The sequence below is a fragment of the Leptonotus elevatus genome, chromosome 9 (assembly GCF_054856555.1).
Source record: "Leptonotus elevatus isolate MCC_2025b chromosome 9, RoL_Lele_1.0, whole genome shotgun sequence".
In the NCBI taxonomy this organism is placed as follows: domain Eukaryota; kingdom Metazoa; phylum Chordata; class Actinopteri; order Syngnathiformes; family Syngnathidae; genus Leptonotus; species Leptonotus elevatus.
In genome coordinates this window covers 5033032-5157114 of record NC_141247.1, presented here as the reverse complement: position 1 = coordinate 5157114, position 124083 = coordinate 5033032, and the positions used below count along the sequence as shown (strand labels likewise).

Genomic DNA, 124083 nt, shown 5'->3' with positions numbered 1-124083 from the left:
TCAAATTTGTTATTTTAGAAGTGCGTGTCAAACTGTGAGACTTCTGCAGTATTCATTCATTAGAAGTAGTTGGAGTACTTTCAAAAAGGTTTAGCCTACCCCTCAACCAGACTTTTGCTCCATTCCTCCCTAATATTTGAAAATGGAGCTTAAAGGGGGCTTTGCCTGGATGACCGATGGGCTTGCGAGGGCGGAGAGGGTTGGGCGTGGCCTAGCTGTGATTGACAGCACCAGTGAAAATTACAATCTAAATAATTTATATACTATGACGAGCTATGCTAAATAAACTAATCAATTGCTATGCTTATAAGTCACCAACCTGAAAACTGTTTGCAAATTCCAACTCCAACTCGCTGAGGAGGCGTGTGCAGTACGAGACTGAGTCGGTGGGTGGCAGAGCGACCATATCAACCTCACGGAAGTGACGTCGGTAGTCCGTACTCGTCCAATGAGTGGACAAAAGCCATTTTGTGTTCATCCCAGTCTTTTAATTAACACTAAGGAACTTTCAGTTTACTTTGATTATGGCGTCACCATATGGACAAAGTCGGTAATGTTATGCCAGAGGGAAGACTACGTTTATCATGAGGACAAGCGCATTACGTCATTTTTGGGCTCATGACATTTAAATTGACTTCCGTCCTTGTAACGAATGGCTAAAGGGGGAAGTGACATATGCCATAAAGCAGTAATTAGTAGTTTTTTGTGTGGCAGTGTTCCTACCACCCTACTCAAAGTTGCTTAGTGCCAGTAAAAATGATACAGACCACCTCGGGCCATTGCAAAGGTACCATTCAACTAGTTATAAGTCGATGTTTCATCAGAAGAGTTATGAAAATATTTGATTAAGGTTGAAAAGTTTCTTAGTGCTACTTTAAATCCTGAAGATGGTGCAACACAGACGGTTTTTGCCCCAAATTCAAGCTTTCAATAAACATGCACTAGAATGTCAAAATAAAGACATAGTAGACATCTTACTATGTTTATAGCATTTTTGCTAATTTTCCTTATTATATTTTTTAAATGCTTGTTTTAGTTTAGTTTTTATTAGTTTACTTTTTTTTTTTTTTAAGATATGGAGTATTAGTCGAGTACAAGATACAAAAAAGTGGGTAAGTATTGCCCAATAAATTTAACAATTATTATAGTTAGTTTTTATAAACAAGAGATGTAGTTCCAGTTTTCAAACCCCCCCCCCCCCCCTTTTCATTAACTCTAATAACGTTGCTGACAACCAGTCACGGGGGTACCACACCTGTCACCCAAAGTCAGTTGTGATTGGCCCCAGCTCACGTGTGAACCACATGATGAAAAGCACATTTGAAAAGAGATTGATGGTTTGAAATGAATATAAGTATTGGAGCACTGGAGAACTGTTAAACTGCTTCATTAGAATTCAACTTGATGATGGTCATTCGCCACAAACGCACTAAAGTTGATTTCCTGTTATTGCTTCAAAGGCCTGTAAGGAATCTTTGTAACATCTTCTGAGCCAACTTCCTGTTAATATTCTTTTTTGCTTTATACGAGAGCCTTTTCAGCTGGATTCTCTATTAAAGAGCCAAACAGTATCTTCACACTTTGTAACACTTCCGAGTCAGATTGATGGCGACGTCTGCGCAGCTCCATCCTTTCACTTCACCCCAATTGCTTTCAGATGAATATGCGCTATCAAGGCCTGAATGGAACTTGTTTTCCCCTTCAGGTTCTGCGCACAGACGAATCCCAGGTGATGAATAATACAGCTTCTTAATTCTGAGGGATGCATTAGCAGAATTTGTATTAATAGGTTTGTGTTCAGAAAAGAGCTGACATAATTGTGGAATTGGATTTCTTTCCATCGCCACCATCATCTCTGACGTGTTGTTTACGAAAGATGAATGAAAAACTTAATTGACCGGCATCCACCCGCTCAGTCACCTGCATGTGAATTAAAATGAAGGAATATTTAGTGAAGATATGGAGAGACAGCCAAGAGGTAGATTATTCCATTTTCTTACTTAGACCACTGCAATAAAGTTTGCAGTAAAAGATGTCAAGTTAAAGCTAATAGTTGTTTCCAGGCTTGTGCATAGTGCATCAACGCAACACTTGAGTGAAATTAAAGCACGTTAACAGAAAATAACTAATAAAAGTCATAGTGTACAATAGGGCTTGGTATCGATTCTAATTCCATTCACAAGAGTTCAGTTCGATTCTATTTTCATTTTTTCCCGATTCGATTCACCTCACTTCTATCTGATATTGATGAATTATGGAACATCAATTCTTCTTAAATATCCAGGACATGGTTAAAAACTCCACAGACATTACATTTCAAATAAAATTCTGCGTAGGCAGTAACTGTTTAAATGATTTAGTTTATTACTGAAAGTAATATGTATTATCACTTAAGTGTTAACCAAACGTTGACATCAGCAAGGATGAGATGGATTTTTTTTCAATAATTGTAAATATAAATAACAATTATTCTGAATTGTCTTAAAGTGCAATAAGTCAGGTCTTTCATAAATGTAAGGAAATACTTTGAAATTCATGTGAACAGTAAATTTCAAGAAAATAGTAAGATACAAAAAATGGTCTTTAAAATTCTATTTTCTTATGAATTTATGAGAAAAGGAGATTCATGGTTTTATGAATCGTTATCAGGCTTGAAAAGGAAAATCGATTCATTATCGATTATAAAAAATTTTTTAAACCCAGCCCTAGTGTCTTAAGTCGTAAATTAGCTGACATTTGCTGTGCATTAGGAACAAAAGTACTTTTCTGATATTCAGTATACTTAAGTACTGGAAGTAAAATATAATTTTTGATTTTTTTTTTTTAATTATCATTATTATTTTTTACATTGTATTATTTATTTACTTTGTCTAATAAAGTACAAGTACATGAAAAATAGACTCAAGTACAGTATCAAAACATTTGAACTCTGTCACATTACAAAACTGCTAGTTGTGTGCGTGTGTGTGAGATTACAAAGAGACAACAAAAAAATGTGTTGGCTGGGGAACTGCTGCACATAGCAACAAATTGTGACTTCCTTTCTTTTTTTCTTTTTTTTTGCAACACAAATGACCCAAGATGCAACCTCTTTGTGACAGGGGTTGTTGCTATGCCAATAAGAACAATATACAGAATAGGGTAGTTGTATAACCTAAAGCAATTAGATAACGTCTAAGATATATAAGATAAGGAAATCGGTAACAAAACGTTTCCAAGGCAACAATGGCAACAAACCACTGCAAAATTGTGTGGTCCCTAATGTCATTTTTGTCATATTAGCTCAAGTTTAATAATAATAAAATAATAATAATAATATTTTTTTCATTAAGTGCTTATTATTATAAGTGTTTGTGTCTTGATTTTCCTCACTAATAAAGGGAAGAATATGAGCGTACAAAACAGGAAAACAAGTGATGCCATTAGAGTGGCTTCTTGGCTGTTTAGCAACACTGAACATCCGTTTCTCATATAGAATAATGACATGCCTTTAAAGTGGCTGCCTCTTTGCATATTTGGCATTCTGCTGGCACAGCTTCACAGCATTGGTTCGCATGATATCAGCAAGTGCAGTTCAGATAATACAAAGTGACTGGACCAAAATAGTCATTAGCACTGACTGTCTGCAGTACACAAACTACATACTGTATGTCACTGTTTGATCCAAAATTACTTCAGCATAGTGGAGACATATGGAGCATGACATTCATTTGAAGTTTGACAGAGTTAAAACAAAGTCAACAGTTGAATAAAAAAAAAAAGTTCTATCAAATATATTCACATATAACCAAGCTGTTCAGCATCACACACCATTTCTGCCTGATACGGCAGCACTTTGGTTTACCCTCCAGTCTGATTTGGATTTGTATGCTAAGCGTCTAAAGATGGCTCCACTTGCCAGCGGAGAGGAAACAGCTGACGCCTCAGTACAGGGAGGCCGGTGTTTAAACCAGGAAAACGAGGGTCATGGTGTTCCACTGTTCTTGTTAATGATTTGCGTTGACAAAGGTTAAGCTAAAATCATCCCCGAGTTTATTTACAAAGTGAGTTAACCAGGGACTTGAAAGCCAACAGTCATAAACCGCAATCAAAGTAATAAATACTAAGGCTGGGTTTAAAAAATCGAATAATCGTTATCAAATCAATTTTCATTTTCGAGCGTTAGATCGATTCATACAACCATGAATCGATTATTTTCATACATCTTTTTCCCATAAATTCATAAGAAAATATATATATATTTTTTTTTTGCATTTTACTGTTTTCTTGAAATGTATTGTATTGTATTTTCTTACATTTATGACGGACCTGACTTATTGCAAATTAAGACAGTTCAGAATCTTTTTAATTTATATTTACATTTATTGAATTAGAATTATGAAACATTTTCATCCCATCCTTGTTTTTGTAGGGAGGTATTATAACTTGTGTTACTTTCATTAATAAAGTAAATCATTTAACCAGTCACTGCCTTTGCTAAATTTAATTTGGAATTTAATGTTTAGCGAATTTTTGAGGACAACCGGTTAAGAAAATGGATGGATGGTTGGAATTTTATTATGTCTTCGATATTTAAGAAGGAATGATATTCCATAATTAATCAATGTCGGATTGAATTTAAGTGATTTTAATCGAATCAGGAAAAATCGAAAATAGAATCAAACTGAATTATTGTGAATTAAAATTAAAAATAAATAAATGACTAAATAAATAAATAGATAAATGAATAGAAGTGAAAATAAAAACAGATATAAAACATATAATAAAAAAAAATATATATATATATATATATATATATATATATATATATATATATATATATAATAACTAACTAACTATATAAAAATAAAAAAAACGCTCTGCTCTCACATTTATTTATTTCGTGCTGTAGATGGACAAAATGTTATTCAAATGAGGGGGCAGTCCTAAGCGTGTCTTGGGTTGTTGTTGACTTGTTGTCGGGCAACTCAATTTGCAAGTTGTGATGACAGGAGACAAGATAGTCGTTCATTGCTGGAGCTCTCCATGCAAGCCGGCGGGTCTTCCTTGTTCGCCCACCCGCTCACTCGACCATTGAAAGGCAGTTTGCAACGGCGGAGTCTAACCCAAGACACGCTTAGGACCGCCCCCTTATTTGAATAACATTTCTTCCTGACAGAGCATCTGCAGTATCAAATAAATAAATGTAAGAGCAGAGCGTTTTTTTAATTATTGATTAATATTTAATTATATTTATATATGTATTTATTTATTCATCTTGTGTTATATTTATAATATATATTATATAGTTGTTTTTATTTCCATTTCCTTTTTTTTTTGTATTTAATTTTTTTAATTATATTTTTTTCTATCCGTTTTTATTTTCACTTTTATTTGTTTATTTACTCATTTATGTTTTTGTTTTTTTTGTGGCAGTTATGGTCCTCCATACTGCTCAGGTTGTTGACGATGGTTTCACCCTTGCTTGTTCTGAGGCAAAAGTTCAGGGCTGGATTGAGAACAGGTCACATGTCTCTCGGTCTCCACTCTAGCATTATGCGACCCCCCACCAGTGGCTACTGAGGCGAGTAAAGGAGCCAAAACTGGAGGTGGAGCAAGGGAAGCAGGAGGTTGCAGCAGGCTGGACCACCAAAGATTGCCAGCTTGTTGGCTAAAGATGTGAGTGCAAGTTTTTAGCTGCTTGCCAGACGTGCAAAGCTGCGGACATCACATGCTCATGCTGCTCCAGGACACCTTCAGTCCTCTCCAGGCAGTTCAGGGGAGGGCAATTGTGTGCTGGCCAGATCACACTGTAACGGATAGTGGCAGACCCAGTATCACACAACACACAGCTCTTGGCACCAGTTGAGATTTATTTCTACACATGGCATACTTGCACAACAGGAAACAGGCTTTACTTGATTTGGAGTAACTTGAACAAGCTGCTCATGAAACGGGATTTCCCAGGTAGGAGAGTTTCCTCTCAGCCAAGCGGGAGAGCAGAGCAGGCAAGAAACATTGTGACATACAGTATATATGTTCATTACTGTTTTAAGTCAATCAGAATACGTTTCAAACAAAAACAACTTATTTTAATTCAAAGCTAGTTTGACATACAACATAACAATACAACATTCAGTTTTAATATGAACAGTGCTAAATGACAATCTACCTATCAGTAAACATTGACTCGTATAGCAGTTAAGCATGTTAAAATATGTAAAATGTATAAATAAATATAAGAAAAGGTAAAGACTCAGTAATACAGATGAAGCCGTCTTTGGTTGAGTATGTTCTTTTTCTTTTTTTGCATGATTCATTTGTTGTTTTGGCATCCTCTCACATGCACTGCGTTGCATGCAAAAGGGATTAGCGTAACCATGGTAAGATACACTCAATTACACATACCAGGATGGATTAGCCTATTTTGTTTGAAATGGTGACCTACCAATAAAAACATATTCATTTGTGCTGTGTGACAATAAAGTCACCACGAGATCAGGAAGACTCAAAATATTGCAGCGGTGTTGTTTTTGTACAGGTACAGATTAAACCACTGAAATGCAGTTGGCACCGAACAAGAAGCATACATGTGGCAATACGTACAGGTCTAACCACAGGGGTTAGGTATCGATGGGGCGATTGGATATAGGCTACCTACATTTAACAGGTGATAAAGTATCATTATTAGTAATATGTGCAGTTGGTTATACACGTCTAGCAGGTAGCCCTCCTGTTGTGTTTGTTTCCTAACAATGTTCATGGGCCAGTGTGACCCGTTCTAATATTTAAAGTGGAAGTCAACCTTAAACATTTCTCGACAATAATGTTATATGCATGACATGACATTCTGATTCATATTAAATTTTGGGGAATATGAGTTATGAAGCAAAATCCAGCCATTTTTATCCATCTCAGGGGGCGGCCACAATGAAAAAAAGAGCAATTTTAGTGGACGAAATTGACAAGTTTAGTCAATCTTCAGCATACATTTAAATTTTTATACTGAAAATTATAACACAAATATTTGTAACTGTAGTTTAACACACAAGACACATTTAATACAACGGTGTCTTTATTACTTGTTTCAATGAAAATGTTGAACTAACAATAATATAACTAAGTTTTCACCTAAATTTAAAAAAAGGGCATAATTGTTTGAGATTAATCTCAAAGCTGCACAATGAATTTAAACTTGTTTGAACATTAAATAAAGTGCAGTGAATACTGAACAGTTTCTGAGTGGTTCTTTTCTCCCACCCGCGTTTCATTCCTTCTGATTGGATTGTGTGAATTTTCATCACTGTGTTATTTTCATTTTCGTATTAGTCATTGACGAAATTGTCAATCAATTTTAGTTATCGTTATCGTCTCAATGAATGACTTCTATTTTAGTTTTTGTTTAATTTTTGTCTGAATTTTTTTTTTTTGACAAAAATTATGATGAAAATTATCACTGCTCAGCAACTGTGATGTCATCTTCAGTCGACATCAAGTGGCAAAATGGCCGCACCCTGAGATGGATAAAAATGACTAGATTTTGCTGCTTAATTTATATTCCACTAACGCAATATTAACCAGATTTCCATATTTAGACTAGTGGGGCTGCATAGCACATATTGTCAAAAAAAATGGGGTTGACTTCCCCTTTAATCATCAAAAAATATCACCTAATGCGATGAAATGACAAAGTTGAACCTTTTCCCCCCCCTCTAGATTTAAACGGGTCAATTTGAGCCGCAACATAAAGAGTACATAGAGTACTAACTGTGACTATAGACTGGAGTGCAATATGTCACTGCGTGTACTGTATTGCTTGGCATTGTGCCTAACACAGCCCAGTTGGACTTGTTTGATGACTTATTCAACAAGTCAGTCTGAACATCCACAAGTTAGGAATGGCTCGGGTTCATTTAACCTTTCTCTCTCACACGCACAAATGTATGTATGCACACATTGACTTCATAAGTCTTTATTTAAGTTTGTAAGGCGGAACAAAGTTCTGTTCTTCAGCAAACTTCTCTTTAAATACCACAGAACCGCTTAAAAATAATTTGAAGAAAAGACATTGTAAGAAAGGAAATAAGATCCTTCTTTGGAATTAGGAACAGCATTTCAAGTTTTAATAAAGTGGACCAGTGTAGTCCACTGAATATAATTCATGGCTTGGCTTTAAAAAAAAAGAAGAAGAAAAAAGTTTTGAAGTAGCTAAGTGCTAGATAACCATCATTTTCTACTTCTTATTGTGTTTCAGTCTGTTCACTTATCAATTTGTTCAGACTTACAAAGCATTGTAAAGAAAAGGAAAATGACAAACCTCATGAAGCACGTCTCAAGTGTCTGAGATCTTGTCATAATGTCAAAATCCATGGCTTTATTATCTGTTGTGTTTTCTATTGATTGAAACCATCCTTCTGTCTGGGGAGAAAATCATTGGTTTGTCTTATCCTCAAGTCACTCATTGTTATGCAGCGCGTTTGTGAAACTATTACCCCCTCCCCAACTTCATTCATCCCTAAAATGTTGCTAAAGTTTAAAACAGCATCTATCTATCAGTAGAAGAGAAACTTTTAGTTGGGAACCTGCTCAAAGTGATATAACTTTGAAGAAAGTCTCTCAGGCTAGCTTGGTTTCCCTTCAGTGACCATGTTTTTTTGTTTGTTTTTCTGAGAGACAATGATAAACGCTTTGCCACCAGCCAGAGTTTTCCTGAGAGAAAACGATAAAGAATGTTTTCAACTGACATGCGTTCATTAATGACTTAATCTGCATTCGCACTTGCTAAACTAAATTAATCCACTTAGAAGCTACAATCAGTCAACTCCGTTCTCTCAAGTGTTGGCATGACTTTGGAAGACACAGAATGATCAAAAAATTATTATTCAGCACTTTTAGAACAAAGTGTACTGTTTGCCTTATATTGGTGTAATTAGTGTGACATAAGCTGCAACTCACAGTCATGCTATCAATTCAGTATCAACTAGTTGCATTATATCTACAGTATGGTCTAAAGAACATTATCTCAGGGCCTGCATCCGCACAGACCTCTGCAATGGCACACGCATCCTGGAAAGCATTTGTCTGCTCAATAAGACAAATAGGCACACATGGAAACTGGAGTCATTCCCCCATCATTCCATTGCAACCCTGAAGCCTGATGGAAAGTGATTAGAGTGGGTGGTTAGTCGAGTTGGTGTGTCAGAATATTTGCATGACTTCACCTGTGTTTATATTTCCTTCAGGCCTGTCTCAAGACTGTATTCATGTTCATGTAAGTGCTTTATTTTGTCTTATGTGACCTGTACATTTCATGTGAAGAGGTTTATCGGGCCTCTGGCCTGACTGCATTTAATATTCTAGTGTTATTTAAATGTAGGCTTTTTTGAAGTAAAGATATTTGGAAAAATGCACATCCCCATGTATTTTACTGTCATTTATAGTTCATATATACTGTATTTATGTACCGTATTTTCCGGTCTATCAGTCACTTTTTTTTTCATAGGTTGGCTGATCCTGCGACTTATACTCCGCAGCGATTTATACATGAAAAAAAATTATAAAAAATTTAATTTAGTAATGGATATAATTTCACAGACAGCCACTAGAAAACACTCTAGACTTATACTATAATATACTACAGAATATATACTCCAGTGCGACTTATGTATGGGTTTTTTTACACACACAAAAATATCACATTAATCATGTATTAATGCAGATTAATCACACTATTAATTTTGACCGCAGATGATCCTTTAGCGTGACAGCGGATGGTTACGTTAAAGGTAGCACAGGTTGTGTTTGAGTAAGACATATAACTACATACATACAAGTAAAGCATTTAGTAAACATTTGTGTATGACTAATATTAGAATATTTGTTCATGTCAAACTTTTGGCGTCATTTTTTTTTCAATTTTAAATTATACAAGTAAATAATCAATTAGAAAAAGAGGAAGATGAGCGTGTGCAGTGGATCAAAATTTTTGAAGACGTCCTCATAACATTAAATGTTGACAAAATTAACACATAGCAGGTGCTCTTTAAATTTGGCGGGCAATAATGTTGATTAGGAAAGCCTTTTTAATTAAGCGAGTAATCGTATTAATCAAAATTCTAAGATGTGATTAATCTGATTAAAACATTTAATCATTTGACAGCTCTAGTTTTTTTCTACCTAATTATGCATTTTTGGCCTAGTGCGACTACTCCGGAGCGACTTATTGTCTGGAAAATACGGTATATAGGGTGGCACAGTGAACGACTGGTGAACAAATTTGCCTCTCATTGCAGAGGTTGTAGGTTTGAATCTGGGCTTCGGTGGAGTTTGCATGTTCTCCCAGTGCCTGCGTGGGTTTTTTCCAGGTACTCTGGTTTCCTCCCACATTCCAAAAACATGCATGGCAGATTAATTGAAGACAGTATAGTCCATAGTTGTAAACGCGTTCGTCTATGTGGGTCGGCCAGTATCCTTGGCTGGCAACCAGTTCAGAGTGTACCCCGCCTGGGTGAAGTTCTGCCGGTGGTGGGAGTTGAAGCACCTTCTTACAGGGGACTCTGCCAGATGTTCTCAGCAGAACCTCACAACATGCTTGGGTCTGCCAGGTCGGACCGGCATCTTCCCCCACCATCGGAGCCAACACATCGGTTGACAGCTCTGCCCCTCTCTTCCACCGAGTGTCCAAGACATGTGGCCGCATGACACGACCACGTCGATCATTGCTTGCTTATTTATTTTTTTAATTGTATTTTTATTTTTTATTTTTTATTTTTTTAAGAGCTCAGTATTGTTCATTCGGTAATGTTATCATCATTGCTCTTCTTTTTTTTTGTATGTGGGTGTGTATGTGTACGTGCGTGTGTGCGTGCGAGTGTGTGTGTATTCGTTAGTTCACCAAAAACCTATTAAAAAAAATCCCATACCGTTCATCTAAACCGAACACCGCCGTCAGGAGACCCGAGGAAGGACCAAAGAAAAGAAAGGAAAGTGAAATCCAGCACCGACCAGACACCACCCACCGGGCCACCAACCAGAGTTCTTCACCAACCCCAGAAACATCTAAATTCCAACAAATCACGTAGATCATTGTAATGCGGCCAAGGGTGACCTGGTACCAAGGCCACATGTGGGCACCCTTATGTTGGAAAACATGGTGTTTGTTTTGGACAATCCATGACAAGCACATAAGTCCAGTGACACAACACCACTCGGGTTCTGATTGGGGGTACCATTCCGCCCAACCATGCCTTCCTGGTCTCTCTGCCCCCGTGAGCATTGAAGTCCCCAACAGAACGAGGGAGTCTTTAGACGAAGTGATCTCCAGTAAACCCTCCAAGGACTCCGGGAAGGGTGGGTACCATGAACTGCTGTAACCAACAATTCAACTCCAATCTCGTCACATTGATTGGAGTCTTGTTTGACTAAATCCTGAAACCGGATCGCTCTTGGAGAAGGGGTTCACATACTTTTTTCCACCCTGCACTTTGAATGTTGAAGTAGTTCTGGTTATGTATGAATGCGGTGTCCAACGAAAACATAAAAACATACCATTGTTTGGGTGGTTTTACGGCAGATTCACCAAAACAATTGTTGTCAGTTGTTGAAGGCTAGATTAAAAATTGATCATATGTTATCACCTATTTATGCATATGCTAGCAGTGTAAATACATAAAAAAAATATACATAAAGTGTAACCTTAATATAAAGGGCAAAATAAGGGCAAGCGTTGGTCCCTTATAACCGATTGTCCGTTACATCAATATGCTTTCTTTGGGGGCCTGCCAATACAGTACAAAACTAGGCTCTGCGCTTTTTTTCGCAGCTTAAAAGTGCTCAATGGTGCTACATGAAATAGATACCTATAAACACTAAGGCAAACAAACGTAAGGTGCCCAGGTCCAAAATTGTAGACCATTAGATTAGCTTGATTTTATTTTATTTATTTAAAAAATATATATATTTATATATTTTTTGACAAAGCTCAGTATTGTTCATTTTGTAATCTTACCGATTCAACATGTCATCATCATTGCTCTCTCTTTTTTTTCTTCTCTTTTTCTTTTTTTTTGAATGTGCGTTACCATGTGCATGTGCGGGTGTGTGTGTGCATATGTGTGTGAGCGTGTGCTCATTAATTCACCTAAAACCTATTAAAAATCCCACACCGTTCACCTAAACCGAATAGTTCAGAATCCCGCTAGAGTCGTGAAGTTGTCAGGAGACCCGAGGAAGGATCAAAGAAAAGAAAGAAAAGTGAAATCCAGCACCGACCAGACATCACCTACTACCCACCGGGTTACCAACCAGAATCTTTCACCAACCCCAGAATTATTAGATAAGCTTTTCTCTTTCTTTCTTTTTTACTCTTATTGTTTGTATTTGTCATAACATGATGTTTTAATGAATAGGCCAATTTGATTTCCTTGCCCTTTGAGTACCTCCACAATCTTGTTTTTCTTTTTTTATTGATACAGCTAAAAATCCATTGAAGTGCATAAATAATTTCAAACTGTTCAAATGTCACATTTGGTTAAATAAGAGTAATTAAAATTTGATTATAATGTCATGGAAATGTTTATATTAAGGCTCTTTTTCTTTGTTGGTCTCAGCAAGTTCTTCGGTTAGGCGGATGGCGGACGAGGCACCGTAACGGGGAACCAGAATTTTAAAATGTGAAAGTCCCATTTCCAATTGATTCTCGATACCCAACTGTGACCTCCGGTGGTCTTATTGGGAAACAATGTTTTGAGGTGCCACATGTACTGTACTGTAATTTATGTTATGCTATTATTTTTTATTGAGCCACAAACAGCATGAGATGATGGTCAATCAAGAAGCGGATTGCCTGTCTAGAAGTAAAAGGTGAGAATGTGAATATTTCAGATGCTTTGTTCCATTCATTTAAATTCTGTGTAAGAGACTCCCCATGCTTCGCTTTTTCATCCACGGGTACATAGAAGATTATGATAAATGATATTTTAAATTTGAGTTTTTGTTAAACACATGTATTATGTATACTGTACTGTATTGTTATGGCTTCACTGTCAATATATACAGTATATGCTGTACTTAGGAATCAGTATGTTTCCAAGGCATGATTTAAAACATGAGAATTTGTAACTTTGTGGTGATTGTGCTTTTTTCTTTTCTTTTATTGGTTGTATTCCTATTGGTCTCGTTTGAGGTGAAGATGTGAAAAGGAGTTTGTGAGTATACCCACACCCGAGATACAAGATGGTGAGCCAGACTGATAACTTTGTTCGTTAAGACAACATTTGATCTTTATCATGATAGTGATTTTTAATATCATAATTGTCATTGTTGTGTTGTGATTAAGGTAATCTTCATTTTGGCCTTTGACAAAGGGAATTATTCTAATTTCACTTATGAGAGATATGCATAAATATTATTTCATAATTTATCTAATCTAAATAAACCATCTCTCTCTCTCTCTCTCTCTCTCTCTCTCTCTCTCTCTCTCTCTCTCTCTCCGTTTCCTTTGCAAACAAAACAAAAATTCCTTTTCCCCTTTTGTTTCCGCCAGTTTTGTTTTTTTTAAGCCATCCGACGTATGAGATCAGTGCACTTGATTTCACCCCAACTGCTGGTTTGGAGCATCTGAAGACTGCCCAGTGAAATGATAGACTGTTTCTGCAGCTTTGCAGCTGTGCATTCCTTAACAACTGTAAGACACAGATAAAGACAGCTGCTTGGCACACCAAAAACAGTTTCTGTAACAGGAAGCTGTTATCTGAAATGTGTAACGGGTCGTTTTTGCAGGACAATTTACTTAACTAAACCCTGCAATGCTTTCCTTTCTGTGAAACGTGTGTGGCGTTTTCACTTCACATCTTGTCCTCTGGGGGCATCTAGTGGTTAGAATGGCAAGTACATGAAGCACATGGATGACAAATGTTTTTTTTTTAATAGAACTTTATTTTCAAAACATTCATTTTCTCAAAACCTTAAACACAAATCCAGAAAGTCACAAAAGCCCAACCTTTCTAACTCAATCAAACCATCACATTACAACCGGATATCTTGTGCTCCAAACCTATAATGTGTTCAGATCTTACACACATTAAGTACAAATATATATACCATGAGCATTCATTAGACACTTCATAAAATAATGTTGCATGCAACACAGCATGCCAGGCATGTACTTACAGTTTTTCTTTGTAGGGGTGGTTTTTTTTGTTTGTTTTTTCTGGGGGGTTTTCTGTTTTTTTGTTTGTTTGTTTTTTCAAATCCTAACACACTAAAATTGCACAATTATTTAAACTGACACACAGAGAGCAAAATCTTCTCAAGTCTCCAAAACTTTTTACTCTCACTTTCTGCTTTACACACATTTTGCAATTCAAAATGTCACTTTTTATACATTGTTCTCTTCATAAGGTCACGTCTTTGCCATTTCAAAACACTGCCATCCTAAATGACAGCACATGAGCTCACCGTCTAATTATTACCATATCAATCAGGAAGTAAGCACTATAAATAGACCGCAGGTGAGCACCTTTGTGTGGCAGAGAGAGGAAGCGTGAGTGTGAGAATGAAATGGGGGAGGAAGAGTGACGGCTAGTGGTAGAGCTCCACTAGCAGTTTTTTTACGATTGCTTAAGCACGAAATCCAAAACAGGGCTCAGATTTTCAAAACACTACACACAATTATCGCAACCATGCACACGAGATACAGTACATCTCAGATCCTGTGCAAAAGGAATTACTCTTGTCAAAACTCTAAACACATGTATAAAAACCATCTTATGTTACCATATGACATACAGACGTGTCATAAGGATTAACTCTGTTTGAACCAGTTACACACTGCTATGTTTAACTTAATAAATTTTTAGCGAAGTACACAAAGAAAGTACAAATACACAATATAGTAAATTAGTCAAACACAAGATCAATGCTACACACTATTGAAAATATAATTAATTTGCCTTCATATAACCAAAAACAGCCAAGATAGAAAATCACAACAAAATGTGTCCCAACACTATAAGCCCAAACAATAGACAAATACAAATATTGTACTCCTAAAAAAAACTAATAAAACTAAATTAAATAAATCGCTGAGTTCAGGGGCAAGCAACTCTGGTCCCAGAGAGCCGCAGTCCTTTGTCTTTTACATGTCTCCCTCCTCCAACATAGGTGAGGATCCTTATCACGCTTCTCCAGAGCTTGCTGATGAGTTGATCATTTAAATCACCTATGTTGGAGGAGGGAGACATCTAAAACACTCAAGACTGCGGCTCTCAAGGACCGGGGTTGCCCTAACCCTGGCCTAGTTAGATCTGACCATCAAATTTCATCAACATCGCGGGCAATATCCTCGTTGTTGTTGTTGTTTTAACCCATTGTCTTGTTGGAAGGCCTCCCTTAGAATCAATGCATGGATGATGACATTATCAAATAGTTTTGGACGACAAAGTTGCATTTGACAAATTTGGTCTTCTTCTTTGAAGATGTTCTCCTTTTTCAGTTCTTACGCTACCTCCTGCCCGTCCTCCATAGATTCCCCCTCTCACCCTCACTTTTCTTCCTCTGACTTCTGGTGAACTTACCTGCTGCATTTTTGTGTTCAATTTTGATCGGTTTGTCTACAATAAAGCAATCATGTGTTGAAACAGCTAGTGTTGTACATGTGTTTAATCAACTGGCTCATGTGTGTGGTGATTTTTTAGTCAGTGCTTGCCCGGAAGTGACATTATGACATACCTCTGTGTCTAATGTATAAATGTGTATTCAGTCTTTCGCAAATCATTGTGTGTTGTTCTGAAAAAAGCGTGAGGCTGACTTTGTGCTTATAGTGGTGAAAATCTGGTCCAATGTTACTCTCTTTCGCTCTTTCAGTGTAAGTGTTGATAATTATGGAATTATTTTGTTTTCAGTATTTATTCAATCGTAAGAAACTGTAACATTACTGTGCCTCATGGTCTTCAATAATAAATCGGTGCATGATTTGGTGTGGCAAATCCAGCCACCTTCTTGTAGAGGTTGTTATCTCAAAACATACTTATCACCATCAATACAAGATAATATTGTAGTCAGGTTACTCCTCGCTCCAAACGTTTTGCCATGTTTGTTTACCTCTGCTCGTGTTATTTTGGTGTGTTGCAATGACAGGTCAAAGCTGCCTATCGGTTTGTGCGGTGGTGAGACGAGTGGGCCCGTATTTGGGCAAGGAGGCCACTCATGGGCTTATTTTTCGGACTGGTCACTGACCTTAGGGTGCCAACTGTCGGAAGTGGAGTCAATGCCGCATTTGTGGGTAATGCGGATATAACTTTCGAGACCGACGTGCGGGGGTGGATGGGGGGCAGGGGGTCGTGGGGGGAGTGGGGGCTGTGGGCCGGTGGGGTGCCTGGTAGGCCTGCCGTGCCCCGTCCTGCTGCGTTGGGTTGGGGGCACGGGCCGTGTTGGGGTGAGGGGCGCTCCTGGCTCCTGGGTTTGCTCTCCGGCCGGTGGCCCCGGCGGGGCCCGGGGGTTGTCCCTTGGTGCTGCCGTGGCCTGGGGGGCCCTGAGGTGTTGTGCTTTCTCTGTCCTGGCCGGAGTCGACGGGTCCCCTCTTTGGTGGCGGTTTTCATGCATGCCAGATCCACCACACCAGCATCTATCGAAATTCAAACACTATCTGCTTCTTCCTCTGGTCGTTGAATCGGTGAAGCTGATCTTACTCTGCTTCATCTATCCTTCCTTCCTTTCCTCAGTCTCTCCTTTGGTCTCTTGAAGTCTCCCTAATTTGTTGGAATTGAGATGTTTCTGGCGTTGGTGAAAGACTCTGGTTGGTAACCCGGTGAGTAGTAGGTAATGTCTGGTCGGTGCTGGATTTCACTTTCCTTTCTTTTCCAACTCTAGCTGGATTCTGAAGTATTCGGTTTAGGTGAACGGTATGGGATTTTTTATTGGTTTTAGGTGAACTAATGACTACACACTCACTCGCACGCACACACGCACACGCACACGCACATGCACATACAAAATAAAAAAATAAAAAAGACCGAGGTGCGTGTGTGTGCATATAGGCGTTCACTGTTTCCCGCTCCATGATTACTGCACAGGTGTGCCTTATACTGCAGTTTTGGTTCAGGTGCAGTTTTGTTTTATTGGTGGGGGGTTCTGGGGACTGGAAATTTTGTCAGTACTAAGACCACCCCAATAAAGCAAAACTGCACCTTGCGGAGTTACCTTTTATTGTGGACAGTCAAAGGCACACCTGTGCACTAATCATGTCAAATCAGCATCTTGATATGGCACACCTGTGAGGCGGAATGGATTATCTCGACAAAGGAGAAGTGCTCACTATCACAGATTTAGACTGGTTTGTGAATAATATTTGAGAGAAATGGTGATATTGTGAATGTGGACAAAGTTTTAGATCTTTGAGTTTATCTCATAATAAATGGGAGCAAAAACAAAAGTTTTGCGTTTATATTTTTGTTGAGTGTATATACAATTGAATACAGTGAAACAAAGACATATTATTTAACATTCAAAATGATGAACGTTATTCTTTTTTTTTGGGGGGGGGGGGGTATTCTCTCATTTTGAATTTGATGCCTGCAACATGTTCAGAACAAGCTGGGAATGGGTCAACAAAAACACTGTGAAAGTTGATGAATGCTATTTAAAAAAAACAAAAAAAAACATGTTTCGAACACTTCACAGGTGAGTGTCATGAATGTGTCTAACAGGGGCATCATCAAAAGGCTTTCAACGTACAATGACAAAGAATTTAGGGATGTTCTCCTCTGTGGTCCATAATATCCTCCAGTGGGTGACACTATCAGAAAAAACAGGATACTTCTTTATCTATTCTTCCTCTTCTTTTTTGCACTCACTCACTCACTCACTCACTCACTCACTCACTCACACAAACATGGTCTCCCAGGTGGGGAAGTGAACCCACGCCAACCTGCGTCATAGGCAAGTGACGGTACTACTCCGCCTCCTGGAGGCCCTATTCTTCCGCTTCTTATAGTACTATTGGGGAAAATGAAAATGAAAAGGCATTACTGGTTTGCTTCTTTGAGCTGGTGAGGAATGGACTTGGCACAGTGAAGGTTACCTTGTCGTCTTACACAGAAATCCATCTTGAAGTAATCTGGACTCTAATCTTGCCCATCATTGGTGTCTGTTATGTATATGTATAAAATTCTTACATAAATGTGTCCATCCAATCTTACAAATCACTCCCAACTACATCCTAAGACCGTTGCTGCTGACTGGATTGTTTGACTTGTACGTGTGTGTGGGTGCATGTGCTTGTGCACGTGACTATGTTTGTGTGTACATGCGTGTGTGAAAAAAGTTGAGTTTTATTCAACGACCTATGACTAATCACTCTGACTCAGTCCAAATCATCGCAACATGGCATTTCAATTCTCGGCCTCAGAGCAGATCCAAACTAAAAGAACAATAGGTATGAATAACTGTTACTCACCACCATAGAAAATGAAAATTTTGCAATATGAAGACTAAAAAAAGTGAATGGAAACCAAAGCAGTCATTTTGAAAAAGGATTAACTCTGTGTATGTCTAAAATGTCAGTTACTTCAAGGTATCTGTACTCGCGACGGTGGACGATATCAGTATCGGCTGCCCTCTTGTGGCCATTTTATGATGAGGAACTACAAATTTGAAGAATAGAAAATTGCCATTCATTTCATATGATTTTTAAGGAAAAATGTTATGTTGGGGACTATATATAGGTTTTTCTTTAAAATTATCTATCTTTTTTTTTTTATATATTATGTATCAAAATGACCCTCTGTGCTTGGTATCAGTATGGCTGTTGACTCAAAAGTTGTATCATTGTGAAAACATATGGTATTGAACTCCCTAGTTATATTAAGCTACATAACTCATGGCTCACCTTAGGGATGGATACAGTCAAATGGTTGTGTAATTTAAGTCAATTTAGTAAGGTTGAGTTATTAGCATCATCTTAAACCGTACACAGCTTGGAATTTGTCAAATTAACAAATGCCTTATTAATGTTACAGGTTCCATTGTACTTAAAAAATTTTTTTAAAAAGCCCTTTCAGTGAGTGTGGTGCTGAGGCATTACTCCAGGCTTGAAATATTCTTGCTTATGAATGAAATCATTAAAGGTAGCAAGAAAGGAGAACAATTTTTCAGTGTGAAAGTTAACGTGACTGCAATCCGCACAAGAGTGTTAATGCTGTGGTGGAAGTGACAAAAGGTGGTTAAAATGAATAGTACGCTTGACAACTGCAGTTCCTCGGGAGTTTTCTGGGGAAATTTGTATACGAAAGGTCACTCTCCTGTATAAAAGTGAGTGGACAATTGCTGTGATTGCCAATGCATCGACATCAACATCAAAGACGAGGTAAGATGCCACTCGTGACAACTTTCCATAAATGCAGGATGTAACTGTTTATGTTTATCTCAACAATGAATGTGTTTTACTATTAGATTTATCAGCTCTGGTGCTAACATTTGTATTCATAATGTCAACACAGTGGAAGTTGAAAGGACTCCCACAGAGTCCATTTCAATACATTTTCCTGGTTTGGAGTGGAATTAACACTTTTTAAATAGTTAACCAGTTTACACTGTGGCAGAGTTTTTTAACTTAGTTACTTAGCTTACTTTGGGTAACTACGCAGAGTTGGTTTAACACTAAATAAATTATCTCTGTCAAATAACTCCAACACTGACCTCCATTTAAATCAGACAGTGTTAAAAATACACCCTAGGGGGTTGAAAAATCAACAAAATGTTAACGCTCCAATTTTTGCTGTAAAGTGATTGCTTTGGATTGGAGTTATTTATTCCTAGAAGCAATGATATTTAGCACATTAGAAGAAGAAAAAACAGGCCAGCAGGTCAGGAGGATATCTTTGTGCATAAATAATATCACCTTTCCATACAGATGAATCTAATTGACTTCAGCCTTATGTGTGCATTTCTGCACGTGGGTTATCAAACCCCACTGAACTCATGGACACTCCAACCGAACGGTAGGTTTGATCATCGTGAAAGCACTTCTGGTGAAAGTTCAAGTGATTCCCCTCTTAATATTTTTGCTGTGTGTGTTTTTTTTTTAGTTTTGGTTTTGGAAGTAAGTGGTCTGCGGGTTCAACAAGCCCTCAAGTGCTTGCACTCAGCAGAGGGATTAATGAATGGCGATGACAAGGATATAGTGTGGAAGAAGAACGGTAAAGAAGAGCCACAGAGGGGTAATTCATACCTGGTGCAGCTAGAGGAGAGTTTAGGAGGAGGCAGGTACAGCTGCTATGGCAAAAACGGATCTCGTCTCAATCACACGCTCGTCCTGATTCAAGAGGACAGCACCAAGAAAAGGAAGATTCTGATGAAAACGGATATGGGTAAGTCCCTTTGTAATCACCAAAAACAGTATTTCAACTCTCATGAAATGTTTGTGTTGATATGTCTCCGCATGTGTAGAGGATTATTTAAAGTGCTCAGCTCGGAATTTCGAGGGAGCATTCCATTGCTCTTGGACCTGGGACAAGACTCGTGTTGGAAAAGTGGCACTTATCAGAGCTGGACGGTAAACTCACACACTGAAGCCATGTTTCCTGTGGCAACGTCCAATAATAACACACTGCTCAGACTCACGGCAGCGCTGAGAGGAACAGACAAAAATATTTACTTTACGAAGCTGAAAATCATTTCAGGGTGAAGGTGCATCTTTGGATTCAGTTCCACATTAAAATAGTCATAAATGATGATGAATGAGTTAGTGATAAACCAATATGGTTTTTCCAGGGCCGATACAGATTATTTGTGGTCTAGGAGGCTGATAACTGATATTTCAAGCCGATATTCATTTGCAGTAAAAGAGAAAATATTAGCGTAAAAAACAAACAAAATAACAGTTTTTGTTTTAATTTTTAACATAAAGAATAGACAGCTTTGTTTAAAAGTTATTACAAAACTTGAAGGGAGCTTCCAGGGCCAACAGCATGTGTTAAAAACTAAACAAGTAAACAGTTCTCTAAAGTTTTTTTTAACTGAAGTTTTCCAAAATTTCAGCATAATTTCTTAGTTGTATTTATTTATTTTTTAATATTTACAAATAAAAAGCTTGGGGAGTTCCCAGTGTCAGCATCATCTTTTATTAAGTGGAAATTTAAATAAATCCATAAATGAAAAGTTCCCTGTATTTCAATGAGCGACAAATGCATGCGAAATTGCGAATGTACCGGTAGCTAATTCGTGGTTTTCGTCAGGGTTCGTAAAAGGTTTCAAAAGAACTTTGCAGACAGTGAAAAATTGTCTGAATATGTTCGAAATGTCTTTCCGACAAGTAAAAACTGTCTGTGAACATTTTACAAATCCTGATGAAAACCCTACATTTGCTACGTTCGCAAGCATTCACCGCTCAGTGAGATGCCAGCTTTATCAGCCTACAGATTTGTAAAAAGGCCGATGCCAATGTTTGTCAAAATGCCAGATATCGTCACCAATAATCGGGCTGGCCGATAATCGGTCTATTCCTAGAATGAATGATACCAAATGCTCCTGGCAAAATTTTGGAAGCAAAGATTCTGAATCTACTTTTGTTCTGCTTATTCAGAGGCTCAGGCGTTGCATGTTCTCTGGACGCCAGTGGTCAGGATTGGACGTGCTCCTCTGATCAGAGTCATGTCAGCTGCTCAGTGGATGCCACCGGGGACGGGATCTCCTGTGTGGACATGCGTCACTGCGCATTTGCGGAGGAGAAACAGCAGATCTTCCTCACAATCTATGTTAAGACTGAAGAGTTCCTGGTGGAGAACTACTCCAAACACTTCTATTTGTCTGAAATTGGTAATTTTCTCTATCTTTTCCCCAAGACCTCCTGCCCTAAATGGAGTCTCACTCGTCCTTTTTTCCCTTCCTGTGCTTTCCTTTAACAGTGAAACCTGACAAAGTGAAAATCAAGAAAGTCAACAGCTCGATGATAGAATTGGCTTACCCGAGCTCCTGGAGCAGTCCCTACTCTTATTTCCCCCTCACCCTCCAGGTTTCACAGAGCACACATGGGTGTAAAAACTGTGACAATCCCTGTGATAATTTAGCTAATGAAGAGGTAAGGATCACATAGTGGGCAAAATGACTACAGCTGTAAAGAATGGTGTGTAACTGTTTTAGATACCACACAAGTTAGGGTTAGGTTTAGGGTTAGGGCTGGTGTTAGGTTGAGATAATAAAAAAAAGTGCTTTATCTCTTTATCAGATCGTGATGGTGAACTCCTCAAGCACTTGCCTGTTTGAGGTCAAGAGCAAATCTAAGACCGTTTGTGCTCGAGCCAAGGACGCTCTCTGCAACTCGCAATGGAGCGAATGGAGCCACCTCAGGTCAGTATCTTGGCAGGGATTGTGGCCATTTTACCGAGCTTTTGAATGTCCCACTGGTTTTTGGTTTATAAACCCTGCTATGTAGCACTTTTTTCCCTCTGAATAATAAAGATAAAATACTAATTTGTTGACTATTTCTACTTTAGTACAGATTGAGGAAGAAGCGAAAAAGCAAGATGATGAAACATGCCAGAGGAGAATGATGTCATAAATTAAAAGGAACACCTGAACATCTGTAGAAACAATATTTATTACTGTATATTATTTATTACTGTTCATGTTTGTTTTTGGAATAAAATGCTGTTTGCTTATGTAATTGAAAATTGTCTGCCTAATTCATACACAAGTAACTCTGCACCACAATGACAAAATACATTGGCTCCATTTTGTAATGAGTGAGTGAGTGAGTGAGTGAATGAATGAATGAACGAATGAATGAATTGTTTCGGTTCCATACATAACACAGAAAACACAAAAATCATTCCAAACAAATCAATTAATAACCAAAAAAGAAATAGACTGAAGCACCAGGTTTATTGTTGCCCATCCAATCCTGTCCAATGAATCATTGAGAATCACAACAGAGCAAATAAATACTACACTTATATTACAATTTCTAAATGTTTTGTATTATATTAAGGGCACTGTAAGCATGAATAAATTCACATTTGACATTTTTCTGAAACCCTAACTGAGAAGTACACAGCTTCAACACATCATCAAGTGCATTCCACAAATGTACACCCAAAACTGAAACACATCTGCATTTTATGTTGGTCCCCACTTTACATGTTTCTACAACAACAACAAAAGGCATTTCAAGTGTTTTCAAATACACAATATCCATACATTTTAAATTACCAGACCCTTTAAAGAATTGACTAGTTGACTCTCTGTCGCCAACCTTATTTATTATTCTAATTGCTTTTTCCCATAATTTAATAATTAAATTCATTCTATGTTTGTTTTATATGTATTTGCCAAACTTCAGCGCAATATGAGATATGACGCAACACAAGAATATACTTTCTTATTTATGAAATCCTTTTTACTTTATAAAGAATAGCCACTGATTTAGGTAATTTCCGTCCGGTGTATCCTGTATCTGTGGCTTCCAACACATTTTATGATCAATAATCACACCCAAAAACTTTGTTTCAGTAACTTGTTCAATCTCAATACCATTTAAATTAAAATGTATATAACAGTTGATCTGTGTACTACCAAACACCATAGATTTAGGACTTATTTTTCACTTAATGCTTATTACTGAACTTATTTCAAGCAAACCATTTTTAACACGATCAATCCCGTTCTACAGATTTTATCTGACCAACATATATTTGTATCATCAGGGAACGTTACAAATTTTAAGATATTCGAACCAGTGCAATTATCATTTAAATAAATTATGAATAACTTAGGTCCCAATACTGAAACATGTGGAATACCACAGATTACTCTTCTCAGGTGTGATTCAGCATGATTTATTCTTACACATTAAAACCATCGCAAGCTTCAGTATTGTATTGAGTTTGCTAATCAGGAGGTTACCTCGATCACGTGCACGGTATGGACCAATGTTCCCTCTAAACTGCGCGCGTGCGCAATCGCGCAATGCCCGCACATTCTCAGCGCACAAGAAAATCTATCCAGCGCATAAACAACATCAACATAACGTATTAATTAATATCTAATATTAGACTTAATCTAATCTAATTAATTCGCCCAATAATATTGTTTTTTTGTTTCTCACTCAGTGAGTGACATGTGTCCAGCCAATGATACGATACGGTTCACTTACGGTACGAAGCCAATCATGGCATTGACGGTGCTTGCGTCTGGGCCCTGCCTATATGCGCCGTGCAGGTTAGCTAGCAGGTTAATAGATGCTAATACAAACCCCGCATCATGGCGAAACGAACAGGCAGCGACACATCCACTCACCAAGCCACAGTAAAAAAGAAATGCAGTTCTTTTAAGATGGAATGGTTGTCGGAGTATGTGCAAATTGAAGAAAAAGAGGTGAAATTGGGTGAGATTTTTTATTTTTCAAGTGAGAAAGGTCTACTCTGCAAAACATGCAGCGATGCCAAAGTAGCAAGTGAGTTTTCAGAGGGAAAAATGTGGATTGAATGGAAGCTGGACTTGTCTTGAAGTGACACATTTGGACCAGCTGATGCGCATAAAGTCAAAGCAAGAAGCAGACGAAGCCATCAACCTGGACAAAGTGTACAACCATTGGAGAAGTGAGAAGGACAGACGTGAAAAATAAGGTAAAATTTAAGTCAGATTTGTGCATATTCTAGTGACGGTTATTAAGATTTTGTCTTTATGGATATTAATCATTAAATGTTGTTACTATTAGATCATTTATGGGTAGTAGAAATGCCAAGAACAACTGTGTAATTAGATATTTTACAGACAAAGTGTTACAGGAATTTGCACTGCATCACAAGCTACAGCACAAGTCATTGTGCAAAATGTGAATGTTTTAATGTGAGCAAAATGTTATGTCTGAAAGGTGTATATGTCTCTTCCAGAACAGGACCCTCAGCCAGGCCAAAGCAGGACTCTTCCCATGGCCAAAGCAGGACTCTCACATATTGTATAACATTTACACATCCCATTTTTCTGATTTTTGTCTTTTTTTTAAGTGGACCAAATTACTTATTTAAAAATAAAGCGTGCATATCTGATGTTGCTCACAGTAGTCCTCAGTTTGCTCAGGGAGCTTGTGTGTATGCCCAGATACATGAAAAAGGGAACATTGGTATGGACATCATGCAGTTTATTTTTCTGTTCCTCATTTTCAAACCAGATTGACTAGTATGTGGCAGTTTGATGAAAATTCCTCTTACAGCTCTGTGTTCTTTGGAAGGGGATGTGACCTGTGTGGTGTTTTAGCCACTAAGTGTCAAAATAAATACATACAGTAGTACAGCCTTCCTTAAATGATAGACACCTCGGGCCATATCAGTTCAATAAAAGTATCTATCTATCTATCTATCTATCTATCTATCTATCTATCTCTGTAGCTAGCAAGTCAGCTTTTCAACATTTCTCCAAGTAGGGTTGCAAACGCTCATCACTGGGGTGTTACCCTCAAAGATACTGTTTTTTTAACCTTGACTCTTGGATTAACTAACCTGGGATCATATCCATTCCATGTCTTTTTGCCACCAAGGGAAAAAAAGTGCACACAGTTAGACTAAAATAAGCCAGATAAATAAGCCTTACACTTTGGTGGGCAGAAGCAGCTTACTACTAAGATACAACAGCTAGTAGAAGTATACAGAATCAATGATTGCAAGAAAGGGGACATTATAGTCAGCAGACCTTTATTTAGACATAACGCATTGAACAATGTTAGCTTCAAGATAAAGTACAAGTGATATTTATTGTACTTCCAAAACTAGTTTATTCAATAAGGGAAAAGCCCAAATGAAGTGCAGCATACCCACGAAACAGAATGACACAATAGAATGGTCAGTAAGGAGGAAGCAGGGAACTCTTCCCACTACCTGGAAAAGCAGAAGAAGTGAAGCAATAGTGATTTGATATATCTCAGATGTCTAAGCGAAAAGCAAAAGCAACAATATAATTTTTTTATGCATGCCCAGTTTTTACACAATGGCAGTTTTCTGAATAGCACAAAATTCTTGTAATTTTGTCCCAAATCAGGATTTTCCTTTGAAGTGTGATAACTTAGTCATTTATGAATATTTTTTTCACTTTCTAACCTATCTATACAAATATAGTTTTTATTTTTATTTTTATTTTTATTTTGTAATGCCCCCTATGGACAATAATAGCAGTGTTATGCTAATAGCAAGACTAACTATGCTGTATATATATATAAAATAAAAGACTAATTTGAATATTTCACATGACATAGTTAGAGGCTCAAACAAGTCCATAAGTAATAACAATATAATTTTGTTTATGCATGCCCAGTTTTTACACAATGGCATTTTTCTGAATAGCACAAAGTTCTTGTAATTGTGTCCCAAATCAGGCTTTTCCTTTGAAGTGTGATAACTTAGTAATTTATGAATATTTTTTTCACTTTCAACCGCTCAAAATGTTCAGTGGCATCAGACCTATCTATACATATATAGTTGGGTTTTTTTTTATGCCCCAATGGACAATAATAGCAGTATTATGCTAACAGCAAAACTAACTATGCTGTATATATATATATATATATATTATGGATAGATATAAATCAAAGTAAAATATTTCATGACATAATTAGATCCTTGAATAAGTCAATAAGTCGTAACAAGATATTTTTTTCTTTAGAATAAGAAGGTCAAAGTCACAATAACTGATTTTGATGACCGAATTTATGAGTAACACTTTAAAAAAAAATGCACAATTCTAACTACTTTTTTTTCCCATTTAACATTTCATGCAATTGGTCTTGATGTGTTTTTTGCAAATGTAAGTTCCACATTTTGCGCAAAACGTTTGAAGCCCGAAGTGGCTTTGTGCAAAGGCCACATTGTTTGCGCTTAGACGGGGGTCCAGCACGCTGCTCTGCATGCTCTGCATGCTCCACCTGCTCCACCTGCTCCACCAAGCCTTCGGCAGAAAGCTTTGCTTCCTGTTTCAAAATTTCAGGCCAAATTAGAGCCTTGCCTAGTTCCTCAAGCCGCTTGAAGATTTTCTTATGGTTCGCTGTATGATGCCCTAGTTGGAAAACAAATCTAACGCAGTTTCAGGGCTGCTGATTCTGGCTACTGCGTAGAGGGTTGCCCCGTGGTTAGGAATGGGATGGGGGAAATAATGTGTGGCCACTTCGTGAGTAGGAGACCATAATAGTTTTTTATTTTTTGAGAGACATTCACTAATTTCTTTGCCCTGATCGGCCGTCATTTTCATCATCCTCTGCCTCCCAGTCGTGTTCATCTTCGCCCCCCACCCCTCCCCCCTCGCTCTCACCTCCGCGATCATCCCCCACCTCGTCATGCTCATCTCCGTATTCATCGTCATCATCCTCTTCCTCTAGCGTCCGAATAAAATTCTTCTTCGGAATTAGTACTTTCTAAAACGAGCCGAATCGCGCCCTCCAATACCATCTTTATAGCCATTGCTACCAGTTGTGGTGAAAGAAATGCAAAGTAGTGATCATCGCGAGAACAACGACCTCAAAAATGCCCAGAACCAATAAGAGTAAAGAAATTCCAACACCCAACCAGTAAGAGTTCAAATTCAAACAATAACAATAAACAAGTGCATTTTTTTTTTAATTTGTGGGCAGTACCTTTGTATTTTCTTGTGCACACCTGCAAATATGCATGCCCAAATAGACTGAAAGTGAGCTCAGACACATCAACACCAAACTTTTTTGTAATGCCAACCGTTTTTATCACATTCATTTTGAACAATCTGCATAAAAAAGCCAGAAAATGGACAAATAACACCGACGGGTGGGGCATTTCTCACCTGTCCTTCTTCTTCTCCACAGTCAAATTGATGCTGGTCTTTACATGCTAAGGCTGGCAAAAAGGTCCATGTATACTTCAGCCCTTTTATCCATATTGCACCACTGTACACCAATGGGCGGATTTCATTACTGGTTCTTAAAAAAGGGCGCATAAGCAGTACCTATGATTCTATATTCTAACACCATGCATTTCATTAGGCGTTATAGTTGATTCTATTATCCAAAAAACATTTAGTTCTCATTTGGCGCTACTGTACACAGAACCATTTGATAATTGATGGTTCCATAGAACCTCTAAGATTTAATATTATTGGTGTATGCTGTACTTTCAATCTTTGCATGCAACCTTAATTTTTCTGAAAATGTAACAATTGAATGAATCTATTTCAGTTCCAGTGAATGCATGTGAGAACATTAAAATGTGCTGTATTAAAGGGTACTAAATTGTGGATTTTTTAACCCATTTGATGGTTTATTAGAGAGACAATTTGGTAGATGGAAATCAATAATTGGCAGCTTAATCATTACCATATGAAATCATTTCCATAGGAGGCATGTTTGTATTTTGTGGACGCTGCTGTATTCCTTGCAGTATGCCCTGATCATTAGACGTATTGACCGTGCGATTGGGAACTTGAAGAAGCCACCCTCTTATCTGGATACAACCAGTGGAATCCGGTTACTGGGAGTCGCACATTAACACATGGGCTAGGCAAAGCTGCCCTCCTGTGTGGGGGCGGGCCAAGAGACTATAAGAGTAGGAACTATTTTGGACACATTAGACCCTCTTCCGCATGTGGCAGAAAAGGGTCCACTGCCTCGTCTCAATCTTTCTGTTATCCATTCAATAGCTCAACTGAGGTTTATACCATTTTCAAGCTTATTGTGAGCATTAAAAATAAAGGGACCAGTAGGTGTTCCCCAGAATGTTTCAATAGTTAATATTAATAATATATAATCAACTGGTCACTCTGGTTTATATATGCAAGGTATAACTTTTTGATACATAGTACACTCACTGGAAACTTTTGTACGTGCAAATTCACAGTGTAAACAGGCTGAATAACTACATCTTTGTAGAATTTTTTTTTTTAAATGGTTATAAAATAGTGTTTTGCTTACCTGCTATATCATTACCTTAATAATATAATATACAGGACATGTTTTTCAGTTAATGAGCATGGGATCTTGGAGGTTTTCCACCCTGGAGAATGACAAGGGCAATTATGTCACACTTGTTCTCCTGGACCTTACAGCAGCTTTTGATATGTTGGATCATAATATTCTAATTTCAAGATTACAGCACGTTGTAGGTATCTATGGTTGTGCGCTAGAGTGGTTCAGGTTGTACCTTGCTGACAGAACAATGTGTGTACGTCTTGGTAGCTCAGAGTCCTGTCTTGCTCCCCTTGTGTATGGTGTGCCTCAAGGTTCAATTCTAGGGCATCTTCTTTTTTTATTATATTTACTGCCTCTGGGATCCATCCTTAGAAATCATGACATTTATTTTCACTGCTATGCTATGTCCCTTTAAAAAAGAATGATGGTGACTCCCTAAAAGTCTTCTTGCTTGTGTTAAAGACATCCAAATTTGGTTGGCGTTACATTTTTTAAACTTTAACAAAGACAAAACAGAAGTAATAATATTTGGCCCAAGTGCCTCTTGTGAGTCTATGGAGCCACAACACTGGCAATAAGATTTGGTATTAGGAAGAAGAAAAAAATCATTGTAGAAAAAGCTGCAATGACATTGAAGCAAGTATTGGCATTGTAAAAGGTTGTATTGAAAAATAAAATACAGACATAAAAAAACAGTATTTTCTTTAAGCATATTTTTTTGTATTATAATGTATTTTTCAATGTCAATTTGCAGATATTTTTTTTACACTCTCGTTTTTTCGAGTGTCACAGGTTTTCAGTTTCAACTCTGGTTTTTATGAGTTCCTGGTGAACTTGTATCCATGAGTATTGCCTTTAGCCAACAGAGGGCGCGCTCTCCTCTCTCCTCTCCTGAAAAGCTGGAAGGCGTTCTCACGCTCAAAGCCCCGCCCCTAATCCCAACCCCGCCCCCCATGTTAAAACACTGCCAATAAATTGAAACTGAAAAAACAAGAGAAGTGAAACTGAAAACCAGAGAATTGAAACTGAAAACATGTGACACTTGAGAGAAAAAAGAGAGTGTAAAAAAATCTGCAGATTGGCATTGAAAAATACATCATAATACAAAAAAAATATGCTTAAAGAAAATAGTGTTTTTTTTATGTCTGTATTTTATTTTTCAATACAGCCTTTTACAATGCCAATACTTGTTTCAATGCCAATGCAGCTTTTTCCACAATAAACCATACAGAATCGAATTGTCAGTGTTGTGGCTCCATATGAGTCCCCTTCAGTAGACTTAGGCACACTAGCACCTTATACAAAGTAATTTGTTTCTAAATTGGGTTTTAAGATGAACAGTGGTTTTATGTTTGACCAACAAATTGGTGCCGTACTAAAATCAAGCGTTTTATCACTTAGGCAACTTGTTAAAGTTAAGCCTTTTCTTTTAAATGAACACCTTCAAATTTTGATCCATGCTTTCCACGCCTGGATTATTGTAATGCACTGTATTTTGGAGTTAGCCAGTCTTCTATGGCACGTCTTCAGCTGGTTCAAAATGCAGCTGCTCGCCTTTAAACTGATGCAGAAAGAGGGACCACATTACCCCGATTTTAGCCTCCCTCCACTGGCTGTGTGTGCATTTTAGAGTCCATTTTAAGATTTTTCTATCAGTCTGCGGCCCAAAACTAGAGATTAGTCTGCCTTTTAGAATTAGACAAGCCCCCTCACTGTCCACTTTTAAAACTTGTCTTAAAACCAATTTGTATTCTATGGCCTGTAACACGGCATGAGACTCAGCTCTTTTAGTGCTTATTCATTTGTTTTACTCTGGTATGTTTTATGTTTTTATTTCAACTGTCAATCTATTATGTTTTTATGTCCACTGTACAGCACTTTGTATTCAGCTGCTGTTGTTTTTAAAGTGTTTTATATATAAAGTTGAGTCGAGTTGAGTTAAAAACAAACAAAAAAAACCATGAATGTAATAATACTTTTGGTACAGGGATAGAATTAAATGATTTGTTTACTATAGTCAGTTTTAGCAGATTTGGCCGACATCCCGATTCTTGAGCAAATGTTTAAGGCATTTTTTAGAGGTCAAATTGTGATATTATTTGAAGAGGATGATGATGTGCATGATTAGAAAGACCTCACCAGCACCATTGACTAGTAACTAACTATTAACTTGGTGATTTAGCGTAAAAATTAATGCCATCTTTATGTCCACCAGGTTCCCCGTTTGATGTCTCCAAACGGGATCAATTATATGCACAGGTTGTTCCCTCAAATTCACAAATCATATTGACCTTGGCCACATTGGTTCACCCTGTTCATTAGGTTGACGAGCATATAGGAAACTACAATTGACATGCATGACTTTTATTTATTTATTTGTTTGTTTATATATATATTTTATTGTTATTCTTTTTCAACCAGTTCAGGATGTACCCCACTTACTGCCCAAAGCCAGCTGGGATAGGCTGCAGCGCCCCCCGCGACCCTTGTGAGGACAAGCAGTTAAGAAAATGGATGGATGGATGTTATTATTTTTTTGCAGGCTGCTTCAATGCGCCAGTCACATGACATTTGAGATAATCTGATGCTGACAAGAGGCAAATTATGATTGCCTTGCAATGTCCCGTTTGCGCCACTAGATGGAAACGTTGCTCCAAATACCCTTGATGGAGTTTTTGTGTTGCACTTTCAAACGCTAGTAAATACGTTTGTTTTTTTATTACAGTATGCTTAAATAAACTCTATATTTTCAATGACTTGCAAAATACACCAACTGACTGTATTATAACTCTACATATTAAATAAATTAGAGCCTGCACTAATCTGCATATTAAAAGCGCTTACACGCACGCTGCATATTTGTCTCATTTTATGGCGACTAGAGAGCATATTGTTCGACGCGAGAGGCACTCTCATAAACATATGTCTGAGTTTTACAACGGGTCATTTTATGAGTCTCCAATCCAATCAGGCCATTATTATCATCTGCCCAACCTTTTTGATATACGACAACATCTGGCGGTGCATGCGGCCGTTCGCTCTAACAACTCCTTTCTGATCACTTAGCTCCTTCGAGATGAGTTTTAACGCAGATGTTTTGATGGCCCTTCCCATATGCGCTCACACACACACACACACACACACACACACACGCACACTGTTTGACACATGCTTTGTTCCACAGCCAGAGATAGAGTGTGTTGCCAACCTTATGTCTGCGTGGGTGCCACGGAGTTAGAAGATCACAGTGTTGGGGATCATCAGGGCCCAAGTGACATCTCTGTTTATGGAGGGCGATACAGTGATATTTGGGCTAAGTGTGTGTGCGCTACACGGATATAAATATAGGCACCCATGGGGCCTTCGCTGACCCGCATGCCGACCGAGGCAGGCGGATCTGGAGAGCCACAATCAAACAAATGTGCTGAAGGATAACTCCGACCGTGTGCGTGTTTGTGAGAGTGTGTGTGTGTGTGTTGCTGTTATTCATCAGCATTGAGAATATTGTGTACTCACGTGGGGAGGCGCTCCCATTTCTCCTTCCACAGCAGGAGACATAAACAGATAAAAGAAGACATGATTGCTGCTTGTTTAGACTTTAAACTGGAACATATTACGAAATTTTGCCATATGTGCATGTTGCAACTAAACTCATCATTTAGAGGGCTGCCATTCTGCTTATCATTTTTCACTCCACTCATTAAGGAAGATCAAATCATTATTCATTCTTAGTTAAGTAATGTATATATATATATATATATATATGTGTGTGTGTGTGTGTGTGTGTGTGTGTGAAATTTTGTATTTACGAAATATACGCTCAATATAGAGCAAGACATTAAAGACCTCTCACAGTACGATTTACACCTAAGAAGCATGTTGTTTAAAAAATAAAAAATACAATAAAAAAGCAAGAGAGGCATATTGTTTAAAAAAAATCTGACAGTGTCAAACCTGGGTATATCATTTTTTTATAAATGCAAAAATGTTTGCTCCAGGGATCTCATTCAGGCGTGTGTGTGTGTATGCATGGCCAGAGTAAAATCCTTCTTCAGGAAATCATTTTTGAGTGTTGTGCACATGAAGTGTGATGCATTTCTTTCTTGTTATTCCGTGTCTGCACTTATTTCTTGGCTTGCGGCGATGCTGTGGGACAACTATAAGACGCAGCACAGATGAGCTGTAATCCTCACATTCATGTTGCATTCACCACTTGGTCCCAAATGATTTATGTCGCGCATCAAATCGAAGCTCTCTGTTCTCTCACTGTCGGATTGAAACAAAAAAAAATGTGCACAACGGCTTTGTTTCCTTTTGTTTCTTAATGAATGCAAGTTTTTTGGAGGGTATATGCAATTTTTAATGCGGTTCGTGTCCTTTCTAATGAAGAGTACATTTGTGTATAAAAAATAAATAAAGCACATTAAATCAAAATAAAGTATAAATCACGTAGCCTAATTTTCTGAAATTGCAACCTATATTATTCAATTGATAATTTGTCTAATCTAACTGATGGACATGCATGTTTTTTTTTTGTTTTTTTTTGACATTATAGCCTACTGTCGTGCACAGATTCCAAGACTGGAGCGTGTATCATACACCCAGCATAGGCGCACAGTGGGCGCGTACGCTCACGCCGTGCACAGCTTCTGACTAAGTGGCAGGGGCGGGACATTGCAAGTGGTGGAAATCGGCAAGGGGGAAGTTTGAGGGCGGGAGGGGGGCTCCAAGCAGCACGCTGGTCTCGTTGCTGGACAGCTGATTGTCCGTCTTATTAACCGTGTTGGGGGGGGCGTTGCTGTTCTCCTCGTAGGCCACGCCCCCTCGCCCACTCCTCTTCGGCGTGCCACGGAAGGTCTAAAGTGATTCCTCTGGGAAGAAAAGAGCGCAAACCGCGCGAGCTGGAGCTGCCGAGGAGCCGCAGTCGCCGTAGCCGAGGACTGCCTCCTCATTTGCGCCGGGGAAGACTCAGTGAATAAAGGAACAGAGGGAAGGAGTGATGTCACCTGGGTGTTTCTTCCTCGCGTGGACTGTTTGTTGCCAAAACTGACATTTTGCATTTGTTTTTTGTCAGCTTGCACCTTGATCCGCGGGAGTGTCGCAGCCTTGTGTTCTCTCTCTTTCACTGACACGAGCTGAACGCTGACAGCCTCTCGCCGCTTCCACATGTCGCATCTTTTGTTGACTTTGAGAAGCGCTAAAGTGAAATAGAGCGCGCGACACTTCGCTCCGGTGACAGCGCCTTCAAACGGAGGAGGGGAGAGAGTCATAGGCAGACAGTGGAGAGGAAGAGAGAGAGAGTGAGGTAGAAAGAGAGAGAGCGAGACGGCGTGAAGGTGCGTTTTCATGTTCGGCATCCACGAGAGCATCCACAGGAGTGGGAGTAGTATGAAAGAAGAGCCCATGGTGGCCGGCATGAACGCGGTTCGGACATGGATGCAAGGTGCCGGAGTGCTGGACGCCAACACAGCCGCCCAGAGGTGAGCCCGAGGCGGCCTCGTGCGGCGGGCAGGGGCGGGTGGGAGGGGAGCGCATCTACGGCGTTTAGAGCCCCGCGAGCCGGTACCACTTGAGGCAGGCAGCACGCGGTCCCAGAGGACACAGTTGTTGGATAACCAGAACCACCGCTGGCTGGCTTTAGGACTTTCTCAGTTGATCCGCTTTACGCCCATCAGGACTTACGCGCGGCGTGGCATTTCGGCATGAAAATGCAGCTCACGCCAAGTAACTTTAGGCGTGAACGCTTCAAATGTCAACTTTTGCTTTGGAATTTGGTGATAAAGTGTTGCTTTTTTTTCCTTCAACGCGCATGGAATTTATAGAGCTGAGTTATTTGGGATTTGTTGTCACGGACCAAAAGTTAAAATTCATTATTTTTATTGACTGCAGGCCTTCATGAAATCAGCGTTTTTAATTGACCATAATTGTCTTTTATCCTTATAGTTGATAACTTAATAGTTTAAATATTGCTTCAACGTTATTTAATTTAATTACAAATTTAGCTTATTTAAAAAAATGAGAATGTCCATGGGATTTAAATCCTGAATTGATTTGAATTGAACTAAATTATAACGGGGGCTCCCGGCGCTGATGCTGTGCCTGTCGTGTCCGCAGCGGAGTGGGTCTGGCCCGGGCACACTTCGAGAAGCAACCTCCTTCCAACCTGCGCAAATCCAACTTCTTCCACTTTGTGCTGGCTCTGTACGACCGGCAGGGTCAGCCCGTGGAGATTGAGAGAACCACCTTTATTGATTTCGTGGAGAAAGACAAGGTGAGTGCAAACATTTTGTGAGTTTACATATAAAAAAAATTAATAGATAAAGAAAAACTAAAGGTTGTGGCGCTTTAGATTTCACCGAGGCGGGGATGCCTGAGTGTAGCTTAACCGGCCTGTTCAATCAAAGTAATGTATTAGCGAAAATAAAGTGCAGACTGTCACAGCAGGCATCGTTACAACTCAATGCTCATGTGAGTTTTAACACTATAGCTCGCAAAGTTGGTGCATAAAAACCCGAGTGGTCACACGTTCACATTAATTAGGCTATATGGAAACATTTTACTGCACTTTTTGGTGCTGCCAAAAAACACATTTAATTAAGTAAAAACGAAACGAACGTCGTTTTTATTGAATGTAAATTTTATTATTATCTTCTTAGCTCGGATGAAATTAAAGATTTAAAGTGATTTTTTTGCTGGTTCAAATATGATACATGCTTGTATTTTTTATTTATTTATCCTAATGTTATTTTATACTGGTCAGCATTTTCGGTGTGCCATGTTAATATTTTAAATCATGTTATATTTAATCATAATAATAAAATAAACACCTACAAAATGGAAAATAAAACGACTTTGTGAGAGAGGGATGTGACGTAATTTATAGTCTTAAAAAAAATTAATAACGTTAAATGAAACATGTTGCCCTTCGTGTCACTCCAAGCTGTTAATTTTACATTTTTATTTGTAGGAAACGACAGGAGAAAAGACCAACAATGGGATACATTATAGGCTTCAACTCCTCTACAGTAACGGTGAGTTTCCTTTCCGGGATTTTGATGCAACAGACAGCGACTGAGTGAGACATTTTGTATCTATACTTTAAACACTTAAAACCGAGCACAAAAGACGTCCAATATTTTGTGTAGTCGGATTTTTTCTTTTTCTTTTTCTTACATGTTTATTTTGAAAAGTGACAAGAAGGAAATTGATTTAAAAAAATAATTTAAAAAGCTTAACAATTACTCCTTAATTACTGTTATTAATAGAAGTGCTTTAATAAAGCCTACAAATTTCAATATCTTCCAGCAGGTTTCCCAATAATTTGAAAGCTTTAATTGTATTACAATTTGGAAATGTGTATTTTTTTCTATTAAAATGTGGATGTATAAAATTCCTATATCAGGATCTTTTACCCACTTTTCAAACAAAGTTAATATATGTGTATATATATATATATATATATATATATATATATATATATATATATATATATATATATATATGCGTAACATTTAAACACATTCAGCTTTTCTAAAGTGCTGAAAATTTTTAACAAATGCATTGTTACTTCTCTTGGGATGTTAAATCCTAAATAAGAACTTCCTGTCTGTTTCACAGGGATCAGGACAGAACAGGACTTATATGTGCGACTAATTGACTCCATGACCAAGCAGGTGAGATTTTCCATTTGACTATACTGTAAATTTCAACTTTGCAGCAGTTGCACACTTGTACTGGTCTTAATTCTGGAACCCCCACCCCCCAACTACCCCTACACCCCCTCACCCTGTGTCTGAGACCCTCAACTTCAGCACTGCACAGCCAGTGTGATAAACGACCTGTCTTACCTGTGGAATACATTTACGAAGGCCCGAGAACGTAGAGGACATGTGTCCTCCTATACTCCACCGCTGCTTATAGCAGCCAGTAACTGGAATGTGGGATTTTATAAGCATCATGTGTGTACATGTGAGACGTTTATGTGAGTGTGTACAAGAAGTGCAGGAGTGTGTTAGTGTTGGGGAGAGACAGTGATGCATGCCAGCTCACTCTTTGAGGACCTTGACCCTCATTTCCTCAATGTGAAACAGAATAAACTCTATCCCAGAGTGTGTTTTGGCCAATCACATAAAAAAAATACACATATAGGCACAAAAAAGTGTGGACATTTGTTGTTAACATGAACTAACAAAACTTGCAAAACTAACATCTTTAAAGGTCATTTGCTATCAGGTGACATTGGGCTTTACACTAAAGAAAAGGGATTGGAGTTTATTTTGACCTGATGCTAGTGTGTGTTTGTTTACTATGTGTGCGTGTGCGTGCACGCGCATGTTGATCGTGGCCCCGGAGAGCATGTTGAATGGGGTTGCAGGGGAAACCAGACTACAATTTTGGACGCTGTGCTATATGGAGCAGATGGTGCACTATACTCCAGTCTGGCAGCCCAACTGCTCACTGTACACCACACGTAAACATAAACATACGTGCACACACCGACACACATGCGCACACAGGACAATGCGACATACACACAAATGCTTTATTCCTTGTTAGAACAGAGTGTTCAAGAGGAAACGCTTCCCATGTTACATACATTTAAATGCACACTTATGTTTTTATCTTGATCCCGCTAATGAAAGAACAAGCAATAAAGATAACTAGGGATAAGCGAGTGCTAATATCAAGTATTGGTTATTTCAAGGTATCAGTTCTCTCGACAATGACCGATTGTGGCCCTCGTGTGGCCCTTTTATAATCAGGAGCTAAAAAACCCCCACGTCTGTCAGATGCCCATTAAGATGTACAAGCATATCTTAGAATTGGGACCTTTTCTGGCCACTTCATTACTTGATTTATTTTTATGTACAGTATTTACTTATTAAAATACATTTTGGTGTGTGTGCTATAAAAAACATGCACTTTATGAAAAAAAAAATGAAAATCTAATAGAAAAGTGACAGTAATTTCATGCAATTTTAGTAAAAATGCTATATTTGGATATGTATTTATTTATTTATTTTATATATAAAAAAAATCGTATTTTTTCACTAATGTTAAAAAAAAAAGAAGTTTTTCCTTGCCCTCTTGTGGTTCAATCAGTGGATATCGTTAATATATGTCAACTGTGGGCATGTGAAGCCCTTTGAGACTCTTTTGTGATAAATAAACTTGACTTGACTTGTCTCGACTTGACTTGAATCAAGGTACTTGATATCAGTATCAATGAGGGGGGGGGGGGGGGGCGTTATAGAACATCCCTGAAAATAACTGTTTTTGTTTTGCTGCAGGCGATTATTTATGAAGGCCAGGATAAAAATCCAGAGATGTGCCGGGTTCTGCTGACCCATGAGATCATGTGCAGGTAAGAGGAAGATTATTTAATAAGCATTTTAGTCTAGATTGGGCCTTTTTTTTTTCATTGAAGGTGTCTCTGATGGAGTAAGGAGACGGCAAATATATAACGAGCAGTGCCAAATTACTATAGAAATCTTATCATTTTCTTCAAAGTGGGTTGGGAAGATTGGCCCTGGCCTATTTCTGTTGGTAGGGGTGTGAGAATGCAAGTGTGTGTGCATATCCTTCTCATGTTCAGCTAATTAGGACAAGGAAAAGCTCATTACTCAAACCCATCCTCCTTAGTGCGCGTAAGACACGCAGTTTGCATGGTCCTGACAGTGAGCTATGTGCCGAGCAGGACACACGTAAACGCATTCACACACTCAAACGCACTCAGTGTATCAATAAAGGTATCACACGGCCGATGACCATCTAAAAATACATGTGGGCTTACAAGTTGAAATAAATGGCCTGTGGCACTTCCTGGTTATCACACAAGGCAATTTGGACCACTTGTTTTCATATGCTGCAGGAAACGGCCTGAGATCAGAAATCTGATCTGGCTCTGCGAGCCTCCTGTCCTGGGGGACGCAAGAAAGTAGGGGGAGGGTCACTCCCCTCCCTGCTCTCTTTTGTGTGTTTCTCCACCTCCCGTCATACACCACTAAAGCAGATGCTCACATGCAGACAGATACAGGTACACGCTTGTACCGGTACTGCATGCCGGCGCAGGGAAGAAAAAGTGTATTTTTGAAGGTGGAAAGAGATGGGCGGGATGACAACACACCGTTACATTGTGCTGCAGTCAAGTCACTGGAAAAAGGACTCGTCACATCAGTATGCAACCCCCTTTTACCCAGCATGCACTACTCCCCAGGTCCGGTGGGACCACTCTGTGACCCACTTCTGAGGCAGAGAAAGGAGCGAGGCGGGATAGAGGGAGGGGATGAGCTCTGAGGAGGAAAACTAGAGAACACAAGATGTCTGCTTGTGTGATGTCTGACAGAAATGGAGCTAACCTGAGTCCTCGATTGTGATTCGAGTTGCTCTCGTAATCCAGTTCACCACTTTCGCTCAGCTCCCAGTCCACCCTGTTGATCCCGCCAATACAATAGCGGCATGAGCCTGGTCTTACCTAAACAAGCTCAGGGAAAGCCTGATACAAAAAGTCTCACACCAAAGTCTCATCCCTGCTGCACGTTCTTCACATTTGACTGGCTAACTCCTCTCTTGTCACCCCACAGTCGATGCTGCGATAAGAAGAGTTGCGGAAACAGGAACGAGACCCCATCAGATCCGGTCATCATCGACAGGTAGGCAAAAACTGACCTGTCGACTTGTCAGACATGTCGCGAGTTGACATTTCATAAATCCTCAAATCTGGAGAAATTGTCACACGGCGCAGACGTGTGATTGGTCAGAGAGAAGCAGTTGTTTACATTTCAGCAGCCATAATCGTCTCTGTGAGCAAAATGTGTGAAGCAGTAGTAAATACCATGCAGCGGTATGCGTGTGTTTGTGTGGTCACACACAATGTTTGAGTGGTTTGCTTGATGACTTAGCTGATGAGCAGTTATAGAGTTACAACTCAAGTCGGATGTGTGTGTATTGCCGGTTGTTTTTAGTACACACTCCTTGCACTTTTTTTTTCTTCGAGTGTGCGCCGATCCTTCTGTCATCGTAAACTACAGATGACTAATGCAGCAGCTTGCCTGATTTACACTTAGTAAAGGAGGAAACCCAAAAAAAAAAGGAAAAGCCGTGCTTGTAGATTTACAGTCTGGCCTCTGTTGTGTGGCATTCTTGATCATGATGATTATTCCTGTATACTTTTTTATCTTGGCATTGAATAATTTTTACTAAGGGGAAGTCAACCCCCAAATTTTAAAGTCATAATTCTCACTTTAAAGTCAGAATTCTGAGATTAATAAAGTCGAAATTCTGAGATTGAAGTGTTAAAGTGAGAATTTGAGAATGTGTCTATTTGGTCCCACTCTAAATAGAGTAAACTTACTGTGTATTTATTATTGTGTTTATAGAATATGAATTAAGCATTTCAGGGGTCGGCCATTTTGCCACGTGCCGTTGACTGAAAATGACATCATCGTTGCTCAGGGCTCAGGTAACAAACAATCACGTTTTCTGAGCTTGGTCATGTGACATTCGCAAGCTAAACCGTGATTGGTTGCTACCTGAGCCCTGAGGAACTGTGATGTAATTTTCAGTCGACAAGTGGCAAAATGGCCGGCCCCTTAGATGGATAAAAATGGCTGGATTTTAATTCATTACTCTTATTCCACAAATGTAACATTAATCAGAGTTTCATGTTTAGACTAGTGAGGTTACATATAACATATTATTGTCTAGAAATGTTTAAGGTTGACTTCCACATTAATTCATATTCCACAAACACAGTATTAATCAGAATGCTGTAAATTAGTTTGGCGTTGACTTCCCCAAAATTTTCAAGCACTGTGTTTTCTGATCTGCATTCTAGCCAGGTTAAAAAAATACATATTTGCTACTTGAGTTTTTATGTTGAGTTGACATGTACAAGAGTATGTGCGTGTGTTAATGAGGCAGTGACCTGTGCTATCTGATGAACACAGCTGTCCTGTTCTCACTGCTGCTCCGTCAAAAGCTACTCTTTTACCTGTGTATGTGTGCGTGTGTGTGTGTTTGTGTGCGAGCGCCACCCTTGTTCCGCTCCAGTGAAGCGGAAGGCCTCACCTCAGTGCTCCCTGAGACAGCTGCACCCCAACCACATGGCTTTAGACTTCTCGCCTGCCCGCCACTCTTTGGACCAACTATTTTTGTTAGCGTGCGTGCGTACTTGTTGAATTTCTCATCAGCGTAGCCATTAATCCTCAACTTGGTCTGCAAGTTTGGGGCGCACAACCAGCAAAAGAAGCCGTGGCGCCGCCTTCCCCGAACCGAGCGTGCCGCGGTTGCTCCGTGGCGTTACTCCCCTGACGCTTAACGGCTCAGGTGTGCAAGGCCACATTAAGCATCAACAAATTAGCGCAGGCGGAGGGAAAACAACGGACATATCTCCGCTTTCCTCTTCGTGGACAGGAAATTAGGTCAGGTGTGAGGAGTGTGATTTGGGGGGTGGGGATGGTCGCTCAAACTGAAGACTGAAGGGGAATAAGAGGAGGTTTATGGGTTTACTCATTTAGCATCTATATACTCTTGGCAGTTGTAATAATCAGGGATTCATAAACAAACAAACAACTGTGATGCCAAAGCTGACTCAATTAACTTGAGCCCCCCTCCTTCAAATGTATAAAGAAAAAGCATCAGCAGCCCCTCTCCAGCCTTGAAGTTATTTAGTTCGTTAAATAAGGGCTCGTTAGCCCGCTGCTGTTTCGCAGAGATGATTAGATTTTACAGCCCTAATTAGCTCGGCTAGCTCAAACTCTTCTGGAAGAGTAATGGGTCTTATTGCCTAATTAGCTCTCTCTCGTTAAGATTGGAGAAACAGGCCACGGCAGCAAAACCGCAGGAATGGGGAAAAATAAAGGCAGCTAATGAGAAACTTATTTGATTGTTAGCAGAACAAATCAGTACAGTGTGCATCTCACAGCGCTCTGGGTACTGCGTTTTCACGAGGAGACACCCTGCAAGAGAATGTGTTTGGACATTTAAGCATCTACAGGCAGTTACATGACTGATTTGTAGGGGCTGGACTCCTGATTCGTTTCGACGTCAGCAAACAAATTCCAGTTGGACTTGTAACTTAATATGACGTCTTTCCGGGGAGAAGACATATTTCAACGAAAATAAACTAAATTTACCAAGAAAACAAATAAAACAAAACATTAACACTGTAAGTAGTAAATGGAGAATATTTATATTGCCCTTTATCTACATCATACGTTTTCCAACTCAACATTCAGCATTGCTAGCAGATTGTTCTAACTTTGTAATTTTAAGTTCAATTGGCTTACCTTTAGGAGAATCTCACATTGCTTTGCATGCTACTTGGTGTACTTGCTAGCTGCGGAGACAACAGATATATGAGGTATAGAGGAAGCCGTGTGTTTGGCTCCAACAAGTTCAGTATAACTCATTGAATTCTTTAGCGATTTTGATGCGGATTGGTTTGTTGTCATTTGTGTCAGATATGTCATTTTATAATCGGGACTTCCTGTTCAACAGATACCAATGTCTATGCCGATGGCCACTTGACTGACATGTCATGTTTTGCTAGCTTTTTTCTAAATGATTGTGTAGCATTTCAAAATGTTTGAACTAACAACCGGGAAGAAAAAAGCCCCAGGATCAATATACGCATTTGTGCTTTACATCAAATCGCCAGAGAAAAGATTCAGAGCGTTGTCAAATAGATTGTGTATGGACTCCATACACATTCTATATTAAGATGCGTCACCTGGTGTTCGTTCCCACGTGGTTTCAGTCTGTAACTGTCATAGAAAGTGAACTTGCGCCTAAAGTTACCACGTAAACACAACGCTGAGTACGGAAATTATGATTAGATTTTTTAAATTTGCCTTGCCTGCCCGAACGTATGTCCAAATCACAACCCATTCATAATGGTTTTAAAGATTATGTGTTGAGAAGTTGGAGATGTCCACAATCCACTCTGGTGTTACTTTGGATTAGTTGAATTATCTTGTTTGTTTTAGCCTGAAGGGGGCTTTCATATTTTGGTGAATTCAATGGTTTACCTTGGCAAATGTGAGTCAGGGGAAGGTGAGACGCTCCTGTGCACCTCTCTATGTCTTCCCCAGGGAAACATGTGGTCCACTTTAGCCTCTTACAGAAACAGGATAATATGAGGGGGAGCCCTTAACCCCTTCACCTCCACTTTCAGCTCTCCTCATCACTCCTGCTTAGCACGGGGTTAATCGTATGCAGACACTGCCAGTCAATCCGTGCTTTGCCTGGATGGGCCTCACATCATCAACACATCTCACCCGTGGAAACCTTTGCTATCTCTTTGCATATCTCCCGTCCATCCATTTCCTGCTCTTTCTCAGTAACTTTGATTGCAGACCAATCTGTCAGCCCCGCAGGTCCATGTGTCTCCTCTTGCCACATACCACCTGTGTTCCGTGGCCCTTTCTTGCCTGTCCAGCTCCCGGGTTGCTTTCCGCAGGGAGTCCCCCAGGCAGGCTTCCCCTGTGTGGCCAGAGATAAAGATCCATAGGACACCCATCTTTCCAGTGGCTGTGTTTTGGAGTGTGTGTTATGAGGTTGCCATGTTTACACGCCCAGGCGATGTTATTTCAGGTTAATTGCTGTTTTCAAGTGTGTGCTCATGGCTGTTTGTGTTTGCGCACACTCCCGCGGCCCGCTGTTGATGTGGTCCATTTCCTCACATGCGCGTCTGTGCTTGTGTATCGGCGTCGATGTTGCTTGTTTCCCTGGGAGTGTGTGCGGTGATAGAGGCCATTTCCTGGCGAGTGTGTGTGTGTCTTGAGTGAAGAATGTCGGGCAGGAAGTGCTCCTCCCGGGGAGGATGATGTCATGGCGGTTTCCTGTTCTGCCATTGGAGTCGCACCAGATTTTTGATCACCTCCTTTGCTGCTTCAGGACTAGAACTCTCTTGGCGACATATGCGCGAGGAGCAAATCCTCTTGGGAGTCAGCCATGTTTTGAAAATGTTATTTTGCACGCGTGTGCATTCTGCCGCTTGTTTGTCACTCTCCTGCTAATTGTCTCTCTTTAGTGGGGAAGCCCCTCATTGTTTTGGTTGTTGTGTTTGGATGCACTTCCTGAGGTGAGAGTTCATGTGTTGCCTTGGCTGAGCTAACGTGCGCTTGTGAATAATGTATTTCATTGACTTTATGTCAGCTCTGCCAGCCCCCCAAGCCGAGCCCACCCATGTTTAATTCATCCGTCTCATTTGTGTGTCCGCGTATGCATGTTTGTGAGCGCACACGCTTGCGAATTGGTGTCATTTAGAGGCCCAGTCTGCACCTGTCCAGCCATTAGCCCACTCCTAATTTGCATTTGATGCTAATGTGGTTTACTGGCAGCGCCTTCCGTTGCTGTAGCTTAGTTTCACTTTCATATCCATAACTGTGTCAACGAGAAGGTGTAAACATACTTATTGTACATACGGCTGTCATACCCTCTGCATCCCACCTCAATGACGACAGCAACATAATTTCCTTATTTCATATTTGTGCTATTTTTGGTCACTTCAAGGGGACGTCAACCACAACATTTACAATAATATGTTTATGCACCCCCACAAGTCTAAACCACGGTCATTATAGTTTTGGAATTTTCATTTTAGTTCGAGTTTTTATTATTAATAGTTTTATTATTTAGTTAAACTTAATTAGTTTTCAGGGTGGTTGTGTTAGTTTTTATTAGTTTTAGTTATTTAATGCATAGTTTTAGTTTAGTTTTAGTTAGTTTAAGTATTCATTTATTTTTATTTTTTTATAATGTGTATTACTTGTGTGCAATATTTAATAAACACCATGGTAAAATAAAAATAAAAACATTTTGTACCTAGCGTTGCACTTCAACTGAGTGAAATGAAAAAGCAGGCAAATTTGTCGCCAAGGAGCGACGTCATCTGAAGGTGCTTTTCTATTGGCTACTGCTAATGACAATGACAATACTTCTGTCTGACACACTTTCAAACATTTCCAAAGGCTCATCTATTAAATTAATTACCAAAGACTAAAAAACATTTTTTTTCGCTATAATTGTAGTTAGTTTTAGTTAGTTTTGTAAACATAAAATTAAGTTTCAGTTAGTTTTTGTGTTTTTAAAAGCGTTCTCGTTTTTATTTTATTTTGTTATTAAAGTTTAGTTTTTTTTGTCAGTTTTTGTTAACTAAAATAATCTTGGTCTAAACACAGCATTCTGATTAATATTGTGTTTGTGTAACATAAACTAAGAATCAAAAGCCACCTGTTGTTTATACCATCTCAGTGGGCAGCCATTTTTACATTTTGCCGTCACCTGAAAATTACATCACAGTTGCTCAGTCCTCAGTTAATGACCAATCACGGCTCACCTGTTTTCTGAGTTTGTTCATGTGACGTACGCAAGCTGAGCCATGATTGGTCCTAAGAGTGATGTCATTTTCAGTTGAAACAAGTGAGAAAATGGCCACCCGCTGAGATGGATAAAAACGGATGGATTTTGGACATCAGAATACCATGTTTAGACTAGTGGGGCTACATAGAACATTGAAAAAAAAAGGGGTTGACTTCCCCTTAACAAAATGCCACAAAAGCAGTTTATAGCGAAACAGAGTCACGTGACCTAGCTTTGTTGCACTTTTGGAGAAGTCAGTTCAAATTGCGCTGCTATTTTTGTACTTGACTTTGGCTGGCAGAAGGGGTTCCATTGTACTTTTTGCAGGTTCGGGGTCAGCTGCAACACACATTTTGGTGGGTTGACTTCAAGCTACTTGAAGTTGTAAAGGGCAGAGGGCCAAAGAGGCTGACTGACTGCCTCATCGATATGCGCAAGTCCCCTCCCTCAGGTGCTGGCTGCTCTTATAAGAACACAAATATATACACAGAGCTCTCACTCTCAGATAAACTCATTCCCAAATATGTATGGAGACAAGAATCCACTGCCATGACTATAAACACACACACACAGACACAAATACGTTTTGACCCGCAGTTGCCTGCATCTGTTTGGCTGTGTTCTTTCTTCCCTGCAGTGGTTTCCCCCCTCAGGGTTGGTAGAAAGCGCGGCCCCAGGGGACGGACGGCTGGGATGATTGACAGCAGAGAGTTTGGAGGTCGAGGAGCCTCTAAAACAGGGCTGCCTCTTTTTTCTCTTACTGCAGCACTGTAACCCCCAACAACTGCTGCGCTTTCACTTGCAGGGGGGGGGCACAGCATTCATGTGTTGGTTTAGTCTTTCCAAATATGAAACGTCAATTTCAAGAGCTGCTTTGGGGCAAGGAAATAATAGGAGGGGGCTTACTTTAAATTCTTAAGTGTACGCTAGACATAAGAACATGCTCGTATTTCCTTGTTGTGTTTTAATTCTCCCCCCAATAACTGAGATGCTATCACACTTTGTAGATCGTAAAACTAATGCCCTCCAGCTGAATGTAGGTAACAAACACTTTATTAGTCCTCATAAAAGGCAATTCACAAATGTCATAACACCCAAACTGGCTAGTAAGTAGTTGACTTTGCTGCATGCCCAAACTGCTTTGTCATTATTGTTTACTTTCCCTCCTTGACCTGGCCCTCTCCTTGGTCTTCCCCTCCGCCTTGGTGCGAGTGTTTGTTCTGTCCCAGAATGATGACAGGGTTTGGCCGGCCAGAGTTGCTCCAAATAAGTAGCGTCCTACTTCTCTGAAAGACATTTTTGGTGCTGAAATTGCAGGCCGGGGAGATAGAGATAGAAGGGAGGTCAATAGAATAAAGATATATTTACGGTACAAAAGGCCTTGTGTGTGCGTGTGTGTATTTGAGTGTGTGCTGCTGCAAGTGATGAAAGAGTAACATTTTCCAGGACTTAGTCCATGCCCTAGAAGATGCGCTCAATTTGCTTTTCAAATGAGGCGTGAAGAGCACAAGCGTGCGCCTCACTGTGTGATGGTATATTTGCCCGTGTGTGCGTATGTGTGCGTATGTGTGTGTGTGGCAGGAGCAAAGCTTTGTTTTCTCACTGCTGATGCCTGTGGACAGTCAGAGCGCAGCTTAAGTGTGCTCTCATGGCCCAATGTGTTACACGGCTGTCTGTTTGTGCCTGTAATAGAAAAGACTCAGCAGCAGTGTGTCATTGAGCTGCGTGCGCTCCCTGATCCCAGCCTTCTGTTTCACACACACATGCACACACACGTACACCCTGATCTCAGGCCCAACGATGCATTGTTTACTCCCGCTAAGTGAGAACACAGACAGTACGCCTCATGCCAGCTCGATACCCCCCAAGTTGGCGTCTCACTTCCTCCTAGCCCGTCTCCATCGCGGCCCCTCTTCTAGGGAGGGTTACCTCAGCGTCGTAGCCCAGGATGTAAGTCCAGGTGTCCCGGATGAGCGCTGTGTTGACCCGCTGCGTCCCAACGCAATGTATAGTCTGTTGATTGTTTTTCATCAATCTGTTCAGGAAGAATGGATCACTGGCCAGGCCATGTAAGCGGCGCTCTCAGTTTCACACGCCACAATGGAAGGAAGACCTGCACGGCATGAGGTGGGGGGGGGGGGGGGGGATGTGGGGGAAGGAGGTATACAGTTCCGTGAAGAGGTATTTGCCCTCTTCTCAAATAATTTATTTTTTGTGTAGGTTCGTTCGACGAGTAAACATAAAAATCTGTTTTTAAATATGAATGTGATTTAATTAAGGTAAAAATATATATATTCAAAGCAAACTGTATGAAAAAGTACTTACACCTTAACTCTCATAACTGCTTGGACCAGTCTTAGTGAAAAGAAGCATTTTATTTAACTGGCAACGAGTCTTACACATCTTTTTGACAATATATATATATATATATATATATATATATATATATATATATATATATATATATATATATATATATATATATATATATATATATATATAATTTACCAACTCTTCCTTGCAGAATTGCTTTAATTCAGCAACACGGGAGTATTTTCGAGCATGAACGATAAAGTTCGGAATCACCCTCTAAATCATAGGTGTCAAACTCCGGTCCTGGAGGGTCGAAGTCCTGCAGGTTTTGGAGGTTTCCCTCTTTCAACACAAACTGATTCCAATCAACAGGATCGTTATCAGGCTTATGCAGAGATTGCTGATGAGCTGATCATATATCAGCTGTGTTGGAGAACGGAAACATCCAAAACCTGCAGGACTGCGGCCCTCCAGGACCGGAGTTTGACACCTATGCCCTAAATCTCGATTCAGCATTCGTGTTGACAGTAACGAACGACTTCAGAGTGGAATCGAATGGTTACTCCAATTTTACTTTTCAGAAATAAACATCATAACTACGGAAGAGGATTAGTGCCAGTGAATAGAAAAAAAAGGCTGGCAGGATTCTGACTTTATTCAGAGCATTCAAAGTTCTGACTTTAAATTGAGAATTTTCACTTTATTCTTATTTTGAGAATAAAGTGAGAATCTTCTTCCATACATAACAAATGTAAAATCCAATTGGATTAAAATGGTAAACCATCTGGTGCCCAATGTGTTTTACAAAGCCTCACACTCACTTATTGAAAACTTACTTATTGAAGCAGAAAGTATGCTGGCACATTCTACCTGCCGCTCAAAACTACAGAAAAGTTGTATTTTTAGTTTAAAATGGCTTACTTTAACCAGGATCCTTCACCGTACCATGGCCAACCAAAGGTTGAACAATGACTTTGTTTACAATATTCGTGTTATGGTCAGAATTCGGGTTTCTGGAACAATCGGAATAACACGTTTACATGTGCAAGTTGACATGTTACCCCCGTATACATGCCGTTTGGAATAACCCGATGTAAGGGGGTGAAGGACGGACACCATCATGGCAGAAATAGTTGTCATTTCCGCTTCTAACTTTAAACGGTCAATAAAATACATTATATTCATGTCACTCACCACGCTGGATAAAGCGGAACTATGTGTGTGTCATCTAATGTTCTTAAGCGGACGTGTATTGTTGAACACTGCAAGCTGGAGATAAACATTGTTTAAGCATTACAAGTGATGTCGCGTCTGTCTCACATGAATAGTTAACGTGTCACAAACTGTGGCATTTTCGCCATAGAGGCACAATATAACGTGAAAACGCAGCGGAGAAATCAATGTATTTAAGCGAGGCCCGTGTAGGACGGCGCTACGTTTACAAGTCTTTACTACAAAGACCAAGATTCCTTGCGAGTGCAAATAAGCGAAGAAGAGGAAAAGGAGACGAAGAAGAGGTTGTGAGCATGCACACAACGAAAAGCGATGCCCCGGTGATTCGAGGTATTCCGATTGCGTTTATCTGAACCAGTATTCCGGTTGTGAAAGGGGTAACCCGAATTAAAGCATTTTCGGGTTATTGCGCGTGTTTACATGGCCTTTCAAAACCCGAATATTTCCAATATTCAGGTTTTAAAAGGGTTATTGCCTGTATGTAAACGTAGCCTATGTTGATGTCGTTGCCCATTGGTGCTGTAACTACTACTACGTCTTTGTTGATTGGGACCAGCTGTATCATTTCTAGCCAGCTCCCTTGATAGAGTGACAGATCTCTGGGGATAACGCCTTTCATTTGTTGCTGTGACTGAGTGAGAAGCAAAGTAAAGATAAGATGAGCTTCATTGACTGTCCTGCAGTCAGGACAGTCTCATTGAATGTTTGTTAGCTAGCAAGCTAGCTATTCCAGATCCACTCAAATTTGAGTCACCACCGATTCATGCACCGCTCGAATGAACTTTTTAAGATCATGCCACAGCATTTCATTCCGATTCAAGTCCGGAACTTTGCTAGGCCACTCCAAAACCCTTTTTCTTCTTCTTTTAAACCATTCAGGCATTTGACTTAATACTTTAGTAACTGCTAGAACATGAAGTCTGATTTATTTTTAAAAACGTCATCAGACAGACAAAAACATAAAATTATGTGCAAATGCTGGTATCTTCAAATCATAAAAAAAATAATGGTTTTAATAACTTTTTGAGCTCGAACAACAGTGCAAGCAGACATGTTAGCCCAAGCATGCACAATCCATTCACAAATTGTGGTGTAACTCGCTTGGTGCTGCCTCGCAGTTTACGTTATCTTTCAGTTGACTCTTTAAGGCTCTCATCATGCCTGCCAGTCTTCAACCAGGACCGCATTTCCTATATATAAGCAATGTGTCCACGAAAATGCTCCCACACAGTCAGCCAAGTGGAGCGCTTACGTGAAAATACGGTAAATCTAATGTAAGAATGGGGCGGCGGGTAACGACTCTAGTGTAGCCCAATATAGCAGAGTAAGAATAGCGTTTCTTCTTCATACATCTACTCAAGTAAAAGTAAAAAGCCCCCACCATGTTTGAATTTTCTGAAATGCCGTGTCACACACACTGTTTCGTCAGACTGTAGACTATTCCCCCAAAACTCTTGGGAGTCATTCAGATGTTTTGTTTGTTTGTCTGTTTTTGCAAAAGTATGGAACGCTGCCATGGATGCCTTTTTTTTTGTTTTTGTTTAGATTCTTCCTTATTTTCGAATCATGAACACTGACCTTAACTGAGGAAAGTGAGGTTTGCAGTTCTTTATATCATGTCCTGGGTTCCTTTGGGACCTCCTGGATGAGTCAATGGTCTTGCTTTTGGGGTAATTTTTGTCAGCTGGCCAGTCCTGGGAATGTTCACCACTGTTCCATGTTTTCTCCATTTTTGGCATAGCATTAGGCTTTGTAACCATTTCCAACTAGTGGTGTTCTGATACTGTTTTTTGGCCCCTGATACCGATTCAGACACCCAGCTTTGCAGTATTGGCTGATGCCGATACCTAAGCTTTTTTTCTTAACATGAAAAAGCTGGCCTGACATTTGTTCAGAGCATTCAAGGGCCAATAGGATATCTTAGCTCGGCATGCAGTGAACATGTCACACATCAGTGAATGTCGTGCATGAGCAAGACACAAGATGCTAGATCCAAAGTCTTATATTAGTGTCAGAATTAATGGTATTGACATGCTACTTGTTAGTACTCGATACCGATACCACTGTTTTAATGCAGTATCGGGCCTCTGTCGATACCAGTATCGGTATCGGAACAACACTATTTCCAACAATAGATGCCAGTTACTTGATTTCTCATCTGTTCTTGAATTTCTGTATATTGAATGATTGATTGATTGATTGATTGAGAGATATTTTGGCCAACTTAATTTTGTCATACAGATTCTATTTAAGTGATTTTTTTGATTGAACAAATCTGGAGGTATTCAGGCTTGTGTGTGGTCAGTGAAAATGAACTCAGCTTCCTAAAAACTGTAATGTAGTTTACGCCGGGTCAGGTAGATTTGCATAGTTTTTCCCCCTTAATAAATAAAACCACCAAATAAAAACTGCATTTCATATTTACTTGGGTTATCTTTTTTCTGATATTTACATTCGTTTGATGATCTTAAACATCAAAGTGGGGAAACTATGTTTAAAAAAAATAAAAAGAATGTAAGAAAAGGGTGACTACTTTTCCTTGGCACTGTATACGAAGAGCGATGGCAGCATTGGGGCGGTGCAATTAAAGAATACTGAACAGATCTTTTTTAAGATATGAGATTTGTCATGTCTATTCTCCTTAAGAAAACATCAGTATCTCCAACCTTGTTTGAGTTTTAAGACATTGAGCCTGACTAATTTAAGCTGCAATGTTAAGGTACAAAACAATTCTTCAAGCAACATAATTAAAACCTAAAACAGGCCCGTCAGCAAGCAGACAATTATGGTCAACTGCAGCATTCATCAAAGGAATGTATATATTCCTACTCTCTTCATATATTCCATTTTGCATTAATCATCGACAAATGAGACCTAGCTCATGTCACTGTTTGACTTCAAAAAGCCGAGCTTGAATTTAAAGGCCTTTGTTTGTGTTTATGTAACTGAAGGGGGAGACAAAGTAAGGCGTAGGCAATCGACAGACACTTTGTTGTTTTACACCGCCTCGGCCCTTTAGCGTCTGCGCTTGTTTGTTTGTTGGCTGAGTGGCTTGACCTCGCTGAGAGGAGTGTTCGCTCCTCCTTGCGTTCGTTTGCCTTGCTGACTGCCACCCGTGCGTCTCTCCTCTGCTCTCCTTCGCTGCCTGCCCCTGTGTTTTTCTTTGGTCCTCCCACTCATAACTCCTGTTTTTTTGTGTGTGGTTAATCACACATGGAGTCTTCCCGCTTTTGAACACCCTTAGTCGCGTCTTCGTCGATTCTTGCGTGTGACGCGGGGGTGAGTCACGCTAATTATCCCAGTTATTGGCTTCTCCTGCATCGGGGGCCTTGATTTACATGAGGTGACATTCAGTTCAAACACAGAGACCTTGGCAGCCTTTTTTTGGAAAACAATTAACAGTGCAGCGTTCTCCTGTATCCTCTTTTGCTCCTGATGCACCACTCCCTCGCTCTCTTCCTCTGGCTATTGTCTTCGCTAATACAGAAGACTCGCAGGCAAAGAAGTGAGCGTGTTTGCAAGCAGGCACATTTACAAAGAATTATGGGCCTTGTAAAAATACACAAAGTAGGGCCCTATTATTCTGTCAATGCTGAGAGAGAAACAGCACACCATGCAACACACTCTGCTGTCCAATGAAAAACACGTATATCCAAATCTTTGTTTTTTTTTAATGATTATTTTAACTAGTATTTTTAGACAAACAAACTTCTGCGCTTTCCAACAATTTGACGATATCAGGATGTACCTGAAACCAAGGGATGCCAGGAAAAATTTCAAAACTATATATTTTTTTTAAATGACAAAATAATCTGAAAATATGCAAATCCATGATTGTTTATCTGTGAATATGTAGGGATTGACTATAGTTTTAAATTGTAATATCACCAATTGCCACTAGATGGCAGAACACTTGATCGTATACTACCCAATACCAATTATTTTTTTTTATAATATGCAGGACAAACACGGTAACGCAATAATATTATATTATAACATTTTGAGTGAGTTGATTTTTGTGAAAAATTAGTTATTTCCCTTTATGTTAGTTTCTTTAGTTAGTTAGTTTTTTTTAGGAGGGCTCTTTACACTGGGGGGGGGGGGGTGGATCACAGTATGTGGTTATTTTATTGTTTGCTTCAAACCCTTTATTAGGTTATGATAGAGGATATTTTATCCATGCATTTAAATGTTTACTGTCAAATGTTGAGGCCATGGCTCAGGGTTTAAAGACAGTCGTTCAGCAACCAGAAGGTTGGCTGTTCGATTCCCGCTCTTCCCAAGTCATGTATCGTTGTGCCCTTGGTCAAAGCACTTCACATTGCCTCCAGTGCTAATCACATTTGTGTATGGAAGGTGCGAATGTTTGGTGGTGGTCGTAGGGGCCGTAGGTGCACACTGGAAGCCACACTTCCGTCAGCCTGCCCCAGGGCAGCTCACCACAGTGTGAATGTGGGAGAGCATGAATAATGTATCCATTCCATTGTTAAGCATCTTTGAGTGTCTAGAGAAGCGCTATATAAATCAGATGCATTGTTATTATAAAATGAAACAGAGCACGTATTTTGAATGTATGCATTTTTTGGGACAATTTTCCATATTGTTTATATTTATATGTTATATTATATTATTTGTTATATATTAATTTATAAATGAATAATAATAAATTCAATAAACAAATAAAATTTATATATATGTATATATATATATATATATATATATGTATATATATATATATATATATAAGTGTGTGGTACTTTGTGGCTCCCTAGTTGTACTGAAAAAAATGTGCCCCCCTTCCAGCATTCAGTAGTATAACAAAAATAAATGAATAAAAGGCTTGTTTACTTCTTTTTTTTTTATATTGGAATTTTTGGGGGGAAAATAGTGTAAAAGGTTGTGATGTCATGGCATTGCCAGAAGTTACTTACTTGAATTTGCACTGATGCCATCCTTGATCCATTTGATATGTTTGAAGTGGAATATTGAATAACATCTGGGAGTTGCAGTGATACGGATGTGGTATTCATCAGCTTTTGCTTTTTTAATTTACTATCAAGTTGGAAAAAGTTTTGAGGCACTTTCTTATGCAGCCTCCCCTTCCTATTAGTGAAATTCCTTACTTCATACAGCATGCTCTCCTGCAAGTGATTACTCACTCCTTAATTGGCAGTTATTCAGGGGTGAATGTAAAGAGGGGTTCATGGGAATCCTTAACTTGTACAATAAAAGCCCGTGCACTCTGTTCCCGCTTCTGACCCCGGATAATCCGCGGCTCGCATGCGCCTCCCTTGTAAGGCGCTGTGTAGCTGGCGCATTCAAACACAGAGACAAACTTGCAAGCTCTGCCGTTAATGAAGCGCGTCTCTCTTCTGTCATGACGCCTCTGTTAGTGTGACAAGATGTTTACACGAACAATCACGGCGGCGCCTCTGATGCGGGCGGGGATGAAAGGGAGACGAGAGAGGAGGAAAGAAGTGGAGGCAGAGACGTGATGGCGAGTGTCTGCTTCTCTCTGTTTGACAGGAGGACAGTTGTAACAGTAGCCCACTGAGCGCGCAGACAGAGACATGGGGAGGATTCACCAGGCAGACAGGCACACACAGGGAAAGATGTACCTGTAGGAAAAGGCTCTGACGGAAAGATGCTCTGCTTTTTTTTTTTGGGTCCTCTTACAAGGCCGCATTGTGGAATCCAAAGGAAAACAATTAGATGTGCCCGCTTCCCCCCTCGCAGTCCTGCAGTGTTGATTACAAATGAGCAAACCTGGCATTTATCACATTACTACAAACATTTATTAAAGCCGGTTCCCCTCTAAAGCTGCAGAGATAACAGTGGGTAATTGCAGAGACTGGCTCTATTAGTTAAGTATGCCTAATGTCACTGCCTCCGAGCATTAATGGACGCCGTAGTATTATGTTCCTGCTCTCATTACCACCCCACTCCCCCTCAAACACACACACACACGCGCGCGCACGCACACACACGCACACACACGCACACCTTCCCCACACACACACTCCTCTCCCCGTGCATTGACCCTGCAGCAGGAGTCTGTGCCATTCTAATGAGAAATGGAAAACACTACTCCACATGCTCCAAGACATACACACACACGCACAAATGGACACACACTCGGCGGGAACCGTTATAAGGGGACCGAAAGGTACAACAGTGTAATCACACACGCCCTGGGAAACAATTGTGGCCTTATCAGAGTGATCATATTATAAAAGTTTAATAAACAGCAAACGGCCTAATGCTGAATTAGCCTGCGTCTGCCCTCTGTTGTGCTAAGCTATAATTAGCGATTCAACAAAGACAAGCTCATGTTTTCACCCAGATTTCTCCAAACATTTGTGTGTTTTATTTAGGGATGTTCAATACCATTTTTTTCAGACTGATACCAGTACGAGAACTCAACTCTTGATACTAAGTACCAATACTACCAGTACTTTAGATACATAAAATGTCACCCCAACAAAACAATGATAGATAATTTTAAAGAAACACCTATACATCCCAATAGGGGTGGTCGAGTACCTGTAACAGTACTCGCAACGGTGGCCGATACCAGTACCGTTTTATGATCAGGAACTAGAAATTAGAAGAATATAAAATTGTCATTGATTTCATACAATTTTAAGAAAAAATGCTATCTTGGAATATATGGGTCTTTATTTAAAATGATCTCTCACTGTTTTGGGGAAATTGTATATACTAGTGGTATCGGTATTTGGTATCCGTTACCGTTACCGAGTTGAGTACTTGTACTGGTATCGGTCTGAGAAAAAGTGGTATCAAACATTCCCATATCCCAAGATGGCATTTTTCCTTCCTTAAAAATGCACGAAATTAAGGCAATTTTCTATTCTTCAAAATTTTTTACTTTCTTGATCGGAAAATGTAAAAAATGTATGAAAAAAAAATAGATAATTTTCGTAAGTACCTTAAAATAAGGCTGTTATCGGCACCGATACCTGGTATTGGTACTCGCCCACTCCTAATAAGACATTATAAAATCATTAAAATAAAATCTATTTTGGCACATTTTATATCGATTCCGAATAGTAGTAAATGAGAATCGCAATTCTTATTAAAAAAAATTCACACCCCTACAAAGTAAATTCTGTAGACTAAATGTGACTCTATTTAGAGTGGGACCAAATAGACTCAGTTTTAGAGTCATATTTGGACGAGAGTAAAATAAAGAATTGGAAAAGATTTAAAAAAGTGACTCAAGGGTTGAGGAACGAATTCACGACCTTCAACTTGGAAGACTGCCACACTATCACCTGAGTCATGCAGTTCCTGCTATGTGTAAGCATATTGCTCGTGTCAGCTAGAATTTTCCTAACTCCAATAGTTTTGGTCTCCTTTTCAATATAAGCAAACAGTAGGAGGGGCATAGCTCAGGTGGTATTGTGGCAGTCTCCCAAGCTGAAGGTCGTGAGTTCGTTCCTCAACCCTTGGGTGACTTTTATTTAATTTTTTCAATTCTTTATTTTAATATTTTCTAAGTGTAAATATTACTCTAAAACTGAGTCTCTTTGTTCCCACTCTAAATAGAGTAAAATGTATTCTATAGAATTGATTGTGTACTCATTTTATTTATTATCTCCTTGGCCAAGAATGAAAAGGAAACTTGTGGCTTGTTGCTGATTTGTCAAGTTTTCTTGACACATATGTCGCCAGCGTTGAAAGAAAAAAACACACACACTGAAGCCCCGCGCGGACAGTTTGGCTCGTGCCCCAGTCTGCTTTTCTAAGTGCCACTTGAGATGTGTGTGGAGAGCGTAGGATGAATGCTTGAGACGCTGGAGGAGGAGGCGGAGGAAAGACAAAAAGACACAGGAAGTGATGGTGCTAAATGACATGGAATCAGTTAGTCAAGAGGGTGTGCTGGTGCCCCCCATCATTTCCCACTCCCCAAACACACACTCTTCGTCTAAAAGCTTGTGTGTCATCTTTTTATTTGTCTGAGAGCATTTCCATGTATGCGGTAATTGACGTTAAATCGATGACAATTTGTAATTCACAATCACAAGGACCTATCACTTTTTTATGGAGCCTCCACCCTCGCTCATCAATATTACATCAGGACCTTGACGCTCATGGGGAGTTAGAAAATGGCTGAGGGGAGAGAATATGGCTTTAGTCCAGTGTTTGTGTAAGTGTATGTGTGTGCTTGTGCGGGTGGAGGAGGGCATCTGCTGAGGTTGTAGAAAGCGTCGCTTGCAGCATACACAAATGTGCAAACGCGTACCTGACCCCACGTGTGGATATACGCCCTGCATGTGTGTGTGTTGTGCCTTTGTGATGTGTTTATGTGTGTGGGCTTGCCAGCTGAGTGACAGCCTAGTATTGATCTATGGGAGGCCCCGTGTCATTAGACCCAGTATGGACCAGCAGGCACACGTGGAGGTCAGGGCACAGAGTTTGTGCATGTGCATGTGCAAGTGCATGTGATGTGTGTGTGTGCGTGCGTGCGTGCGTGTGTGTGCGGGGGTGTGCGTGTGTGTGTGGAGGAAGAATGGGGGACCAAGTGTTCAGTAGTGACAGGCTCAAGCATGTGAAAGAAAATCAATCGTGTCATAAGAGGAAGGTTTCCTCCAGCCTTCGTCTCGCCCTTTCTTCTTCTTTGGCCGTTTTAGAGAATCTCTGCAGGCACTTCACTTGAGATTTTCACCTCCCTCTTCTTCTCTGTGGTGGACCAAAACTGGCCAAAAAAATAAATAACTAAATAAAAGTGAAAATAAAAACTGATATAAAAATATAATAAAAATAATTAATACAAAAAAAAACAAATATAAATGGAAATAAAAACAACTATATATATATATATATATATATATATATATATATATATATATATACCTCAAAAAAATTAAAGTAAAAATAAATACAAAAAATAAATATGTAAATATAATTAATTAATTTTACTTTTTATTATTTTATTATTTTATATATATTTATTTTTTGAGTCTCGTTTTTATTTTTGTATTTATTTATTTATATTTTTTAAATTTGTATTTATGGATATGTACATATGTTTTGTTGTTTTTATTTCCATTTATATTTATTTTGTAATTTAATTTAAAAAAAATTTTTTATCCGTTTTTATTTTCACTTTTATTCATTTATTTATTTCTTTTGTCATTTATTTATGTTTAATTTTGGCAGTTTTGGTCCTCCATACTTCTCTAGCTGTCGTCCTTTTCAGTTTTGTAAAAAAAAAAAAAAAAGTGCTTCTAGGATAGACGCACGCACACACAATGGGACTCGGCGTCAGAACAAAGGTTGCATGTGTGATGTGTGGATCAATGAGTGAGGTTATCCTGGTGAAGGCGGCCATTAGTGACAGAAGTGATCCTGGATCATCCCTCATTAACTTAAAGGGCAGTGAGGATGTTTGTCCAGATAAAAGAAAATGACCCCAAACCAGGGCCAATTAACTGAGAGCAATTGACGGCACAAGTTGCTTTGTTTATCCAAAGTTTCAATCCAAAAGTAGCTGATTAGAGTTTTATTGTGAATCCAAGCTGTCCTTCAGTTATTTATTATGAACGATGAGCGCACACACACACATACATATAAACACACACATGCACGCAGGGCAAGCATCCACCTGTTCTCCTCTCTCGCCTGAGGGCACTAGTATGGTGGATAACAGTTTGAGGGAGCCGCCTGCAAAACACTAATCAGACCTAACACTGCCTAATTAGCACAGAGTCCACTGATTGGCTTACAGCAATAATTAACACAGGTGAGAATAATTAGCTCCCCATAGACCTGTGTGTGTGTGCACCGCTTGTGTGCGAGTGTGTAAGATGTTATTATGCAGCCCGGGTCCCCAGTGAGACTTAGCAGGCAGAGCGAAGAATCAAACTCATTACGGAAACCAGGCCAACCTGTGTTAGGTGCGCCGCTTTCCCACACCCTGAGAATTAGCCACAGCGAGATCCACCTGCCGCGCGCTTGTCCCCCCTTCGCCTTTCTTGCTTACTTTGTCGGTTTCCCGCCTCAATCCCTTTCTCTTAAGCCTCCCTCCGTCAATGATGACTGAAGGTGCGTTTGAGGAATTTCTCCGCGAGGTGAACCTGCTAAGATGAGATGAAACAAGCATGGGGCATCTTTCTATCATATTCCGTCTTGCTGCTGGTGCGCTTCTCGCTTTTATCCACCTCCCAGCCACTTCCTCTCCTTATATATTTAAAAAAAAAAAAAACTCTTTACAGTGGCGATATAGCCTGCGAGCCGTGCTCTTCCTCTCTATAAAACTACACAAGACATTACTTACCTGCTGGCTGTATATAGGAGGCACAGCCACCATGAGAGAACGTAGGAAATAATGAGAAAGACGGAGATGGACAGACGAAGGAAAGAAATATGGAGAGTGTTTTTGCAGAAAGTCTGGCCGTCGTTCATCAGTCTGTGTAGCAGCATGGTGTCTTCCTATTTTTACCAAAGTGCTGCTTCTTTGATCACAGCAACATCACACAGCGGAAGACATGCACGCAGACAACGAGAAGTTTCTTTTTTTTTTAATCGAAGCACAATTGACGGCTTGTCACTTTTAGCTCCAAGGCACCGACGTTGCAGAGTAGTTAGTGATGTATCTCAGAAGGAGATGGTGGAAAGCAACACACACACACACACGCGCACACACACCTTCAAGAGCTTGGCATGCTAAATAAATAACAAGCGACGATGTAAATTGGTGTTTTCCTGGAGTGTGTGGTTGCTTCTGGGATGTATTTTTCATGTCAAAACATTTTACAGTGGTTTAGGAGTGCATGGTTAATAAATGTAACCCTGCCCCCAGCATCCCTGGAACCATGTGCATAAATACACACACCGAGGGTGATATTCATTGGACCAAAGAGCTACTGCCTGAGTCAATGTGAGAAACAATCCATCTCTCTGTAGATATTAGGCTTCTCCACCATTAGTGTTCACAACAGTGATCATTACTTTATAGACATATCGTCGGGATTAGGAGAGTTACTTTAAAAAATGTACCCCAATGCAGTTGCTACCTGTTTAAAAAAGAAAAAGAAAAAAAGTACTTAGGCTATAATGTAATCCAAGTAGCATAATATTAAACTAATGCAACTAGACCACTTTTAATTAGTTTTGGATTAATCCAATGTTAAATATGCCAATGAAGACAAACAAAATTAATCATACTGATCTTTTCTGTCTCCTAAATGTTAAATAATATGCATGATCTCGGAATGAAGGAAGAAATCTGAGCTCCAAAACACAAGAACTGTGAGATACACGTGCTAACCCCTTGTGTGCTAACTGCTTGTTTACTGTGCTGCTTTTTTGTAAATGTTATCTAAGATAAATGAGTCATTCAGTCATTATCTTTTAAAAAGTGAATAGCAGCTACCACTTTTCCTTTCCTTTGTGTTGATTTTAAATTGGTCGCATTTGGAGGGCAAAACACAGTACAACCACTCTCCGCTCCTCCCATTCGCTTACAATAGCAGGATACAACAGCGTGAGTGGAGCACTTGTTGCACTGCTAACAATGTTGCTCCTACATTTTGAAATTTGTGGAGGGTTTAATTAAGCAACAGGATTTTCTCTGTGTGTCTGCATGGAAATTGTAATCCTGCAAAATAATTCCAATTTTGATGTAACGAAATGCATTTAAATTTTTCTGTATCCTGATATAACACCATGTTTTCCGTTTCTACCCAAGCCTGCATATAATCATTGTTGGCCAATGCTCTGCACTGTTTATCAAGCAAATGCCTTACATCATCTTCCCAAATGATATTTCAAAGCCATGTGCAATACAATACTTAAATACAGTTATTGCATCTTCTGTATCTTGCTAATGCTGTGTATTTGGCAGAATTTAATGTGCATGCACTTACCTTATTACGCCGCTCGGCTTTCTTTCACAGAACGAGGACATAGGCAGTTTTTCACTTGTCAGACATTTTGAGCATCCATGAGTGTTTAAATTATATGAAATAATGTTCCCAAGATATTTTCACCATTTTAAATTGCTTACTGTTGCATAGAAATAACAGACAAAGTGATATGACATGATAATACTAGTATGGCGAAATTCTGTTTCTGGCATCAGTCGACTCACACAGGTCTTGAGCAAAATCTGGGTATTCCAAAATCTATTCTGAAACCCCCCCATCTGAAAACAACCTTAAAATGAACACTGACTCTATCTTTGTAATTGCGCGACCACTTTCGAGAATGTTTCGGCAACGTCACAACCTTGAACGAAACCTGACGTGAAACAAACATTTGTTAGCGTCGTAAACGTTCGCCCCTCGGTGGGATCCGGGCAAAGAACGTGCTTGCTTGTTAGTCTCAGTTTACTGTCAAACTGACATAAAGCAAAAATTAATTAAACATTGTGTATTTAAACACCAAATTGTCCAAAAAAACATTAACAAAAGTCTGCTAGCTTAATGCTAACATATAATGTGAAACACCAAATTTCGGCTAACAGAAATTAGCAGATGTAATGTGTGATGTAAAAAAAGAAAAAGCAACTTTAACATACACGAACATTGGTAAATTTAAACACCAGAATGTCCAGCAAAACGTATTGACAAAAGTCTACTAGCTTAATGCTAACATATAACACTAAACGGAACACTAAATACGGGCTAACAGAAATTAGAAGAGATGAGACGTGTGATGTAAAAAAACTGATTCTTCAACACAAACAAAGAATTAAGCATTGTATATTTAAACACCAGACTGTTCAACCAAATCATTCAACACATTACTTATGCGCATATATATTTTCTCTGCTTAGGAGGGAATCTTCTCAGTTTTTCATCTATTTTCTTAATTACAGTACACTGCATCCACATTCACAGTAGAGCTCGGTGTCGCCCAGCATGTTGTGTCCCGAAATTAAATTAGAGACTATTTACATGCGGTGGGTGCTGCTCTTTTGGTTAGCCTTAGAGTTGAGACGTTCAGCCAGGCTAAGCTGTCAACGCTTTCATGTTCATGTGTGAATAACTTTTCAAAATAGTCAACTGCGACCCCCCCCCCCCCCCCAAAAAAAAAGATTGCCTGCATCGCACTCGGTGGCGGTTGTCCCTGGCTTGCTGTGTTACATACTGTACTTACAGATGTTTGCATGAGCGGAATGGATGTACTGACGAGCAGCTTAAAGCTGTATAAGAGCTGTTAAAGTGGTGTTTATAGGAGACATTTGCATAGTGTTCATTGCTCATTCTGCCTGCTGCCTCCCCCATCACACACACAACTACACGTGCGCGCACACACACACGCGCACACACACACACACTGCACTTTTCCCTCTTGAATACTTTCCACATGCCTTCCTGACTAAAGAAAAATGAAAGAAACTTGATTGAGGCAAAACAAGGAAGGTTGTTTTTTTCATATTTCCTGTTTCAATAATTAATATGCATGAGTTTTATGGCCGCTTAAGATGCGATCAATTATTCATTAACAGCATGTTAATTGCATCCACAGTCGTGAATATTTAACCAAACGCTAAATCAATGGGGTCGAATGAGCAGCAATATGGACATTTTATAAGCTTTGCCAAAATTAGGTTGGGCTTTAATGAAAACCGCAGACAACAGATTGTGAAGAAATAAAAAAATAATGAAAAAGGAAATTGAAGGAACTTGAGGAGGAGAAGCTTCTCTTTCCAAAGATATACTACGAATAAATGTGAGCTTGTATAAGTCTTTGATTCTTCGCCTTTTCTTTACCGTTGTCTTTCTATTCTCATCTCTTCCTATTTTAAATGGACAGGATGTAATCTCTTCATCTCTGTCCACTGCAGCCCGCCTTTTTTTTTTCTTTTACTCAAAGACTCCAGACTCCTTTGTCCTGGATCTGCGTGTGGACTTTGTATGCATAAGTGTGTGCGTGCGTGTGTGTGTATGTGTGTGACAGTGGCGTCTGGACGGTGACATTTCTCTGCTTGGATAACCATCGAGCCCCCTGTCCCCTAGTCCGTCCAGCCATGACGCAGGGTAATGTCACCTGTCAGTCTCGAACTCCCGCTTACAACCGCTGTCTGCCACCCTCTCATTCCCCCCCACCCCCACCCCATCGGCCATCAAAACCACTGGAACACCCTTTCACCCTGACCCGCCAGCTCCTAACCCCATAGACAAAGCCTTCAAGCCTCCATCCTATTACTTTTGTCTTCCTCTCTCATTGCTTATATGACTTCATAGCCGCCTGCTCTTTTCGCTGGCGTATGTGGAAATGGCAGCCCCGCCTCCTATTACCCCTTACATTTGCCCCAGGGCCTTCTGAATACTTCTCGTGAATGGCAAAGTCAGGGGTGGGAAGTTAACTTTTTACTTGGACCCTGGTGCGTCGGGCGCCTGTTTCCAATTACATTCTCGGCACAGGCGGGGTGGAGGTTTATGCGTTATATGGGGATGTAATTGACTATAACTGCTCTCTTAACATTAACCAGGTGTACTTGCTGAGTGTGTGAGATTAGGCCTTGGGTCTTGGCCTGCTCTAGTGTGTCTTGACTGTCTGAGTGTGTTGTTGTTGATGTATTTATATTGTGCCTTGACCAATAAATACGGCAATTCTACAATGCCGTTGTGTTTTATGTGTCCTTTTATCTATCTATCTATCTATCTATCTATCTATCTATCTATCTATCTATCTATCTATCTATCTATCTATCTATCTATCTATCTATCTATCTATCTATCTATCTATCTATCTATCTATCTATCTATCTATCTATCTATCTATCTATCTATCTATCTATCTATCTATCTATCTATCTATCTATCCATCCATCCATCCATCCATCCATCCATCTATCTATTTATCTATCTATCTATCTTTCTATCTATCTATCTAATTAGCTTTTGCTAATTCCAAACATCCGGGCATTTCTGATACTTTCCCAATGTAATGTAAATGCTTCCTTTATACGGTGAAGACAAACAATATATTGTATCGCTTTAGCTTGTGACTATCATACAAACCACACAGAATGTTATAGTAGCCAAAATATATCTAATAACATAAAAAAATAATAATAATCCCCACAAATCACATTACAACGATCCAAAGTCCAATGCTTTTCATTGAGCGGAGAGATTCCTTTAACTAAATTGACCGCCATTTTGACTTGTGACATCATTACGGAATTGTCAGTATCTTTATATTGTGCCTCAGTGGGCTCCAGGTGGCGGAAGTGGAACCGTCACTTGCCAACGATGCAGGTTGTCGTGGGTTCACTTCCCCTCCTGGGAGACCAAGTTTGTATGTGTGCGTGTTTGAGTGAGTGCAAAATAATGACCAATAAATACGCCATTTCTGCAGTGTTGCTATGTTTTAAGTGTCCTATTGTGTCTGCCTGTGTGTGGATGTTTGAAAAGGAGGGAAAGTAATGGAAGCCGGCATCGGATTCAAACTGCTTCAAGAGGGTGCCTGACTTTACAAGGACAAAGTCAAAATGGTCCCTTCCGCATGACTGTGATTTGTATGTATGGCGCTGTGCAGCCTGCGGGGCACAAGCCCAGGGGCTGTCGCAGATGCAGGGAGCAGTCCACGGGCAGGGGTGATGGCGGAGGTGAACCGAGGCAGTGTGAGTGCGTGGGCGCGAAAAGAGGCAGTTGTGTGGCGGGGAAAACCAAGCCTCAACTGACTGTCAATCAAGCGCCGGCCGCAGCCTGTCACTCTTGGATAGAGCTCGTCCGGTGGGGCCCGGGACTCCCTGGGACCCTGAAAGGAGGAAGGAGGAGGTGACTGCCTGTCTGTCTCAGAGACTTGATTTGATATTTGATAGCGAGCATGTGGCATTTGAATGCAAATCTATTTTGATCGTCCCACTGTCTGATAGGGTTAAGAGGAACCTATTGGGGATGTGCATGCATGTATGCATGTGTGTCAAGGGGCTTTCTGTGCGGCGGCACGCACACACAGAAAATGGGGAATTATTCAGATGCATTATATTACTCGCCGATTCAATTGCATCAGGCACTTTTGCTCTGGAAGCAATATGACGGCAGCTCGCTCATAAAACATAAAACAATAACTTAGAGGCTACAAATATGTTTAGCGTGGTGATCTTTGACTCTTTGCGGGTGAAGTTGGATGGTAGCTATCCTGCAAAAACATTACAATACGCATACATTTTTTATGTATGTTTGGATGCATGAGCCAGCGCTGGGTAATTATTTTTGCGGGCTCTTTTTAAAAGCAAGCATGCCAAGTAGGTAGACAGACGGGTGGATAGACAGACTGATAAAGCCGCTAGTATTGCTGTATGGAAATGTGAGGCTCACTTCCCTCCCAATTAGAGTAGTGATTTCTGAAATGCCATAATACCCATTAATTAGCCGGCTGCTATTTTCTCAGTGATTTGACTAATTAGTCTGCGAGGCGCTACACTATCTGGACCATTATTATTGGGTTGAAGCCATGCAAATACGCTCACTCGTGTTCAAGTTGATGCGCAAACACTCGTGCGCTCACACTGGGTGTATATGCCTTTGCAACAATTGCCCACAGTTGAGTGACCCTATTTTAAGTGACACCATTACGCGCTTCAGCACATATCGCACAGCATGAGAGGGTTAATGGTGAAGAAGGGGATGGTTAGGAACAGTTACAAAGCGGTGGCCCTCTTTATTCTCCTCATAACATCTTAATGTATGTGATATACTAATGAAAGTGAGCAAACAGCAGCGCTGGCCTGTGGCCTCCTCTGGGTAGCCTTTAAACACTTTGTAATGACGCTGCAAGTGTGTGTGCACTGGCCCCTGTGTGACAGTCCATCAGGCTCTCCCACTGGACAGACAGGCCACTGACACAGCGCCACCAGGCCGCTAAACCTTTTTCAATCACCCCCACCCCCACTTCGCCCCCTCTGTCAGGTGCCAGATTGATCTGTTGTTGCTCCACAGGCGCAAAAGTACGGAAGAGGATTCTGACTTTAAAGTGAGAATTCTCACTTTAATCTCAGAATTCTCACTTAAAAGTGAGAATTCCGAGAATAAAGTTAAAATCCTGCCAAACTTTTTTTTCTCTCTCTCTTCACTGGCCCTATTCCTCTTCTGTATAAAGAGGTGGAGGGGCTCCATGTGTGACACGCACCATCTTAAGTTTATTAATCATTGTCATCAATAATGCACTTGCAGCCCCACTGTTGGTCGGCGTGCAGCTTGTGTGTTTGCATGTGCAAGTATGAGCTCACACTCCTCGCTGCCCCGTGAACTTCATAAGTGTCCCATCACCACTTTAATCAAATTACTCGTGAACCAAAATTGACAGTTTTCATTAATTATAAAGGATTATTCTAATTGCGATTCAAATTTATTCATTTAGAACAGACGGCATTCAGTAATGTTTCAGGAAATTTGCATATTAAATGGAGAGGGGAGGCCATTAACTATGCTAATATATGCATGATTCCTTATTTTGTGATTGGTGGGCCATATGTAGCAAGCTGGGGGAGTGCAGGTGAGGAATCTAGAAGGAGCTGTAATATGTTTGATAAACATAGAGGGACGCAAGGCCAAAACACACACACGCACACACAAGTCTGTCTTTGCATCCTCACATTCATATTTCTCACTCTCTCTTTTCATATTCCTCCCTCAAGACGCATTGGAGGAGCAACTTTTCACCCGAGAACAAACACGGCACATTAATTAAGTTTCAGATTTCTGATCCTTCTGCATTTAGAAACATAACCTTGAGCCCATGTGCACTCACACTCGTAGTTATGATTTAATACGCTGCTTAAATGGAACAAAAAGAAAGAACTTTTGCAAGCACTACATCCATCCCCACAATGTATGGAGCTGGTCCCGGGTTGACACAATGTTCTTTATCAAGCTATATTTAGCCCATGCATTATGCATTGAGTTTAACATGTAGTTAAATCAACACTTTTCAATATGAATACGCTCTTCACCCAAGTTAGAGGAGGGAACATTAAGGTTGAATGAGCGGCGAGCTTCACGGGCGGGCGCAAATACACGCTCACGCGCGGTCACACACACACCTCGTGGCTGTGCTGCGTCTACCCAAGCCGACGACAGGGCCATTATTCACCGGTCAGTCCCACGAGTGCAGCGTTTGGGTTAGACAGGGTAGCAGAGCGTCGCAGCTTGGCAGGACGGCGCTGAGGTGAGAAGGACCAGGACCCTTCATTACTCCTCTGATCCGGAGGCCGGCAGCTCCCTCGCGCGCTCTCACTGCCTCTGTGTGTGTCAGCCTGGCGTGCTGGGTCTCTGTCTTCATCAGATTAATGGGCCAGGCCCGACAGAGGAAGTGTTTCAATCAGCACCGCCTGCCAAGCTTGTCCATCACTCAGACAGCCACTTATTCCTCATGGCGTAGGAAAGCACATACCCTTCCATGTTTGATGTTTATTTGGCTGCCTTTTACCCCTCAATGTGCCACAGAGTAAAAACCGGGTCACCAGTAGCAATGTTACCGAGCTACAAGTTGTTGAACCCGGCGCCGACAAGCTGGACACGTTTCACCGCCTGTCTTTCAACGCTCTCAGTTGAATTTTGAATGATCCTTTTCAGATGAAATGGATGAAACACAATTTGTTAAGTGTCTCTGGGACTTCTGTCCCTGAGCTAGGACTGCAACTCCGACTCGGTGGAAGGCGACCGACTATTTCTCCCAAGTAGGGCTTCTCCCTGAGCGGCTGGCGACGGCACTGTGCGGATTCCCCCGACCTACCGTCTCCCTTCTCCAGGGTCCATTTGTTCTGAGAAATATTTAACGACGGGGCAAATTCGGCTGACATGACATGCACAGACAAGGCGGCAGATACGGAGGAGCAGGAGGATGGGGCCATGCAGCGACCAAGCTGGGAATGAATTTTTCAGCGTAGTGAGATGTTCGATTTGAATAAATCATGACACTTAAGATAGACATGAGGGCAATATAGAGGTGCACAACACGACTTTGAGGAGTTGCACTGAAGACATTACATCTATCTATCTATCTATCTATCTATCTATCTATCTATCTATCTATCTATCTATCTATCTATCTATCTATCTATCTATCTATCTATCTATCTATCTATCTATCTATCTATCTATCTATCTATCTATCTATCTATCTATCTATCTATCTATCTATCTATCTATCCATCCATCCATCTATCTATCTATCTATCCCTGTAAACTGGGCCACTGCAGTTGTGTTAGTGTCCGAGGCCCAGGGCCAGACCCAGAGACAGACCTGGTTCTGGATTATTAATGTCCCTCCTGTGGAGCCAGGCCCCTCCCCCACCCAGTGGCCCCCTACACCCCTGGGGTCAGCCTCCATGGCTCCTGGTGCAAGACTCCCCTCATAAATCTCCCTAAATTAGTGCGCGTGTGTGTTTATGTGTGTGTGCACTTCCAGGCTTAAATATGTACCGCAGGAAGGCAGACAGGTCACCAGGAAAACAAGGCAGGCAGGCAAGCAGGCTCACGGTTGAAGTGTCAGTGATGCATGGCGGAAGGAGGGAAGTGGAGAGTTGCAGAGCCAAGAAAGAATACGAGAAATGACACACGAGGGTAGGGGAAGAAAATGCAGAAAACAGAGGAAGGACATTCTGTATGACACGTTCCTCCCCCCGATCTGGCGCTACATTGTACTTACAAATATTTACACTTAATTTGAGGCGCCGGTGACTTCATTAGGATGGATTTCCGGAACAAATCGTATTGCTTAATTGCTGGGGCGGGGGCTGTCCCATTCCTCTACCTGCCTAGATTAGTTCAACATGTCCCACGGTGGTTAACAGGCGCGAGGAAGTGCTGTTGTGTCACTTAGTTAACCTTCGAGATGAATGGCTCCCCTCCGGAGCACACTGAATTACACACCTCATGAAGCATATTAGGGGCCTGATACAGAGCTTTTCTTGTGGAGATGATGTGTTTGGCAGAAATGGATGGAGAGAGGCGGAGAAGGCTGAGTTATGGCGTCACTATTCTTGCAGTGTGTGTCAGCACTGTAAGAAAACTGACAGCAGAGAGAGAGAGAGAGAGAGAGAGAGAGAGAGAGAGAGAGAGAGCAAATAATAATAAAGAAATGTGACACAAAGATGTGCAACACAATGAGAACAAGAGAGAAGATGAATCAACTGGAACTACTGAGGTAGATAAAACCGCAACGTTGTAAAGTTCCCCCCCGTGTTAAATTTGACAAGGAAGTATACTGTTCTCCTCATTTGTGACTAATGTAGGAAAATTATTAGAGAATTTAACACAATGGTCCCTTTGAGGCTTGCTTGCTGTTGGCTAATCACATAGACTCTCTCTATCTCCATCAGAGTAATAATATTTAGATGCTACGGGGATTACTTAAAAGTTGTGTTATAATTGCTTTCCTTGTTTTGTTTTTATGGGCAGTGGGTGATTTTGTGTTTAATTGCTCCAGAGTGACAAATAATGCCAGCTCATGATGAAAGTGTGAGATCATTAAATTACTACAGCATTACACTTCCACCGCGAGTGTAATTCACCCGTTTGCGCTGCTACACGTTTTTGCCATGTGCTGTCAAGAAGCCAAGCAGTAATTTACACAAATTCACTTCCACAGCCATTTCTGGATTTAGGAGTTGTAGGGGAGGAGGAGGGGCGGGGTGGGGGTAATTATGGGAGACTACAATGGTTTTATTTCATTTAATCCAGCCTGTGAAGCAATTTGCAGTGGTAATATTTGTAGCAGTGGAGTCCGCGCAGTTAAAGCAGCGTGAAACCTGCAAGAGTGCTAAGCGCAAACACAAGGAATTTGGAAGAGGTGGGAAAAACAAGCATCACAGGGGTCACAATTAGGAGCAGATGCAAAAATGTGCCTAGGGAATGTATGGGAATATTGTTAATTTTGAGGCTTTCAAACAGTATTCGCCCAGAAAATCTCAAAATTTCTATCTTGTGTTGCTGAATAATACAAACTGACAATTAAACATCTCTCAATTATGAATTCCAATTCACACAAATTAAAATTAAAGTCACACAATGAAACAGTTAAACACAATACAGTGCAGAGGTCATTTCCAAAAGGAAATAATAAAAAATAATAAATCTGTTTCTCGGTAAAACTATCATCATCATCATCATAACCTTTGTTAAATGTATAGAGTGGAGTTGCTTGCTTTGAATGTGAGTCCGTCCACAAAAGGTCCTGTGTGCAGTTAACTCGTCTTTATTTTCTCTTTGCATCTCTTATTATGACTTATTTTGGCAGCCACAGGTTTTTACTTGAATTGAGTGAGTGTTGAATTGTATTGGCTCTTACTAGATTAAAGGGGAAGTCAACCATAAACATTTCTTGACAATAGTATGTTATATGTGACCTCACTAATCTAAACATGACATTCTGATTAATATTACATTTGTGGAATATGAATTATGAAGCAAAATCTAGCCACGTTTATCTATCTCAAGGGGCGGCCATTTTGATGACACCAATGTTGCTCAGGTAACAACCAATCACAGCTCACCGGTTTTCTGAAGCTGAGCTGTGATTGGTTGTTACCTGAAACCTGAGCAACATTGATGTCACAACCAATCACAGCTCAGCTTAAAAAAACAGGTGAGCTGTAATTGGATGTTACCTGAGCCCTGAGCAACATTGATGTAATCTTCAGTGGCAAAATGGCCGCCCCCTGTAATGGAGAAAATGGCTGGATTTTGCTGCTTAACTCATATTCCACTGAGTCAATGTCTATATATACCATATTTAGACTAGTGGGGCTGCATATTGCATATTATTGTCAAAAAATAATAATAATAATTTGGGTTGACTTGGGTTGAACATGTCTCCATTGTACTTGGACAATCCAGCAACATCAACAACCCATTTTCCTTTTCTTTTTTCATTCATTAAATCCACACAAGGAGGAGACCAACACATCAAGATCAGTAAATAATCTTTAGAGGTTAGAAATATGATGAAATAAAGTCCAAATTATAGGCTATCATCAGCATTCTGTCCATATTTACTGGTCATCTGTCAATCAGATTATCCATAAATCCTTGCAGTAATCTCTTTGCTATTGCCTATCAACATGCAATTGCCCTTTATCTCCCCCCCCCCCCCCCCGCCCCCCCGGTCCACACCCACTTGCTATGTCGATCCATGTACTGTAAATGTGCGCAGCGCTGATTCCAGTCCCCCAACACCCGCGGTGATGAGATAGAGCAGCGAGGAATCAACATGCTGCAGTTTTGTAATGTTTCCGTGCCACTGATTCCAGACACCTTAAGTCATGTAAATAATGAATCAGATGATCCATGCGTGGGACACGCTGGCATATGGCACGGAGCGTCTAAGGTGATATCTTGTACCATCTCGCTTTTCTTTCCCCACACCCTAAACTTGATATTTAACCTCCTGATTTAGTCACCTCTGACTGCAGTGACCTTAGCTTTCCTACTTTCACTTATGCATCATTCCGCGATCATAAACGCCTCCGAGGAGAAAAAGGAGGACACTTGGGGAAAGATCGGAGTCAATGAATTAAACAGGAGGTGCCGATAGGAAGGTGGAAGATGTAGTCCTCAGCTGTCTGTGAAGATGCCCTTTGACCCCTCGTGGATAAGGAAGTTAGGAGACCATCAGCCTGTGGGCTTCAACAGCCACTGTAAAAAAAAAAGAAAAGAAAAAAAAAACGAGAAAAAACTCCATCTCTCAGCTTCATGAATTATTGAGCTATTGGTCCACAGCTTCTAAAATATACAGGAGGGTGGTCTGTCTCTCCTTTCGGATTTCACATACCCTGTTCTTCGTCCTTTTTTTCACCATTGGTTTCTTCTTCCACCCCTTTTTCCTTCAGATTTAGTGAATCTTCTTAGCACCAACAAGATTGTAAATCAAAACACAAACAAAGCAGGAGGGGAAAGAAGAAGGCAGCGCCAAAAGACACTTTGTTATTCAGATCATTTTTTCTTCTTTGCTTAAGGAACAGCATCTACCACTAACCAGCTGTCATGCATTTAAAAGTTGTCAGGGATAAATTTGCAAGTTCTTCAGTTACATCACATGCATGTAACGCACAGAGCAGAAGGGCAGCCCTTGAAATGAGACGGAACCCTGCTTTGTCCATTTATCTTGGTCTCTTTCTGGTTTTTCCCCTCTGTGCTGTATCTCACTTGACATGCTGCTATATGTGCGTGTGACACGTTTGCCAGTGCATGATTATATATCTAAGGCAAGTTGGCTGCAAACGCGCTGCCCAGTGCAGAATCCCAGCCGTAATAAATGAACAGAGGGGTGAAAATAAGACATAAGAAAGAAAAGCTGAGCAAAGGAGCGATTCTCTCTCGAGCTGGTGGAGATCTGTATTGTAAGCACTTTCGGCTGTCAGCACTTCTTTGAGCTACCTCAAAGGGAGTATGAGGAGGGGCGCGATCAGGAAATGTAGCGTTTCTTCACAAAAAAAAAATCCCCTTTTTTGAGGGTTCCTGTTTATTTGTTCACGGTGCTGTTTATATTAGTCGTTCATTTGATAGTGTGATTTATTTGTCAGGTGGACAGACAATGCAGCAGCGTGAAGCGAGGAGAGATTTACTGTAGTATCTGTGAAGGAAGAAGTTGTCAAGCTTCAAGCAATAGTGAGGAGGTGGGTGGGGGTGTGTATGTGTGTGTTAGGGAATAAATTGCCAGCCATCCTCTTTCTGCTTTTCAGGCCTCCGGTGCCCCCCCCCCCCCCCGCACACACATACACACCCTCCTTTACTACTCCGACCCACCCTCCTCCTTCCTCCCTCCCTCATTAAGTATTGATGTGGGTAGCCATACTTGCCATCTCAGCCTATTAATAATGCATGGCAGGTGCTGTTGATGTGGTCTCTCACACTGAGATTGAGAGCGGCAGGAATGGCAACACTGAGCTGCAGAGTAGCTACAGTACAACCTCCGTCACTGGGCTCTGCTATGGGGAGGGCGAGCAGGGGGGCCTGCGTCTGCCCATTTGAGTTTATGGCAAGCTGTGACAGCCGCCCCAAGATGGATATACAAGGTAGCATCTTACTCAATATCCCCGAGCAGTTTTTACATCCAAAACTGCCTTTTGTCATAAAGAACTGATGGATGAGGCTGCGGCATGCCGTGCGTGAGCCCTGTCTGCCACTGCCGCTGCTTTATTTTGTTTTCTTCGCGTTTTATGTTTTCAGCACAGACACAATAGTTTCACTGACAGACAGGTGCTCTTTTTTAATCTCAACAACTAATTTCTTCCATCTTTTTTTTTGTTTCTATGTGTGTACGTGTAGGTTCTTCCTCAAGTTCTTCTTGAAGTGCAACCAGAACTGTCTGAAGAATGCTGGCAACCCTCGAGACATGAGACGTTTTCAGGTGCCTACAAATGGACTGCATGAGCTTAGCTGCAAATCAAAAGAAATTATACTGGAAGTATTAATGTGCTAATATCATACCAATCAATCCGCTCACAAACATCAGCAATAGTAGTCTGTGAGTCAACAAGATGAATGAATGTGATAATCATGATGCACTTGACTGCTATCAGCTCTGCAGTCAGTTGTTTTGATTTCCCTGCCACTTCCCTGTCTCTACTCTGCATGTGCAGACAATGTTCTTTACAATTAGAAATCTCAAAACACTCAGCGCAGCAAGCACCACGCAACAGTGCTTGAATACATTCACCACTGCTGAGCGCCAAATGTGCTATTGGTTACAAAAGTTTTAACAACTTAGGCGAATATCCAAAATGCATCAGATAGGCCTATGCTGTGTAACTGTATCAAGAAGTATAAGTATAATACATGACAATTTAAACATGATAAAAATGTGAGAGGTGAAAACTCCCCTTTTAAGAAGAATCGAGAAAGGCAACTGTTTTATAGGCCTTTAAATGATCACCCAGATTTGTTTTAATGATCTCAGAGGTTATGTACTGTATTGATTGCCCCCCCCCCCCTCTTTGTTAATATAATTATACAAAAAATGCTTAATGACTCAACTAATCTCCACACACTTAAGGGCCAATAAAATGCATTTTGTTTCAGATTGGGATAAAAGTTTGGATTTAGTCAATTTATATATTTTTAGGTGATTTTTATTATTATTTCTCTTGATTTTCAGTTGAATAATGTTTGAAGTGATAATAAGATTCAGGCATTTGCAGGAGATGAGTTTATATGAAGGTGTAAAGTTTGGTTCTAATTCAAATTAGGATTGTTCATCTTTCAATGTTTTCTAGCAAGTTATGTTACATTCAGACTGGCAAATGAACTACTTTTAAAAAATATATTATTATGGCGGTCTGAATGGGTCAATTCCGATTTTTTCAAATCCAACCTGGGTCACTTTCAAATGTGGTCAGATACGTATCAGATTTTTTACAATGTGACCTGTCTGAACGGCTAGATTGCATCTATTGCTGTCCGCTCACACATGTGAGGTTATCCCGAATGTTTCAGAAAGCGTCATTTTAACCCGAATATTGACTGACTGTTAACGTGTTCATTGACGTCTTCTCTTCTGCCCATGCGGGACATATACGTCTCCAAAGTGCACTTTGAACATAGGCTATTTGGTTCTCATACCAGACAGTCTATAGTTGCAATTCACTTAACTCATTTGCTCCCAAAAACATCTAAAAACGTTCTATTTTAAATACTGTCATGGTCCAAAAAACGTTTTCATACGGTTTTCTTTTAATTTTAATTTTAATTTTTATGCAAAAGCATACAGAAGGCTTTGATGCAGCCTCTAACCTTTTTACAAAAAACGGCCAGCAGGTGGCAGGAGAGTATAAGAGATAAACCAGGGCCAGTGTTTTGAACAGTTTTGCGAATAATGATGAAACGTAGCTATATTCTAATGCTAATAAAAAGAGATACAAATATAATTTTTTTCTGGTGAAAGAACAGACTCTAATCTTTTGATAGGTTTCATGTTTTTATTGCAATAGAACACAATATTCTGTGGGCCTTGCATAATCAGTCACAATCCAGTAACACAGCCTGGAGCAAAGGGGGTTGCTTCAGTGAAAATGGCTAATGTGAACAATTATAGTTACACCAAAAAAACGGATTTCACCCCAAAAATCGAAATTGAACATAAAGACCTGCAGTCTGAACGTAGCTTAGTTTTATGTTCCTTTCGTCTCTTCCCCAGTTCAATTGATTCCATTCTGCTTTCTCCGCCTCAGGTGGTTGTGTCAACTACGGTGAGCGTGGATGGTCACGTGCTGGCCGTGTCCGACAACATGTTCGTGCACAACAACTCCAAACACGGGCGCAGAGCTCGAAGACTGGACCCGTCGGAAGGCACGCAGTCCTACCTGGAACACGGTATTAGAAGCAGCGACATAACATGAGACTTCTTTGTCTACCTTCCCACTGATACTCCTCATCCCCTCCTTGCTGTCTGTCTCCGAGCTCTTCCTCCCATCTTCCTTGTTACCCGTGTTTCTCACTTTTTGTCTCTTGTAGCGTTTCCAAATTGTGCTAAGAGAGGAGAAAGTGGTAGCTAGTGAGTCTCTTTTATGTCCCTGGTGGCTTGCTCCCCTCAGGTCTCTGCCTTTAGGCCTTCTAGTCTGTCTGGCATAAGCACTACGTGTCTTATGAGGTCTGTTCTGCTTAAAGCCAACACTGGCTTTATTTCCTCGGAGACCCGCTTTTATCCCGCAGCCCTCCATCATTCCCCATCCCTCAGGTTTTTAAACACACCCATGCACATTGCACTTGCACAGTCAGACCAAAACCTTTAATACTTCATAATGACATGGGCACATGATTTAGGGAGCATGGACTGATTCCCAAATCTCTAATCCAGTTATTTTCTCATTTCTATTTCCTAGAGATTGAATAAGAGAAACATATTTATTTTCCTCTTTTAGGAAAGTCAACCTCGGGGATGATAATGACAAAAACTAAGCAAGGATTTACATGATGGCCTGCGGTAGATTGCATTAGGGTTGAGTATTTTTAATGACTATTCTCTGGACCACTTGGCTTGGTCTCGGAGCCGATTAGGAAAGTTCACAAAGACTCACCATACTGGAGTCATCATGAAGGCTTGGCTCTTACAAAGAAAGAACAGAACTGCACACCACGCTAACAGATGTTCCCTGTGTCAGAGAGATTTGTTTGGGAATTTCCTCCCTGTGATTTCCTATTCTCCTGATGATGGGGGTTGGAAGGCGGAACAACAGGAATGAAGGAAGAGAAGAGAAGAGAGAGGGCCTGACAGGAGAGGGGGAGAAGCCGTTGACATGAGGAGGGAGCAAGAGTGCTTGATGCTACAAAGAAAAGATGAAATGCTAAGCAAGGAGACACCGTGTTTTCGTTATTTTTTTAATTTCATTTTTTGCCTTCACTTTTCATTCGCCGCCGTGTTGAGTGAATTTGCGGCATACACAACTTTGGGGGGGCTCATTTCAGGCGATAATAGATAACAGTGCATAGAGTTGAACAGATGGCACAGAGGAACACCCCAAAGTATAATCCTATCACATGGATTCACGTTCCACCATCTGGTTAATCCAAACACACACACACACACACACACACACACACATCCGCACATGCATGGAGCGCACATAATATCAACGGCTGTGAAATGGAGGCATCTTAGGCCGTGATTACAGCCACAGATTGCCGCTCGCTGAATGTTGATCTCTGCAGGCGTATCGGCAGGCTAAATATCATTCCGGCTTGTTGGGGTGGATCAACACAACACCGAGTCAGGCCAAGAGCAAAGGCTAGGCTGCGGGGGGAAAAAAGTCAGCCTAGGCTAAAGTGGATTATGCCGCTTTGCAGAATTACAGCATGTATGACAAGCAAAAGAAAGAGCTTTAGCTTGTATAAACATACATTTTCCCCATGCTGTTCTTTTCTTCAATCACATCCCGCAATCGCTAAATCCATAATACCAACAGATAAGGTTATGAAGAACAGTGCAGCGCTCATTATTGAAAATATGGTTTGTTGTTGTTATTCTGACTACTTTGTCGGGTAAATCCTTAAGAGCTCGCAAAACAACATCACAAAAAGACCTCAACCCAATCGAACGCGTGCGACTATGTATTGTCAATTTCGTCAACGAAAACTATACAAAAATAATTTTGTCAACACACATTTTTCACCGGACTAAAACTAGACTAGACTAAAACACTCATTAATAAAAAAAATACTGGGACTAAATCAGTATGCATTTTTGTCGTCTAATGAAGACGAGACGAAATTGTACTTCATTTAATTAAAACTGGACTAAAATCATGAACAAAAACGAGACGAATATGATATGATTTTGTCAAATCTTGTCTCTGCTAATCAGTCACTGTGACACTGACATGTGACACACATTGACACACACCCTTTCAAATCTGTAGCTAGCAAGCGCAAGATGCACAAACATATGGGCCAGACAGGAGGTGAATTCACGTTAAATGTTTTTAAAAAGTAAATTATAGTTCTAACTTAACATTAATCGACGGCTATAACGCTCCAACAATAATGTTAATCAGACCGCTGACTAATACTTGCTAACTTACTAGCTCATAGCATGGATAGTAGCCACTGTAATTGTGTGTGAAGTTGTTTTTCATCAGAGATGAGAGAACATTTTATGTTTTAGATCCGAAATGTTCAACAAAATCTGCTGAAAAAAAATATACAGGGGTAAAATGATTGTCCTGACTAAAACTAGAAAAAAAGATTTTTGTTGACTAAAACTAGATGAATAAAATGATGTTTTCTTGGAATAAATTCTTGATTTATAGTTGACTAAAAATGGACTAAATAAAAACGGGATGAGGTTGAATAAGTGTGATCAAATCTAACAAGCGTAACTGAAATTGGACTAAAACTGAAACTTAATTTAAAAATGGCGGATTAAATTAACACTACGACTGTGCGCTGACTGGCCAAGGCGTGCAGGAAGCAGATAGCAGAGCAAGCGCTAAGTGTTTGCTTAATGAGGGCGACGTATTCCGAGGGCAGCACTACTGTTGGGCCGGCCCCGCTCCCCGGTCGCGTGGCCTTTGATCAGACACTCAGCACACCTGACATTTACACGCCTTCGCGCTTTGCTACGTGTCATAAAACAAGCACACCGCTGCTGCCCTCGCACACGGGGCAGGGGTGATGTTTAATAACGGGGTGCGTATAATCACTCTGATTAGTATTCCTCGCTTGCTCTCAACCCCTTGGATAGATGAGGAGAGCAGGTAGTGTGTGTATATGTGTGTGTGTGAAGAAGGGACTGTTACATGTGTCATATCCATAAAGGTCTTTGCTGCGGTGCCAGTAGCAAAGACCTTTATGGGCTTGTCATTAGGTTACTTAACATCTCATCTTTTCTTCGCAGCAACCCCCAGCATCAAAGCCATTAGCCCCAGTGAAGGCTGGACCACAGGGGGCGCTACAGTTATCATCATCGGGGACAACTTCTTTGACGGTCTGCAGGTCATTTTTGGCACCATGTTAGTTTGGAGCGAGGTTAGTCACTTGAAAGGATTATACACCACTTTTCATAAGTCTACGTTGTTGTCCCTTGGCTCTGTTATCATTAATAGGAACCGGACACGAGTACACTATCGTATTTCTACCCCCAATAGCGTATTTTCCTCTAAGTAGATGCATAACAGAGACGAACTAGGAACAATTATTTGTATTTATATATATTTTTTAATATGTTTTTATTAATATTGGGGGTGTCAAAATTAGTGCATTCATTTTGAGTTAATTCAAAGTTCCTTTAACATCACTAATATTTTTTAACGCGCGATTAATGAACCCCCCTTACTTGGAAAGCCTGTACTGGGGGAATTCCAGTCGTAACGCAGCAGACACGTCCATATCAAAATTTAGCAGTAATAAATTTAATAATAATGCATATATTTGTGGAGACTGGGGTCAAGTTGTATTTTACAATTTTAAAAGTGTGCAGAATTTCACGAGTTATTTCATGTTAATGATTTATGAAAAGAGAAATGCACTGAGCTGTCACCAATGTCTTACAAATGCAGTTATGCCATCTCGTGGCACTTATGTTTCCAAGAGTATGAAAACTTAGAAAAAAAATATTTTATTGTACATTTTATTGTACATTTAGAACATATATGAAGTCATGCAATTCATTACGATAAAAAATTAGAATGCCTGAAACACTTAATTGATATATATCAAACCTGGGGGGGGGGGGGGGGGGAGATTCAAATGGACCAGCCGTTCAGTGAACTGTCAAAATTCCTGATGGCCACTCCACACCTGATGCATAGAGTATTATTAAAAACAAATAAACACCTCCCTGCTACTGTTATCAGAAAAAAAAAAGTGTATAGTAAATGTATTTCGCTAATCAAAACAGCAGCACAAAAAAAACATATCAACAGTATCTCACATGAATTTCCAATAACAGACTTTTGGAGAGAAGTACTCTGCACAACATTAAAGACAAACTGACATTATGTTGTTGATTTAGCATCTTTTACAGCGAATAACATTTCATTTGGCGCTAACATGTACTTTCCATAATGTTATGTGCCTCTTCGTTCTATCGATTATGTTCTTAGGCATTATGTGACCTATTTGTTCTTGCCTTTTCAATGAATTTCTCCACAGTTTGAATTATTTTTGTTTTTGTTTTAAACTCCAGCTTAATATACTGTAAACCTGGAGATTCTAAAATTTAGTGAATCTATGCCCCTGGCCATTAGATGCAGAACATGCAGTACATGCTGCATGACTGCTATGAAGAAGGTAGTAGTAGAATTTAGCACAATTCCCTTGTTAATCAATAGAAGTGTTTATACTTTATGCATATTATGACTTTTGTTTTTTGTTTTGCTTTGGGGTCCATTCATCCTGACTTGATAGAAACAAGTTACAGTACTGCACATTTTGTCAAATGATTTTTTTTAAAGTTTGAAGGACTTCAAACCACAGTCTAACATCAAAAATACGATTTATTTTTTCAGCAGGTTGGCATACAGTGCTAATCACTATTTTATCCCTAATTGACAAATGAATAGATGGAGTAGTTATATTGACTGAGAATGCAACCAAAGCACATAATGTCACACTATTGGTTTCCCAGTCGGGCGAAGAAAACCTTTTGAGATAATAATCACCAGCTTGAGATTTACTGCAATGGATAACAAAGTTACCGTCAAAAATTAAGTGTAACTGTCAAAACAAGTTAAGCGACATGCACCTACACAGAGCTACATATAAGTGTCACCCTTGAATATAGTTAACATAATGACCCAGCGATTCAACCATTAAAATAATTATAGAAATAAATAGAAAGGTAAGTCAACACATGAAAGCTGAAAAGTTTAGTTTGGTGAAATGTTTCACCCTAGTTATTCTGTTTTCTCAAGGCCAACATAGATACAATGTTTTATTTATTTATTTATTTAAAAATAATAGTTTTTTGTGTGAATTTGGCCCAAGGCTCAATGTCAAAACACATCCCAATACGCACACAAATGTTGCAACCTTGAGTATGAAGCTAGCAGCACAACACACAAGGCCATTGGTTAGAGCTAAAAAACAAAGCCCAGTGAGGTCATGCCCCAAAAACCGGGCCTTCTATTTCTTAGAAAAGGTTGTGTTTGTATGACTACAAACAAAACAAATGTTGACAACGAGCAGTAAGCACAAGTCACCAGATAGGTGCTTGATTAAAAATTCAAATAAATATACTTTGTTAAGAGAAACATGTTAATACCTGTTAAAAATCTAATTGTTCAAGTGAATAAGAGCAGCTTCTTTGCCTTTTGTCTTCCTATTGTCACCTCTTATTTTTGTCAACTAGCTCCCAATTCATCTTTTCTTAAATTTGTATCTAAGAAGCATACACGTATGAATCATTTTGCAAGGAGCATCTGCCACATAACAAAAATGTAAATGCAGTCTATGTGAGAAATTGAAGGTCAGCGAGCGGCACAGTGAAACAGCTTTCTCTTTAGTAAAAGAATTATTCTATAAAAAGCTCCTATATTATCGCGCCGGAACGTGAGTGGGGGTCAGACAATGGCAGAATGAAAGCCTAGTTAAGTGAGCAATAAAAGAGACGGTTTGAACAACACACATGCACGTACACATGCATTGCACGCTGGCAGGAGCACTGATAGCTTTTGAGCGCCGCTAGCTTTGAGTGCTAGTTCGACACAGGATGCGGAAAACGAGCACTCAGTGAGGTCTCATCTGTGTTTTGTCTTGTTGCCGCTTTCCTCCTTCAAAGAGCCTTCAGCACACGCGCGCGCACGGCGAGTGGGCCCATCAGCCGCACTAAGTGAGCCTCTTAAAGACACGGTGGCGCTTTAATGTAAGCTAACGGCAGCTAGACAGCCAACGCTGACAGACACAGAGACAAGGGGGCAGCGAGGATGAGCATATTATACGTTTACTTATGCGGCATAATAGATGTTTGCAGTGAGAGGTTGTTTTTTTTATTTTTTATTCACATGCACATAACTACCTTTGAAGTCCTCTGTAAAGATCTGTGTCAGCAGCCATAACCATCTTTAGCATGACATCGCCTTGGGGCTTTATCGGCTCACCTCAGGTTTTAAGAGCAAACTGATATAGAAGCAATGTGTAAAATTTAAAACAATAATATGTTTGAAAAAGTTTATTAAAAGGAAGGCTTTGTTTTATATGAAACTTAACCGATCAAAATACCGATATCATGAAATACTGTCTCATTATCTCTTACAGTAGCACTCAGCTTTTTGGTTTAAAGAAATGAACCAAAACGTTGGATAGGTCCCTTTTTGACCCAATTTGGGTTATTTAAAAACTTTTTTTTTCTTAGCACAACCCAAAAAGTTGGGCCATTCGATTCGATTCACTTAATTCAATTTGATATTGATTATTATGGATCATCAATTCTTCCTAAACAACAAGGACATGATAAAAACAAAAAACGCCACAAACAAATTAAATATTGCAGAGACAGTAACTGGTCAAATGATTTATTTATTAATGAAAATAAGACATTTCATAATCACAAACATTGACATCAGCATGGATCAGATGATTTTTTTTCATAATTCTAATTCAATAATTAAATATAAATTAAAAAGTTTCTGAATTGTCATAAAGTGCAATAAGTCAGGTCTTTCATAAATGTCAGAAAATATTTTGAAATTCAGGTAAACAGTACATTTCAAGAAAACAGTAAGATGCAAAAAAAAAAAGGCCTTTAAAATTAAATTTTGTTGTTAATTTAAGGGAAAAAATAGATATTAAAATAATCGATTTATGGTTTTATGAATTGATATCATGCTAAAAAAGGAAAATCGATTCTCTATCAATTTTTATTTATTTTTTAAACCCAGCCCTAATTTAAAACCACCCCCCTGGACCAGTACAGCTCGGGGGGAATTGGGGTGGAGAGCAGTCTCAAAAGAGGTGCCCATTCGACGGCACAGATCTGTGATCGCCACGGCCAACTTTACATCTTCCACCCATGGAGGTCCGCTTGCAGTTCCTTATAAACATGCTGCATGGACTTGAGCAGTGTCCTCTTTTTTCTGCCATGTCAAGGACTCCACCTCTTGTGCAGCGATTTTAAAGGGAATGAGAGGAGCCGCTTGGATTGGTGGCAAATCAAGTTGGCTTTGTTCAAGCCCACAATGGCGCAAAATGCCAGTTTTTAACTGCATGTGAAAATACCAAAACCGAGTCTAACATGCCCCTGCGTAGATTTAGACCGAACCTTGCGCTAGACTTGCATTGGGCAAGAAATAGAGCCCATAGTGGTGATGGATGTGTTTTTGCAATCAAATATTTCATTAATTAAATTATTAATGTGTATGATTAAGGTGTTGTGTCTCTATGTTTAACCGTCCTTGGTTACATAGATATTGTTGTCCAATCAAAAGCTTATTTTTCCAAATTTGCAACTTTTCTTTGTCTTATGATCTTTGCTTCATGATCATTACCATTAGCAAAATATGTAATATTGAATTGCCGGTTATGACAGTTAATCCTAATAATTATTGTGCCTTCCCGTAGCTGATTACCCCACATGCCATCCGAGTGCAGACTCCACCCAGACACATCCCTGGGGTGGTGGAGGTCACGCTGTCCTACAAATCCAAACAGTTCTGCAAAGGCACACCTGGACGCTTCATCTACACAGGTAACACAAATGTACTAGTGCTCATTAATTCTAAATCTAAATCGACTGATCTGTTGGCTAACAGTATAATGCAACTTTGCTCCTTCATATCAGTTCTGACAAAAAACCTTGTGCCATGAAAGTGAAGTTGATTACAGTATCACGGTGATTGATCATTTTGGGTTAATTGCGAAAAGAAATACATTAGCATGACTAAGAGTCATGCAGTAGCAAAACTGACACATCAGGGAAGGAATGCGTTTGCTGTCTTTTATGAAGCAAGTGAAGGTCAGGGGGAGGTTTAACCTTTTGATTAGTGGGATTATTGAGATTTAACCCTGTCGGAGGCGGGATACGGCGGGAGGGCGATCCACACAGAAAGCGTGATTTCTGACGGTGTGAATAGCAGGAGTGTTACATCAGGATGTATCGGTGTAGATTTATAGCCACGCGCCGAAAAGAGCAGCACAGAGAGTGAATGTGAAGCAGTGATTAACCGACGCGTGGACACAGGTCTCCGGGGAGAATGTGAATCACGTAAATCTGTCTGTAATCTCAACTACTGATGGATTTAGCATGTAAGCCCCTGTTGGAAGTGCCAACATTTGACAAAATCACATTTGTGCGAGCGCTGGCTGCCTCCCTGGCATGCGTTTGTATGTCTTTTAATTACTGTGCATTGACAGAATCCATGTCCGTGTTTGCATACTTGCGGCAAAGGCGGCAATTGGCTTACTGAGCGAGCGTATATGTGTGAACTAAGGTAGTCGAGGCACACACCAGCGCGTTGACACTAACTGCATTACTAAGACAGAGGGCAGATGGGTGGGCAGACTTTGCCATGCCAGAGCTGTCCAACAGACCTCAACTCTGCCAAGCCTATAAATGTGTGTAGGTTTGTGTGTGTGTGCGCACGCAGGCTTTTAATGCGCCAGACATGTGGGAAGCGTATGCATAAACACCCCGTCTTTTCCCAGCCCTCCACTCTTTCACCTTGTCACATTCACTTATTCAAAACTTGCCCCTGTGAATGAATTCATCCCCCCTCTGCCTCTTGGCTCCTATAGAGGCGCATTGAAGAATCTCAACAGGTGAGATTTAGCAGAGGTCATCCACTGGGAGCTTAGCACACACATACACACACCAGGGTTATTATAGTTTTGGAATTTTCATTTCAGTTAGTTTTTATTTCGTTTTGAGCTCTATTTATGTTATAATTTTTTTTAGTTAGTTAGTTTTTTCAGGGGGGTTCTGTTAGTGTTGATTAGTTTTAGTTATTTAAAAAATGCATAGTTTTAGTTTAGTTTTAATTTTAGTATTAGTTTTTGTGTATTACTTGTGTGCAATATTTAATAAACATCTTGATAAAATGAAAAAAGTAACGCACTAAGTTCTTACCTAGCGATGCATTTCATGTGAGCTAAATGAAAAAGCAGGCGAGCTGAGCCATTGGAGCCAAAACTCATGCAGGCAAAGTTATCGCCTAGGAGCAACGTCATCTGATCCTCCCCAAAGGCTCATGTATTAAATTAATTAAATTTGCTCCCCAAAACATCTAAAAACATTCTAGTTTAAATATTGCCATGGTCCCAAAAACATATTCATACGTTGTTTATGTGTTTTTTTTTATGCTAGAGCATACAGAAGGCAGCATTTGACCTGAAGAGGACGCTTAAAGCAATAATAGTTATTACAAAAAACGGCCAGCAGGTGGCAGCAGAGTATAAGAAATCAACCAGGGCCATGTTGCAACAAGCTGTTTTCTCCAGTCTTTTAAACAGAGTTGTGAATAATGATGAAACTTAAAAAAAAAAAAAAAGCTATATTCCAATGCTGCAAAACAGAAACAGAATATTCTTATTTTCCTGATGAAAGAAGAGATCATACTCTTTCTTTAGGTTACATGTTTTTATAGCAGTACAACACAATATTCTCTGGGCCTTGCAAAATCAGTCAAAATCCAGTAAAACCGCCGGGAGCGTAGGGGGTTGCTTCAGTGAAAATGGCTGGGAGTGAATGAGTTAATTACCAAAGATTAAAACGAGGGACATTTTCGCTTTAATTATAGTTAGTTTTAGTTAGTTTTGTAAACATAAAATGTAATTTCAGTTAGTTTTCGTTTGTATTTTATTTCGTTAAGGAATTTTAGTTTGAGTTTAGTTTTCATTAACTAAAATAACCTTGACACACACACACACAGGCTACTTGCCAAGCACTGGCACCTTCACAGTGATACAGTCAACTGTGTCAAGGCAAATATCCCATTCTGCTCTTTGCCCTCTTCACAGTCTGCACTCTCAGAGGCCACTTGTATCCGCCCACAAAGCTTTACAGGCGAACCATTTGGAGGAACAAAGCAATTGAGAGGTGCATGGGAACAGGAGGATGGCAGAGAGAGAGTTGGTGGATTACCATGGGCCATGTTGCCCTCCTGGGTCTGTTTGGCACCAGTTTGAGCCCAGTTGCCAGTGGGTACTAATCATGGAGGATTGGCAGCACGGCGTGGCAGCTGGCAGCGCGCGCGTACACGCACGCAGTTCCCCGCTCGCAGACACACATACGCTCGTATATCGCATGTGCGCGCACGCACACCCTGAATTACATTGGGGACAGCTGGCATTGCTAATCAACTTCTGCTGAGGAGAGGAAAGCGAGCAGCACACAGACCTAATTAAGTCAACACTACCCAATACTGCTGCTACTGCTACTTTGCAAAAAGGCACACACACGGACATGCTCAGACTCCAGCATTCATAGTCTTGCTCTCTTAGTTGATACTTCACAAGAAGGCGGGCGTCACAGCACAAACACAAACATTGGGCGCAGTGGTAGCCCAGGACGGAGGAGACGAGGGGACTTTTGCTGGAGAAGAGATTGGGAGAGAAGCCATTACTGTAATGTGTTCTCTGCTGTCTCTGAGGACTCCTCTGCCATTAGACTTCAGAAAGCTCCAATTAGACTCATCAAAGGCAATTAAGCTCTCCACTGATAAGAATAAAAGAATGTTTTTTCATTCTCTACTCTTCCTCTGTCTTTTTATCCCCTTATCCCCCTTCTGCCCTCTGCCTTACCCACCTCTGGGGCTCAGAACCCACCACCCTAATCTCGCTGGCTCTCTCTCTCTCTTATTATCAGGTCATTGCCTACCACTGCAGCCCCGCACCCGATTCTCAACCCTGTATAAATGCATTTACATGTTTAGCTGTGTATCACCTTTAACCGGATCACCGGCTTTATAACATTCATCAGCCAAGCGCTCTCTTTTCTTTTCTCCGTGCAATATAAGGCGGTAATAATAATGCGTGTCAGAGGGACCCTTGTGCATGCGCGTGTTTTTGTTCGTGGCGCAGAGGTGCTGGCCACAGATTGAGAAAATTGATGAATCGCCCTTGTCGTTCAAAAGGCAATCCATCCCTCCTCAGTATGCAGCCTTGTCTGCTTAGTGCTTCCACTCGGGTCTGTGCTGATATTAAAAGGCCCTGCTTGCTCACATTAAGGCCGGCGCCGCATGCAGCAGAAGGCATCATCACACACGCACGGACAAACATTAGGGGTAGTCTTTCACTGCTGGCTGGATATTAGGTGTGTAGGAGGCATCATTCAGGAACAGGCGGAGTGAGGAGAAAAGACAAAAGTCAAGAACTGAATTTAAACCAGACGAGATGACGAGTGACATCTCAGTTCGGCTTTGCTTCTGGGCTCCAAATTAGTTTTGCGAGCAGAAAAGTTCACCGCTTATTTGACAAAATCCAGACAGTGGAAGGAAACAAAAGGTGAGGCTTCAGTAAAGGATGCTTGCATGGACATAAAAAATAAGCTTTTGATAGACGATGATTTGAAATCATCATGACAGATGAATATTTTACATACTGATGTACAATATACCTGATAATTACTGCTATAAAGAAGCATGACTTTCCTAGATGCAAATAAATTATTTACAACTAAAATAGTAACAACATCCATAGACCATTTTCTGAACCGCTTATCAACATTTCTTTTTATGATGCCTCATGAATAAAGATATTTCTGTTTCAGAAGCAAAAAGGTTTCCCCTACATTCTGCAGTCAAGGTCTGATTTGGAAACATACGACATTAATGCTTGACTAAGGTATTTAAGAAAGGACTGCCTTAAACATAGTAAAGTCAAGTAAACAATACTTGACTGCCCATTTTTTAGCAGTAAAAAGTAAATATTTTGCCCGGAATTAACTTCATTATTTTTCATGTATAATTAATACCTTTAAAAACATGTTTTTCCACGTGCTGTCAACTGAAGATAACATCACCTGTGCTGAGGAAATAGGTAACGACCAATCATGGCTCACCTGTTTTCTGGGTTTGGACAGCAAACTGAGCCATGATTGGTCATTGCCTGTTTCCTGAGCACAGGTGATGTCATCTTCAGTCGACAGCAAGTGGCAACATTAATTAAAATAAATTGATCATTTAAAATAATGAAGTTATTACATTACTTATATACTATCTTCTTACTGTTGAAAATGGCTCAATGAGTCAAGTAAGTGTCCCTTTAAAAATTGTCATCTGATTACTCTGATCTGCTCAGGGCAGGGGCGGATCTATTCTATAATGATACAGGGCTATGGCCACCCCAGATTAAAAACAACTTTAAAAAACTACGGAAGAGGATTAGGGCCAGTGAAGCGAAAAAAAACTTTATTCTCAGCATTTTGACTTTAAAGTCAGAATTCTAACTTTAAAGTCAGAATTCTAACTTTAAAGGTGCATTGTGCTGTTTAAAAAGGTAATATTAAAGCTTTTTCTACATCATGTATGCTCCACCAATGCCCAGATGAGTATGACGAGCCCTGACTGTTTTACTTCGACTGCACCTATCAGCTTTTATCTTCCCTTTATAGCACAGTTTCTTTGGGGAAGGGGTTTTCTTACTTCATTTGAAGTCATGTCTTTGTTTGTCAACTGTGGCTGTTACTCTAAGATTGTGCACGTACTCGCACGCGCACCATGAGCGAGCCTGACACAGATGCTGTAGTTACGCTTTGGGCCAGAGGTGGCAGTGGCCTGCTGTTATACTGTATTCCATCAATGAACGATAAGTTCTTAATATGTTGGTTGGCTTAATCCATATACAATATGAGCTAACTAAAATATAGGAAAGATCCTCTCAGTCCGCTTGAGTGTAGTCCTACACCACCACAAGTGTTAACATAGTGTTAAGTTACTACTTTGCCTTCAATGTCAATCAAAACTGAACATTATTATCATTGTTGCGAGATAATTTTTGATACAGCTCTTGTATTGGATCTCATTAGACAGTGCAGGTGCCAATGTAGGAATCCATCAATAATGCCTGTGCGAAAGGGAACATAATGAGAGTGGAAATCCTTTGCCTGCCTTTCTACCCAAACAGAGAATCTACTCCTCATTCATATGCACATGTGATACAAGGAGCACATTCGCACACATCCCCGACACTCGACTGCAGCATGTAGTCATCTGGCAATAAAAGTGGGGTGCAAGCATGAGGAGATCAATTACTTGTCTTGCTCCTATTTGTGAATGCTGTCTTTTATTGAGCTTGGGTGGAGGCCTGCTGTTGATTAAAACGGCTGGCCTCCAGCTGGAGACAGAGGGCCAGCTGAGATAGCAGCGAGCGCACGTTCACATTCACGCCATTTTAACTGCAAGGAAATTCACACCTCTATTTGAGATTGAGATTAATTTTCTGCACCATGTGGCTTGTCTTCCCTCTTTAGCATGCTCAGTTCTTATTACACTAGCATCTGCTCCATGATGATGATGTAAATGAATTTGGAATGTAGGTTGTTTTATACCCCGCTAAAATGAGCAGCGCTCACCCAGGGAAATGATTCCGTGTGTTTTGTTGTATCTTAATTCAAGCGCACACTTTTCATCCATACTTCCAGAATTTGCATTTTCACACTGAGGATCCGTGCTGTCAGGTATTGTTAACTGTCGACATGTGCTTTTTTCTTCTTCTTTTTTTGCAAGAGATAATTAGAGCTTAGGTTGTAGTAGCTTCCACACCTCAATTGATTTGTAGAATCTTTTAGCACCCGTCTCCTCCCAACCCTCCTCCCATTCTCTCCCTTGCTTTAAGAGCAAAAAGCTCCACTCATCTGTTTTCTCAGTATGAATTTCTAGCCATGCATTAGTCTCCCTGACATTTTCAAGCAATGCTTTATTTAGCTTGTCGGATTCTCCAAATAAACGCAATCTTGGGGTTTATGGAAAAATGGATAAAAATTAGATTGCAGGGTATTGATCTGGATTGCGAGTAGAGGGTAGGAGGTGTGTGTGTAGTGGTGGTGTAGGGGGCAGCTCTCATCTGTGTGTAGAGGAGGGGGGGAGAAATGAAGCCGTAATTCAGGGCTATTGAACCCCCTGCCACTGGCGGCATCGATCGCCAAGCAGCGCTTATGAGATCACACCTGAGCACTGGAGACTGTAGAAGGGAGGAGGGTGGGATGGGTGGTTGCGGGTGGGTTGGGGGGTTACGAATGAGTTGAGAGGGAGAAAGACAGAGAGACGCAGGGTTGTGATATGATCAGCTCCTAACCCAGCGTCTGAGGGCCTGAGAAGGTGCTAACACCAGCCTCAGAGCCAATTACCTAACCTGGCAAGTACGACTTGCGACGCAGGGCTAGTGGACAGAGTACTTGCCCCTCCTCGCCTCCCTCTTTTCCTCCTCCACTCTTGGTAACAACCAACGACGTGACCTCTCAATTATGGTCCTCCACCTCCTGCAACCTCCAACCCCGCCACCCCCCATTTTCTCCTCCCCTGCAGCACATACCTCCATCCCTCCATCCTCCCCTCTTCCTTTTACCCGCTCACCCCTTCAGTCCCTCTCCCCCTCCGGCTCTGTGGGTTATTATAGTGAAATATGAAGCGGTGTAGATTCTAAGCTTCATGAAATTTCCATGAGCATTGATCTGATCTGATGTGGGTGATTGCTAGGTGAATCCCTCCAGTCCAGGGCTGTTGCTCATCTATTCATTTATTTATGGCATTTATGTTTTACTGGCTTTGATTTGCTCTTCTGGAGAGCAACAGTTTAAGATTATAAATATACCTGTACAGGAGAGTATGCTGTGAATCCCGGAGTGCACCTGCATGCTTACACTTTTCAGTTGTACTCTTCACGAGTTTTCTTCCAACATTAATTCCCAATGTGAAATGGGAGATATCGAAAAGAGATGTAGGAGTCGAAAATCCCCAAAGAGACACAAGCCAGGTAGAGCCTCTTCTGCTTTATGATCCTTGAAAACAAGCAGAGAATGTGACTTCCTCTCCCAATTACTTAGATTGCCTCTTTATTTATAGGGGCTATCTCTGTATATTTGGGAGTTTTTGAATATGTTAGTGTTCATTTGAGACTCATCTGCCACATTGTGGAGAACTGATAAAACAAAAACAAATCAGCAACAACAACAAAAGCCTTTCAGACAAACGTGAGGATTTTGTGAGAGCAATTACCTGATACCACAGGCCAAATAGAAAGCAAATCTTGCCTCTGGAGATTTTAGAGAAGGTGTCAAACCCAACTTATGTGGGAGCCGGGGGAGATAGGGTCTCGGATCGTCTCAAATATTCCACAAAAAAGGGGATCAACTATTCAAAAAAAGCACTAGTCCAATTGTCACAATCTTAATAACAGTTCGAAACATGAATAATTTTCAGCACATGAACACGATTGGTGAGCCGGCCCTCTCTTTCTTTTCTCCCCCCCGCCCCCCCCCCCAGTCAACATGTCATCATCATCACTCTTTTTTTTTTGCATGTGTGTGTGTGCTCTTTAATTCACCTTAAACCTGTTATAAATCCCAAACCCTTCACCTCAACCTGATACTTCAGAGTCCCGCCAGAGCCGTGAACTTGTCAGGGGACCAGAGGAAGGATCAAAGGAAAGAAAGATGAAACAAAGTAAAATCCAGCACTAACCAGACACCACCTACCACCCACAGAGTTACAAAACCAGATTATTTCACCAACCCCAGAAACATCTAAATTCTAACAGATTAGGGAGACCTCAAGAGACCAGAGGAAAGACTAAAGGAAGTTGAGTATTGACATCTGAATTCTTGAACACTGCAACTTTCTCTGTGCATGTTGGGGTGCCCCTGTGCTCAACAAAAAAACATTGTCTCCTGTTTTTCTTGAAATTGGCTGTTCTCGTCGCCAACCTTTCTCATCACCAGGTTTTGAAAAAGACTTGGACTGGTGTCACTTCAGAATTTACGTTTCGCCAAAAACTGCCACGAGTCTGAGCTGTGGTAGCCCATAAGTGTAAAAAACAAAACAAAAAAAACACCCATGGCAATTAGACGGCAAAAAATGTGGGAACTGCATTAACATTAAAGTTTGATGTCAAGTAGGCGGCCACTAAATATCATTCTGTGGTCCTCAAATTGTCCCCGGGCCACGAGTTTGAGAACACTGCTTTAGAGGGTCACTGAATGGGGAAGTAATTTGTCCTTACACACAATTCCCACTCTTTCTCAGATTAAGTTTATCAGTATAGTATACAAGCTTAACTGTAATATTAGACAGTACAGTGGTAGCACGTGGTCTTCGCCCGAGACCTTTGGGACAAATGGGCCTTGAAAATTATATTTAAATGTTTGAGACTGCCTTGATTTGATGTTAACTTCTGTTTATATCATCCTAAAATGAGAACTTTTATTACACTCTCCTCATTCATCATTAGTCATAAGTTAAAAATGTGTTGACCGTATTATTCTTGTAAACTTTTTACCCAGATGTTCCCTCAAACATTTCCTGTTCAGATGATATTGTTCAACTCAATTTCACTTATTTCTTATGGGAAAGTTCTGAAATCAAATTGGAGATCAAGTGTCCCAGAACGGATTGCGTTTGACCTTCGCAGTTCCACTGCAGCGACTTTATTTCCCCACAAATATAATTCCATAGCCTGTTACCTTTCCTTGCTTTCAATTGTGTGTCAGGGCAGGAATTTCCATCCTGTCGAAATGCACACGTGCCATTAAAACAGAGTATTCACCATCCCTGCACTTTGCTTTATTGTCGGCTTCTGTGTTGGAGTGAGACATTCGGGGAGGAGCCGCGCGGAAGCCACTAAAGGTCCAGCAGGACAGCTTGTACTCGTAGCCTCTGGGGGCCTTTTTTCTAGGGGCCGCCTAGTCAGCCTGGCTGCTCAGATGTGAGGCGATCAGGGCATCGGCCCCCAGGAAACGTCCAAGCTGTGACCCACAGGGGAGACAGACGGACGGCACAAACACATAAGGCAATCCCTCACATGTAGTAGTGAGCAGATTTATTTGACCACCGCATCATCCATTTGCCTCCAAAAATTAACCCTAATTTGATCATTTTGAACAGGAATTTCAAACTGAAGTCATTTTCTTTATACCCACATTTAAGACAGATCATTTGACTTCAATAACATTCAACCACTAAAACTAATTTTTCTGTCTGCAATGCCAATAATTAGCAACGTTTAACAATTTAATCAAGATATTTTTTTTGTTTATGTAAAACAGTACATTTGAAAGTCATTAGTAATTTATTGAAAAAAACATTTTATATTGGTAATTAAAACAGGAGGTCTCTTCTATGGCCATGCAAAAATTATTTGCACAAGCAATGGCAGTGAAGTAGTTAAGACTGATATCTAGGGCCGGACTGCCCATTAGGAATTTGGGGAGTTTCTTGAACAGTCAGTCAATTTTTGGGCCGATTGAATCCCAGACAACCCCGGAGCCCCAAAACCTCCCTTCCAGCATTGGTAAATATTAATCAGCCCCCGTGCGCACTCCCTTCCCTCCTGGCGACCAAGGATGAATAATAATCACTGGATGTCGGAAGCCACTCCCCCCGTCAACAAAAACATTCGGTACATGTCCATCGTCTTGTCCGTATCCCCCACCCACCTGATGACGAATTTTGTTCGCAGTCCATCCCTGCTGCTCCATTAGGGATGGGCGAGTACCTATACCAGGTACCATTATCAGGCCTATACCCGACCTTATTAGAAGCAATCAGTACTCCTGACGACGGCTTGTGGCTATTTTACGGTTTGACTAGAAATTACAACAAAAGAAAATTGCCATTCGTTTCATGCTATTTAAAGGCAAAATGCTATATTGTTGTAGAATGCTGACAGCATTCCTACTTATGTTGTTTCTAACCTTTATTAAATTTAGTGTACGTTTTATTCCCCACACTTTTTTGCCAGGCAAAAACGCCCACATAATACATCCGATTTACTTACTTCAAAAATGCATGCCTTCCTGGGAATATATTGTCTGGTTCCACATTACTTATAGTTTTCGCACAATTTAATGTTAAATATCAACTTTTCCCCATTCATTTTCAAAGAGACAGACTTTGACATTTTTGACCGGTAAACAGGCGATGGTTCAAATCCCACCATAGACAGATTGCAGTTCAAGTTTCCTTTTTATTAATTTATCATTCAACTACAATTAATAATTTCTCATTTTCACATAATTTATCTTTCAATTCCTTTCATATGCATTCTTCACACGGTGGCTGACTGGTTAGCATGCCCGCCTCCCAGTGCAGAGGATGTGAGATTGAGTACAGGCTTCGGTCTTCCTGGGTGGAGTTTGCATGTTCTCCCCGTGCTTGCATGGGTTTTCTCTGGGTACTCTGGTTTCCTCCCACATTCCAAAGTCATGCATGGCAGGTTAAATGAACACTCCAAATTGTCCATAGGTGTGATTGTGAGTGTGGATGGTTGTTTGTCTCTGTGTGCCCTGCGATTGGGTGGCAACCAGTTCAGGGTGTACCCCGCCTACTGCCCGAAGCCAGCTGGGATAGGCTCCAGCGCCCCCGCGACCAAGCGGTTAAGAAAATGGATGGATGGATGCATTCAAATCTTTTGCATTCAGCTTTCAGCATTCCCAATTTCTACAAAAATTACACTTTGTCTAGTTATATCTAGGTCTTTCTTTAAAAGGATTTCTTATTGTTAGTTTTTTTGTAAAGTTCATGTATCAAAAGTAGCCCACTACTGGTATCGGTACTTATTATCGGTGACTACTCAAGCACGAGTACGGATCTGAAAAAAGTGGTATCGAACATCCCTATTATCCATGCTTGTGCAGTGACTCCCCGGGCAACCTGCTTGAGGGATGGGGCTTGTTTGGGGCGGTACGTAGAGAGAAAGGGGATCAAGAGAGTACATTAGGAATTAATTATATGGGGAGAGCATTTATCCAACAATCCTCCTCTGAAGTGTTTGTACTGTAAGCCTCAGATCTTCATTGTATTTATTCAAATGTTTAAATATTCATGGTAAATCTTCTCATATTCAATTACAGTAGCACGACCACAGCATACAGAGCGAGTGCTTTCTCCCTGCTGTCTGGATGATCTGACTCGCTCTGTATACACAATATATGTGTGTGTGTGCGTGTGTGTGTACCAGTGTGTGTGTTTAGCTTGTTCCCCGGAGCGATCAAGCCTTTGTTATATTGGAACTCGGCTCTGTAATTGCTTATATTAGTCGCTGATCAACGCAGGACCACAGGACACACTCGCCCAAACACACACACATTTACACGCATGCATGCTCAAAAATACTCATTCCTGGCTTTTTATTAAGCGCCAAAGCAGGCGACAAGAGAGAGATTCATTACATCACAAGCAAACAAAGGCACACGCCGAACAAATAGAACACCCACATTTTCTGCATGTTTAGCCTAAATGTTGCAATATTCATGTGCGGCCGCACTTAATTCAGTCATTTCGGTGGCAGAAGTGAATCGCTCATTCATCTTCTTCATCATAGCACACACGTGTTTCCATTACTAGGAATCAAGCGTTTGAATTTCCCATCTGTCCTTTCTCGTTTGTGCTCAGCGCTGAACGAACCGACTATAGACTACGGCTTCCAGAGGTTACAGAAGGTCATCCCCAGACACCCCGGAGACCAGGAGCGATTACCCAAGGTACCGTGCATCCACGACGCCTCTCATTTGTCCGCACTCATGTCGCTCTGCAATTATTGCATAGCAATTTGTCTTGGTATCACTGATACCGAGATGTATTTACGTCTTCTACACTTTCATACGGCGCATGGATATACATGCCACAAGGGCGGCATGACCTCACATACAGACAAATGACTGTATTCCCTGGACACTGAGACACTTTGCAGTGTGAACATTAACATTTTATTACACGCTCATGGTCATTTTCTGCAGTTTATTTTGCGCTGAAAACGCACAAGCAGCTCTATTCATGCTGGCGCTGTGCATAAGGTCGTTTAGATTGGCAAAGGGGGAGTGATGGTGGGAGGAAAAGGGGGGGGAACGAGAGGAGGTTGAGGAGAGAGAAAGAGAGAGAGAGAGAGAGAGAGAGAGAGAGAGGCAGAAGGAGGTTAGGTGATCCATCATAGCTGTCCAGTCTTACCTCCTGCTGGGTCAGTGGATCGAAGTCAACCCCGGGTGGACTTTATTACTTCCAACACACACGCTCTCACAGAGCGGCATGCACATGCACACGTCTCGGCACACACACACAGCAAACGTCACCGTGTGGTGGAGATGGAGATCCCAGGTAGATGTAGAGGGAAGATAAAGAAATCAGTTGTCCGTGGTTGTGTGTCATGTCTGGTGGATACGGGACATGTCCCGGTGATGTCTTTAACCCCCTACATCTCGCTTCTTTCGCCTCCCTCGCTCTGTGGTGTCTCCTTCTCCTCTAAATGAACAGCAGTAGCTGGCAGGCCCAGTTGTTCATTTCAGCTCTATTGATTTGTGCCTTTATTAGGTAATAACAGTTTGTTGACCACACTCCTCTCAACGGTTGGCCTCAATCATTAGAGGGGCACACACTGGCAACTTTTTTGCGCCCATTCAGTGCAAGCCAAGCCTTTTCCCTGCCTGTTTTTCCAGCCGATTCTTAAATTAGGAACAAAGTTTTCCCCGAGGCGCCTTTATTGAGGAGATTCTTAATGAACCCTGGAAATGCCTGCTTTGTCTCCATATGTTGTGCTGATGATCCAGCGTCCAGCTGTACTGGAAGCCGGATCACAGGCGTTAGTAGCTCAGGTTATGGTGCAGGGGAGGGGATCTGGGGCCGGCTAATGAGTGACCGTCCTGCCAGACGAAGCCAGGCTCTGCTCTGGATCAGGTTCCCCTTCCTGTTGACGTCTCCGCGGGCCCGACTTTACGGGAAGAGACCCTGTGCCCAGGAAATGGTCTCTCCTTACAGCAACGGGGCACGGCAGGCTGCACAGCGCTAACCACATTTATCTGTTTATCAGAATGACTCTGGAGCGCTGCCTAATCGCGTTTAGCTTCTGGACAGATCCCTTTGCTAACGAGAGACCGATAAGTAGACGGGGCACTGGACCATGAAAGAGTGATTAATAGAGCAAATGGGGAAGGGAGAGAAGAAGAGGAGACATGGAATAGATGAGTGAAGAGCAGATTGAGGCTGTATGTGTGGCCAGGTTGTCAACAGCCCTCTAAAATTGCAAATAAAACACAGATCATGAAAAAATGCTGACAATTATGACAATTAACCAGTCACATTCAACATGTTAAATAGTTGCTAGAACTAATTTGCCAATGCTAATAAACTTCCGCTTAAGCTAGTAAGATTTTCTAATTCTTGGTACAAAAAAAGAGCACCTATGGAATGTGATTTATACAGCACAGTCTACAATGGAGATATTGTCGCTGAGTTTCCCAAGAATCCCAATAATTGACTGGAGACTTGTCCAGGGTGCAGTCCACCTTTCACCCAAAAAGGATAGGCTCCAGCTCCCTGCGACCCTGAACAGGATTCATTTCTCAAGGCATATACAGTAGATCCAGATCTTAACTCAACAACAAATGGTTTGAAGCAAACAACAAAATAATCACATACTATGATTTTATTGTATTTTTAATTCTGGTTTAAAGGGCTCTTTCCTATAGAAATGACAATTTAAGGATGGCACAAGACGTGCCATGTCTTCCATCTAGTGGGGATTTTACAACTTAAAACTACGATTGATGCATACTTACAGTTTGGCACCCGTAAATTTGCAGATTCATGGATTTCAACAGTATTTTTAATTTTTCAATATTTGTAAAAAAAAAAATTCTGGGTTTTCTGGATTTTTTTTCCTGTATTTAGCCAAAGACTTTTGGAAATATATATTAAATGGGTATCAGCAATTTATGACAAATTTATTGGGTTTGTTAAAATAGAAAAAAGAAAATCACATACAAAATGTGTTGTTATTAATTAATTAATTAATTAATTAATGTATTTATTCATTTATTTATTCATTCATTTGTTTATTTTGATAATTAATCAAGGGGCCACTTAGAGTGCTGCTTGTGGCCCGCCAGTTTGCCCATCCTTGGGGTCAGTGGTTAACTGAAGTCATACTGAACCCCCAGTTACTCTTGATGCTTGACGATCAGTGAATGAATGAGGTGACAGTGTTAAAGTGCTTTGAGTACCTTGAAGGTAGAAAAGCACTATAAAACCGAAAGTTCATTTCTGATTTAGAAAAGTGTTTTCTCAAGAACTGAACTTCTTCTCAAAAAGGAAAAAAGATAAAAAAGTTCTATAGTTAAAGACTGCCAGGATGGCACCATTAAAGCTCGTAGTCAGTTCCAACAGGTATATATTGGGTTAAAACTCATTATACATTAATCAGAGGTGGCAAATCTAGGTCCAGAAAGTAAAAACTCTGCCACCAATTGGCTTCAGCCACAGGTGCTTCTAATTAACCAGCAGGTAAATGAGCGTTTGAGTAGTTGTTTACCTGCTGGTTGATTAGAAGCACCTGTGGCTAAAGCGAAACTGTGATAGGGTTTTTAGGCCCCGTCCAGACGGAAGCAAAGCCGGCTTCGTTCCTCAAACAAATCTCGTACACACAGAAGCATTTCACAACTTGCGTGTGTCTAAAAGAAGATGCTGAGGACGTTTAATGGCTGTAATGTATATGCCAAGTCTGGAGTGGCGCTGTAGCGCAGCCACAGGGGGTTAATGGAAAGCGTAGAAGAAGAATCAGCGAAGAAGACGGACAAGATGGAGAAGTGACAATGGCGGGTGATTCAAGTACAACACCGCTTGTTGAACGTGGGAATAAAGAAGCCAAATATTTTGCTGCAAAAGCATAAGCAACCTAAGGTGGCTGCACAAAATGACTACGACACGGCTATCCGCCATTGTTGTTGACAGACTGACGGTTTGCGCGCAGTCACGCGAGAATTGGCGCAAACGTCATCAATCTGCGAAAATGCGACGTCATCGAGCTGCGGCCATTACGTCATCACTGGAGGAATTTCCTGCATAAGGTGTCCAGACGGACGCGTACCGGGCGCGTATTGAAATCTTTTCACTCTGGAGCCCGGTTTCAAAAGTGATCGGTTTCAAACTCCGAAACAGCGGCGTCATGTGGACGAACGGCTTAAACAGTAAGAAACTTGTGAGGATACATTGAAACTGACTTTCGTGTGGATGGGGCCTTACTTTCTGAACTGAGATTTGCCGCCTATGATTACTCAAAACTATACCAACAATTAAAAATAAAAATGACACTACACAGTAAAATCATATCCAAAGTGTACAATGATGTCTAACACCCCACCCAAAAAAGTTTAAAATAAAATAAAGACAATAATTCACACCTATGGACAAGTTTCAAGTCTTCAGCTAACCTAGCTTGCATGTTTTGGAAATGTGAGGGGAAGATGGAGTACATGCTTTTATTTTGGTCCAATGTTTCCCCCCAAAAACGTGTCGAGAAAGAACGAAGGCCCCACAGAGTCTTTTTCATGGAGTGCGGCATCTCACACGTCCTCCGTGAACACTGTCCTCCAGCTGGGGATCTCTTTGTGTCATAATGCTTCTCTCTTCCCTTATTTCCCCTCCCACCTCCTCTTCCTCCCCCCATCCATCCATTTACCTATCCGGCAATCCCTAGGAGGCATCTGGCACGGAGGAAAAGTAGCGAGAAGCAGGCGAGGAACGACGCATACATACTAAAGAACCACTTACCCCGCTCGGTCCTCTACATTTCTCAATCACACCGAGCGGGCCCCTCTCTGGTCCCCCTCTTTTCCTGTCTCTCAAAACCTGCCGCTTTCTCTCCCCCCTCCCCCAGATAGTGCTAGTAATGGGAGGTTAACACAGAGGCAGCGCTCCCATTATTGAGTGAATTTAGCACCTCGGACAGCGCTCTACAATCTTTATTGCTTTGCTGACCCTCCCGTCATGTCCTGGGCGTGCTCGACAGCCTCTACATGTGTGTGGCTGCGCGAGAGAGTCTCTGTGTGTGTGATATGAGGTCTGATTGAAAGGTGGTGTGTCACGGAACAGAGAGCACACATGCTCCAGGGCTTGTTCACAGCGAGGGATACACTGAGGAGGGCATAACGCACAGCGTGTGTGTGTGTGTGTGTGTGTGGGAGAGACGGAGGGAGTGAAAGAAACGAGGGAGCATTGGAGGGAAGGGGGCTGCAATTTTCTGGTTGTCGCGCCTCCAGCATATATCCTGGCCCCGGCACATTAACTTTTAAAAAGGGTTTCGTAGGGCTGAAGGTGTCTACATCACACACATACACGAACGCACGCACGTATAAGGACTGCCTTGAGACACACATGGACTAAACGAGTGAAAAGAACAGAGAGGGTAAAAGGAGGGTAATTGATAGAAAATGAGCACAAAGACCAGCAGCACTATGCAAGGATAAATGTTTGATATGGGCTCTCCACTCCATTCCACACTGCAACCATATTTATCTCACAAAGTGGGTGTTTGACTATTCAGGTGGAACATTATCAGGGTCAATAAGGGTCAGGAGGACCAAAACTGCCAAAATGACTAAATTAATTAATTAATTGATTAATTAATTAATTAATTAAAGTGAAAATAAAAACAGATATAAAAAAATATAATGCAAAAATTAAATACAAAAAAATACATATAAATGGAAATAAAAACAACTATATATATATATATATATATATATATATATATATATATATATATATATATATATATATATATATATATAAGTAAGTAAAAATAAATGCAAAAATTAAAATACAGATTAAAAAATATAAATAAATATAAAAATAAATACAAAAATAAATATATAAATAGAATTACATATCAACCAATAAATTAAAACGCTCTGCTCTCACATTTATTTAGGGATATATATTTTTGTTGTTGTTTTTGTTTCCATTTTGAATTTTTTTTTTGCATTTTTTATTTTAATTGACAAATAAAAAAACATACAGAAGATATACAACATACAAATACCCCCGCCCCCCAACCTACCCCGCCCCAAATAAAATTCCACGGTCCTACACTTTCTTAAACCAGATCAGTTTGAATAAAAAATAATAACAAAAACTTCCTGTTCACCACAGAGCACATAAACAAAATAAATAAATAATTAACACCAATAATAATTCAGCAGATATACATAACATATGGAGATGCAGCATTGAGAATATGTTAATATAAAGCAGAAAAGAAAATAGAATAACAAGAGCATTTCATTTAATTTGTTCTCTCATGTCTTTGAATTTGTAATAGAATTGATTATGCAGCCTCAAACAAGAAAAACAAATCTTTGGGAGTACTTCTCATGTTATATTTCGTTTTCTCTAGATCTAAAAATAACATGAGGTTCTTAAGCCACAGGGAGGCTTTGGGGGCAAAATGTGACTTCCAATCCAACAAAAATCCTCCTTCGTGCTAATAAAGAAGCAAAAAAAATAACAAATTTGAAACTTCTGCTCGATTACCTGGGAGTTTGGTAATACTCCAAAAATGGCCAATTGTGCACACGGTACCACTTCAATTCTTTATTCATTCATTTAGTCATTTATTTATATTTAATTTGGGCAGTTTTGGTCCTCCATACAGAAGACAGGTGTGCCCCAGCTTAGAGGGGAGTTGTATCCCTGTCAGCCTGATGATATGTTATGCTACAATAGATTGATATGTGATCAAGAGCAGGGGATACGTGATCCAGCAGGAAGGAGGGAGAAGATGCAAAAGATGCTTGACTGATAAAGAGATAGCAGCTCATGTTTTATTCACAGCTAACGGTATCTTCCCCGTGCGCTCCCAAACTGCCCAGCCAGTAACAAAGTGCCCGGACAGACACATTTCTCTTCCTCTTGCCTGCTCTCAGCGCCGTCTTCCTGTCGTGCAGCCTGTGTTCTGCATTCACAGCATAATGCTGCTAGTGAAATGTAATGAAAGTGACTGAACTCCTCCAGCTGCCTCACTCATGATCAATCTCCCTCCTCTTTTTGCTCCTGATTGTAGGAGGTAATCTTAAAGAGAGCGGCAGACCTGGTCGAAGCCTTGTACGGGATGCCTCACAACAACCAGGTAGCGCACTCAAACTTCTGCATCATTCACATCACACACACATCGGGGAAATTCTTTTGAACCAAATTTTGGCTTGTGATCGGCACATGCTCTATTCGCAAGCAATATTGGTCTAATGCTACATTTATCCCACTTGGCTTTTCGCAGTTCCGACCTGAAAGCCTTTGAGAACCAAAATGGCGGATAGAGATCAACTGTTGTTGTTTTGGTGCTCAAAACACATTTTGACCTCCAGCAAACTGGCCTTCTCGCAATCTTTTTCTTATTTCATAAGCAATCCATACAGTTCAGTAGTTCAGCGTATAATTTCATGCGGGTGAGATAGCAGCATACTGTCACGTACGTTGTGTTAAGTGAAATTATGTCGAATATTAGTTTTATACTCCAGTAAATTGTGTTTTACCCTTCACCGTAGGTGTTTCCATAGGGGTCGCCATTGTAAAGTGATGTCACATTGAAGTCGGTCGGTGAAGTCGGGGTCCTTTTTTCCCCCGACTCCACAAGTGGGATTTCCAAGTACAAGGGGGCGTTCAACACACTTTCTGGTTTGAAGTCGGAAAAGTCCAACTTCCCACTTTCCTCAAATGTAGCATAACTCCTTGTATGTGTGGCGGCCATCTTGCGTTGCCACTGCTTCTTTGCGGCGTTTTCACATTATTTTCTGTGTCTTTGGCAAACATGTCTCAGTGTATATATACATATATACACACTGCGTGTATATGTGTGTATAGTTCCTGTGTCTGGCATGCAACCCACTGGAAATACACGAGCAGGTGTAAACAGAACTGGTGAAGCATGGCAACGCAGTCGAGAAACACTTTTGGGACAAGGAGGAAATCGACTACTTTGTTAGTGTGTTAGTGTGACATGAATAGAATGTCTCTTATTGGCTGTAGAAAGTTAAAGGTGGAAAGGACATCTATCTACATAATAATGTTGTCCGTGCAACATGGTTTGGATCAAAATATGAATGCGGGGGTAACTGTCCGCTTGCGCATGTAAACAGGTTACCCCGAATGTTTCAGAAACTGGAATTTTGAACTTAACCCGAATATTGACTGCATGTAAACAGTCATTGTTCCAACTATAAAAATAGGTAAAACCACAGTAAATACTACTACTAAAATATAAAACAAGAAAGAATGATGCGTGCAATATAATTTCAATATACAGCCAGTATTTTTTCATATCATGCAAAGGGCAGTCCATCTTAATAAGTGTTGCAAAAAAGCCAGAGTAAAAAGTCTAGAATGAAGCCTTTAATCCACAATTGTCAAACTCAAGGCTTGGGGGCCAAATTTGGCCCGCCACATCATTTTATGTAGCCTGCAAATCACATTTGTTGACTTCATGTTTCTTGAAAAAATATATATAAATTGAGAAATTATTGAACATGCTTTTGGTGTGTGTGTGTTTTTTTTTTTTACTGGCTTCTGATTTCAGAACTAGTTATCTATCAATTTATTGTGTATACAGTTTGCAGTAATATGAGGTGATCAAAATACAATTACCTTTCACAGTTATTACGGTGAAATTAGAAAAATAAAAAATTAGAGATGGGCGAGTTTTGGTACCAGCCTTATCTTAAGATATCGGTACCCATGACTTGTGACCGTTTTATGATCAGGAACCAAAAATTTGAAGAATATACAATTGCCATTAATTTCATACAATTTTAAGGAAAAACTCTATATTGAGATCTGAAGAAGGATTTTAAGGAAAATGCTTTATTGGGGTATATAGATTTTCTTTAAAATAAAAAGGGGAAAATTGTATCCATCAAAAGTAATGGTGGTATCGTGACTACTTAAGAGTTGAGCACTCGTGCTAGTATCGGTCTGCAAATAAGTGGTATCGAACATCCGTAGAAAACATAATTATGTGGCCTGCGACAAAAATGAGCCTGCCATGGAACTGATCAAATTGCCTCTGCATGATGACTTTAAAGGTTTATACCATCACTCAATGTTAAAATGTTATAATATAGATATAGTATGGTTGACAAAATCATAACCGTCAGAGCAGCATTCGCTTTTCCATTTTTAGCACCTTCTGTTCTGTCAACTGACATTAGAAGATGCTTGAATTTCTCTGTTTCTGTGATGCAAAAGCCCAATTGTAATGATGGAAGGATGTGTAGGTTTTGTCCATATTAAGCTCTAAAGAGGGCCAACAGCTACTCAATAGACGAGTAATAGCGAGGGCAAAAGGAGCTGACTTCTCTTCTTCTGATCCTGCCTCAATACCAGGAGATGATCCTGAAACGAGCAGCAGACATCGCAGAGGCCCTCTATACGACGGTGCCGCGAGGGCACAACCAGCTTTCCGGCCTCGGCAGCGGATCGGTCCACGCGGGCATGATGGCTGTAAACTCCTTCACCGGGTCCGAAGTGGCTCAAACGGCCAATCAGGGTGAGTGAAGATGACACAGATGGGATAAGATTGTCATCATCTCATTGCCCGGTGTGAGTACTTTTAGATCGCCAAAGAGGTTTAACGGGAAAAGCGAGCAGTGGCAGTGAGGACAAAAAGTGAAAGGTGCAGATGGGGCAAGAAAGATGGAGAGATTGTAAAGAATGGCAAACTAGAGAGTCACAATGGAGAAATATGAGCGGGTCCTAGGGGTGTGTATATTAGACTGGGGTCGGCCCCCGTCTGACAGAGAGAGATGTGGGCGCAGTCAGGGGTGATTCATCACATGTATCTGGGGAAGGAGAGAAAATCGGGCTGCCGGACGTGTCTCAATACTTCCAATGAGCATCATTTTAAAAAGTCTTTCTGCTAAGAGGAAAACAACAGCCTCTTGACTTGTGCTTTATTTACTACCGCAGTATGTGCTAATTATGCTACAAGAGCCGACTTTGATGGTTAAAGTGCAGCCACTATTGCACTAGAGAGTACACTCGTGATCAATTCCAGGTGTCTTTTTTTTTCTGCTGTGTCAGCATTTGGAGCAGGGATGTATATTCGGAGTGTGCTTCTACTGTTCACCGCCTATAGCCTGTTGAGAATTAAGAGCAGAGATCGTCACATCTTGGAGGAGTTTTGAGTATGAATTGCCTTATCGATATATACTCTATATACGTTTTTTTTGGTTGTTGGAGAAGAGCCAGTTAGGTTAGAGGCTGCTTGTTTTAATACTTGGATCACTCTTTTATCTCTCCTCCTACATTCTGTTGATTGCCATCACACAGTGCCATATGCCATCCTAGATTGTCCCAACATTTCTCTTGGCGTATTTCACGACAACCATTACTCACGAACAAGGTATAGAGTGATGTATCTATCACACCACAATTAGTCATCTTCACACTTTCTGCCATGCAGCACTGAGGCTGCGTACACTCAGCTATAGTGCACCATTGTACTTTCAGAAGTGCATTGGGGTTGTACCATAAAAACTTTTAAGGCTTTTGTTCCCTTGACACTTGACAGCTGGAGAACATACAAGTCCTTTTAGATCCAGGAAAGGAACGGTACACACTGTTACAGTGGAACTTCTAACGTTCAATTTTGAATTATTATTTCTATTGTATAAATAATGTGTTCAAGGGTCAATTTATGGCCATTGTAAATTAAATCTTTTTATTTCTTCTAAAACGTAGAAATAAATCCATAAATACATAAATGACATTACCGCTACAATAAATACGCTGACTGTCTGTGATTCACTTGTCTACAAGTTTAAAAGTAGTTAATTAACTGTGTCAAAAGTATTTTCATAGATAGGGACCTAGACTGGCTGCAAATAGCAAATTGAAAGAGATTAGAGATTAGACTAGATTATGATGATGATGATGATTATGATGATGATGATAATGAATTCCTCTATAAAACAATGAACAATTGACTGCACAGTAAAATGCAAGAGTTACTAACTCTCCGCTCCCGGCCTCTGCTGGTGGAAAAGTCCGCTGCTTTCTCCGAACGATTAAGCAGTGCTAGAATGATGAGTGCTTTGCTATTTACTGACCAGAAACTGCTGGATCCAATTTGAACTGCCGGTCACAGAAAGGCTAAGTGATGTTCCACGGAGCTGTTGTTACAAATTTCACAGGTTTTGATGCAGAGTTTAGTCCTAGTCAAAGCAGCTACAGCAAACATGGTCAATCATAAAACCAATATGGCTTCTGTAGATTTATGATTGGATGAGCTAGTAGTGGGAGCGAGTGAGTGTTTGTGGAGTGGAAATTAGGCCTAACACAAAACAAACCTCGGCCAGTTCCACCCCGATTTTGTTTAGTTTGATGGGGTGATTGTTTTGTTTTGTTTGTTTAGTTTAGTTTAGTTTGGTTTGGTTTGGTTTGGTTTGGTTTGGTTTGGTTTGGTTTGGTTTGGTTTTGGTTTGGTTTGGTTTGGTTTGGTTTGGTTTGGTTTGGTTTGGTTTGGTTTGGTTTGGTTTTGGTTTTGTTTGGTTTTGTTTGGTTTGGTTTGGTTTGGTTTTGGACGTGGTTATGGCTGACAGTCACCATTTATTGTCCTACATAAAGAGACAGTAGAATACAATAGATGTTATACTTAATACATGTAAGATAGTATTTTGCCACAAAAATAGAATTATAATTTTCAGACTTTTTATGCCAGATTTCAGAAAACTGCAGATGTTTTCCTGAGAACTGCTGATGGCAGAAAATTCCATTTTTAATCGCTAGTACCACCTGTGGCTGAAAAATGAAACTGCACCCGCCGTTCTTTACGTACTCAATTCACACATGATGTCACATCCACAGACAGAGGGTGGGTAATTCAAACCCGAATCCAGTCTAAAAGCTACTGGCCAGAGACTTGCAGGAGTACCCAGATGTTCTAGTCATAAATGGCCAAGTAAAAAGCCTATTGTAAAGATGTTTTGGGGCAAATTGTTTTGAGCTTTAATAGTGTCCAGAAAACAAAATGTGTGAATGTGTGAATTATTGATTGCCAAACCGTGAATATGTGGGGGTCCCTTGAAAAATATAAAATAAATAATAATAATAATAATAATAAATGTATTCTAAATAGCTTAACTTTAATGCTATGAGACTGCAGTCTTAAGTCTTAGTGTGCTTACATTACATAACATTCAACTGTATTTTTCTTGTCTTTTCATACTCACTTACTTTCGAAATGTGTCATAAAAGTGAATAAAAAGCAAGCATATGCCATACTGTTCACCAACCTGATGACACTGCTTGATGGAGGTTTTGACGCTTTTGCGGGACTTGAGAGGCTACATACCCCACCCCAGTTCTGAATTGCACTACCTTTGTTTGACTTTAGGGTCGTTTGAGTTTAGAGGTCTCATTGTAAATTGTAGCTCAATAATTAGACCTCACGGGTACAATAAGTGTAATTGTACCTTGAGGGACACAGATCAAATCCAACTATACCCCTGTCTTTCTTTTCTTTTTTTACATGCATGGTGGCTTTTGAACAGTACCACCTATTTATATTCAAGGAACATTAAGCTAAAAGTAACGAGGAACAACATCTCAGTTTGCTCTCTATCTCCTCATTACAGTCATTTGCACAATATGGTGGCTCTTATGTGAAATGTGTGATGTCTAACACTTTCTGCCACTCAGGGGGTTTGATCGCAGAAACGTCTGCATCCTCTCTCAAAAGGCAGCGTTGCATGGATTTATCCTTAACACCTTTTTTCATTTCTCTTCCCTTCTACCTTCTCCTCTGCCTCTGCCTCTTTCCCTGTCCATAGGTTTCAGTAGGACTACAAGCAGTGTGTCCCCTCATGGTTATGTCCCCAGCTCCACTCCCCAGCAGGGTAGCTACAGCTCTGTCTCCAATAGCATGAATGGCTACGCTAACTCTGGCATGGCAACCTTGGGCACCTCGCCCAACTTCCTCAATGGATCCGCAGGCAACTCACCGTATGCTAGTGAGTAAATGCATCACATCTTCCAGCCCTCACGTGTTTCAGAGGAAGGCAGAGCCAGAGCTGTTAAACAGACACAAAATTTGACGTCCAAGGAGCAAATTGAGCAGTTTAGCTGGCTCATCTATTCCTTTAAGAACAGAGTCAAACACAAATCCTCCCTTTATTGGCAAAGGGGAGCAGATCACCTTCGCGTCCCCCCTGACACACGCGCACAACTGCACACACATTCACTCTCTACATTAAAGACCCTTGATTAAATCAATAAACTAATTGCTAGAGAAGCAATTCCATTTCGGCTCTTTGATTCCTGGGTGTTAACAAGTATTTTAACAGGCTCATCGGCCCCACACAGACACTTTCAATCAATGGCCCCTCAGCCTGCCTTTGTAGGTCCAATTTTCATTAATTGATTAGTTAGGCCCCTTCATAAATGGATTATGACTTTATTGCGAGGATTTGGCAGGAAGGGCTATAAAAGCTAAGTGTTGGATAATAACAACAATAAAGGCAGGAGCAGATATCAGAGGGCAGGTGAAATACGACTTGGCTGATTGTAAAATCACTGAGGGGGAAAATGCTCTTAGTGTATTAGTAGACAAAAGACAAACCCTGGAGAAGTGGATAGATGGGATGATGTCAGTGGGGGGAAACAGAATTTGGTGTAGGAAGCTGGTGCCATACATGTAATGTAAATCCATGTCATGTCATGCAATCCTAATAGCCACTGTGAAGAAAGCCTCCATTTTCACGTGGAGCACCTTTCACAAATCCCGCTGTACTATTTTGTAATAATAATCTTCACAAGATATCATTGAAAGCTGTGAAAATGACTTAGAATCTTGGCAATTGCAACTAAACTCGTATTTTATATGAATTCATGAATTAAATGTATCCTTGCACAGTATGAGAAAACTAAGGTATTAAGGCCACGTATAAATATTTTTTTCTTTTAGAGGGGGGGGGCAATATTTTTTTTAAAAAATCACAAATTTGCTGGGTTACATTAGACTATAGCTACGCTACGTGTATTAGACGTAAAAAAAAAAATCTCTTAAATTTCCATTTTGGGTTAATTTTAACCCTAACCCAGCAAATTTGTGAGGTTTTTTTCTCGAAATAATGCCCCCGCCCTCTAAAAAATGGGCCTAATACGCTGTCGTAAAAAACACTGACCATTTAAAAATGTATAATGCTCAAGTCTGGTTGAAACTGAAGCATTAATTTAACAATGTCACATGGTTGCAGGGCAGCGTTCGGAAAATGTAAACAGCCAAGATGGCTGATTCAGAATTTTTGCTGTTGTTGTTGTTAGAACAGATCACGTTGTGTTACGCGAAGTTACATGTTTCAAATAACTAAATAAATGTTATAATAAATAGATAAATATTTGTATAATCGTGTACATTATATGTTGCCATTCACGGTCTCTATGGGGTCCGCCATTGTCGAGTGTCATCAGATTGAAGCATGTCGGGGATGTTGGAGTTTTTTTTTCCCCCCAACGTTGCAACTCAGATCTCCGACTTCAAAGGGGCATTCCCGTGCACACTTCCTGGTTTGAAGTATGAAAAGTCAGACTTGCCATCTTCCTGGAACGCACCATTAGAGTCAAGATGAAATGTGTGACAGCTACATTAGTGCTTAGCTCCTGCTCCCTGTTATCTTAGCATTAGCGACTCAGGTTACCAAGCCTGTCACAAAGCTAACATTTCTTGCTAACTTTTCATGCCACACCCAGTTGAAATTTATTGTCGAAATGAAACGGAAAACAAAGGGGATTACAGCTTGTGTTGAGAAAAAAGAATACAGCTTTTGCATTCGGCAAGTCCGTTTAGCCTAATGCTAACAACAAATGCAAAATGTCATTGACATGCTCAAAGTTAGCATTGATAATAGTGGTTTTAGAAGCAACATTTATTTGAACACACACGGTGGAGCAACACAGGTGGATAACAACACTACTCATAGGGATATATTATTTATCCTCAAAGAAAAATGACTACTAAAAAAGCATCTTACTTACAATAGTAGTAGAAGTACTATATGTTAGTGTGTGAATGACTGTTATACTGCCTCCCAGTTGCCAAAGCAGTACACCAGAAGGAGCAGCACAATTAATTATATTGCAGCATTAAAAATATTTGGGGGTGGACGAATGGCATATCTATTCATTTTAATGGTGAAAGATGATGTGGGATACAAATGTTGTGAATTAATTAATTATTAAATGAATTAATTAATTACTTAAAGTTGCATCTCAAGGCACCACTACTACTTCACTACACTACTATAGCAGACTATTGCTATAGCACCGGCTCTCGTCCCTCTCCATATCCCATCTGGGATAGCATTCATCGGAGAGGGGATGCCGGCTGGCTATAGTTTCTCATGGGTATAGGTTAAGCATGGCAAACAAGAGGGAAAAACAAAGTCTGATAGTGATCTCGGAGCAAAAAACAGGAAATGGCCATTGGGTGGGGGGATTGCAAGAAAGCAGAAAGAAACAAGGAAATAAAATAGAAAATAAAATGAAATGTGAGTGTTAGAATGTTTGTCAAGGCAGGATTCAGGAGCCACTTGTTGTTGTGGTAGTTGTACACACGTTTTTCTTTCCACTGAACTCGCACTTTCAGTTGACAATTGTTTTTATTTGGGGGGGGTTACCACCAGGTGTGTCTGTGTCACATCAGGCTTATCAACCAATTAAAATCAAGAGATATCAGGTTTTAGGAAAAATCTGTGTGTTCCACTTCACAGGGTGGAAAAACGCATGAATTATTGAATCACAGATGTATTTATTTTTTAATATGTAGAACAGCCATAAATGAATGTCTTTGTCTTAGGTATGTGAGTGAGATATCTGAACTATTATCCCTCCTGCCATCATCTGTTGACCAGTCCCCTTCTGTTCATCCCGTCTACCCGTCCTCTGCCCTCGGCCCTCTCTTTAACCCCGTCTCTTCCCCTTTTTTTCCGTCTTCATCTTTCCTCCCCATCCCTCTTCCCTGACACCCTACCCCCACCCACCTCTCCTGCCCTCCGTCCAACCTCCTCCTCCGTCTTCCCAGTCGTCCCGTCCAGCCCCACCATGGCGTCGTCGACCAGCCTGCCCTCCAACTGTAGCAGCTCCTCCGGCATCTTCTCTTTCTCCCCTGCTAACATGGTGTCGGCGGCCGTCAAGCAGAAGAGCGCCTTTGCCCCCGTCGTACGACCCCAAAACTCGCCGCCCCCCACCTGCACCAGCGCCACCGCTAACAGCCTGCAAGGTAAGAATGAGGCAGCTGAGAAGTCAAGTGTACACACTGGAACCTTCAAAGCCCAACACAATCTACTGCCCATGAATGCTAAGCTAGGGTGACCAGACATCCCCACTAGGACAGTCCCAATTTTGAGCCTTGTGTCCTGAGTCCTTGTGGATTTCGCCAGCCCCATTGTTTTGTCCCACTTTTACGCAGGTCCCGTCCCGGCGTTATGTTTTTTTTAGTCCAATCAGAAAGTCAATTGTTTGGGCCATGTGCATGCCAGTCACACAGATGTCATAGCGATTCATATGATAGACCAATTAAAAAGGAATCTATTTACTTTCACATTTACGTTTGCATTCTCGTTCTGGCGCCATATTTCCAATGTTGCAATGTGGGACTGGCACAATGTGGCACATCCAGCTTCCAATAGCTGCCGGTGTGGGTACCAGATGTGATCGGGCTGCCAGATCGTATCGGTGGCCTTTGCGCCTGCCGATGACATCAGTACAGCAGCGCTACTTTAACGAAATACGCGAGTCAGATGTGTTTGCTTTGGTTTGATCTCTTTTGTAGCTGTTCATAAAATGTATTCCAATTAATTATTTCCAATTAATAATAATATAATATATTAAATAGCATAATAATAATAATAATAATAATAATTCCAATTAATTTCACACAATTAATTAATATTAATGCAAATTAATATTTGTTTTACTTTGTGCATTTATTTGCTATTTTATCTCCATGCTTTTTTATTTATTTTATTTATTTTTATTTGATTGTTTATTCAATCTATTTCATCATTTATTCAATCTTAAAATATCCTGGTTTTATATTCTTCTGTTTATATACGTTTTTACAATTTCAGTCAATACATTTTGTTATTTAAATTACATCTCTAATTAGTTTTTTCCCAACGTTTCCAATGTTTCGACGTAAACCGGATCATTTCCAGCCAATCCTGTAAGAATGACATCATCAGTATGCGACCCCGATAAGATCTGGCAGCCCGATCACATCCGGTATCCACACCGGGCCCGATCTAAACTGGTTGAATTGCTGAGTGCGTTGCATTGTTTAGCGCTGTTGAACTGTCAACCAATATAGCATTAGCTAAAATAACAACACAACCAATGGTCACCAGATTGACTAGTGATTCAATTTTTTATGAATAGTTCCTGGTGAGAATTCATTGTATGTTTGATTTTCAGCAAAACTGCCATGTCCCCGGTTTTAGATTTTGAAAATCTGGTCCCCCTATGCTGTGCACCAATAGCGTTACATTAACCTCCTTTTAATAACAATTTCTCACCTTTTCCTCTTTTTACCCCTTTCTTCCTCCACTTCACCCTTTGATTTCCTGCTCTACCCTCCTTGATCCCCGGCTGTCCCTCCTGACTTCAGATCAGTCTTTTGTGGACTCTAGCAAGTACTCATCAGCCAGCTCCATGCAGGGCCTGGCCTTCTCCTGAAGTATGTTACCCCGCTCGTTCTCCTTTTTTTTTGTCCACCATTCCTCCTTTTTTTTCCATCCCACGCTGTCCCACCCAGCTCGTTCACAGCAGCAGCTCATCCTGCCCTGCCCTTCCTTCTCGTTTTTTATTTGTCACGCTCCACTTGTCAGTGAGAACGCATATGTGTTCCATTTCCTGTTTTCACTTCCTGTTTCCTGCCTTGTGCTGCGTCCGCCGTCCGTGGGGAGGTGTGTGCCGTACCACTAGGGGTCATTCTGCTCTCCCATTTCCATCCAACATGGCTCATAGTCGGCCCGTCTAGGCAGGATGTTGCATGGTGTTGAGATCCCGAGCCAGAGAAATGATGGATGGGAATCTTTATCAGAGCCCCGAGCTAAGCACTTCCTCACTTCCTCTGTCGGCGTTGATGAGCGCTGAACATGGTGACCCGGGGGCCACTGCACGCTGATCATACTGACACACACACACACACACACACACACACACACCCACCCACCCACACACACACACACACACACACACATCATTCAGTTAATCCCAACAAGACGAACGCATTTAGGAAATAACCTGGGAATTAGTGGATTGAAGAGAGAGGGGAATCAATAGGAAGCCAATATCTTATATGAAAAAATCCTCCATGTGATGGCTTATGTGCAAAACTGGGGGTAGGGAAAGGCTTAAGGAATGAAGCATGACTGGCGATAGGCCAGATTGGGTACACCTGCACGGTCCAAGATGAGAGCAGGAAGAAAAATAAATCTGCCCTTACAAAGATGATAATGCTCAGTCTGTCATCTATTCATCTAACCCTACAGAGGACCAGAGACAATATTTGCTAAGTTGAAACAAAATGGACACTACATGCCTCACAATGACAATATATATATATATATATATATATATAATTATTATTTTGTAAACTACATGGGAACCTCCAAATTAAAACACAATATGTTCCATCAAGCTGTTTGACTTTCAAGATGTCTGCATTCAGGCATGGGCCAATATTTGTTTTCACAGTATTAAATTTACAGCTCTAAAATGACCTTTGTGAAATATTTGGCTAAATAAAAACTGTACTTTTCCCCCATTAAACACAATAAATTTTTTGCTCAACAAAAAAATTGAATATTTTGTACATTAAGAAACATATACCATGCAAAATATAAGTAAGTAAATAAATAAATGTTAACATTCTTTGGTTTTAAGTCTTCGAAATAAGTCACAGTGTCCAATCACTGGTGAGCTATTTTTAGAACAGACCCATGAGCTACTCATGTTGTCATTGGGGCTAACTGGTACATGATGGTACCATGTTTGTTTTGTTTTTTTAGGACAAAATATTAGTTATCACAATATTAAAATCTTAAAATATTTGGGTAAATAGACATTGTATTTCCCCAGTGAACACAATCTATTCTAGTTGTTATTTTATTTTATTGTTTTATAAACATAAAATAAAATATTTTGTACACTAAGGAACGTGTACCATGCAAAATGTAAGTAAATGAATGAATGAATGAATGAATAAATAAATAAATAAATAAATGTTAACATTCTTTTGTTTTAATTCTTCTTAATAAGTCACCGTGTCCCATCAGTGGTGAGCTATTTTTAGAACAGACCCCTGAGCTACTTATGTTGTCATTGGGGCTAACTAGCACACACTGACATCAGGTTTATTTTTGTTTTGGTTTTAAGGGCAACGTACATCAATCAGAAGGCTTTTGTATAGCTGTAACGTGCCTTTTCTGTCTAACCTCGCTACTCTCTGATAGCAGAGAAGAAGAAAACAATGTTAATTGTTGATGAAAGAAGATACTCTAATCTTTCTTTTGGTAGGTTCCATGTTTTTATAGCAATCGAACACACTATTCTGTGGGCCTTGCAAAATCAGTGAAAATCCAGTAAAACAGCCGGTAGTGAAGGGAATTGCTTCAGTGAAAATGGCTGGGAGTGAATGAGTTAATAATTTTACATTCACATGTTGGAAAGTCCTCTCAGTGTATTGCAGTGCAAACTCCAACCGCAATAGTAAACATATCGTTCAATTAAATAAAACCCTATTTGGCACATTATCTTTGTAAAGATATTTGTTATATGATTCTTCCATTGGTGGTTGTGCAAGTGTATCAAACACAAGTGTGATGAAACACAACAATCTTTGAAGGCTGATGATCCATTTCCATGAGTCAAACATAATCTCATCGCCTCCGTCACCCATGTTGCATTTGTTCACACACTTTGGTGTAGCTGCTAACAATTAGCAGTGGCAACGCTCGCATGAAAGTATTTGGGAAGCAGCCCGTGCCAGACTGGAACGATGTGGTCCGTGTACGGCGAGTTAGCAAGAAAATGTTTGCATTTGAGCGGATAATGAGGGAGGCAGACGTGTCCTTGCTGCAGCACATTTGGGTTATGGCGCTGTTGTGATGACAGACGAAACCCAGCTATCACATGACTGACCTCTCGCTCTCCTTTTCTTTTTCTTTACCCCCCACCGCCTGGCTCTCTCCCTCTTTCCTCCCCCTCTTTTCCCACAAGCAGCGATTCCGGGGATGATTGTTCCACCCATGTAGAGGATCTGGAAAAGAAGAATGTTGAGAGGAACAAGACACGAGTGCGTGTTGGACTCCGGAGATGAAGTGACGATAAGAACTCTGTTCAAAACTCAGGCCTTTCCACTCCCCTGGGATTTAGAAGACGGAACAACTTTTGCCATGTCATTTCCCTTTTGGTTAAATTAGTGTAGCTTTGGGATTCATATTCATGAGATTTATCTTTGTTTATTTGATTGCTGGAGAAGCCAATTGTAATGTGCATAAACAGTTGAGTGTTTAGCTTGCTTGCTAAAAAAAACAACAACACACACACACACACACAATAAAAATGGAAAAAGAGCGAGAGAGGTGGTGATCCTATTCTATTTAAAGCGGTAGTCAACCTGAAAATTTTGTTTAAAATAATGTTGTATGTGCCTTTACTAGTCTCTTTTGATTGATATTGTGTTTGTGGGCAGAGGTGGCAAATCCAGGTCCAGAAAGTAAAAACCCTGCCAAAGTTTGGCTTTAGCCCCTGATGCTAGCTAGCTAGGTAGCTAGCTACCTAGCAGGTAAACGAGCACCATGGGAGCTAGCTAGCTGGCACCTGGGGCTAAAGCCAAACTGTGGCAGGGTTCTTACTTTATGGCCCTGGATTTGCCACCTCTGTTTGTGGGATAGGAATGAAGCAGCAAAATCCCGTTTTTATCCATCTGAGGGGGCGGCCATTTTGTCACTTGCTGTCAATTGAAAATGACATCACAGTTGCTCAGGGCTCACGTAACGGCCAATGACAGCTCACCTATTTTCGGAGTTTTTGACATTTCATAAGCTGAGCTGTGATTGGTTGCTATCTGAAACCTGAGCAATTGTGATGTCAATTTCACTCGACAACAAAGGGCAAAATGGCCGCTCCCTGAGTTGGATAAAAACAGGTGGATTTTGAGGCGTAACTCATGTTTCACAAACAATAATCAAAATGCCATGTTTAGACTAGTGGGGCTACATTAAACGTTTGGTTGTGAAGAACATTTTTGTGTTGACTTCTAATTTAAGCTGTTTGAATTCTACTAAAACTGTGACTGCAGAGCTTGTCACGAGAGTTTCAAAAACATGATGTGATTATTTAGCCAAAAAGGGTTCATAAAAACTTGAAAAGTCCAATGACGTGTGTCCAGCCAGCACTGTACTGAAGGAGTCAAGCAAATGTTTCATTAGAATAAATGTTTGATATATTTTTGTACATAAAAAAATCTGTCTTTTCAGGTTTATTTCATTTGGCTTTTTTTTTTTTTTTGCAATTGCTCTAGTTTGAAAAACGTCTTAAGGCAGCTTCTCAGTACAGAAGATTTAGAGATACAATAAGGCTTTGGATACAAAAAAAGGGGGGGGGTTTGTGTAAGATATGCTATAAATACTGTATTTATCCCTTGTATTTGTACATCACCTTTGTTTGGTTGTGTTGTGAACATACTTCACCGTGTTTTGTAACATGATTCACTGTCGTCTCTCACTATTTAAATGTGACTTCTTTTGGTTTTGTATGGGACTCACCAACACGCCATTGTCTATTTTTGTATAAGTTAATAAAACGTGTCTTTTTTTTTCCTTATGAAAATGTTTATTGTATGGCAAAAAGTAGCATCTTATTCAGAGTATTTGGTTGAAGTAGATTTTTTAAAGAATATATACACACACACATTAATATATACTGTAAAGATATATCTTTTTGTTTTTTCCAGATTGATACTGTTAATATGCATGGGTTCTTCTCTTGAGTGGCACTGTCTTTGCGTGAGTGTGTGTGTGTGTGTGCGCGCATTCTTCTTTCTTTCCCCATGTTATTTATTCCCGCTTACATACTGTATCTCCGCACTCTTGTTTTCTGTCACTGTAATCTTTACCAGCAGTCTAGATGCCTTAACAATGCAATCCCATTCTTCATTCAATCACGTGTACAGTTTTTTAACCTCGCCACAATTGTCTCTTTGCCACAGAGGAATTCATGGGAACTTGGGGGACAAAGCACAAACACACACAAGACCACGAAGAGCCATAATTCAAAAACATTGGAAAATACAACAGCAACGACAAGAAATTCTTTTGACCTTATTGAGCTGTTTATGAATCTTAAGTAGCACATTGAAGCGCTGCCCCAGCACAATCTTAACACACATATGGAATCACAGTTCAGACCGTAGCCGATCCTTATGTCATTCACGCCACAAACTAAACAGAAGCTCATTTCTGTCTTCTTTTTTTTTTTTTACGATGATTTTGTCTGTGTGTGCGTGTGTTCAAGCTGTTGCTGGACAGACAGACGGACAGACAGACAGAGAATGGGTATTTTCTTTCAGCGTTTCTGGTTTTGTTAAAGAGTATTTGAAGAGAGAGCGCCCGCTGACAGACGAGTGTTTTCAAGCACTTATGTTGTTGTTCTCCGCGAGGGGCCGAGCCATATCTGTTTCACAAACACACCACAGAGGTCTATTGTCGTACACAAATGAATGGCTTCTTTAGAAACTTTGCTCCATCCCCATTATGATTATTGGTAACGTTTTGTACAACGAAAATGACAGATGCAAACCAAATAGCCAGTGTCTATTTTTTTCTTCTGGATTTTTTTTTTGGTGTGTGTGTCTTTTTGTCTTGGACTGCAAATACACTCAAAAGCTCTAAGAGAAGAAAAAAATCTACTGTATAGATTGTTATTGTTTTTGATGAGCTGTAAGATAATTTTTGGACTCTCACAATGTTGAATTAAAGTTACATCTTGTCTGTGACTTTGTCCGCACTTTTGTTGTTATTAATCAAGAGCTCATTTTGTATGTCCGCATAATTGAAACAGAATGCTGCTGTTTAACATTGTACAGCACCAAAGAGTTTCCCACGCTTCATCAATTTCAGCTTGGTCATCCTGGAAGGGGAATTCTTCCGTCTATGGTCCCTTCTCAAGGTTTCTTCCATTCCTTCCCCCAATTGTGTTTTCGAGTTTTTAGACAAGGGGATGCTCTTGATCTTTGTGAACTGGGGGCCTGTGAAGACCTTTTCGACTCTTTTGTTATTAAGGGCTACAAATAAACGTGACTTGAATAGAATATAACAGTACATGGACAGTGTGTGAATTCAAATCGTAGGAAAATATTTGTTTTTATAATATAATATATGTTTTTAGACGTATTAAAAAAAACACAAATATACAGTTGGTTCTTTACAGAACCATTCTTTTCAACTAAAGGTGCAACACAAATTGTTATTGCGTTAGGTCTGACAGCTGTTTTTAACTCATTTTTGGGAGCAGAATCCAAAACGGGTCAAAATGTTTCTATAGGATCCCTGATCTCTTAAATAAAAAAATACTTGACAGATACTGAATATGCTTGTTTTATAAAACTTTCAAATATTGACACACAATGAAATATGAAAAAAATTGACATGAGAGCAATATTTATTCAACACTATTATGTTATTGCAAAGAATAACGATACTGTGATTATAATTGTTCACAAGTGGTTAAGTTAACATTTTATAGCTCTTTCTAGAGTGTTCAACTTGAGGATTATTGTGTTTGATGCTAATAAGTGTAATTTTGCTTAACTGCAGGGAGGATAAGCTATGGGGGGGAAACTTTACATACTGATTTCTTTGTTTTGTTTAAATCAGCATGCCGATTTAAGTTTTTATCAGCATAAAAATTGAAGTCAACAGATTTTTATTTTATTTTTTAAAATTATGTCCCAGTGTTATTTTATAGTTTAATTAATTAAAACAAGACATTTAAAAACGTCAGATTTTACTTTGGACACTATTTAACATTTTGTTTTGCTTGTTTTTCTGATTATGTTTCCAACCAAACCAGTAAGTCAATCAAAATCAATTGGAAATAATATACTGTTTTTGAATAAAGGGATGGACATAAAAAAAAAAAAGAGAAGTTTTTTCATCTGATTGACTGCTTAAGCAAAAATTAAACAGATCAATCAATTATTAAAATAATCGTTAGTTGCATCCCTATTATAGTACATACTAATGCATGTAATTGTTTCACTGGCTCTATTTTTAAATTATTATTTGTTCTAATTCGTCAAGGGTTTGGAATGAGAACAATCACATGCTTATCAAATCCACAAACAGAAACAGGAGTTGCAAAGACAAATTCCTCAAGTCAAGAACAAGTGTGCATCCCTTCCCCCTTCTTCCTCGGATTCTCATTCTAATGAATCCAATTCATTAATGCATTAGCAATGCCACGGTGAACATGGTTAGCCTGACAAGTTTCCTCCTAAACATATTAGTTAATGATGATTCTAAGGTTATTAATTGCAAACGCACCAGCCCCCACTAATTGAGTCATCATTTGCATACCCGGTCATCAGCAGAAAATTAATTTCTTCTAGATTTTTGCATATGTAATTTAGGTAGGCCGCGATTGGATTACCTTAGCGGATCCTGGGATTCTGCTGACCTCCGAGCGTTGCGAGGTCTCGGTGGTAACTGGAGGCTTCCGTAGCACCCAGGGAGGCTAACCTGCAAGTAGTGATGATGAGTGAAGGATTTGCAACGCTCTTTAATCGCTTGCAGCTTGATAATTGTGCAGAGGTGTATATCTAATAAGAGAGTTGATAGTTTGCTGACAAGCAGTAAAGTATGTGCATGATTTAGCTGTAAGAGGTAGAATATCGAATTACAGAGGGCACTACATGCAGAGGGAAAGCCTAATGTTTTTGATTAGCACGACAAGCATCAACACGCAGCCCAAGGGACTCCCCAAATGCACACACACACACACACACACTCATTCAAACACATAAATCATAAATACGCCAAGACAAAAGGTGATGCCATTTTGCTCCAGCTTTGCAGGCTCAGATAGAGTGGTCAGTGTGGAGGAGGACAATAGGAGTGGGAGGCCCGGGGCAGACCTCTGGAGACTTCGCATTCAAAGACACTATTCCTGGAGAACTAGAGGCGCCAACAGCTTCGGAGCACATCAAGAGCGGCGCTGCTCAGGAGTTTCTGTGCTACTAGTATCCTAATGAAATATATTAATGCACATATTCTCCTCTCCGTATGGACACATGAAGAGAGGAAGGGTGGTGGAGAGGCGTATTTGAAAGCAAAAAACAGGATTCCCCCATGGGGATCCCGCATAAAGAAATGGAGAGAAGAGGAGAGGATGGGGGGGTAGTCGGGGGTGGTTTGACAATGGAAGCAGAGCTAGTCAGTGAGCAAAAAGACAAGGAATGAATATTAATAATATTCAGGCTTGGAAAACAGTTACAATGGACAAAGAGGCACATTCCTCATCACACTTAATAAGTGTTACGACTGAAGGCAGTCCAGGTTACAGGTTGAGATTAGTGCAATACAGTATACAGTTGATCAAGAGTAATCATAGAATTGGCTAGCTTTTAATACCAGTTTTACAGCAACAAAGTAAATGATCTATGTAAATATTACATTAGGCAATGAGAGCAGCATTGTGTTTGCCTTTAACATATAGATGTTAAAGGCAAACTGCACATGAATAATGAGATTGCATAAATAGTGTATGTGCCCTCACAAATATGAGGCCACACGCATACTTCAGCTTCCGCCCACATTCCACAAACATGTAATATCACTTCATTGAAACGCTCCATACATGTGAATGTGTTTTTTTTTTTGTCAAAACTGTCCAGGTTGACGAAAATTAATAGCCTGTATCTTTTTTTTTCTTCCTGCAACATAATTTTTATGCAGTTTTGTTTAACAATTTTTATTTTATAACAATGTAAGTAAATATGTCTTCTGTGCTGCTACTAGCAATTTGCAGTTAAAAAATCAAAAAATCTCATAAAGGGAAGAATAGCACCTCTTCTACAATCTAAAAACAGTTGGGTCAAAAGTAACCCAAATATGGATAAAAAATGGACCGATCCACTTTATGGATTGTTTTATACAAAATTATCAAATTTTTGGACCCAAATAAAGGATCTGACCAATTTTTATGACTTGTTTTACACTAAAAGACCCATTTCTTGACTCAAAGTTGGGTCAAATTGACCCAGGTAGAGGATCGGTTAATATTTGACCCATATGGGTTATTTTTGACCCAACAGTTTTTAGAGTGTACCACACTACTGTAAGTGACTCAGCAGGGTGCTTTAGTTTTAGTCATCGTTCTTAGAGGATAAAAGAAAGTATTTTAATATTATCTGTTTTCATGTTTTGCTCCGCTGTTTGCATTCAAACGTTTATTGCTTCTAAAACAGTGGCTACTCTATCTGACAAGGCCGGACAGGGAGGACTCAGGCGCAGGGGTTTGCTTAGCCTCAACGGCTGCAGTTTATTCAACACAAATCACCTCTCGACAGAGGGGAAAACTACTGAACAAAAAACACTCCAAATTGGAGGGAAAAACAGGATACAAAAAGGCACGAGAGCAAGACTAGACAAGGCAAGACGAGTGCTGTGCATCAGTGGTCCCCAACCTTTTTCAAAGCAATAACGCAAATCCACTATGTATTTTTATGTACCTGTCCTAGCAGCACTAACACCATAACAAGGGTAACAACAACACTTCAATATGGTGAGGTCACTATGGTAATGCTTATGAATGATACGAGCAACACAAAAACTAGGGTAGGCCTATTTTGTAGATATAACAATAAATGTGAAGCCACATTTTTATGTAACTAATTTAGCAGCGCCCTCCTTAAATGCGCCAAGTTGGCACATTTAAGAGATAGATATATTTAAGGAGGGCGCCACCAACATAACAAGGCACCACAGAACAAATCTAAAGTCCATGAGTAACTCACTCATCATAACGCTAAATTAAGAGCAGCTCGCCGCGGAGCCCATCATGCGTTGGAATCACCTGTAGCTGTAAATCCATGCACCTTTCTTTTTCTTCTTGGTCATAGGCTCCAGTGTTGTCTCATACCTGGGCCTACTCTCCGTTGCAAAGAAACTTTCCAAATATGTCATTTTGCTAACTTGTTGATTAGCATCAGCGCTACACTACTGAGATAATTAGCATCTTGACATGTGTCAAGAGTCCGTCGTAAACAGAGAGAATCCAGTCACTTTTCAAAATAAAATATTTTTAAGCCTCGGCTAATCAGTTTTATTCTTTTAACTGTGTGGCCCGCCGTGGCCCGGTCCAAAGTGGCCCAAGGCCCGGTACCGGTCCGCGGCCCGGTAGTTGGGGACCACTGCTGTGGATCATTGGCTGTGAGACCGCTTCCATGCACTGGACGTGATACTTCAGCAACGAGACAAAGGAGACACAGACTATTTAACACATGAGGGTGATTGGGAACAGGTGGACACAATCAAGGATTGGAGCGGATACGGACACCACATGAGGAAGGGACCTGAAACAAAATGAAACCTGAAATGACAAGACTAAGTCACTGCGACGTGACACTATCGACGTTAACCATTAAGGCCTCTTTATACACAGTAAATTCTGTAGAGTAAATGTGACTTTATTTAGAGTACATTTGACTCTATTATGAGTGGGACCAAATAGACTCTGTTTTAGAGTAGGCTAATATTTAGGCCCAATCCCAATACCACCCTTTGCCACTCATCTCGTCCCTCCCCCTTATGAATGCGCGTTCACGCAGACAAAGGAGTTTCCCAATTCTCCGTAAAATGTAGGGGGAGGGTTAGAGGCGAGGGCTGCAGGTCCATTTTCACGAAGATAGATGCCGACATTCCTACAGTCAGGCCCCCTCTGCAACACCACGGGAAGCAATGGCGGAAGTAATGGCGACACCAGGAAATAACAAAACGCAGGAGACACGTAAATATAAGAATGCTAACTGTGTTCGCTAAGCACGGGGCTGTTGTGTTTTGGCAAATTACGGACAGCAACCGTTGCAAATTGGCATTGAATAAAGCCATGGGGATCAACCAACTCTGCTTTGTTCCTTGTTCCGGAAACGAAAATTGTCCATAAAATGCAGAGGAATCTCAACTCTGTGGCAAATCACATAGTGGCTGGAGTCGAGGTCTGTCGGTAGCACCGAACAAATTAAGGTGAAGCACAGTGCACAGTTATTTAACATTTATATGTGAAATTGTGAATGATGCATGTTAAGCCTAGGGTTGGGCAGCTTTCTGACATAATCGTTAAAACATGTCTATAAATATGTAGAATTATAAAATGAAGATATACCTCCATATTCTCTTATTGAAAGTGCACAAAAATATGTTTTTTTTTCAGAGAGATCAATGGAAGCAGATGATTTTGAGTATTATAGCAATTATGTTGGCCATGATAGCATTGCATATTTCTTAGCATTGGCAAGTTATTTGATATAGTTTTCTTATAATGTGCATAACGCCCCTGTACAAATATTTGCACTTATGATTTTAAGAAACTATTTGTGCTTTTCCAAGAACTTGTTGTTTAATGATATACAATAGATATAATATAAATGTTTAAAAAATGAAGTTAAGTTTAGTTTATTTATTTATGTATTTATTTATTTATTTACCTTTTCTATGGATGGTGTGCCTCGAGATGTTTTCGATGAAAAAAAGTGTGTCGTGGCTCAAAAAAGGTTGAGAAACACTGGTCTACTGTATGTGTATCTACTGTAAATGATGTCTATGATAATACTTGTCAGCAGGCGACATTCAATGAATGGATGCACGGCAGTGTTACGTGAATTCATCCAAATATATGGGGCAAGTTAATGCTGTCTGTAAGGTCATCATCATCATTCGGTGCCTTGCCGACTGGCATAAGCGATCATGGATCTCCACTTCAGCGATGTTGTCTGTTGTACTTCAGCCATGTTGTCAACCCGTCCAGGATCTTTTCCCTCCGTCTGCCTCTACTTCTCTTTCCATCACACTTGCCTGTTGATACATAATCCAATGCTCCTTTCCGCATTATGTGTCTGATGAACTGTAGGGTATTCATAATAATTACCCTCCATCCCCTAACCCTGGGCTCTGGCGACGGGTCTGTATATATGGGTGAATAGACACAAACTGTGGCATTTTCACAAAATAATGTGAAAACACTGTCGAGAAATCAATATATTAAAGCGAGGCTCTTTTAGCGAGTGGGAAAGAGCAAGTCGTGATGAAGATTCCTTGCAAAATCAAATCAGCGAAGAAGAAGTAAGACAAAGAAGTAAATAGAGAGCCCAGCGAAAAACCGGTATGCCGTTAAATCGAGGTATTCCAAATGTGTTTATAAGAGCAAGAATTCGGGTTATGAAAGGGGTAACGTATTCATGGCCATACAAAGCCAAATATTGCCAATATTTGGGGTTTTAAAAAGGTTATTGCCTGCATGTAAATGTATAGTCAGTGTGTCCCTACCCTTAAGCAAAGGCACATGATTTACGTTCGAAAAGTCTCTGCACGCCAAACAAAAACAATGTCACAAATATTGGATAAACATTCTGTACGTTTTGACATCTAGCTTAATTGTTCGGCCTGTCACTATATGTTGCTGTCTGAGTGCATCATACTTTGGTTGACAGAACCAAAGTGTACTGCCACTGCTACAGTCGAAACATGGCTCTAATGTGCACTTGTGGCTACCGAATATGAAGCTTTTGCAGGTGCACAAAACACCACTACATCTGGCTGCCAGTAAGACGGAGCACGTTTGAGCTCCGCGGCTACACGGCGGATGAGCGTGGACTCACATTTGAGGTTTGTGCTCTCAC

At 40.3% G+C, this 124083-nt stretch overlaps 2 protein-coding genes across 5 annotated transcripts; both read left to right on the top strand.

Moving 5' to 3' along the window:
• Positions 1-19888: 19888 nt before the first annotated feature.
• il12ba (interleukin 12Ba) lies at positions 19889-22566 on the top strand. The gene is made up of 7 exons (XM_086084972.1): positions 19889-19976; positions 20064-20345; positions 20425-20530; positions 21560-21792; positions 21882-22054; positions 22202-22323; positions 22470-22566. The coding sequence occupies exons 1-7, from the start codon at positions 19889-19891 to the stop codon at positions 22477-22479; spliced, it is 1014 nt and encodes a 337-aa protein (XP_085941098.1). The 3' UTR covers positions 22480-22566.
• Positions 22567-33727: 11161 nt separating this feature from the next.
• On the top strand, positions 33728-117183 carry LOC147168055 (transcription factor COE1). Of its 4 annotated transcripts, XM_086084857.1 has the most exons (17): positions 33730-34374; positions 35009-35165; positions 35862-35925; positions 36512-36567; positions 38185-38258; positions 39478-39546; positions 73057-73138; positions 74958-75099; positions 78119-78249; positions 82780-82906; positions 94761-94849; positions 101197-101262; positions 103512-103674; positions 106958-107137; positions 110206-110403; positions 111790-111858; positions 114408-117183. In XM_086084857.1, exons 1-16 carry the CDS (start codon positions 34241-34243, stop codon positions 111855-111857), a joined length of 1800 nt encoding a protein of 599 aa, XP_085940983.1. In that variant the 5' UTR covers positions 33730-34240; the 3' UTR covers position 111858; positions 114408-117183. The 4 variants fall into 4 exon arrangements, with proteins under 4 accessions (XP_085940986.1, XP_085940983.1, XP_085940984.1 ...); XM_086084860.1 differs by lacking the exon at positions 106958-107137 and having other exon boundaries at positions 33728-34374; XM_086084858.1 differs by lacking the exon at positions 111790-111858.
• Positions 117184-124083: the final 6900 nt, after the last annotated feature.

What these genes read in the sequence shown, in the direction of transcription:
- il12ba (XM_086084972.1), top strand. Translation starts at nt 19,889, where the DNA reads ATGAATCTAATTGACTTCAGCCTTATGTGTGCATTTCTGCACGTGGGT. An exon ending in ATGGACACTCCAACCGAACG is followed by an intron (nt 19,977 to 20,063) that starts GTAGGTTTGATC and finishes TTTTTTTTTTAG; the next exon opens with TTTTGGTTTTGGAAGTAAGT. An exon ending in CTTCTATTTGTCTGAAATTG is followed by an intron (nt 21,793 to 21,881) that starts GTAATTTTCTCT and finishes TTCCTTTAACAG; the next exon opens with TGAAACCTGACAAAGTGAAA.
- LOC147168055 (XM_086084857.1), top strand. Translation starts at nt 34,241, where the DNA reads ATGTTCGGCATCCACGAGAGCATCCACAGGAGTGGGAGTAGTATGAAA. An exon ending in GGATGCCTCACAACAACCAG is followed by an intron (nt 101,263 to 103,511) that starts GTAGCGCACTCA and finishes CCTCAATACCAG; the next exon opens with GAGATGATCCTGAAACGAGC. An exon ending in AGGCAACTCACCGTATGCTA is followed by an intron (nt 107,138 to 110,205) that starts GTGAGTAAATGC and finishes CCGTCTTCCCAG; the next exon opens with TCGTCCCGTCCAGCCCCACC.